Raw genomic sequence first — 114,825 nt, 5'->3', positions numbered from 1 at the left:
TTTCACCAGATTAAATAGCATGACAATCATCAATTATCGCCACAATTTTCAATATGAGTAACACGAGATCTCCTCTAAATCCTAGTGCTGAATCGTTTATTTTCGCTATCTTAAAGAGGTTAATAAGGCGTAGCACAGTCCAAAATTTTTGTTCAATTATTCCCTACTGTCTGTGGTGAAATTGTATCACTAAATAACAAGGTTCGACTATCTTATGATCCAGATCTCTTTCAAACTGCCACCGACACCATGAAGAACACCTGTTGAGCTCCTCCAAAGGGGGCCCATATCGAAATAAATACCCCACACCTAGTTGCTACGCAATTCGTCAGCGCAACTGTTGCTATGTATCTTACCATACGGTGGCTAGCAAGCAACAAAAAAGCGAGAATCGATATTAGAATCGGTTTCTTTGCCACCAAAGACGTCGGCAAATAGCCGACAGTGAATTTGTTAATTGGTATCAATAATTAAAATAAGTAAGACTCACTCTCTCTCGCATAACTAAACGCAAAATGTCCAGACTACCTAAAGCCAAACTACCGGACACTACTTCCACCGAGTTGGATGATGTAGAAGACGGAAACGGAGAAGATGAGCTATTGGTACTGAAAGACGTCACCGTTAAGTTCCGCGTGCTTAAATCTCAAATAGTAACCCATGCATATCCGAACATTTACACTATCGAAGAGGTCAAAAAGACATATCTCAAAAATTTCAAATTCCAACGAAATTTTTGGTACTGAGAGAAAACAGCAGTGAGAAACCTTTGGGCGACAATTTGAGGTTATTTGACGTCTGCGACAACGACTACGGCATCGTAGATATGGATCTTGAGTTGGCCGAAAGTGCGCGGGAGGAAAATATCCGCCTGGAACCGCAAGTCTACTACAAGTATGCAATCGCCTCTCTAATCAACGCTATTAACGTGCAATAATTATAAATTACTGGTGTCTTTGTGTTTCAGCAATTTTAGTCTACCGGATATAATTACTGTTCGCATACCAGCAGATGTTACAGGGGCGGAAGGAAGGGGAAGCCGCGACCTTGTGGTTGAAATCGAAAATCAAGCCATCATCAAGCCATTCGTCGGCGGTTATGTAGATAAAATTACAAGTAATATTACCTTTGTCTGTTAGAAAGCCACGCTTCTGTACCGCCTTTCCAATTTTCGCTATTCCCACATTTTCCTCCAATTTGGAAACCCTTCTATGACTAATGCAGTGTTTATTTGTGGCAATTTAATGATGATTTCGGTATGTGCATACGAATGCTCACAAATGACTTTTACTTTCAGAAACCGAATATCATGACGCTTTTACTCAAACTGGTCCACCATTGGAAAGAATCAAATTTGACGGTAGGTTCAAGTACTCAATTCCAACAGATGTTAAGGTTCTGCCATGACTAACTTAAAGTGCTACCTAAAACCCAAAAATGCGTTCAGAATTGACATGACAGTTCGTATTCTTTCACAACACAATATATTGCGGGGAAATTTAAAAATTTGGATAGCCTCGCGGAAATAACGCGCAGTGAGCTATCTCCGCACAGAACAAAAGTCACATAGTGTGCGTTGAATGTTGATTCATTTCAACCTTCGTCAACTTCATTACTGTATGTCACATCTATGGTTGATGATGGTGGTAGTGAAAAATTTTAAATGGATATTTCCAATGACCATTAGGTAATTGTGTTATTTGAGACACCATACTTGGAACCCAGACAACCAGAAATCGCATGAAAGTTCACGTTATAACTCGTTTATTCATAGGTTCCCTAGTGGGTGTTCCTATAATTGCGGGTAGTTGCGTTTCGCTGCGTTTTCACTGATTTTATTGCATTGGCCACAGAAACGACACTGCCAATCGACCGTATTGGCTTGTTGATACACGGAATAGTTGAAAAGAGCGTCAAAATTCCTTGAAAATGATGAAAATCACTAAATTAGCTAAAACTGTTCTTGCTTGTACCAATAGTTGCGGTAAAGTGTTCCTATAGTGGAGGATCCCATAAGAAAACAACGGATACCGCAACTATAGGAACACAAATTAAAAATATACCGCAACTAAAGGAACAGTGTACCAATAGTGGAGGTATTATTTTTCACTGACATGCCGTGGATTACTACGATGAAATCATTTTTCTCATTAAGTCAATGGTCGTTACTTCCCGTTACAACATCAACATGTGCATTAATTGCGCTTCTTGAATTAAGGCGGTTAAATGAAGTTCAATCGCGCTTAGTACCACCACTATTGGTACATCTACCCTAATTACATCAAACCCGCAAAACACCGTGGATAAACTCGTCAGATTGATTAGTTTCCTCGCATAAAACACTTCTTTTCTGAGTTCATTTGTACATTTTGTTTCGTCTCGTACACTCGTACAAAGTAAATCGATTCAATCCGTAGCAGCTGTCAAATCAACATTTGTTATCATAAGTTAAGTCGCAGAAGATCATAGGTTAGTTCGGTTGAATATTTATACACTCGCATTGCATGTTATTATTCATCACATAATATATGCACGCATATCGCCTCCACTTTTGTACGTAGAAGGCCTTTTCGCGACATCTTTTAAGTGATATTTTGCACATATAAAGCCTCCAGGTGATTTTGTTATACGTACATTTTGGTTGTCTAGGAACCGCATAGATTCGAGCTGCGTAAATGGACACTAATATAAGAAACTCGGACTCAATAATTTCCATGAGGCTTCAAAAGCTTTTTCTCATTCGGACCATGGGAGAATAACGTCTAGCAAGGGGTGGTCTACGAAATGTCACACTTTCGTACATTTGTATGGAAAGGTAACAGAGGGGGCGGGGGTCTAAAAATACCGGAAAATCAAGGACATCATTTTGCAACCTTCCTTTCCAAAGCTCAAAGGCATCTTCCCAAAACAGTCGTTCGAGTAGAAAAGGGTTTAGTTTGATGGACATAGCATATGTAATGCTTTTTTACCCGAATACTCCCTTTTAGTAGTTGATTGAACTAAAATAAAACTATGAAAATAACGTTTCATTGATGTTGAGAAAATTAGGACACGTCAAATCATTCCAAACAGTCAATTGCTCCTAACGACGAGCATGGTTTACTTAGATTGGAAGCCAGGAAAATTTCCTCTTCAAAGCCATCCGATTTTCCGAGAATCAAAATTTTTCTTGCAACGCGTTAAATATTAAGGGGATCAGAGGCGCGAGAACTGGGTGGCACAGTCTTACTCACAAAAATACCTAATCCACGTTTCAACAAGAGCAAAATATCACAAATCGACACAAAGTTTTAAGAAAGCAATTGAATTATTGATCATCTGTATTGAATCTTGTGAACTCGGCCGTATTCATTCCTGAACTTGAGATATGGCTATTCAATTTTTTTTTTCTTATGCATAATCTCTCCTTTTGAAGTGCGACATTCAAGGGTCAAAAGTGCATAATACAAATTTAAGGTTTGTTTGAAGCTTCTAGAAGAAAAAATATGGGCACCATAGTTCGGGGTATAATTGACATTAGCATAGGAACATGCATGCCCCTCCAGATTCCTGCAGGCTCCTCGACACAGAAATGTTTCAGGACATTGAATAAGAAATGAAAAAAAAAAGAAAAGTATTCAATATAGTAGATATAGACATATTAGCCAATAATAAATGTAATTAGGGTAAAATCATGCAACATTACGCTAACCACAATTTCCATATATATTTGAAGGATCAAACGAATCTTCGTTTATCTTTAAATTATGTACTGCTTCATTAGTAACTTCTGCAGAAAATTCATCCTGGAATTTGATGGAACATTAATAACACTTTAACTTGGAGCTCCTCAAGAAGATACACAATCCCTTTTATTTTATTTTTCTATAATTTTGTACCGGAAAATTTCTATAATTTTGTACCAAAAAAATCCTAGAGAATTCTTTTACGAATTTCATCAAAACGTCCACCAGAAAGTGTATCTGAAATGCCAGAAAAAATAGTCTTCTAAGAAGAATCCAGTCAAATCATTCACGAAACGCGACGCAAGACAAGACATAACACTTATAGGGAAAGTGTACCAGTTATGGCCATAGTGGTTCTCCTATTTGGCCATAGGTGAAATTTTGATAACTTTCACATTTTAAATCTTTTTGAATGTTTTAACATCAAGATATATCTTTAATCTAACTACTATGACGCACAAAAATTTTCAAAATTTGATGACATTAAAGTAATCACGTATGGCGAAATAGGGAACCACTATGTCCATAACTGGTACACCTACCCTAGTTCTTGCAAACGTCAAGATAGGTTAAAATTGGAATTTCTGTCGTAGGTAATTTTTAAGCTTTCTTGACGTTTATAAGAACTAGAAGTGTTATACACACTTAATTCAGAATGCCGAATCTCGGCTAATTTTAACCGAGATCCGCACAGCCGAGTAGTCGGCAAACACATTTCCTGGGATCTCAGCAGATAAAAGCCGAGTATCAGTAAATCGTGCTTCGTTGCTAAGCAACCAGACAATTTGTTAGCTGAGTCTCGGTTAAAATCGGGAAACCGAGATTCGCACAGCCGAGCTCTTGGGCACTTCCATGATTCACTTTGGTATGGGGGGTTTTTCTCGGCCGAATTGTCTGAAACTTTGCAATAAGATACGACGCAAATTCACGCTCAAAAAAGAGTTCTGGAAAACGTGAACTGTCAAAAATACACCATGAACTACCATCATGTTTACGCATAAACATGATCTAGTTCACGGTGTATTTTTGCTTGTTGACGAGTTCACGTCTGCTGTTCACGGATACAAGAACGGATTTTTGTGTTGTGGCCAAAAAAAAAACTTGTATATTGCAGCATAATTTGGTCACCTTTTTCAAAAGTACATGAAGAAAGGGTAGAGTCGGTGCAAAAACAATTTTTATTATATGCTTTTCGCAAATTAGGTTGGACTGAATTTCCATTACCATCTTACAAAGCTAGATGTATGTTGATTGATATTCAAACACTAAGAGAGCGTCGCGAATATGCTATGATTTCATTTATAAACGATATTGTTTCTCATAAAGTTGATTCACCAGAATTATTATCTAAATTAAACTTTTATGTACCATCAAGACGTTTACGCCATCGAGAACTATTTGCAATCAACTATCACCGTACTGATTATGCAAAATTCGGGCCAATGAACCAAATGATGACTATTTATAATAAACATTATGATTTAATTGACTTAACTTGGTCCAAAGCGAAGCTAAAACAATACTTCCGCACGTTATCTTAAGTAGGAAAATTGAATGTATTAGTGAAGTAGCACATAAGAAATTCTATGTAACGGTCTACAAACATGATTGACGACAATAAATAAATAAACAAATATGAGCTTTTAAGCTTTCAAAAAACCCCACTGCCAAAGTGAATCAAAAGTGCCAAGAATAGGATCCGGCTCCTCTCTATCTTGTTTTGCGTCGCAATTCGTGAATGTCGTGTTGTTCTTACGTTAGCACAAATCACACACATTGCTAGTAATCCCATCAAAATTTCATAGGATTTTCCTCGAAAAATATGTTCCAGACACTTCACTAGAAATATGGACTCTGATTTCAACTTCTAAGATTACATTTAAACCAATAATTTGAATGATTTTTTTCAGCAAACATGTATTTCCAAAATGTCCCTTTGGATTACGCTAAAAATGTGAAAAGAATTCTGTTAGATTCATCTTCCAGGTTAGTAACGTGCACGTAAAAATTTAACCGAAAATTTTTGTGAGAATGATACGTACTGGAAGTTCTAAATTGAAATTAAAGCATGATTATTCCGGGTCCATCTGTTAAAAATTTCTAAGTGAATCATGGCAAAAAACAGGAAAAATAATTCATAATTCATGAAAAACAGAATTTATCAAATATGTAAAAATTGCTCAGAAACAACATATTTTTAATCGGCAGCATTTATCAGTAACATTAAAAAAAATGTAACAAAAATAGTAACAAAAAAAAGGAATTTCTACTCAACTTAGCAAGTAAATTTATGGAGACATTCAAAGAGAAATTTTTAAGTTTTTGTGATGTTTAGGATTTTTTTCCGACATTTCTTGGCAGAATCATATAACACTTATTCTGAGAGGAGGTTTCATGGAAATTCTTTTCATAATATTTAACAATTCTTTGGGATAAAAATCTTCCGCGGCATCTTGACAAAAATTGCTGGTAAATTAATGGAAAATCCAAAAGTTTAGTAAAGAAATTCTGGCAGTTATCTTAACAGAATTTAAAAAGTAACAACTGACGTATTTTTATAGTAATTTAAAATGTAATTATTTAACAAACATTTGAACTTCTATAGGAAACATTCATTATAGGTGATGTATCCCAACAACAAGACAATAAAGTTAGATTTCTTATATAATTTGTTGGTTATTTCATCTGGAATTTTAAGAAGTGCTTTTTTTCAATTTCAACAAGGGATTCTGGGAATTATCAAAGATGTATGTATAGAAATTAACGGAAACATCATTACACATATTTATCTTCATTAACGGAATATTCATACCTTTGACAATGTCTGAATCTCTCATAACAGTAGAATAAGGTGGGGCGAAAGTTCGACCTTGGTGGAAAAATCAACATATCCAGAAAAACTATAATACAGTGCCCCTTCAATTTGAGCAACATTTCAAAAACTTTCAACTTTGCTTAAATCGATCCGTGCCAAAATCGAACGGTTGTTATTATTCAAATCCATATCACCGTGATAATTACCACGAAATAAATTTATCTATTCTGAACATGGTAAGCCTCAAAAAGCCAACATTGAGGTTGACAGGATTGGTGGTATGTGCATTTCCGAGTTACCTAAATCAAACGGTTTTGTTACTAAAATCGAACCGTGCCAAAATCGAACGGGCACTGTAGTTGTAACGAAAAAATGCCACCAGTACAGAGAAGATAACCAATTGGATGAAAATTAGCTAAACCAACGTAAGTCGAAATATTTATTTATGTTTAGTTAGTTATGATCAAAATATCACTTCATATTGAATCGATTGAAATACAGGTCGGACTCGACTATCCGGAGACTCAATTATCTGGTGACTCGAATATCCGGGATTCGATTCCCCGAAATTTTAGACTCGATTATCCAGCGTATGTTCTCAATACAGTAAGGGCCCGATTTTGTCAGCCCCTGGATGAATTTAGGCTGACAAAATGGGGTAACCTGACAAAATCGGGTCATTTTTTTGTTTCCGTTTTTCAAATTTTTACGTGTAATATTTGCTTGTGAAGCGCGTTTAGAACCTACATTTTAAGGGGGCGGTGGACATGGGCGTAGCCAGGTTTTTTATCAGAGAAGGGAGGGGTGTATATTATCGGTTCTTAAAATTTCATTCACTATTTTCACGCCAAAATCGTTCATTATACACTTGCTCTGCCCCCTATTTGCATGAAACATGATAAAACTATGTAGAAACTCCTTCAAAATAACATTATTAATTTCCTCAAAGCTCTTCTTGAAAATCCTTTAAGTATAATTCATAGAATGTTTCATTCGAAATTTTTTCACAACTTTCCTGAAAATTATTTAAAAATTCGAACAGAAGTGGGTTTGAAGATTTTTTATAGGATTACTTCAGAAATTTTACAAACATTTCATCAACCTGATTTTTTGTAAATATATTTCTTACAGTGTGGAAACCATGAAATTATCACTAGTTTTATGATTTATTGTTGGTGTGTTCTTAAAATAGAAGTATTCATAAATTACATTGCATGAAGCTATGAATAAATCTGTGAAATTATGCTCATGCCTATAGGATGATTAATTGCTTCAATATATTCTTAATGAAATTTTTGGTCGAATTTCTGAAAATCTCGAAAGATGATTCCTGTAGGTATCCTTCGATATGCTTTGCAACTTTAAAAAAAAACGCAGAAGGGAAAGTAGAGGAAGTTCGGAAGGAATATTTAAAACTTGTTTTAGAGGAATATCGGAATTATAGAAAACAGACTTTTATGAGTCCAAGGTCAAACTTCATCTAGGATATCCTAAGAAAGCTTCTACAAAACGTATTTTGTAATGGATCTACTAAAGAGTCTATGATGTTAAAGAAGACAGAATCCCAAACAAACTTTAAGCAGCAACTGTTGAAGAAATATCTCGCGACAGACTGAAGAAATACCTGAACGAATTTAACAAGAAGTATAAGAAGATAATTATTGAAGTATTTTTTTTTAAAATAAAATAACTCTGGACGAGTTCAAGGGAGAATGCACGAAGAAATTTCATTTATGACGAAACAGTTTCTTCAATGTACACAGTATGTTTCTGATGCAATTTATAAAATTATTCCTTGAAAAAGTTGCACCGGGATTCCATGGATTGATTTTTGGAGTATTATTGAGATAAATTCTCAAAAATGAACCATGAAATTTATGAATGAACCTACACACCTAGTTTTTTTTTCATGAACTCGACAGTGTGGATCTCGGGTTTTCAGTTTTAAGCGGGATTTACCAAGCAAATTGTCAGGTTGCTTAGTAACGAAACACGGTTTACTGATACTTGAGTTGCTTCTCAAATCTCCAAAAACTACCCCAAAATATTGTGGAGGAATTTATGGAGAAAAACTCAGGAACGATTTACGAAATAATTTCAGAAATATCTCGAGAAACACGTTGAAGACATATATTGAGGAATATAAATGAAATCCCGAGGATATTTTTCTAATTCTCTTATTATTTTAATGATAACACAGCGTAACAAAAAGACATTTTTGCGTGTCTCAAGGATCAAATTATGTGTCTCTAGTAGATTTGGGGTCGCTGAATCTGGTGCCATTCTTACTCTACTTTAAATGGAAGATGCTGAACACTAAACAAATTTTCTAACGTCTGCGTAATTTGCACCATTATTTGATTGGTTTTCGAAAAATTCCTCTATTTTCCAGATGATTATTGACAACCTGGTTCCGGAGTGATTCGATGTTCCTTAGGGTATCTCTGTTCTCTATGTACAATTTCTTTGCCCGCCATTTTTATGATAAACTAGTGGTCCCGGCAAACTTCGTCTTGCCATCAAGTAGGCTGTTGAAAACCACTGTGAATCGTCCTATACAAAATGACAGTTCCGTTTAGTCCCGTTTTTCCTACTTTCCCGGTGAACATCCTAGAACTTTTCTACACACAAACACGTCGGACCCCTTAACGAACAAAATGGAGAAAGAATCATCCAAATCCGTTGCCCCGTTAGTGAGCCATTTCGTGACATACAAACACCATTCCATTTTTATTTATATAGATAGGATAAACAATTAATAAGAGTCATGGTTGGCAAATGCTGGACATGGCGTACTCCGTGTATCTGAAGGAATAAAATCAACAAATTTGACTGGTCCTTAGCTCAGAATTTCCTATCCCTACCTATTTGCGGTACCGGCCATTGTACGAGCAATCTTGGGAAAAATCTGATAAACAACCCTGATGACAGCTTCGGCCATATGTTGACAGGGAAGGATGATTTGCTTCTGCAAACCTGAATCAGCTACGTAATTTTATATGCACAAGTTTACGCAGATTTATGAAGCGCTACAAATGGTCGATACCATGAGAATTTGATACATTTTGAAAAACTAAACTGGGAGATAGAACAATAAATTCGAAAAGCACGTTTCTGATGTAACTTTCCCGATCCCGAGTGAAATCACTTGAAATTTTGAAAGTGATGAACAGAGTTGCTTAATATCAATCATATCAGCTGATGGCTGATGGTCTAAAACTATCAATAACACTTGCGAGCTATCAATATCACTTTGATTTGACAACCAACAGCAGTGATTCGACATCGCACTCTAGATCAAAATCACTGCAGAATGAGTGATCACGTGGTCATTATCCATGCTATTAATGTTTTTCAGTGACCAACATATAGTTTCAATCTATCTGCAACACTGTCGAAAATATCGTACCGATAAATTGGGTCCTAAAATTTTTTATGAAATCTTGTTTTTATTTAATAACACGAAAGAGAATGTTACTGTAACTACTTCAGCAATTTTTCTCGCTCAAATAATGGCTATATCATGTTTAAACTTTAATTTACAAATTTGGTCCATTAATGAACCTTGACACTTTTGATCATGTTTGACGTTCGCTTAATCGACAAAAACACCACAGGGGTTTTAGTTCGACCACTGGGGTTGTTCCTATCTGACATTTCGTAAGGAACACGGAAAACAAAATACACCCAATATTTGAGTTTAAGCCAAAGGATGTGACAAAATCTAAAAAATGTTTTTTGAGCTTAAGGCCCAACTAAAAATGGTGCAAAATTCAAAACTGAAAAAGCAGTTTTCTCTTTTTAAATAGACAAATCGAAGAAAATAAAAACACACAGCTCTTCTATTTGCCAAATAAAATGGCTGTGTGTTCTTATTTTTAACAATTTATTGTTTTAAAAGGAGAAAACTGCATTTTCAGTTCTGACTTTTGTGCCATTTTTTCTTGCACCTTAAACCAACGGAAAACATTAGAAAATTGAGTAAACATGTGTTTTTGGCCTAAACTTAAGCATTTGGCACTAAAATTGGAACAGGGCTTTAGGACCCTATTGCCATTTTATCTGCTTAATTTAAAGCTAAACTTAACCCATCAATGATATCCATAGTTTATCGCCATCAATGCATTGGTGATGAAGTAGGCAGCATGATGTTGATGTAATATGGAATGATCCGATTGTATCGCAGTCGGCCTGTACAAATCAGCAAATTTTAAGCATTGATAGTGACATCGAGCAACTCTGGTGATGAATTGATTTGTTTTACAACCTTCAACCATAAAACAGAGAGTTAGAGACTGGATTAGTTGTTGATGAAATGATTTGTTGAAATGACACAATGATCTCTATTTACCATAACATTTTCTGCAGTCATGTTAGTCTCTCTGTTATGGCAACATGCACTCCATTGATCGGGGCAGAATGATTTATTCCAAAATATATTACAATCGATTGCGCAATGGCTGGGCATGGCGTACCATTGGTACCTCGCATTGACAATGATAATCTTGAAGAATCGGTCCTTGATCCTCAACCTGCACATTCTTTCATTGATCGGCCATCCCCCGACCACGCGCTTTTGCATGTCACGCATCACGATAAAAGCTATTACCAGCTCGTGTGTGTTGCCGTAGCTCTGGTAGATGGTATGGTTACCACGTTTAGAGCACCATTTTACCCTTCCAACAAACCTCCTGCAGCGCTACGATGTCGAACTTGCGGTCCTTCAATGCATCGGAGAGTATGCGGGTGCTTCCGATGAAGTTGTGGGCTTCGTGGCCTTGCGTGTAGCGGCGGCAGTCGTCTAGGCGTAACGTGCCACGGGGTGTGGGTTCTATTCCCACTCCAGCCTACTCCGGAAGCACTGATGATGATAAAATACATTTTAGGCGCAGCTTGAACGTGAATACGATCGCTGCCCAAGCCACGACATTAAGATCATCATAGGAGATTTAAACGCTCAGGTTGGCCAGAAGGAGGAGTTCAGACCGACGATTGGAAAGTTCAGTGCCCACCGGCTGAATATGGCTATTCGTAGCACCTACTTCCAACATATACTTCCGTACCGATACACCTGGAAATCACGACAGCAAACAGAATCGCAAATCGCTGGATATCGCTACAGCATACGTCTTGCATCTCGAACAAACGTTGCCGGAAGAGGATTCGCTCGCCGAAACCCCTCTCGAGGACAGCTAGAGTACAATAAAAGCAGCCATCAACGTCACAGGCGAGAACATTGTTGGGTACGTTGAACGGAGACGACGGAACTATTGGTTCGAGGAGTGTAGAATGATTCTGGAGGAGAAAAACGCAGCGCGGGCAGTAATGCAAGGAACTCGACAGAACGTGGAACATTATAGACAGAAGCGGAAGCATCAGACCCGTCTGTTCCAGAAGAAAAAGTGCCACCTGGAGGAGACGAAATGCAAAGAAATGGAGCTGTTGCACCGCACCCAAGAATAGCAAACTCAACGCATCCCGCAGAGGTTTCGTGCCGCGAGTCGAAATGTGCAGGGATAAAGATGGGAACATTTTGACGGACGGATGCGAGGTGATCGAAAGGTGGCAGCAGCACTACGACGAAACACTTGAATGGCGCTGAGAGCACAGGCACGGAGGCTTAAGGCAGCGGAATGTTGGACAATAGCAACCAACCAGCTCCCACATTGAGGGAAGTTAAGGATGCCGTTCAACAGCTCAAGAATTACACGGCTGCTGAGAAGGATGGTATCGGAGCGGAACTCATTAAGATGTACCCGGAGAAGTTTGTTGCTTGGCTGCATCTGCCGATAGTCAGACTCTGGGAGACAAAACAGCTAGCAGAGGAATGGAAGCAAAGGGTTATATGCCCAATGTACAAAAAGGGCGACAAGCTAGAATGGGAGAACTATTGAGCGATCACTATTCTGAATGCCGCCTACAAAGTATTATTCCAGATCATCCAGATCCAGGCACGGTGGGCTGGCCAGGTGCTACAAGATCTGGCGAATGTGGGTCGCAACCGAGGATGGAGGGAGGCAGCTGCGAACCGAGTTGTATGGTGTGGAATTGTTGACGCGGTTTTATAGTAATAACAATGTGATACCTATAAATTAAAAAATAACATTCATAAGTGTTAAGTCATTTGAATTCTTTATTAACATTTTTATGCAAAATTATATCATCTAGTAAGCGAAAATCATCAAAAACTCATGTTTTTCGATAAATAAGATTACGTTTAAAACACGATGGTGCGTATTGCCTCATTGTTGTAGGGAATCATGCCCCTCTGTTTAGGTGCGTCTTGCCTAAATGTTGTGGTGCGCAAAAGTAGTGTTTGAATAAAGTTAAAATTTACAACAATCTAGTATACTTATGATGAAATCTCGTTCAACACCAGTAGGGTGAACACAAACCAACTAGATTCGTGTATTGAAACACTACATACATGTTGCTTAGACTTCATTTCGACACATCCTCCTTAAATGGTGCATATTACCCCAGAGTCCCCTAGTGGTCTTTAGATCTAAATTAATTATAAACCGATTTGTATTCAATTTTCACAGCACTTCACTGCCGTGAATCGCAAGTCAGTCCCATCTGCGTTTTCGTCAAAATTGAGTTCAGTTCAGTTTTCAACACATTTTTCAATGCTCTTTCAGCTCAACTCATAAGATAATATGATTTGTTCGGAAAAATTAGGAAAAAATAGCAAGTCAAATTGTCCCATAATGAAAAATAACCGCATATCAGTCCCACTACAGATTTCCACCCCGTGTAGCACAAAAAAAAATAACCGTGTTTTGAACATCTCTATTTTTTTATCGAAAAGATATCGAGGTGAAAAGCATATTGTGAAAGTTTTATTAAGATCTGATCATGTTTCAATCCTCTGGGATTTTTTGGAAAACGAGTTTGGAAACTTCACAGCCCATTTTCTCAATGCCTACTTTTTACAGATGGGACTGACTTGCGATTCACGGCAGTTCATCAGTCGTAAGTGGTCATGCACATATTACATCACGCTCCGAGGGGGTGTGACAAGCCTTACAAAAATTTCGGGGTACTCATACAAAAATAACGTGACAAACGGGGGAAGGGGCATAAAAAAGTTGAAATTTAGCGTGACATAATTTGTGTATCATCTCTAACTTGAATATCTAAAACCCGTTTATAGGTTTCGCCTGATCGATTTATGAAAAATGGTAATTTTTGATAAAAATTGTCATATATTAACTATTTTTTTGCATGTATTTGGATATTAGTGTTACTGAAAAAGACTTCAAGTGGTAGTCGAAATCCATCGAAAGATAAGCAATTAGGGTGGAATTAAGAAGTACAATACTCTTCTAAATCCAAATCTAAATCTATCTTTCATTCTCTTTATTCTATATCATTATTATATAACAAACCATGTATATAATAGTCTATGTATTTCTTCAAAAATATCTAAAAAAAATTGCTTGTTGCTTACACACTTAAATAGTTGTGCTGAAAAGACAAGCTTTTCGCACACAGCACCAGCGGTTATAACGGTGGCACTACTGAAAGGTTTACAAATCCGAGATTCTGGATCCTAAAATATATCCGTAACAGCTACTTCCAATTTAATTTCTTTGTCATTTCTCAAAAATGGATTGTTAATTAATTTTTTTGATAGTTTCATCATGTAGATGTTTCGATATTTTTTAAAAACATCTAAATAGAAAATTCTAGGTGACCTGCTGTAATCCTCAGACACCACAATAGTGCAATGAAATCACGCTATAGCTCTAGGTGACATGCGCAAAAAATGCGCGCGAATTTCCGGCGAAATCAAGAAAAGAAAGCTCTCAGTTAATAACGAGACGAAAGTTAATTTATCATTACTCGTTAATGTCTGAATTTGATCAACTGCTCGGGATTCCTACACATACTTTCGATTTTTAACATTTTTAAGGAATGACGAAATCTGTAACCCATAAAAGGCCTTCCTTTGCAGACGACTTCAGAAGGAGCAAAAACGCCGAGAGAGCAAACGTGCCAAAGTCCGTCAAGATGAGTACCGGAAGGAGTGCATAGTTAAAACCTTTCCAAAAACAAAGCAAGACTTTGACGCACTCTATGCTCAGGTGCAGATGTGGAAAGAAAACGAATTAAAGCAGATTTGTGAGAAATATTCAGGTGCCCCTAAAATCGCCGAAATGAACATGTTGCTCGACAAAGAAGTTCAGCTACTAAATGGAATTGAGCGGCAGCGACAAATACTGCAAGAAGAAGCGAAGAAAGTGCGCAATGAACAAATTTTGAAAAAGCTCGGTGACCCTGTGAAATGGGTCGGCTATAACAGTAATTGAACTCAATCCGCCAAATGAAGTACATTTATACATTTACCCTTTGTTCTTTTGCAGGCTTGATTATTCAAATGGATACGTTGAAGAATCAGAGAGCGCGGTATTTATCGAACTACTACCGAAAGATGGCAGACGAAACACTAGGGACCCATGAGCGGATTACGCTTCTTAATCGCCTTTCCGATGTCATCGCCAAAGAGGCACATCCAGCAGTGGATGAGGTAGGCCAAGTAATGTTTAAAACCACCTATGATGCCACACAATTTGGCTGCCTACCGCATACGCGTAACTCAGCAGCTAGCTACCTAGTATCATTTCCCTTTCATTACGTTTTCAATCGACTGGATTGCTTCATAAGATAGGTAGGGGAAAGTATTATTTTCGGGCTGTCATATAAAGCAGGTCAGAATCAAATCGATAACTAGTGATGGTTTGAAAATTAGGCCGAAAAAAAATCAAATAGTTTTGATGGTGTCTTTCATTTAACTTTTAGGCAATGATCCTCAGCTTAACTGATTGTGCGGGCCACATTTGGTGCTTTCAGAGCATGGCGCGAGCCAAGCGCAAAAGGAATTAACAAACATGGCGTGGAATGTTTAGTCACGTGATTTTCATTTAAAAAAAATGGAATTCTCTGAACTTGAAGAAACTTGAAAATATGTGAAGTTTGATCGAGGTTCAGCTAACAAACAGCCAAGTTTGGCATTTATTTCCGGAAATCATTTTCGATTGCTGAATAAAAACCCTGGGCTTGGAATTATATTTTCCAGGGAGCAATGATTTTAGATATTTGATCGCTTTATTTTGTAGTGTTGATTAGAGGTTGCATGAACTTCAAAACAATGGCAAAGTTTTTATTAAAATCATTTTTTTTATTCTGATTTAGTGATCCTATTCAAACTACTGCATAATACTGTTACTCCAGGAGCATATAATTCCCAGAGAATTTGTTTATTATAGAGAAGCGCGAATTCTGAAACCAAAGGTTCCAATCGAGCAAATTCAATGAGACTCAAAGAGATGTTACGCAAAATAGACGATTGATGTGTGTAAGTGAAAAGCGATACAAAAGTGACGTCATTGATAAGCTTGGTTTCTTATGGCGACTGACAGGATGACACGCACACTAAAATTTTATTTAAATGACCTCAATTGTTGATAGTCATTGCAAATATTGTTTATAAACAAAGTCAAAATCCTCTCCGCGTTTCTCTAGTATAATCATATTCTCTGATAATTCCAAGCTGGTGAGAAGATTACAAACTGAGGGTAGGTTAGGAGCACAATCAGACCCTTGAATGGGTAATGTGGGTCAGTATATGGGAAATGCCATTCACGGTTTGTAATCTTCAGCGAGGTTTTCGAGACCCAACAGGGCGCGTGCACCGGGTTGCGGATAGGAGCAAAGGGCGATCAGCAGTATCCACTTAAATAATAAGACAAAATGCCGTTCTTTGGCTAAGTGATGTTATGTGATCTCCTATGGTGTTGTAGTACTATAAAGTATTTCACTCTTTGGGAATTCTGGCCTTGATATTAGATTTTCACTTAATGAATAGAATGAAATAATCATGCTTAATAAACACAAATCAGTTTTACTGCAGAAATAAATCTGATCCATCAATTATCTGAGAGTAGTGTTTGATCTTTCGACCTTCACGCTTGCTCCTGCGGGGGCGAGCGATGAGGGCAGGATCAAACATGTCGCGCGTCGGTTGCTAGGAGTGAAAAAGTGATCGGTTCGTTAGTAGTGTTTGATCTTTCGACCTTGACGCTTGCTCCTGCGGGGGCGAGCGATGAGGGCAGGATCAAACATGTCGCGCGTCGGTAGTGAAGCAGTGAAAAAGTGATCGTTTCGTTAGTAGTGTTTGATCTTTCGACCTTGACGCTTGCTCCTGCGGGGGTGAGCGATGAGGGCAGGATCAAACATGTCGCGCGTCGGTAGTGAAGCAGTGAAAAAGTGATCGTTTCGTTAGTAGTGTTTGATCTTTCGACCTTGACGCTTGCTCCTGCGGGGGCGAGCGATGAGGGCAGGATCAAACATGTCGCGCGTCGGTAGTGAAGCAGTGAAAAAGTGATCGGTTCGTTAGTAGTGTTTGATCCTTCGACCTTGACGCTTGCTCCTGCGGTGGCGGGCGATGAGGACTGGATTAAATATGTCGCGCGTCGGACGAGTAAAGTGAAAAAGTGCCGCGTTCGATTAGTCCTTATATGTATGTATGATTTTTCAACAAACTATGAATGGTTCGTCACTGTGAGTGTCGACATAAACTCTGATTCATGAATTATTAATATTTAACTTTTTTTTCAAAACACCCCTTTCTTTTTACCTTTATTTTTGTAATTAAAAAACTTTGAATGGTTCGACACTACAAGTGTAAGTGTAGACTTCCGAAAGGTTCACCATATTCAACAAACTTTGGATGGTTCGTCACTGTAAGTGTCGGCATAAGAATAGGAGTGTTAGGAATGTTACATTTAGGTATTTGTTCAACAAACTTTGAATGGTTCGTCACCTCAAGTGTCGGCATAATCATGTTTATATCTCACAAATAATTATTTATCATGGTCTAATCGCTTATCAAAGTGAATCCTTTGACCCAACGATCCTCCCCATTAACAAACATCCCTCCCAGTAACCTTTGTGGAGATTCAGAGGCAAACACGGTCTACAAATAGCAAAGGTTACACACTAACATTCCTTCTCCCAATCCCACCTGACTGCAAGGACGTGGCCGGCGCCGTTATTGACCTTGTATGAATAGAGGCACTGAATTATGCACACTGAAGAAGATTATGGCCAATCCCAGCCGAATTTCTAGTTGATTCTTTGTGCATTTTCACTGACTTCGGTCAATCACGGAATAGCAACCATTGATATGTGTAGTCAGTCTAAGCTAAGCTAAGCTAAGCTAAGAAATAAATCTGATCCATCAATTATCTGAATTTGACAAGGTTTTGAAGAAAATCAATGAGTGAAAGAACTACATATTAAATAAGCCACGTCAGCTAAGTCCATACATATACACATGTTAGGCATAGGGTCATGGCGAGCGTTTGGTATGTCAAGCGTGTGCTAGAATAAGGGCGTAAGTCGCAAGATCGATTTCTCTTCATCGATCCTCTCTTCTGTTAATAAAGGTGACAAGACGCAAGTTTTTCAGTATTTTTTCTCTTCGGAACGCAAGATTGCATCGCTGCCCAGCGTCCTGAAGTGAAAAAATGCTAACAAACCCGCATCTTGTCACCTTTATTAACAGAAGAGAGGATCGATGAAGAGAAATCGATCATGCGACTTACGCCCTTATTCTAGCACACGCTTGATGTATGGTAATAGTCGATTCTCATCTAATGGGGTTACAAGACCACGCGAACAATTTCGAAACAAATTATTCCTATACATCGGTCTTATTAACCGAAAGGCTCAGCTATGCTGTAACACCATTTCTTAGAAAAAAAAAAACTCATTAGTACCGTCATGTAACAAACGTAACGCAAGAGTAGGTGTGGTTGGGCTCTGCGTTACATTTATTGTTCGCGTTTGACAATGGGGACATCAAGGTCAAGATGAACCGAGGACGGGCTTCAATAGTGGTTTCTGCGCTCGTGTACATACACGTTACATGTCACCAACACTACTTAAAGAGTGCTGGTGGAAAATATAAACAAAGATCAGCTGTTCCCAGCAAAATCAAATGGCAGTATTTTCAACCAGCAAATTTGCGCACGTGTTCGTGACACCGCTCGGCGAGAGCTCAATAAATTCTGTGGTGGCACAGATTTGGAGAGTCGAAGAGTCACTCAGACTGTAGACTTGTTCGGTTGGTCACTCGCTGGTGAGCAGTCCATCAGGGTTTCGACGTGAGTAGTTGTCTGATTCTTCAGGTTTGTGCTTTTGTAGGATTGAGATTTGACCTCGATTCATCTTCACCTTAAATTGACTTCAAAGACCTTGGGAGACACGAGTCATTTCTGGGGTTCAACAATAGTTATACAGGTATTACTTGATTTTTTAGGCATTTGGAAGACATTGAGTATTCTTATTTCTGTAACGACAAATAACAATTAAGATATACATAATCTGACAACTAAATATTTAATTTGGGATTATAATACAAATGACATGACAGAGTACACACTAAAACAGCATTGCGGTAAAAATTACCATGTTGATAGTTTAAAATAAATACACAGCACCACTTCTTTTGTGCAGACTACCCACTGCATTCATTTCAATCACAATTTGTCGTCATTTTTACCATGCTGACGAAATAAGAGATAAGCAGTGAAAATTACCATGTTCCATGGTTATGTTGAAAACCAAGAAAAGTTATTCTTTCAACCATCTCTTGCATTCAAAGCAACGACAATCATGTAGTAAATTTTACTATTAGACGTGGTAACGATAAATAGAATTTAAAGTGGAATATTCAACCATAAATTGCATTTAAAATAAAGAATGCCGAGTAGTTAATATATCTAGCTGCTTGTATTATTGATATTATCAATTCATCAAGGTCCACGCATAATGCATTTAGATTTCAACATTTGCGTGAAACAGCTTTAAACTATCGGTATTCCACATAACTCCAAATCTAAATGCAAATGCGCATACCTTGAATAGAGTCAATATATATTTGCAAGATATTATTTTTTTATTTAGTTCGATAATTTTCATTTAAAAATGACTTCACTTATCATTATTTAGATTAAAGAATTCGTCATTGAATTTTGGAAGCAAAACAAGAGTAGGGCCGATATGCATTACAGCTTCTGTAAACTCTTCCGCTTTCCTGTGGCACCGATTATAAGAAATCCAGGAGGAGGTTTTCATTGCTCGATGCGTAGGTCGAAGTACACTCCCTGTAAATGAGATAGCTTATAAGAAAATAAATTATGCTGGGATATAAAATAGAAGCAATTACAGCAGGTTTGATGGGTATTTCTCTTCTATACATTGCGCGTCTCGAGTCTCGGCAGCTTTGGATTTTGGTATGAGGAACTCTAGATTCTCAGCCCGGGCTAAAAATATAAATGAGTATTACTTTATATCCAACTCAAATTTAGATCATACGCACCATTTTGCAGGTCTGAATCTTAAACATTTGAAAACAAGAACTTCTATTTCTATATAATTACATTTTTACATTTTAATTATAATTACATTATTTTATTATTTCCATTCAGCGACTTTTCTCCTTTATTGTTTGATTTAATTAATAAATTTTGAAGCGAACCACAACACTAAGCAAAGCCAAGGCTTGACTGGTGCACAAAAAAATATGAGTCATAATGAGAGTGAGCTCGAAACCTAAGTGAGCGCTAGTGAGAATTACATTCTTTTAATTCTTATTCCTACCATGGGCATGATAAAATCGAGAACGCTTTCCGTTATTTATTACTAAACGTGTAGCCAGTTTAACTTCATAAAGAATGATTCTTGACTATAACAACATAGTTGAAAATACACAGTATTATGGTATGGCAACATGGTAATTTCAAAAACATTCTTTTTATAATTGCAACGTATTCATTCAATTTAACAATAATTGAAAATAGTTGCGTTAACAACAATGGTGTGGTTTAAGTTACTACAGCATTAGTTTCAGTGCAACAACGACATTCAACAAAACTTCAATACACCTAGTTTCGATGAATAGTTACGCAATGGGTGGTATGAATAAAAAGCGTTGAACATGTAGCATCTACTCAAAAACAAAATCCACAAAGTTTACTACACTTGTGGTATGAATAAAAAGCCCAGAGTTTATGAATGGAGAGTTGCGCGAAGAGTGATACCAAATCTACCTATCGAACTGTCAAACCGTCTACCTATCGAGCAGACCAGCAAAACAGATAGTGGCTGTTTTCGAAGACGAAGAAGAACAACCATTCAAAGAAGTCTCTTCGCGCAGCTCTCCATTCATACACTCTGAAAAAGCCTTACTACGTACTGCTTTCGAACATGAGCTTTTACTACATACGAGCAGGCTTGATAGAAACTCCTCTGCGATGCAAAGAGGAGGCGATTTTGGCGTTTTTCTGATGAGAAAAAACTGAACTCAAAATTTTCAACACAGATCCTCAAACAATTCGAGTGAGAGTGCAAAAAAATGCGAAGATTTTTTCAGGTACTCTCTCTCTCTTGTTGCGAAGCTCACCTTTACTCAAACTTCAAAAGAACTCGTGAATCTGCCGCTCGACCAAAACAGTTCTCGGGGAGTTGTGAGAGCACCCTTTTTTGATGGAATTTTACTCGGTTGTGTTTTGTGCTGCATCTTCCTCGCTCATTTTTCGTTGCCTCTCTGCTTAGCATTTTTTCGCTCCCTCGCAAAGAGGCAAAGGTAGCACGATGCTCTAGAGTATGTCACCGAGCTCTAATGATGTTGAGGAGTATTATTGTCGCACCGCCACCAAACCGGATCGTGCCAGTGAGACTCGCGACGCGCCTTAACTCGCCGCATTTTGAAATCAGTTTTTTAGTACGGCGCTGCATTCTTACAATTTTTATGAACACAGCGCACTATTCACATATTAGCTGCGACGCACGGGGCCCGAGAAAACAATAATTATAAATAAATGTTGGTCTTGATTTCTACCGGATACATAATATCAAGCCTGCATACGAGTAGAAGGGGTAGAAGTGACTGATGCTGCACGTTAAGAAATTTCCATTCAGAGTGATTCTGCACGTAAAGACAAATCTATTTAGAGTGACGCTTAAAATTAATACAAATGCATGGAATCTAATCGATTACGCGACAATTTGCACAAAATCACGAAGGTGCTGAAATCGTAATTCTAAGTGTTTCTGTGATATTCTCGTTATTTCGGTGGGGTTTCTGATAGTATCCTTGGAATTTCTAGAATGAGTTTTTTATGGGAATTGTAGTGACTCTGATGGTAGTCGTTAGATTTCAATGAGGATCTCCCCTAAAACACCAGGTTTCCCTTTAAATTATTAAAATTCTTATCGATTTAAAAAAAAAACCATTGGAATCTAGAAAATATTTATCGACATTCAAAAGGTTTATATTAAAGCTTTGCTTTGAAGTTCCAACGGAAATGGAAATCAACGGAATCTTAAAGGTTTTTACAATAATTCCAGATTGATTTTCAGAATTCCAAATATTCACACAATAAAGGTTTATTCGCAAATTTCATAACGCTAAAAATGGCTATTTTTGACACCCACTCACCCCCTTGTAACGCTATTTGTATGAATATTTTAAAAAATTTGTATGAGCCGTAACATCACGAGGACACCCACCCACCCCCTTCAACGTTATGAAATATGTGAATGAATCCTAATTCGCAGGAATCCCACCGAAATCTCATAGATTCTTACAGAAATAGGGTAACCAATATATTTTGGATCCCTATATATTTTGGACCCCCTGGGCCATTTTCCTGCAAATTTCCCAATTTTTATCGAAAGACCAACTCAATTCGCATGCAATTCGGAAAGATAGGATTATTCCGCACTTGCATCAACCGTTTATACATAGACTAAGTGTTTATTTCATCTGAAATTAATTTAATTTAATCGGTTCATCCATGCAACCGTTACAACACGTTACGCACAGAAATTGAAGCCGTCAGAAATTTTTCAAATGTAAACAAAAACTTTTTTCATATTTCTGAACTAAAAGCGAAGAATTTCATCGGTTTTCCATTGTTAATCGATTGATTAGACTATGGGCGAGCATATTATCCAACCCGTGTCGTGGACTTTGTCGCCAAACGATAAAAAATTACGGTGGTCCAAAATATATACTTTGAGGGTCCAAAATGTATTGGTGTGTCCAAAATAATGAAAAACAGTGCATCACAATTCAATTATTTTCGACGTTTTTTGGATCCTACATGACTATATGGGAATTTTTATTTCGTAGAGGAAGTTTTTCTCTACATTTTGGCATATTCTTTGACTTGGTAACGCTGTGCAATTAATTAATTGAAACAAAAAACTAAAATCACTTTCTTAAGGGGTCCAAAATACGACCGTTACCCTACCGTCTCAAAGATACCCACAGAATTCCAAGAGATTAAAAACTGGAATCCCATTCCCAAATTCCAGAGTTTTTAACAGATTTCTAATATTTCCGCAATATTCCTAGAATGGCTTTCAAAATTATAGAATTATCATTAAAAAACCGACATCCCTATCGGAATCTCAAAGTTCTTACAGGAATTCCGGATTTCAAAAGGAAATCTGAGAATCTGAGATATCAGAATTTACATGTAAAATTACATAATAAATATCTGAATTCAGTCCGACATCCCAAAATTCCTAGAAAATAACATAATTATCGTTATGCCAGAATTCATACGGATATTACAAAATGCTACAGCCGATAATCTTACCGGAATCTCAGAATTGGCGAGGCGTAACCTCTGAATTTCGAAGCAAAACTCAAAATACCTTCCGAAATATCAAAACTCATATATTTTTACGCAAAAGTAAATTATTCCATTCAATCCCGCAATCTCAAAGCATGAGTAGCAATCTCTGAAGCTAACTACCAGTAGCTCTGTAGTAAATGCTACCTTTATTCATAGCAACGCGTTATTTGTAGTATGTTCGAAAGGCGTAGAAAGGAAAAATGTCATAAACATGTTCCACTCGTGTTCCACATGTAGCGTTTACTACCGAGAATGTAGTAAACTCAACTTTACTACATTTATTCATACAGCTCAATGATTGATTGATTGTAGAGTGTCCATTTCCCGGCCATTTTGCTCGTCCCGGGATTCGGGACAAAAATCTATGCTTGTCCCGGGAAATCCCGGGATTTATCAAATTTTCAATTAAACTAGCATTTCGGTTGAAATGGAAGTACAAATTTAACAAAACCTTTTTTTTTTGCAATGAAAAAAACAGATACTGTAACTTTTTTATAAAAATATGTTAATTATAGCAAATCACATTTCAGATAAGACTTTCTTATTCTGATGAAGTAACCAAACAAAAATAAAAACTTAGCTGAACTAATTAAAATGACTATGTATTTTTTTTCAAATTCAAAAGAAACGATTAAAGATCATTGAAGGTATTGTAGATTATGTAGATCAAAAGTTAATTACTGAAAAATATTGACTGAAATGTCGTGAATCGCAAGCCAAACCCATCTGCATTTTGGTCAAAATTGAGTTGATATCAGTTTTTATAATATCTTCTAATGATCCTTCAGCTGCACGAACGAGAATTCACTTTTTGTTCAGTAAAATTAGAGAAAACACCATGTCGAATTGTCCCATAATGAAAAGTAAACGCATGTCAATCCCACCGCAGATTCTCGCATAGTGTAACACAAAAATGAATCGTTACATGGTCATCTTTATATTTTTTTTTTTGAAAAGGTAACGCAGTGAAAAGCGAATTATGAAAGTTTCAATGAGATAAAAACATGTTCCAAACTTCTTGAATTCTTTAAATATTTGTATAGAAAACGAGATTGAAAACTTCTCAGTCAATTTTCTCAATGCTACTTTTTACAGGTGGTACTGACTTGCGATTTGCAACAGTTTAGGTGTACTTTCAAATTAGTTATCTCAGCATAGGCTTATAAAGACGCAAAAAGAAAGGCATTAAAACTATGCAACTAGACGAAAAAAATGTGTTTCTTACTCGATTAATTGATCTTTTCATGAAAATAATTACTCATTTATTCTCTTTTTCACTACACACTTAAACAGACCTTCTGAGTTCGGTAACTTTTTTTACCGATTTGAATCGGTGAAAAAATAAAACACAGACGTATCGGTAAATAACAGCATATTCACCGAAAACTGTAACTAAAATTACCGACTGTCAGTGATTCTATCACGATTTGACGAACACGGTAAAAATTTTCACTGACAAATCGGTAAATAATTCGAAGCACTGATGTCGGTGAAATATAAAGCTGACTGTTCGGTAAACACAGCCCTGCATCACCGAACTCGGTGATCTAGCCGCACGAACTGTCAAATCCACCATATTCGTTTGTTTTCGTCTACTTGTTTCCCTACATGAGTTGATGTTTTTAATTTAACATCTCTCATGTTGCTATTCTAACTTTATTTTTCAAATTTATTAGATTTGATCAGAAGTTCTAAAATAATCAATAGAATTGCTTGGCCTACGGATTCATTACATTTTGCATTAACAGCATTATTGTGTCAAGTCTATCCTATTTACCTAACACCCAAGCCAACCCTATTTTCCTTCTCCCATGGGCCATGGCGTTTGTGTGGTCAGCATTACCCCTCATATTATCGGCTTTGGATTGACTTGCGCTCTTGTTCCCCCACCAAACGCTGCAAAATGGAAATGAAAATGAAAATGGAAATCCTTTTCGTTGGCTGAATAAAATGAACTCGGTAGAAATATTTCCAATTCTGCACTTCAGTTTTGACGTGTGGGGAGACTCCATGGCACAAAATTCAGTAAGACCTGAAAGTTAATACCGTGCACCCCCGTTAATTTGAACGGTACCTCATGCAAACCATCGGGGTTCGTTTTTAATTTGAACATCTAGTCACCCTAGAAACGTGTTTCTGGTTACCTCTTTCACTGTTTTGTTTTGATTCTGCGTTCCGTTCCACAGTGTTCCATCTCATTTCACTCCGTTCCATGAGCTAAATGACGTTTGAACCATTTTTAATCTGAACGATGTGCAAATTAGCGGGGTACAAATTAAAAAGTGTTCAGATTAAATGAGGTCAAACCAACGGGGGTACCCGGTACATCGGTATAATATGGAGGAATTTACAAGGTTTCCAGACCTCAGTTTTCTCAGCTTGAAATGTCTGGTACATTCAAAACACTTGTTTTAGCAAGTAAATTTTAATAAAAATTCCACTTTATTTCAAGAATCAGGTTTTTATTCCTGTTAACTATTCTATTGTTTAATATGCAAGAACGCTAATAATATTGTGTCATCATTTTAATGACCTACTCTAAACCTCTCTAAACCATTTCATCATGAAATCACATCATACACGCAAACAAATTTTGTTGTATAATCTACCGAATCCATGGTAGAATTAAGAACTGCACCAACGATTTTCAACCGACTACAAAAATCTGTTAAGTTTACTATAATCTGGTGAAAATCACTGAGCAGTGCTGTAAATTTGACTATGTTCATAGTAGCATCCACTACAAAGCATTGTATTTCAGTCCGTGGCACCCACCGTACAACACAGTGTGGTCAAAAGTATGATGCTAAACTTCTAAAATCTAGAATGTTTCTTGTCAAAAATACTACAACTCTGGTTAAATCAACAGAAGAAATTTTCTTGTGTACTGATGTTGACTATGTTTTGGTAGAGTTAACAGATTAATGTAGTCGGTTGAAAATCGTTGGTGCAGTTCTTAATTTTACCATGGATTCAGTAGTTTCTACAATAAAATTCATTTCAGTGTACGGGCCAGATCACTCTAACGCACAATGCACTATGGGCCAGGGACGCAATCTGGCGCGACAAAATTAAAAACTCGGTAACGAAGCGTTTCCGGTATTTGGTGTCTTGGGCAAAATTTTTTGTAACAACGAGGACCATCAACTGACATAAACGGATAGTTCGTAAATCGTCCGCATAGGTGGCGACAATCTAACTTTTTATTGTGACGTTCTAGAGATTTGGCGCTGCTGATGACAACAAACTCACCAAATTTATTTTTCGAACTCCTCTGCAATCCGTTGCTTCTCTAATAATGAACAATAGCGTGAGTCGTAACTTAGCACAACCCATCAAAATGCACGCACCGCACGAAAAATCGACAAAACACTGCAGTTCATAATCCATCCTGAACCGAGCATCCACGAACCACGACTTTTAAGCCCTTTCAGTTTTTCTCGCCGAGCTGAACTGGAGCAACATTTTGGGTGGGTTAAACGCCGATGAAATGGATGAATCGTTTTGTACCATTTTAGTAAACTGGATGAACACGAACGTACCGATCCGTCGCCCTACTCCTTCACCTGCGTGGAGCACACCGTTGCTAAGAACATTGAAGCGTAAACGGAACGCACTTCAACGCAGATTGCGTCGTGATCATTGCTCTGATAATAAGCGTCTCTTTCACCAAGCATGTAACGAATATCGTAACCTCAATTCATCGTTGTACAAGTCGTACGTCTTGCGTATGCAATCTAACTTACGGCGTAACCCAAAAAGCTTCTGGAACTTCGTTAATTCCAAATGGAAGAGTACGCCCATTCCTACGAGTGTGTATCTTGACGGTGTGGAAGCCTCTAATTCAACGGAAAAATGCGAACTTTTTGCGGCTCATTTTTCATCCGTGTTTTCTACTGAATCTGTCACGCCTTCCGAGGTGGATGCTGCAATTACGGACGTACCAAGCAACCTGTTGGATTTGGATACATTCCGCATAACACCGAATATGATTACGGAAGCTGTCAAAAAGTTGAAATGCTCTTTCTCGCCGGGCCCTGACGGAATCCCTACTGCAGTGTTTTGTCGTTGTACTGATGCGTTAGCTGAACAACTGTGCAAAATATTCAACCAACCGTTTGACGATGCTCGTTTTCCTAGGATTTGGAAGCAGTCGTTCATGGTTCCAGTTCACAAAAAAGGGCGATAAGCGTGATGTTAAGAATTATCGAGGAATTACTAATCTCTCTGCCGCATCAATATTGTTTGAAATGATCATCAGTCACGTTATTCTAGAGCAGGCCAAATGCTACATTTCTGCCGATCAACATGGCTTTATGCCGGGGCGTTCGGTAACCACGAACTTGCTAGACTTCACCACGACCTGTTTTGAACAGTTGGAGAAGGGAGCCCAAATCGACGTTATTTACACTGACCTCAAAGCGGCATTCGACTGAATTAACCACGATATCCTACTGGCAAAGCTTGCCAAGCTTGGTGCTTCGAGTCGGTTATCATCATGGTTTTCCTCCTACCTGAAGGTGATTATAGAACGAAGCCACACCTCAAATTTTCAAGAGCACAAGACTTGAGAACCAAACAGCGCTCTGCCTTGAAAATCTATCCCATTGGTCACCACCAGCAAGCAAGCAATTTGATTGGTTTTCAACGCGAACTGTTGTCAGATTCTCTCGCCTTGTGCACTTGAAAATTCAAAGTTTGGCTTCGTTTTATAATCACCTGAAAGAAAGATCGCTTCGCGTAAAGCTCGATTCAAACACTTCTTCGTGCTTCTTGAGTTCATCCGGAGTTCCTCAAGGAAGCACCCTGGGTCCGCTGCTTTTCCTTCTATTCTTCAACGATGTGATGGTTCTTCTTGGAGGCTGTGGACTTGCCTATGCTTCTTTTTTTTTTTTTTTTTTAGGCACTCATCTGTGTCTACTATACCGATACAGATCTATTTATAACTAATCTATATTTACATCTGCTTTCACTCTCTTCTACTCTTTTTACTCTCACACCGAGCAGGTAGGAGAGAGCTCTGCTGTTCAGTCCAATCGATTTCCATAAGCCATAGTCCTTTGCTCTTGCGGTGGTTCATTTTGCCGTGTTCCAGTCGTTTGAGGCTAGCTGCCTACGAAGAGGGTCAGTTTGTCTCAGTCACCATCTGATACTGACGGAGGATGGATGTGCTCCCCCAAAGCACGGTTCTCCGTGCGGCGTCTTCTGGTGGCTGGACGGGTTTTTTTGTGGAGGGGCTGGGAATTGAATCCATGACCTTCCGCTTATGAAGCGAAAGCGTAACCTCAAGGCTACGGACCCCCCAACTTGCCTATGCTGACGATTTGAAATTGTACGCCACCATACACTCCATCGATGATTGCTCCCGACTACAGTCTATAGTGGATATATTTGTTGATTGGTGTCATCGTAACAAACTAACTGTAAGTGTTCCTAAATGTATGGTGATGTCATACTTCCGCACTACTAGGCCACTCATCCAAGACTACGTCATCGATGGTTCTGTTCTAAATAGAACGGATGAATTCAACGATTTGGGTGTGTTGATGGATCCTAAGTTGACATTCAACCTACATCGCTCGAATGTAATTGCCAAAGCAAATCGCCAGCTTGGATTTATATCTAAGATTTCCCGAGACTTCACAGACCCGTATTGCCTAAAAGCACTCTATTGCTCCTTAGTACGGCCAATTTTGGAATGTGCTGCTTTGGTGTGGGCTCCCCATCAGCTATCGTGGAGTCTTAGAATGGAAAGCGTCCAACGAAGATTCATTCGTGTGGCATTAAGGAACCTACCCTTGCGTGATCCACGGAACCTGCCACCATATGCTAATCGATGTAAACTGCTTGATTTGGACTCTCTAGACCGGCGGCGCAAGACTCAACAAGCTGCTTTTATCGCGAAACTACTGAACGGAGAAGTGGACTGTTCCAGATTTCTTGCTGTTTTGAATGTTACGCGGCACTGCTTTACTCCAACCAAGGTTCCATCGAACAGCTTTCGGTTACCACGAGCCGATGACTGAAATGATCCGCATCTTCTCTAGTGTTGAAGGCTTACACGAGTTTGGTGAATCTTCCCTGCGATTTACGTCACGCATCAGGCGTCAAAACGATTTTTAGTTAAGTCCCAATTTCATGTAGACAATAGTCAGATGAAAATAAATCAATAATAATAATAATAATAATAATAATAATAATAATAATAATAATAATAATAATAAATAGGTGGGAGCTCAGGCAACATAACTCCTGGGCGTCCATGAAAAACCACCATCTTGAGTAGGTGGGAGCTTGAGGTAAAATATCCTGGGCGTCCATGTAAAACCACCCTCGGCGAGCAGCGGCGCTTGAACCAAGCTATTAAGCACTGTAATTGGAGGAAATGCCAATGCAGAACCCGTAGCTTCCGGGAATGAAAGCAAACCCAGCAATGGAGACACGATCAATGAGGAATAGAAGAATGCGATCGCCCGAGGAGGGAGCCCCTACTGGAGCTGGTCCTGGGACGGGGGACAGAGCGAGCGGCCAGCGGCTGGAAGAGGATAATGTGCAAGAGCGGCCTTCCAGTCAACGGGCACAGCCCGTACCGCGAACGCGAAACAGAAACGGCAGCAGCAGAAATCACCAAGGCCATGCTGCACCTACCGATGTTGCTGTGGCTGATAGACGTCAGTCACTCACGTTGGCAGGCGGCCGACGGCAGCGGATCATGTGGACGAGGGAGATGAATATGTATGTGATTCGCTGCTACTATGTCTGCACAAGGATGGAGACGGACATGTCTGGCAGATCAGGGATGCTGGAGATGTTCAACGAGCGATTTCCTCGCTTTGCGCGCCAGCTTGACTTGAACAAGCTGTACACACGGCAGCGTGCAATTATGTCTCATAATATGCTCACCGCTGCAGAAGTGGAGTACATCAAGCTGGAAGTGCAGAGGGAGATAGGAGAGGAAGGGACAAGATCGAGCGATACGTCGAGAAGGAGTTCTGTTGGGCTGGATGCATCGATCACGAGTGAGAGTCGTGATTCACCTGCACCCACTGCTCCAGGACCGACAGCGGATATGCAACGACAGCAATTACGAGACGAACTAGCACTCCATATGGGCACAGCAGTTACGCAGTTCCGTGGGACAGACCCCATGTCCCGGCACCGGATACCAAAGCTGCGGTATTCCTACCGGCTGACGAGTGCAGTAAGCATCCTAAATCAGGATATTTTGCCACAGTACTTGGAAGCCGTGGAGAACCTTGAGGATCTGCAGTTTATCGTGTATTCAGCTGCAATAGCTGTAGTTAAGACGTTGGGATTGCGAACGCGCCCGCAAGGAGAAGATGGCACACGCCCCAACGCACAGAAACCCGTATGGATGCGACGCCTTGAGAGCCGAATCGCAACACTGCGATCAAAGGTTGGTCGATTAACACAGTACAAGCAGGGGAATCGATCAACGAGGCTGGTTCGTCATGTTGCTGAAATTGTTAGGCCCGCAGAGCTCCGAGATCTCAGAGAAGTCGACATTACTGAGATCCTCGACACCCATGTACAGCGGTTGAGTGCTCTTGCGAAACGATTGCGACGTTATGGAGAATGTTCGAAGCGGAAGGAACAAAACCGGATGTTCAACATAAACGAGAGGGAGTTCTACAACCGCATCCGAAATGACAAGGTCGACTTTGGCGAGGGACTTCCAGAGATTGGCGACGTTACACAATTTTGGGCCAATTTATGGGAGAACCCCACCGAACACAACGGCGATGGGATGTGGTTAGCAGAAGAAGAGAGACAATGTGATGGAATTGGAGACATGACCGCGGTCGTGGTAACCGCTCAGGATATACGTGAAGCTACCCGGTATACCAGGAATTGGGCTGCACCAGGACCTGATTTTGTGCACAATTTTTGGTATAAAAAACTCACAACGATCCATGGGCGGATGGCGGAATGCTTCAATACGGTACTAGGAGACCCCACGCAGCTACCGGAATTCATCACCAGGGGTGTCACATTTCTTCTGCCAAAGGACCAACACACAGCTGACCCAGCGAAGTACAGACCAATAACGTGCCTTTCAAGTCTGTATAAAGTGCTATCGTCGGTAATAGCGAGGAGGGTGCAAGCCCATTGCGACGCCAACAACGTGATGACCGAGGAACAGAAAGGGTGTCGCAGAAACACGCAAGGCTGCAAAGATCAGGTCATCGTAGATGCAGTCATTGTAGGGCAAGCTACCCAAAAGCAAAGGAACCTGAGTATGGCGTACATCGACTACAAAAAGGCATACGACTCAGTACCGCACTCGTACCTTCTCAAGGTACTGCAGTTGTATAAGGTAGACAGGAACGTCATCAGGCTGATGCAACACGCGATGGGGATGTGGAGCACATCCCTACACATTACCGACGGTACAGCTGTGTTACGGTCCAGGACTCTCAGCATCAGGAGGGGGATTTTTCAAGGCGATACCTTTAGTCCGCTGTGGTTTTGCCTGGCCATGAACCCCCTCAGCAAAGCACTCAACCAATGCAACTATGGCTACCAACTGAAAAGTGGGGAAAGGAGCACAAGAGTTACCCACACCTTCTATATGGACGACCTGAAGCTATTTGCGGAATCAGTGCAGAGGCTGCATCAGCTGTTGCAGCTAGTTACGACATTCAGTAACGACATCCGGATGGAGTTTGGTATTGACAAATGCAGGTCAATTCATCTACGTCGGGGTCAAGTTATGGATGCCAGCTGTTTCCGCGTCAACGAGCAGGAGGAGATTCGGAATATGGTTGAAGGCGAAACGTATAAATACCTTGGATTCCTGCAACTTAGAGGTATTCGCCACACGATGATCAAGAAGGAGCTGCAGGAAAAGTTTTTGTCACGTGTCAACTGTATTCTGAAAAGCTTTCTGTCTGCCGGCAACAAGGTGAAGGCGATCAACACGTTTGCTGTGCCCCTGTTGACGTATAGTTTCGGGGTGGTAAAGTGGACCAAGACTGACTTGGAGGCGATAGAACGAGCAGTACGAGTGGCGTTCACCAAGCACCGAATGCGCCACCCAAAATCGTCCATTGAGAGAGTCACCCTGCCACGTGCAGCAGGAGGAAGAGGCGTCACCGATATCCAGGCACTATGTGTCTCCCAGATCCAGCAGCTGCGGGCATATTTCTTAGAAAGCCAGAACCGCCACGAAATTTACCGCACTGTATGCGAAGCTGACCACGGCTTCAGCGCCCTGCATCTGGCGCAGGAGGATTACCAGCTGAACTGCGACATCAAAACTGTCGATGAGATGATCGCAATGTGGAAGCAGAAGGAGTTGCATGGAACGCACCCCCATCAACTGGAGCTCGAGCACATCGATAAGGTGGCGTCAAACACGTGGCTGGTGCGGGGTGACCTCTTCTCAGAAACAGAAGGTTTCATGGTAGCCATCCAGGACCGGGTAATTGCGACGAAGAACTATCGGCACTACATATTGCACGAAGACGTGGAGGACCGCTGTAGGAAGTGCAATTCAGTAGGGGAGACTATCGAGCATGTCGTTGCCGGCTGTTCAGTACTAGCTGGATCAGCCTACCTCGATCGTCACAACGAAGTTGCCAAGATTGTGCATCAACAGCTTGCCCTTAAGCACAACTTGGTGGATCGATTTGTGCCCTACTACAAGTACCTGCCTGACCCGGTTCTGGAAAATAGTTGCATAAAGCTGTACTGGGATCGCGAGATCATAACGGACGTCCTCATCCGTGCCAACCGCCCCGACATTGTAGTCTACGACAAAAGGATGAAACGAGTTACACTCATCGACATCGCTGTACCGCTGGACCACAATGTCCAATCAACGTTCTCTAACAAGATAGCGAAGTACCACGACTTGGCGGAGGAGTTGAAGCAGATGTGGCACCTAGAGGACGTCCGTATAGTTCCGGTAGTCCTCTCAGCGACCGGAATTGTCCCGAAATCTCTCCTAAGGTCCCTAGACGAGCTGGAATTGAAGAAGGACCTACACAGCATCCAAAAGGCGGTGATTCTTGGAACCTGCAGCATAGTTAGACGGTTCCTGAACCACCACAACTGAGAAGCTCATCCAGCAGACTCATTAGGATAAGTTAAACCGACCAATGAGATCCACAGAGCCTAATCCCCTTTGGCATACAGATTGCCCGGGGTAGGTGAAAGTTTCCAGCATTTTTTGCTGAGAAGTGCCAAAACTCTATAATAATAATAATAATAATAATAATAATAATAATAATTATAATAACAACAACACATTCAGAAACCTAACCTGCTAATCAAATAAATCAAGTAACTTGACTGTTATTATCTATTTTCAGTTGGAAACATTAATAAATCGAGAAAGAGAATTACTTTTATGTAATGTTAAGGAGGCAGGACTGGATTTGCTTCGGAAGCGTCAATTGCCACCATTATTGGATATTATTTTAACGGATGCAACAGAGGATGACGACAAAAAGAGTACTCTTTTTAACATACATTAATCTGCATGCAACTATAACCATTTACCATTTATTTTCAGAGCTAAATACACGACTTTGCAAGAAATGTAGCCGAGTGCGACCGACAGCAAAATTTCCGTTGGATACGCGTCAAACATCAGCTAGCATTTGCGAGCGATGCATTGACCTTCAAGGACCGGCCGTTGATATAGCAATTTATCGTTCAATACTAAGATCAATACGACGGGATGAGAAAAAACGTGGTGCCCTTTCATCATTTGCGTTCATAATTCAAGATAACGACATCAAACACATTGTGGAGAATATCTGGCATGGTCATTCGGCTATTTCCTACGCGACCAATCGAGCTGAACTGCGGCTTCCTCGGTGGGACATAGCTAACGATTGGGCACCGTGGAATTGTATATGCCTGACAGAAAGTGAAGCTAGAGCACACTTGAAGATTGTCAACCTGGAGCTTTATTATGAGAAGAGCATCATACAGAACATAAAGAACAAACATGCGCTATCTAAATCTGCATTCAAGCAGTTGCGGGACATTGATCAAGTGTTCGTTGAATCCGGAACCTGGTGGCAAGTTGGGTTGGGTGGAAGTAATATTGAAAATTAAAATTGAGTAAGAAAACCCAGTTTGTGAGGATGTTATTTATTAAATAGTCTACGGCCGGATTTCTATACATATTTTGGGGAATCAATTTATAACCGGTTGTGTACAATTAAGGTTTTTCACTAACAATAGTTTTGAACATTCTTTGCAGATATTCAACTCGTTTGAGTAGCTTATCACTCGTGTTGAACTCACTGTAGGGGATAGATAGTACGGAGTAACCACTTTTTTCCAACAAGCGACATGCCAGCGCATGCACGCCATTCAGGGATGGGTTAGGCCCTTGACACATGTCGTGGTAGTCATGAACAAGCAATGCAATCCTAGAAAAATCAAAGAAATGTAAGAAAATATAATAAACATGTTTTTCTACAAATAAGAAAGTTTTACCTCTTCGCTCCGGGGTGTTCTTTGTCAACGGCTAACGGTAAACATTTGGAATCCAGCACACACTCGGCATCTGAAAGTAGTATAATATGATATGATAAGTATTTATGATTCTCAAACAATCAAAAATGAAAAAAAAACTTATTTGCGCTTAATCTACGAATGGCGTGAGGTGAGAACTGTAGGTGTCGCATAGCGAGGTGACGATTCTCGACTCGGGTGAAGTGACTCTCCATTTGATTTACACAGCGAGTAACTTCACTCGAGTCGAGAATTGTCACCTCGCTATACGAGACCGACAATTCTTACCTCACGCCACTCGTAGAATTAACCCACTTGAGAATGGATTACAAATCGAATAAATCTTCTTCGAGGTTCACATTTTTTGAAAAAGATGTTTTTATCCATAATGTGATCCTGCCAGAAGGTCGGATATTTTTTTTCTGTTCGGAACATAAACCATATTTGATCTATTACACGGCGTAACAAAATTGACACTTATTATTATTATTATCTTTATTTAAGAGATTTTCAGCCCTAGGCTGGTTCATCTCGAAATCGACACTTTTGCGTGGTCTCAAAGATCAAATTATGTGTCTCTAGTAGATATGGGGTTGCTGAATCTGATGCCATTCTCAGAAATGCTCCAGCACGTCACAATTTTTAGCTACAGGTCACCAAAGTTGTATAAAACACTGGTTTCATCGATGTTTACTTAAAATTTTAGGGTTAAAATTAATATATTTTTTGTGATCTTATCCACCAAGCATGCAAAATAAACCTCGATTTTTTTCAACAAGCTTACAGTCTCCATACAAAATTCTTCGCTTCTCTTATATGGAAAAATGCAATACTTTTATAAACTAGTAAAAATAACTTTTGAAAATCGAAAGTATTATAAACTTTGTTGATAAGTATTATTTTACACATGAAGTTTGAATTCTGTGGTGAATGAAGCAAATAAATTGCTATACAAGCTGGCAAATTTGCAAGAAAGTTGGCAGAAACAGTCAAATTTTGCATTTTCAACAGCCAATATCTCAAAAACTAGACGTGCTACGGTATTTTCAAAAGCAATGGGTTCAGCAACCCTTAATTAAGTAAATACGAGTATTTTGGTGCTTGAGACCAAAACATGTTCCGCTGTGTTATAGTACATTCCGTGTCCTTTAATTAGTGCATTTCATATTACTTAGTCACTATTCAGAAGTGAAAGTATTCAGTCGTCATTCCTAATTTGATCACAAAAAAGGTTTGTGATCTTCTATGAGGTTTTTCGAGACCCAACAGGGCGCGTGTACCGGGTTGCGGATAGGAGCAAAGGGAGATCAATAGCATCTACTTAAAATAATGGAGCAAAACGCCGTTCCATGATTAGGTAATGTAATGCGCTCTCTTATGGTGTTCCAGTCACAGTCACAGTCATCAACTCGCACAAATCGCGCAAAGAGCAGAATTTAACCACTGCACAAAGAGGAAACAGACGCGCGCAAAGTGTAACAACACGAACACAATGAGGGCGCGTTGTAGGGAAGAGAGTGTAAGCTATTACGCAAGGAGTGATGCTGACAATTACGTTACATCGAAGCAAAACATTTTTTATTTCAAATTTCATTCAACATGTATTGTTTGATGAGAAAATGGATTTAAAAATGATATTATTGAACTAGTAGGTATTTTCAGTCTTTCTTACGTATTTTTTCTATTTTTTACGTGTTTATTTTTTTATCTTTTTTTCATTTATACGCCTCGATTGTAATAAAAACATCCGTAGAAAAATCTCTAGACGAATACTTCAAGATATTTGCATAAACATTTGTAGAGAAATCTGCAGAAAATCATGATGAAATTGCTGAAGATATTCTAAGAAGATTGGTTTTCAGGTGTTTGGATTTTTTTGGAGTAACTTATAGAGTATTTCAAGAATTATTTTTGGATTGTTCTTCAAATGGTTCGCTGGAAGAATTCATGATAAAATACTGGAATAATTCATAAATCTTTAGACTCCGAAAAAAAAGTATCTTAGGCAAAATCGTTTTGAAGAATTCATAGTTGAATCCACTTTAAATCTTGGAGAAATTACTTGGTGAAATTCTTGATCAAAGGCACAGTAGATTTTATAAATATATTTAAAAAAAAAAACTATTGGAGAAATTCAAAATCCTTCAATTGAAATTTCTAGAATCCACGATTCCTTGGAAAAAGTTCTTGATCTTATTATGGATAAATTTCTGGAGGAATATTTTAACCATTTCTTGATTAATTTCAATGAGATTTTTCTGATGAAACTCTTCAAGGAATCCTTAAGACGGGAATTCATTAAGTTAATACTGATCAAATGTTCCTAAAAACTCTTTGAGGAATTCTTGAAATCGCTTTGAAAAAAAAACATATGGTGGAATCATTTCTGAACAAAATCTCAGAATATCAGGAGGGTTAACTAGTGGAATTCCTGTGTTCCCTGCTGGAATTATTATACATATTAATTTTTATACATGAACATCAGGAGGGTTTAAGATGATTCCATGGAGAAATTATTGGAGGAATCTGTGAAGGCATCCTTGGAATGATTCTAGTTAAAAACCGTGACGAAATTCCAGGAGAAACATGAAATTCTTTGAGAAATCATTTTAAGAATATCTGCAGGAATTGCTGAAGCAATAGCTAAATATTTCTTTATGCATTTTTAGAAAAGAAATATTATCAAATATACGTTAAATGAATCGGCGATGGCAGCGTGGGCCGACGACACACAAGTCTTATCCGAGTTTGATCTAGTCATTTTGAAAGCAAAGTCTAAATCAATAATTATCAAAGTTTTCATAGAAATTTTAAGATAACAGCAGCCTTGGGTCCAGTGGGAGCGTAAATGTAACAAAAATAAAAATAATAATGATGTATACAAATGTACAGCAACGGCAAAATGTTGATTTTAACATTGAGCTCATATCTCACTCGATGTCGATTGATGAATATATTCAGTGATAGTAAACGCTTACATTGCTCTGATTTCCGTCGTCTAATCGTCGGTTCCGTCATAAAATTATAAAACGATTCTAGAAGAAACTCTTCTTTCTAGCTTTACGTCCCAATTGGGACAGAGCCTGTTTTTCAGCTTAGTATTCTTACGAACAATTCCTCAGTTATTAACTGAGAGTTTTCTTTTCCAATTGACCATTTTTGCATGTGTATACCGTGTGGCAGGGGTCTACCCCGTTTGGCATAATGCCGTATGGCATAATGCCGTTTGGCATACAGTCGTTTGGCATAATAGCTGTTTGGCATAATGCCATTTGGCATAACGGTCGTTTGGCATAATCGCCATTTGGCATAATAGCCGTTTGGCATAATTGTGAAAAATATTGAATTTGATCAAATTCCTTCCATTAAACAAAGGGGTGTGGATAAACTGCTCACGATCGTACATTCCGTTCTCAGTTATTGATATGACATACTTCTTAACACCATTTTTCCAGAAAACCAATATCCAATAAAGCTCTTTTGGAATTGACATGACCTCCGGGAAGTCATACATGACTTCCGGGAAGTCATACATAACTTCCGGGGTCATTACGTCCGGGATAGTATAGCGCATTTTTAACATAAATGTATCCAACGCCTAAGTTATTACATGTCATTTGAAAAAAAAAGGAACATGGTATTTTCTGACGCATCTTATGGTCCCGCATATTACTGTACCACTGCAGTATCTCCCTTTTTCAAATTATGCCAAATGACCATTATGCCAAACGACTATTATGCCAAACAACTGTTATGCCAAACGACTATTATGCCAAACGACTTTATGCCAAACGACTGTATGCCAAATGGCATTATGCCAAACGGGGTAGACCCGTGTGGCAGGTACGAAGACACCCTATGCCCAGTAGTGTGGGACAAAATTTAGATTCTCGCTCCAGTCCACTTTTTGGATTGCATTTGGGTCCCATACCAACTGTGCAAAATTTCAGCTCGATCGGTGAAACTATATTTTAGCGCCAGCCGTTCAAAGTTTGTATGGGATTTACTATGGGGAAACTTACTTTTGCAAAGAAAAATCGCCAGAGGACGCCCATTGACCTCTATAAAAATTCTGAACATAGACCTCGATAGGTATTTTTACGATGAAGAATATTGCCGAAAACCGCCAAACAATCCGACACTTGTGGAAAAAGTTATTCAACCTATTGGCAAGGCGACGTTGATTAACACGTAAAGGAATAACAATAATAACAAAAATTGGGCAAAATTTCCGAATAGTCTATGCTTAATAATTTTTTTCATAAGCATCGGATTGCTTTGCGGTCTTCGGCAATGTTCTCCATCGTCGAAACACCTATCGAGATCTGTGTTCAGAATTTTTATAAAGGACAATGGGCGACCTCTGGCAATTTTTCTTTGCAAAAAGTAAGTTTTCCCATAGTAAATCCCATAGAAACTTTGAACGGCTGGCGCTAAAATATAGTTTCTCCGATCGAGCTGAAATTTTGCACAGTTGTTATGGGACCTAAATGCAATCCAAAAAGTTGACTGGAGCGAGAATCTAAATTTTTCATATAACCGTGTCCCAGGCTAATGCCCAGGTCAGGGGATTCCATAAAATTGTCTATACGAAAATATCCTCAACCAGCGGAAATCGAACCCACGACCCTCTCAGCATGAGCAGGATATATTGTTTATGATTCTAAAATCATTCGGGCATACTTTTAGCGAGAAATAATAACGCGAATGCGCCATGATTCGAGTTGATCGCAACTTGTAACAACATCCGATAAACTCTTTGTCCCACGACAAACCATGCATCGGATGCTTCATATGTCGGTACAATGCGCGCGTGGTGAGGTGTTCAAATCATGCTGCTGCAAGAGCAACGGCCCTCTTAGACCGTTCGTATACCGTGTTGTTTGTCGCTAGAGACGATTTTTTCCATCCTTGGTCCTGCTGAAGAGCTGCGCGTTTATCGCTGCGGCTATCTGTGTAGAAATTATTGTAGCATAGAAAGTTGATCACAAAAACTTTACTAATAAACACTTTGATTAGAACTTTTGTAACACTCATGCACCAATAGTCTGTGGACACTACATTCGTCGGACGGAATAAAACGAATAAAACGCGATAATAATTACTAATAATAAACCGTGAACTTTATTTTGTATTCTTCGCAGTAGCAACAATTCCGAATGAACTGGCTCTTCGCTATGCCATGAATGTGTGTGTGTCAGAAACTACTCGTCGAGGGGCGCATCAATAGTTTCGGCACGACACCACAGAGCCCCCTCCAGTTACACCAGAAATCTGATGCGGTGACCAGATGGGGTAACTACTGTTTTCTGTGGATCTACTGTTCCTTCCTGAGCTACAAATGCTGGTTTGATTCTGTCGATCGTAACTCGTTGCTTCTTACCCTTTATCAACAGATCGAAGAACTTCTCGGTACGATCCAGTACTTTGTATGGTCCTTCATACGGTCGCTGCAACGGTTTTTTGACCATATCGATTCGTACATATACGTACTGGCAATCCTTGAGCTGTCGTTGAACAAATATATTGGTTTTTGCATGATGTGTCGGATTCTTCGGTTTCAAATCATCAAAGACACGATGAAGCTCTTTTGCGTATTCACTGCGGTCCAACTCCTTCTTCGGGGCATCAAAAAACTCACCTGGTATACGGAGCTGCTGCCCATAGACGAGCTCTGCTACTGAACAATCCAGATCTTCCTTAAGAGCAGCTCGGATGCCTAGCAAAACCATTGGTAGTCGATCTACCCAATGCTTTGAATCAACACACATTAAAGCAGCCTTTAGCGTCCTGTGGAATCGTTCTACCAAGCCATTAGCCTGTGGATGATAGGCAGTAGTACGAAGATGCTCGGATCCCAGCAGATGGTTCAATTCTCGAAAAAGATCAGACTCAAATTGTCGACCCTGGTCTGTCGTTACTTTCTGAGGGACTCCGAAGCGTGCAACCCATGTAGCAGTGAAGGCTCGTGCAACAGTTTCGGCTGTCATATCCGAAATAGGAACAGCTTCCGGCCAGCGCGTGTAACGATCAACCATTGTCAAGAGATATCGATAACCATTTGAAGGCGGAAGCGGACCCACTAGGTCCATGTGTATGTGCTGAAATCGGCTTTTTGGAAGATCGAATCGGCATATCGGAGACTTGGTGTGTCGTTGAATTTTCGATTGTTGACAATCCACGCAATGTTTGACGAATTCAGTGACGTCCTTGTTCATAGAATTCCAGATGAAACGATCCGCTACAAGGCGACGGGTTGCCCGAACACCAGAATGTGATATGCCATGCATAACTTCAAGGACACGTTGACGGTGCTGTGAAGGAACGTATGGACGAAGCTTTCCATTTACGGATGTATCGCAATACAAAGCAGGACCGCCAGAAGCAACAGATCGCTTTTCGAATTTCAAAGAAGGGGATTGAAGCAGGCTTTGAAGTTCACTGTCACCGATCTGATCAGCCGCAATGTCTTCGAAACAAATCGCAGCAGGAATAGAAATAGTATCAACGCGAGACAATGTATCTGCTACCACATTATCTTTACCACTAATATGGCGAATGTCTTGAGTGAACTGCGAGATATACTGTAAATGTCGATCTTCATGTGGTAGCCGGGATGGTGAATTCGAAGTCATCGCGTGCGTCAATGGGTTGTGGTCGGTGAAGATCGTGAATTTTCTGCCTTCCAACAGATGACGGAAATATCTCACGGACATTTTCATTGCAGTCAACTCTCTGCCGAAAGTGGAATACTTTTGCTGTGATGACGAAAATTTCTCGGAGTAGAATCCAAGGGGTTTCCATCCTCCATCAACGAACTGCTGTAACACTGCACCTGCTGCAGTATTCGATGCATCTATCATCAACCCTATTGGCTTTTCGGGATCTGGATAACTCAGCAACGCAGCTTCTGCTAGTGACGTTTTACAAAGTTCGAATGCGTGTTTTCCTCCTTCGGTCCACAATAACTTTCTACCATCATTCCTTTTGTTTCCAGGTATCAATGCACGTAACTCGGCTTGTTGGTCAGTTGCTTGTGGGATGAAGCGTTTGTAAACGTTGACCAATGCCAAAAACCGCCGAAGTTGTTTCACGTTCGTTGGAAGCTCGTACTGGCGCACCGCTTGTACTCGATCTGGAAGTGGTAGAATTCCGTCCTTATCAATTAGGTATCCCAAGAACTCAACCTGGCGCTGAGCGAACTTACATTTTGCTAGGTTTATAACGAGTCCATTCTCTTTAAGGCGTTGGAATACTATTTCGACGTGCTCTCGATGTTCTGTTGGGTTTGAAGATGCGATACAGATGTCGTCGATAAAAACTACTACGAATTCAAGATCGCCGAATATGCGATGCATGTATCGCTGAAACGTCTGGCTAGCGTTACATAATCCATTTTGCATAGTAAGGAACTCAAAGAGTCCAAACGGGGTGATCACAGCGGTCTTGGGAATGTCCTCTTCCTGAATCGGAATTTGATGATATGCTCTCTCGAGATCTATCGTAGTAAATATGCTCTTACCCTGAAATGCATTTAGTAAATCGTGTATATCCCTTTCGGGACGAACCAGCACAATTGTGCTGTTCGGCACCCTTGACATCGAATGACTATTTCAGCCAATAAATCATTGTTTTACTAAACTTTTTCGATTTCGATTATTGATTTATCATTGATACTTGTAATCAAGCACAACAGCTTTTGTTTACATCGTGTTTAGAAAACACCAGCTCAGGGTAAACAAAAAGTAAACAAACACCGTAAGAATTGAAAAAGTTTTATCTGTCGCAACTTTTCAACTATTCGTTATTTCTAGGTATGCACAGATACGAATCGAGAGTGAAAGAGTCATTCTTTGAAATGGTGAAGACCAAATGAGAATTGATTCTCACAGCAAATATTTCTGGAGGGACAAAGAGAGACCAGCACAATTGTGCTGGTGCCGGCACTTACCCGGTCGATGTTCGTTGTAGACTACCAATTTTCATTTTCAGTATTTTGATCGAATTAAGTGGCTGAATCTGGTTCTAATGTCCACAATAGTGCATAATATTGCATTAAAACATGAATGAGTGACTTCATACGCATCATAAGGATGATGTACCGTTCGAAAACTATGTAACAGAAACTCATAGCTTTGGTTTGAAAACTTTTATTTTTTATACGTCCATATTTGAAATAGATTGGGAATTACTTTTAATGTTTTAAATCTCCTTTAGCAAAGTTTAAGACAAAGTAAAAGTTTAGGGGAACGTTCAAAAATTACGTCATTCATTTAGGGGAGTAGAGGTGTATGAAAGTGCGACAGTGCATGTGGGCAAAAGCGTGATAGTGGACATGGGGAGGACTTAGATTGACTTAAAAACAATGGACGTAATTTTTGAATTTCCCCTTGCTTTGATAATCGATCAATACCATGTTGACGCGATAATCTATTTTGGTGTTCTACAATGTATGCCGGTTCAATTTCTGCCATAATATTTATGAAATTTGACAACTGAAGCTGAAAACCTTTACTTACTATTTACTTCCAAACCACAGAGTCCTTTGAATGGCATACTATTGATGTATGTAGCCCATGCTAGTCTTCTTCTTCCATGTATGTAGCCCATGCTAGTCTTCTTCTTCTTGGCATTACATCCTCACTGGGACAGAGCCTGCTTCTCAGCTTAGTGTTCAATGAGCACTTCCATAGTTATTACCTGAGAGCTTCCATTGCCAAAGTTGCCATTTTCACATTCGTATATTATGTGGCAAGTACGATGAAACTCTATGCTCAGGGAAGTCAAAAAAATTTCCATTACGAAAAGACCCTGGACTGACCGGGAATCGAACCCAGACATCTTCAGCATGGCTTTGCTTTTTAGTCGTGGACTCTAACCACTCGGCTAAGAAAGGCCCCTGCTGGTATTACTCGCAAATATGTTGTTTATGATGTATGAAATGCGTTTGAAATAGTCTACTTAACTATTAAACAATGTATGAAGTTATGGAGTCTAGATTATCCGCTCATATAAAAAATATCGTTTCATTCCTTTTACGTTTAAAAATATTTTGTCTAAATCAGGAATTTTGAGACTTAGATAAGCTGATATATTAAAAATAAAAATCTGTACTTTATTGCCGTGCGTATAGTGTTGCAAAGTAACTAGCAGTATCGATCAAAGAAGTTTAGGTTCAATTCCCGCTGCAGTATTTTTTTCGTCAGATACGTATTATGATTGTGCCATTTGGCGTTGCATGCTAGTCCGTTGATTCGTGTGATGCTTCCTTTAAAGGCCATAATCGTACATAATGCTTTTCAGGAAACTTTCCACGGTAGGATTGACAGCTAAAAATGTACATGCAACCGAAACGAAAAGGAAAACAAAACTTACGAGTATGGTCGAGCTTTACATTTTCCTTAGTAATCTAACGGTCCACCGATTGCGAAACTTTAAAAGCTCATGGAAAATCAAAAGTCTACTGTTTGCAGCTGTCTAGCTGTAAGAAAAATGCTTAGATAATTCAACGGTTAGGTAGAACTAAGATTCAGATTAATGCCGGTTGTATTACAGGCCAGAGCAAAATTGCCGATCAAAGGGATCCTTTGGCGTGAAATTTGAGAATGAAATTGTGAGGGCCGCTTTTCTCCCCCTGATAAACAAAAAAAAACCTGACTACGCCCATGTCCCTCGCCCCCTTTAAAAGCTATGTAGGTCGTAAGCGTAGTTCTAAGCAAATATTAACATGTTAAAATTTGAAAAAAAAAAAAAAAACAGAAACAAAATATATGTCCCGATTTTGTCAGGTTCCCCATTTTGTCAGCCTAAAATTCATCGGGGGGCTGACAAAATCGGGTCTCTACTTTATTACAATGACTTAAATTCCATTTTAAGCAAATAGACTCGATGTAAAAAATAAAATAAAATAAATTTGATATTGGGAGCCAGATAGCCATACGGTATACACGCAGATACTAAGTAAGATCATGCTGAGGGTCGTAGGTTAGAGTCCAGCCGGTCGAGCAAAGGGAATTTTCTCGACTTCCCTGAGCGTAGAGTATGATTGTACCTGTCACACGATATACACATGCAACATTGGTCGATTGACAAAGATAGCTGTTAGCATAGACAAACAGTCGTCACACTCTCATCATTGTCCATCGACCACCTTTTAAACGGTCGATTCAAAAATAAGTTAGGTGGCCAATCCGCCACCCGCAGCGCTCGCTTCGTTTTTGTTCGTGTTTGACGTTTACACACTACCGCCATCTGTTGGCCCGTCGGCCAAACACGCTGATTTTAGCATTGGGCGTACATGTCCTCGTGACTATGATTTGGATCGAGATTTGTTCTAAGTGTTATGTCTGTTTGTCTGTGCTGTTAGTTAATATCTGTGGAAGTGCTCATGAGAAGTTGAGAAGCAAGCTTTTTAGCGTCAGAAAGAAGAAGAAGAAATTTTATGGTAATTATTTGCACTTAAAAACGTCCAAGCTGTTGGGCACATATGACGTAAATTTACATGAATTTTTAGGAAAGCTGCTTAAGCAGACTGAATATTTTGACGTTTCCTTTTTAGCTCTAGGAATAAAATGAATGATTCCAGTTATTTAAAATAAATTAGTTCCATGTTACCAACCTTAACAAAAACATCGTTCAAGCATCATTTGAAGGAGGGCTATGTGATTTCAAAAGTGATAGTGTATATGTTAGGTAAAGTGAGTGAAAGAGGTTGGAGGGAGTCTCTAAAGAAATAATTTAATTTTCGAGTCTAGTACACGACTCTGACAACGGCCTTATAGTGGAGGTCGAATTATGCGTAACTGTCAAAGGATACAAACTGTAGCGGAATAAAATGATATAGTTCTCAATTCGGTTTTCATTTATTTATAGGTATTCCACTAAACAATTCGAAGGTTTATTATTATTTTCAATTTTAATTTTTATTGCATAGGGAAAGTGTACCAGTTATGGCCATAGTGGTTCCCTATTTGGCCATATGCAAAATTTGGATAAATTTTACATTTTTTAATCTTTTTGAATGTTTTAACATCAAGATTTATCCTTAATTTTACTGCTTAAACACAAAAGATTTTTCAAAATGTAAAAGCATACAAGATATCACGAATGGCGAAATGGGGAACCACTATGGCCATAACTGGTACACCTACCCTAATTATTTTTGAGGAAAAATCCCACATAATTTAGGAGGATATAAACAAACATAGCAAAACAAAGACGATTTGATTGAGCCAATTAGTTTTCAAGTTATTCACACATGTATTTTTACCCATTTTTATATGACGTAGACTAGTTCTTGAATAATCTCGATAAACGTCATCGTCACGTGATGCTTTGAATCTTAGAGAGAATATGAAGTATGTTTATCTCTCGTACATTGTTCTCGTTCCATTTATTAAAAAAAATCATTTTAATTAAAATACATTATATTTTTAAATTTCAATGCGCAAAAAAAACATAATTATTTCTGAATTTTTGGGTCACCCTATCTCACGAAAGAGCACCCTAATGACGAAATAAAAAATACGGGTCCAATTTTTTTTAAAAAGGCATGACTTAAACAACTTTCTAAAAAAATAAAAAAAAAATGTTTTTTTTTTCGAACATCGACCGCCTTGGGGACGGACCAGCACAATTGTGCTGGTCTGAATTTGACCCTAAAAAGTTCATGGAGTGATAGAATAGCCAAAATAAAGAATGTTTTGTTCTACGAGATGATGAGTTTATAAGGTAAATTTTGAAATAATCACTCAAATATGGTCCGTCCCGAAAGGGATATGTGGAACAGGGTATCGATCCGGGATTGTTACCTTATTGAGGGCACGGTAATCACCAACAAAACGCCATTGTCCGTTCTTTTTCGGTACGCAGTGTAACGGACTTGCCCAAGCGCTAGCAGATGGACGACAGGTACCTAAGTCGGACATGAGCTGGAATTCTTTTTTCGCGGCGTCAAGCTTGTCTGGAGCCAGTCTACGAGCTTTCGATGCGACAGGGGGGCCCTTGGTTAGAATGTGATGTTTCACATCTCTTTCCTTTACAGCAGATCGCATAGTGGACGGGAGCGTTATCTCGCGGTATTCCAACAACAAATCCCTGAACGGATGATTCGAATCCACTGTCGTCACAGTGTGAATTTCAGCCGCCGATAGACCACCCATTGATTTCAAGTTGGTCTTCGCATCGATTAGACGTTTATTTTTAAGATCCACGAGCAGGCCGTAGAACGCGAGGAAATCCGCTCCAATGATTGGCACACCGACATCAGCAACAACAAAATTCCAGCGAAACTGCCGGCGGAGACCAAAGATCCATGGTGATATAACGGGAATCATATGTTTTAATGACGGTTCCGTTTGCAGCGTGTAGGCGGAATGATGAGGGTCCCTTGTTCCGGTCTTTCTTTGAAGCCGGCACGATCGACACATCCGACCCTGTGTCGATCAGATATCGACAGGAAGTTGAACGATCATAGAGCAAAAGACGGCGACTTTCACAGATTCCGTCCACCTTCGCCGTTTCAGGTGAACTGCTGCTTAGTTTTTTGGGACATTGTAGGCACATGGCTCACGGCATTGGTGAGCGTTGCGTCCGTACTTCCGATGATACCAGCAGATTGTTTCCGCTGGAGCTGCACCTTGTCGGACTCTAGATGACGATCGGCTCCTCGCGCCGGATGTTTTTAGCCGACGTACTTCGGCTGTAAGCGCTGCTATCTGCTCCTTAAGGTCATCTAATCCGAATCCAGACACAGTAGAAGTGGATGCGACGGATGGAGATGATATTTCAACCATCTTATCAGCCATTTGTGCCAACTGATCCAGAGAATTGCCTTCACAAATTGAGAGTATCGGTTTGACTCGTTCTGGCATTCGTTGCACAAATAAAACTCTCAAAACACTTTCGTTGATGTTCAAACCCGGATCCAAGCTCCTGCATACGCGCTAGCAAGTGGGTGGGGCGCATATCACCTAAATCACAGGCGTTCAGCAGCTGCTCCAACTTTGCTTGCGCAGAAACTTCAAACCGCGAAATCAGCCGCTCCTTCACTTTTTTGTACTTTCTTCCTTCGGAGGATTTGCACCAAGTCGGACACATGCGAAATTATGGATTGATCCATTTTACTGATAATGTGGTAGTACTTTCGTTTCGTCTTGTACTACCCCAGCAAGCGCAAACTGGGCTTCCGCTTGGGCGAACCACATCGTAGGGTCGCCCTTCCAGAAGTCTGGAAGCTTCACTGCCACCGCCGCGGTAACAGCATTGTTTTGCTGATTCTGATTTCCAAACGACATTTCGTTCAAGATGGCGTCCAATGTTCGAGAACAAGAAAATCAGCTTTTTCACTGCACTAATTGTTTCCTACGGTCGTTTACGTTTTGTTTTCAGCGTCGCGGGTCACCAATGTGGACACTACATTCGTCGGACGGAATAAAACGAATAAAACGCGATATTAATTACTAATAATAAACCGTGAACTTTATTTTGTATTCTTCGCAGTAGCAACAATTCCGAATGAACTGGCTCTTCGCTATGCCATGAATGTGTGTGTGTCAGAAACTACTCATCGAGGGGCGCATCAATAGTTTCGGCACGACACCAATAGTCTTTTGTGTATGTTAACGCAATTTACATTGAAGTTCACATTAAAACAACTGTAAATTTGATTGTTTCGCAAGTGCACCAAATCATACATTCTTTTGCGTTTAAAAAATACGTGAAATTAGGCAATTCCAACGCATGAACTATTAAAAAATACAATAATAAGATGTGAATGCAATCTAGTTTATACTTTCGCAATATACTTAAACAGTTTGTGAGTGTTGGTTGAACTAGCTGTAAGTTAAAAAACACTAAAATAAAGAAAAAAAATAAACATTTTGCTAGTAATCCACTCAAAAATATTTTGTTGATCATTTTCATTGACCATTTCAATCGTTTTATTCCATAACTGCGCTGAACTACTGCATTTTACGATATACCGATTAGTTGATAGATATATAATGAAACACTTACCAATCGCAAAGCCCATCGACGTCCGTTGATTAATCCGAACGTGATTCTCCGACGGAAGTAAGCTTTTGAGCGCGTCTAGCATGCCCGCAATAAGTATCCGCTTTTCCTTGGAGGCATCGATAGGAACAAAATACTTTGGATCTTGCAAGTTCACTCCACTCACACCGCTTGAGCTTTTGGACTCAAGTTCAAGCTTAGCACAGGCATTCAAATTCAGCAATTTCATTTTTGTTGCGGGTGATAGCTCGCCAGTCCGGTCGTTTTCTAGGGTTCCTATGAAGGTGGGATTCAGCACCGATGCTATATGCTGAGGAGTAACGCAATTTAGTGCAGCTAGAGACCAAACCGTATTCAACCAATCATTGGGTTTGATAAAGTCGCTTTCTTGAAGACTGTTGATTAGGTTCGTTTTAATAGCGTCCATGTTCGTTGGTTCGTAGTTCAAGGTAGCCAGTGACAACAGCAATGAACTGATTTGAGAAGATTTGCACACTTCCCTGTTGACAACCATCCAATCGGAAAGTAGATCCAATATCGTAGTATCTCGATATCTCAACAGACTCAGACTAGTTAGGATCGATCCAATAGCGGCCGGTTTGTCTTTGTTGCTGGCTAGTTCGGATTCCACGTCAACGCAAATTCGCGCAGTAAGAACAGGATCACGGAAGTTTAAACTAGCCATGGCGTACAACAGATCGCCGCACTCCTTCAGATTGAGTTTATTTGTATTGCTACTTATATTGAAGGCCAGTGATCGTAAGAGGGGAGTGCTGCGTTTCTTTTTCTGTGCTAATGAAGACATCACCTTAATCATTTGAGGCATTGTAAGTCCTGCTATCAGTTTCGCTGCCTCATCATTCGCAGTCACTCCCAAAACGGTTTGTAGATCTTCAACTTGTAACGAACTGGCCAACGCCTGTCGATTTTGCAACTTAGAAGCATTATTTCGGTTGTTTGTTCTACCTAGCACATTGCACAACTGTATAAAACGGTTGTCATTTTCAAAGTCCGATAAGATTACCTTTTGTATAGAACTCCACTCAGCCAATATAGACACAATCTGTATGTAACGAAAGAAACACTTAAGTTCGTATTATTTATGCGCTTTCGTTTTTGAATCTGAATTGAACTGTGTTATCTGTCTCAAGTTTAGCCAGCTCCAACTCAAATTGAAAAACGATTTCGACACTAACAAAACAAAATCTCCACCTACCTTCAATGCTTGTTTTCGCGATATTTTCGACTGGCCTGGAATTTTCAATAGATCGTTCACTGTGTTGGCCATAATTATTTTTTCATCAATTTCACTAGGTACAGTCGTCGCATTCGTTGAATCACCTTGATGCCGGTCTTCTTGTAGCAACGAAGCAAAAGCAGCTGCAACTATGGGATCTGGAAAATGTAATTGGAAATAAGGCCGATGTTTAAGAACAGTTGTGCTCATTCTGCGGCCCGCGTGCTGCATGTGGCCCTCTTTTGGATAAATGAAAATTGAACAACTACCGTAACACTAAACATAACATATACTTCGCAATTGAATTAAATGGACAAATCGATGGCAAATTTTGCGAAAAAAAATTACACGCATTCTCAGTAAGAAACTCACGGCCTGTTCGCTGGATAGGGCGCGTTACCCCTACACCACGAGAGAACTCAAGGACGCAGAAGTTAACCTGAATTCTATTTCAGCACAATAACCACGCGGTCCTCTTGCGTAAAACGCACCTCTTTCGTAAGAATTAGATGCCCATCCAAACACAACGCTTTCAATTGTATTGGTGATCTAACGCAAAGCTAAAATGCGAAGATGGCGCTCTTCTAAAATAGGGATTAGTGCATCTTAATCAAAATTTCTAGTGATAACGTTAAAAGAAAAATCACCACAATCGTTTATCTGACAAGATTTTTGCAATTTAAGGCATAGGAAACCGTTAATATTCATTTCAATTTGAAAAACTATCGCAACCTAACCTCATTTTTGATCGCCAATATGCAATGCCTAGCCGAGAGCGCATTATTTATTAGGTATTGAAAGACCACACACAACTCGCAAACGTCGCGCTGGACGAGATTTGTATGGTGCGGGCTCCCAATAATTGGTCGTTTGAGAACGTCGCGACCCAATAATATGGCCTGCTCGTATTAAAAATTGTCAGAAAAATAATCGTTTTTTTTTGTGATTTTCGTTTGAATCTATACAATTCGTTGTTCAAACAAATGATTATCAAATGGTCGCTGTTCAGACAGACCGGACTACATGATATTTTGGCGTTCTAAAGATATGTTAATGAATGTCGCATCGCATAACTTTCAACGGGAATCGGAATAGTAACTTATGTTTCGCATTACGAGAAGATAACGTCGTGATTTCGAGTTCAACTTTTAATAAAATAGATAGATAGATATCTTTATTTAAGAGATTTGCAACCCGAGGCTGACTCATTAGGCCGGTTCAAAATTCAAAAATGTTTGAAAATCCAATCTCCCATATCTTCCTTACCATCCTTACCATAAAAATAGTGTTCTGTGAAATTTTCAGCTGTTTGGGTTGTGATTTAAAGGTAGCCCACAGACAATGCAGGTTTATATGGAAATTACTATGAAGAAATTTTGAAAAATGTTCCAAACACGTTAGTACTGTAATATAAGTACAAACTTATCATCCCATAGTGAAAACTCATTCTACAAATCTTAATAAAGAATGTTGCTAAAAACCCAATTCCTTTTTTTTCATATTTCATATTTATTTCATATTATCCTTAACTTATACAATTTGATGGTAAGGGCTGTTACTGAGATGAGGATTACCTTACAGCAGTGATATTGAACATGTTTAAACATTAACAATTAGGCCAAGCAACAAAAATTGACGAATAAGAAAAAATATACAGAAAAAAACCATAGAAATTACATGGAGGAAATAGACAGAGAGAGAAAAAGCTTAATAATATAGTATCACAGTTCTAGATGGCCAATTCTTGTATTAGGGGATTGGCAGAGGCGAAGCAACTAAGGCGAAATTTTGGCATCAATCTTAGGAACCAATCGTCTACCAGCTCAATTTTGGCGAGTTGATGAACTTCATCGGTGGGATGAGACGGGTGTAGATTCAGCATCATGCGTTCAATTATTGAATTTGCAGTCGTCGTTTGGTGCCCCTATCATGGTACTTGGAAAGCCCGTATGGAAACTGTGCAAAAAAGGTTCGTGCGCTTTGCTCTGAGGAATCTGCCTTGGCGTGATGATCAACATGTGACTCCATACTTCGATCGCTGCCAGTTACTAGGGATCGAAACTCTAGAGACCAGACGACAAACGATGCAGGCAATGTTTATTGCGAAGATTCTCAACGGTGATATAGATTCTCCATCGCTTTTGACCCAGGTAAACGTTAACGCTCCAGAAAGAGTATTGCGTAGGCGACATTTCTTGAGATTGGATGGTCGGAATAGTCGCTATGGACAGCATGATCCTATAGAGCGCTGCATATGACGAGCCTAACCTCACTTATTTGACAGCTGCTGGTCCTATTGTTTACGTTTCGGACTTAGTCGTTTTTTCCATCATTTTTTCATCTTCGCATTTCTATCACCAGCATGCTGATGGTGACGATTTTCCACGGTAGGAAGATAGAATAATACGATCGTGGGTATCTGCAAAGTATTTGACCTCTCCTCGCAGCAAACTTTCACGAAATTAGAATGATTCGAAAAAAGTACTAAGTCCAAATTGTAAACAACAGGACCAGTACCTGTCAAAATTGATGCGTGACGTCACAGTGCAGTGGAGTATTCGGTTTGCATCCAATACATTCAATGGTGTCGCTCATTTGTTCGATTTCGATGTGCCATTGGCCTCTATTCAGCAACGTTTCACGACATGTATTCGAAACATGAATCGTAATAATCCATAGTTTAGGGTTATTATACTAATTGACAACATTTTAGATTCTAGTGCTGAGTTAGTTAAGTAATTGTGACTGTCGTTATTGTAACCGTTTTATTTTATTTCTTCATTAAGACATTCAGTCAGATTTGGTTGACAGTTGTGACTCGGTTCGCTGGCGTGGATACTGGCCGATCCACGATTTTCTGGTTGCGATTGCGAATGAACACCAGTGACGTTTTTTCTTGGAGCGCATTCGTTTCGTTTCAAGTTCCTTAATGTAGTTTTAGCGAGCTGGACAGCCACGAAAATTAGCAGTGTGATTGCCACTAGTTTGCGCACCGAATTCCGTTACGCAGAGTTTGTCTTTCAGCGGTATCGAGGTCTTTCAGGGCAGCCTTCGTCGGTAATCTACAGCTGGTTGTGGTATATTTCTCACCCAGGGTGTCGACTCAATTTTGAAAATAAAATTCCCTGACTTTCCCTGACCTTCCAGTCGTTTTCCAGAAAAATTCCAGGCCACTCAATAGGTTAATTTGAACCGAAATTAGTACGATTTGTACAAGAAGATACATATCCGATAATTTGCATGATGTAAAGTTTATGATGTACAGGAATCGACTGTGATGGAGGTCATAAAGGTGTAGAACGGAAATCCGTTTATGATTCCCAGAGACTGAAAGCCGAAAACCCCAAAAACGTAAAGTTTATGTTATAGATCGTATGAATAAACTGTACAAAAGCTATTACTTTACTGAAATATATTTGTCAGATAACATTTTTAGCCTTTATTCAAATTGATATGTTAAAACTGAGTAATTGAACTAAGGTGTGCTATTACAATCATCCACGATGCTTTCTAAGTGTAAGAAATTTATCCTGAAATTTGGCTATTACTTTTTCCAGGTAAAATTCTAGCCATTGCCGAAGAACTTTTTTGGAGAATGGCTTCAAGAAATTCCACATAGATTTCTCAGAAATTCCTCTTGAAATTCCTAAACATATTTTTACAGATATTTCTTCAATAATTCTCCATGTCCCTTAGCAGCTCCTTATCTCCAGGGTTTTCTAAAAATTGTATTTCTTTCAATCTTGAATTTCTCCAAGAATAGAATTTGGATTTTTTAGGATTATTTCAAGAACACGTCTAAAGATATTTTTTAGGAATCACATAGAGTTTTTCCCAAAATGCTTTCATTTTTTTTTTCTTAGAATATTTTCAATAATGCTTCACGATGATTAGTTACAGGTATTTTTTTAGTTAATATTTTAGGATTCCGATCTGATCCGACTTGGTTCACTAGATTTATGCTCTTGAAAATTTGAGGTGTGGCTTCGTTGTATCTTCAATTTAAGGTGGTTATAGACAAAGCCAAATTTCGAATTTTCAAGCTCACAGATCTAGAAAACCTGACAACCGTTCGCGTTGAAAATTTGATAGGTTGGTTGCATTCTGAAATGCTCAAACGATCAAATTTTCAGTTCAGAGCTCTGTTTGGTTCTTTAGACTAGTGCTCTTGAAAATTCAAGGTAGGGCCTCGTATTATAATCATCTTGACGGAATGCATTCAGGGATTGAATTATGCGCTAATAATAAGTGTTCATATGCTCCTCTTGAATTTGTCGTGCCTTCAGCAACGGTCCGAAGAACTCCTCTAAGAATTCTTTTATAAGTATCTCCAAGTAATCTCACAAAGTATCAAGAGCTTATTGAATTGGTAGATGAAAGAACCGAATTTAGTACTATACCATTTAATTCCACTAGAGTTTGTATCCTTTGACAGATACGCGTATTTTGACCTCAACTGTAAGGCCGTGTTCAGTGTCGTGTACTAGACTCGACTTCAGATTATTTCAAACAATATTCCTGGAATTTCTGCTTTTCAATAATGTTCTGGAGAATTTCCTGGGTATATTATAGAATAATAGAAATTTCCTGGGTATATTCTAAGAAAAAAAAATGCTCATATCTATGAGAAAGCTCCTGATTAAAATTTTGCAGAAAGGCGGTATTATCTGAACAAACTATTTTCAGAAACAACTTGAAAAAATAAACAAGAAATATCTTGTCCATATCCTGATATCTGCAACATCCGTATTTTTAACAAAATTTTAGTTTTTTTTTATTATTTTCTCGTGCTGCAATTTTACATCAAATATAATAAAAGTGAAACTGTCCAGAACATTAAACCAAAAAATTGTACCATCATCGGGACCACAAATCCAGAAAACCAAACAGTGTTAAGAGCTGAACAATTGATCGATTGATCACCACCAGCCAGTAACCAATTTTTTTTCAAATAAATTATTGTTTGATTCATCAGATTTATGCTCTTGGAATTTCGAGATTATAGGCTTTTATTCATCATCACTTAAATACGAGAATCCTTATTGGTTTTTGTCTATACTTAGTTTCACCAGTTCTTCTTGGATATTTTGAGCAAACTTGTAAGGATTGACATAATTTGATGGATTGGACTCCATTTTTTCAAGATTTTGAGCGAATGCGCCAAACTAGGCATTGAGTTGATCTAGGAAACTTAACAACAAAATATGTTTAAAGCAATACACGTCAATTTCGAAGAAGTTGTTCGGAGAGTACTGTTGATGCTTTTTAATTCAGAAAATTTGAATTCTGAGGGTAAATACAAGCAGTAAAGTACAGTTTACTCTATCATGAATAAGAGTATTCCCTCAATGGTTAACTGCTATTTTAAAATATTGATTACCCTTTTTATTCCATATATCGTAATGCTGACTTAGCCTGAACAATAACTTTCCAGACAATCAACTCGTTTGATGTTGTAGTATTGATGTTTTTTTTCCCTGACCTCAAGTGAAATTCCCTGACTTTCCCTGACCTTCCAGGTCAAAAATTTAATTCCCTGACATTCCCTGACTTTCCAGGTTTTTCCAGGTAGTCGACACCCTGCACCGCATTTTACGCACAGTGGAGAAACATTACAATGACGCATGCCATGGCCAAATTTTTGGCAGCGATAGCATTGTACCGCATCAGTTGCTCGCTTTGAGAAAAATCTGCATTTCACAGTGGTGCTAAACAAGCCAGTGATTTTCTGGAGCTCAGTGAGTTTTACCGAACCTTTTTCGAAGCCCAGAAGATACAGCCACTCTCCTCAGAGCCGAACACTTTGCTGAAAAACACTTTCATTTCTAGTGGGCGAACACCATGCAAGTGCAATTCCTCCTTTAATTCATCCAGATCGTACAACGGCAGCCCAGAAAGAATGATACGTAGTGGTTGTATACTTGTTGGGGTGTGTGTGAAAAATTCCTTGTTCCCATCACTATCATTTGTGTACCATCCCTAAGCGCTTTGATTGCAGCGTTGAAATAATCTTCGTTAGAGACGGTAAGCTGGGTCCCCGATTTCACAGCCTTCATGTGGTATTCGGTCTGAGGAATATTGGCCAAATTCAACAGCTCGCGGGTTTGCTTTGTGCCAATATTGATAATGGAAATAGGGGGCAGGCGGCACGTTTTCGTGTTGATGGTTGAGGCAACTTGGGAATTTATATTCACATTAGTCGAACGTACTTCATCCGGATCCATGTCGGCCAGGAGGTCGAACCTGTTCTCAATTTCTATCATAGGCTGAGGCTGCAATTGCTGACTGGAGATCGAATCATTTTCAGGCAGAGAGTCGTTGTTGTTTGAGAATCGTCGTGTTTTATTTGCTTGGTCATGATCACAGTCATCCATCGATGAGGTTAGAAACGACGAAGGGTTTAAAGATTTAACGTAATTGCGGCGAATAATTATGTTTGATCCACTACTGGGAACATCTTTGGGCCGCAGACGACTGCCGCTAGCCACTTGGATAACTTTCGAGATTTTATCACGCAAAAATAACCGATTGAACCGAAATTAATTGTAGCTCTTACTCTCCGGTTGACAGATCGAAACTGATCAATTCCTTTTGAGCTAATTTTGTTTGAGATTTTTGTAGATGTTTGCAGGACTATAATCCCATATGAAGCTAAATAATAGCTAACAAACTTATGAATAGCTCTTCTTCTACTTAATTGATGTAGAACAAAATAAATAAATAATGACGAAAATAACAAAACGGATAATAATCTGGTTTTAAAAGATTTCTCTAGAAGTATCTGTATTCATTGCAAGTAGTGAAAGGAGGCAAAGACTTTAAATATCATTTTGGTTAAACAAGAGAGGCTTTAGAGACCTTCTATGTAATATAGAAACTTCAACTAAACGTCTCTAATGAACGATTTGCTACCAGCTCTGTTATTGTTTCCCTAAAGATTTAACATCAATTATTGTTGCTTGAGAAATGGTAACCGAAGGCTTACGTTAATACAAAAAAAATATTTGCGATAACTTACTTTTGGCAGCTTGCGATGCATTTGTCCTCGCAATCTGTTTTCCCCGATCAGCATTTGCATTTTCGGTCACCTGAGTTTCCTGAGCCTTCCCATCTTCCGGAGTGACACGCGATGCAAATGGTGCCACTGGAGCACTGAAATTCCGTTTGAATACACAAAGTCCAACGTTCCGGTAGAATCTATGCAGGCTTAACATCTGGAATAAATACCAATCATTAACGCGAGCCACCCTAAGTAACCAAAACACTTCCCGGCCGCAGAATTTATGTAACATAACCCCGGGACAAATGCAGCTTTAAGTTGTCGCTTCGTCACATTCGTCTGCACACTTACTATTGAAGTTTATTCGTTTATTCAGCTACCTTCACGACAAAGCACCTTTCTGCACAATTTCACTAATTGTTTGAAGAGTTTTATGAAATACTAGCAGTAAAAGAAACTGAAATCAAAATTTTCACGACTCTTCATTGCCATGAAAATGTGATGAAGAAAAGGCAGACAAACGTCAAACGCGAACGGCGTGATTCACTTGTGCTTTGTTTTGGTTTCGCGAGAGAAATTTAAAACCAAATTACCACACAGGCATTTTACCAACCATTTCATCGAATTCAAGGTTCTTACAATGGGGCTCTGCACAATAATCTTTCTCTCTCTTTCACCCCTTCACAAAATTTGTAAACAACAAGGCCAGTAAACGTCAAAATCCCATGCAAAATCAAAACAGTGCAGAGCCCAATATGGGATATGGTATCACTCTAAAATAAGTACACTGTAAAATCCGACGAATCGACATGAAAGCTCCCCGATCACCGCAGAAACAAAAAGTGATCTTTCTTTCTGTCATTTCTGTCAAAGTGTGAGCCAATCGAACAGTGAGAGCTGTCAAAGTGCGATATGGACCAATAGGTCTGTGCCACAATAAGGGAGAGCTGTCAAAGTGTGAGCCAAACGAACATGCGTTCAATGTGCTGTAATAGAGGTGAGGAGATGCTTCTGTGTAATACACATATGTTTGAATGTACCGGGTACCCCCGTTGGTTTGACCACATTTAATCTGAACACTTTTTAATCTGTACCCCGCTAATTTGCACATCGTTCAGATTAAAAATGGTTCAAACGTCATTTAGCTCATGGAACGGAGTAAAGTGAAATGGAACGCTGTGGAACGGAACGCAGAATCAAAACAAAACAGTGAAAGAGGTAACCAGAAACACGATTCTAGGGTGACTAGATATTCAAATTAAAAATGAACCCCGATGGTTTGCATGAGGTATCGTTCAAATTAACGGGGGTGCACGGTATTAGTGCACCGCTTGTGTTTTCACGCAGCAACCCTTTGCATATTGACTATGTGTGACGTCATACAGTTTGTTATCGAATGTTTCTTAGGATTCGTTGCTAGCAACCCTTCTGTTACCAAGGTTGTTATGTGCTGTTATTCAAACAAAAACATGAAAAAATGCAGCACGCAAAGATGGCACTTCAGGTAATTAATATTCAATTGAGTTCTAATTTTTGTTTTATTGTAGGACGAAATCTTGAACGAAGGAAATACAGGCATGGAAAACAAGAACGTTATGGAACTGATGGAAGTGCTGGAATTATTCCACTTTTCACGAATATTTTGTGTGAGCTAACAAGTTTATGGCCGTAGTGCTGAAAGCAAGGCTGAAAGTCTCTATAATTATAAAAGTTATTTAACTCGCATATTTCTCAGGAATAGAGAGATTCAATGATAAAGGTCCTGAATAAAGTTTTAAAACTTTCATATCAAGGCGTTTACTGCAGATTTGTTTTCAGTTCTACTTTTGAATAGTTCCACAAGCTTGAGAATGAAGCGTTTCGTACTGGCTGACGGGATGATGAAACTGTATGACGTCACTCCCCTTTTACTTAATGTTTATTTTTATTTTACACTACACTAACACAAGCACACATCGACTATCTCCTCACCTTTTCTATATCACATTGACATGCGTTATGTTCGTTTTGAACTTTTCTTGAAAAGTACACCCGATTCTGTTTTTGCACGGAGGATGCGTACCGTGCAAAAAAAGTTTTCAGTTCAAAATTTCAAAAACCGTGTAAAAAAGTAACACCAGTTCTCGACCTTTCATACAAAAATAAGGTTTTGGCGGAAAAAAATGTATGGAAACTTTTTTTGCACGACCGTGTAAAAAAAATCCGTGCAAAAACAGAATCGGGTGTAATGTAATCTGCTTGAAATTATTTCGGTAAAAGTTATTTGGCATAAAGCAAAATATTGCGAATCTTTACTTAAATCCGCAGACTGTCCAACATTAGTTGTGTGCTAGCGGCCCATGCGCCGAGTTGTGCACCAGCCAAAAAGTAAATAAAGAAATGTCAAAATATCTCGCCGAGGAAGCGAATTACTTTTAGGGCTCGAGTCCTAAACTGGAGAGCAATCATAATTGTGTTATCGATACAACACATGTTGCCGAACTCACAGGGCATAAAAGTGATGCTACTGTCTAGTCCCCCGAACGCGAGGAGATCGAGGAATAACAAGAAGCGTGCATGCGGATGAAAAGGCCGCCCTGTAGCTAAATCACAATTTAGATAAAGTTTGAATCAGAAATCATTGGATTATACGTTTAGTTGATTAGTTTTCGATCAAACTTGTTTGGACGCAGAAAACATAACCTCAATGTCAAAAGAATTCAAAAGCCACTGAAAATGTAAGAGTAAAAATGAAGGTTCTGTAAGTAATTACAAACTTTTCTTCAATAAAATTTCAGCTTTGTAGCTGCTGTTGAAGCAACTAACAAATCGGCGTCCTTTCGTATATCGCAACAACACATATGGAATAAAATTGTTCGTACCTTCTTGTGTTCAAGTAGAAAGCGATTGAAATCGTTTTGACCGATCTACAACTCGGCGCATAATCGATCGGTGCGCAACTAATTTGGTGGTCTGCGGTTTTGAGAAAAGATTCGCAAAGTGACCAACTAGTACCACGCCATGGCGCGTACACTGAAACAAGCGTTGCAGTAATGAGAACCATGAATGTGTTTTTAAATTTACTATTCCAACCACGATTGAGCTATCATGAACGCTTTTTATTTGCGTTATGTTCCCTCTCAATCCAACCGCGTCCATAGCCAAGCGGCTAGCGTTCGCGCTTGGCAATCGCCAGATCCTCGGTTCGATTCTGGTCTGCTGCAAGTTTTTAACCATGATATAGTAATTTTTACTATACAAATGGTGCCATGGTAAAATTGAATGCACAAAATATTCTAAATAAATGCGAATTTAGTCTGCACAAATCAAGTGGCGTTGTGTATTTAATTTAACCCTCTGATATAGTATTTTCAACCGCAACGCTGTTCTCAGTGTAACATTCCAAGTAAAGAGAAAGTGATCGAAATGCTAAAAATTCTCGAGAAGCTCAATATATAAAATAGTTTCATTTTGCATGAACCGTAACAACTTGAGACTACTCACCCACCCCCTTCAGCGTTATGAAATTTGTGAATAAGCCCAAAGATCTTTTACGAATCTAGATACATTTTTTAGCAATGAGGAAGTCATTTACGTGTTACAATATTATTATCGACGCCGAGCAAACTCAGCACTGCTGGTCTGTTGCCAACTCATTCCATTTTACTTCCGCTCATCTCTCATATAAAAGATCACTAGTAAGCATATGGTTAGAAAGGGTGCTGTTACATGGAATGTATGAGTTTTTTACATTTTTTTATTCAGGTATCCAAATTAACAATAAAATATTATATTAATATTATATATCTGTCAATTTGTGTGAGTTTGTCCCGATTTCGTGCAACTTTTGTTTACAGTGAAGATCTTTTTATATAAACCTTGTTTGAAGTGACATCCAGTTTGAGATGAAAATCCGATCTGAAGAAGCCGAAGAAGCAGAGAGACAGAAAGACTAGAGCAAACAGAAAAGTAGAAATTCTCACTTTTTATTCTGTGTGCGGTGATTATTATTTGATTTTTCAATACAATTTTATATTGAAAGCCTGTTGTTTGTAAATTATTTGTTACAATTGTTTGTTGACCGTCTGTTACGCGTATTACTTAATCCATCGAACTGGGTTAGAATCCGGAAAAGTGAAATTTTTGTCGGCGACTTTCATCCTCTGCATCCATCATCTTTTACCTACCAAAATCATCAGTGGTTTCGAGCTAAAAGGGGAAAAAAGCATTGGCTTATCGAGTTTGCCATTAGCAGAGTACAAAATGAGTTTCTTGTTGTAAGTATAATTCTTCATTTTAAAACAAATGCCTTAAGTCCAAACAATTATCTTGAAATGGGTTAAACCTGAACGAAAATTACAAATTATACATGTTTTTGGGTCACAACAAAACATTAGGTCAATGTAAAGAGTTCCAGATTTTTCGATATATACCAACTTTCTTACATTGCAGAATTTACAAACTTTCCCGATCACGCTTTTTCAAACGCAGTTTCAAACGAGTTTTATTAAATCATTAATTCACTTGTTCCATCACTATAAAACCACATTTTTCTTCCTTCCCAAAATACATCAACAAACTGATTTATCTTTTCCTTTCGAAAACCTGTGTCTACTTTGATTTGAATTGATTTTATTTTCAGCATTGCCTAAACTGATCGTTGGCTCACAAATATATTTTGTTTCCACTACAGTTGACTCCTCCTAACTCGATGATATATGCGATCCATTCAATCTAGCCCTCTATAAGTTCGTATAGGGTGGCCCACAAAGTATAGGGGGCACGACTTTGATAACGAAAAATCAACAAATAAATATTCTTATATTTTTGTATTTTTTCTTGGGGCATTTCAAATGCTGCCTGTGAAAATTTTGTTTTATAAAATAACATTTCACAATGGAATCTTTGGATATTTTTCCTTGTAATTTGTAATTTATTCATTCAAGCCTGATTCGCTGCTGACAAGTAGTTTCTCGGCCTATCTTGATGCATGGGAAATTTCTGCAAGGAATCGATTAAGAATGTGCTTTTTCTGATCGCAGTACGCAGTTGAAAAGAACTGTCAGTTCAAATGGGAGTCGCTGTAGAAAATTTCTGCAAGGAATCGGCGAGAAATTTCTTTAGCGATTCCTTTTCAGTAGCAAATCAGGCTTCATTCAATAAAATCCTGTTAGTTAAAAACTTTTGATCAGGTCAAGGGAAAGAAAAAAAAATAAATCAAAATAAAAAAAATCGTTTCTTATCCAGGCATCACAGACCCTAATTTTGTGTTTTGTTGAAGCGAAGTATGCACTTCAACAGAAAAGTAATCTCCTATCTCGATGCGTGGGAAATTTCTTGCAAGAAATGCTCAAGAAAAGCTTTTTTTTTTGATCGCAGTACGCAGTTGGAAAGAAATGTTAATTCAAATGGAGCTCACTGTAGAAAATTCCTTGACCATTTCTTGCGCAGAAATTTTTACTTTTCTTGAGCGGAACAGCATACTTAGCTTAAAGCTAAGTATGCTGTTTCGCTCAAGAAAAGTAAAAAATTCCTTGACGAAATGGGTCAAGAAATTTCCTACAGAGAGTCCTATTTGAAATGACATTTCTTCTCAACTGCGTACTGCGATCAGAAAAATGTGATTTTCTGGACCATTTCTGGGAAGAAATTTTCCACGCATCGAGATAGGCGATTCCTTTTCTTGTCAGTAGCAAACCAGCCTTAACTAGTAATGAATGTTTTTATCAAAATTCTTCGTTGTGGTGGGTTCAAGTACATTGTATCTAAGATTTTCCACAAGAATTTTTGTTTGAATTTTTGATTTATTTACTTTGCTATTAAATATTTAACAAAATGGCAAAATTCTAAAAAGTAACTAGTTTCTTTATCCACATAAGATAGCTTCACGAAATCATAGGTACTTTCAACATAATCATCATCATTAGGTACTTTCAACATAAATAAAAATCATTCATTTCATATTTACTTATGACTATATTTTTGGAGAGGAAACAAAAAATTTAAATTTTTACATGTTTTAACGAAAATATATGGACTTGGTTTTGACCCTTCTAGAAATCGAACACAGCTAAAATCGGATTTTAAATTTCTCTTCAAATTTCAAATACTTGAAGGTTTAATATGCAAGTTTACCTTTCCAACTCGATATTTTCATAAATTTCTAAAATTAAGTTTTGAGCTATGTATGCTGTCCCGCTAAAAATTAATTTGCAAGAAATGGCCAAGAAATTTTATAATAAATTTTCCTGGTGCATTTGAAATTACATTGATTTTCAACTGCGTACTGCGATCGAAGAAAAGTGCTTTACTTTTCTGTTGAAGTGCTTACTCCCCAATAAAACCCACTTGAGGTTGATACAATTTTATTTTTTTTAAGACTGTGACGTAGAATGTGGATTATATTTTGAATGTATTTTGACGTAAAATTATATTTTGAATGTATTTTGACGAAATAATATCTCATCACTCAAACTCGATGGTCCCTTCAACATCGAGTTAGGGAGAGTTGACTTATATTCTGCTTCTATGGCTTTGCATAATCCTATATGGAAATATAGGAATATTGCTAAATTAGTAGCATATTTTTTACTCTGCCCATCTGTATCAAGTAGGCATTGAGAAAATGGGTTGAAAAGTTTTCAAACTCGATTTCCATGAGAATATTTTAAAAAATTGCAGAAGATTTAAACATGTTTCAATCCAAAATATCTGACCAACAGGGGAATTCCGGCGAACAATTTTTTTGAAGAGAAACAAGAATTTTTTTTTCGTAGAAAATACTCGCCGGAAACTCGCCTACAGTTCTTAATCAGGGTGTCTACTACCTGGAAAAACCTGGAAAACCTGGAATTATCAGGGAATTTTATTTAACCTGGAAAGAACCTGGAATTCTCAGGGAATTGCGATCACAATCAGGGAAATTATGTTGAGTCTGTAATTTATGATAAAATATGTTCGCGACAAAGAATTTTGGCATCAAAACCCAGAGCTAACTACTATTTGCTGGAAAGTTATCTGGAATTGATAAAAAATTCGACTGCGCCGCTTTCAAACCACTATTTCAGCTGTTTAGTGAGGATCTTTTTGATTATGAAATTTTATCGACTTACCAAAACATGATTTATTTTTTTTAATATCTCTATATTTGATCAGTAAAGGGCTCTCATTTGTAGAATTGGTAGCAGGTTTGTTTTTGGAAACTTGGTCTCTATATTAATGCAAGTCTTTATTTGTGATGAAAGGTCTCTGCAGTCTTTATTTTATTCGAAAGGGTCTCTAAAGTCCCTTTCTTCCTTATTTTGCTTGAAGTGCAAAATTTCATCTCATATTTCTCGAGAAAATCTTCAGGAATTATCCTAGTGATTTTTTCAGAGATTTCATCTGGAATACTTTCAGGTACTAGTACAGGATTCTCTCCAGAAATTCTTCAAGAGATTCCTCTATCAATTCTTCTAGCAATTTTTCAAAGGATGCTTAAAGTATTTCTCCAGAATTTGCTTCAGCACTACTACTTCCAGTATTTTTCACTTGAGCACTTCAACATTACTACCTCCAGTAATTTTCTCATAGGTTAATTGAACAATTTTTCAAAGACTAGCTTAGGACTTCCTATTTCACTCTCTCTAGTTTCCTCTAGTTGTTGCTCTAAAAGATCTTCCAAAGATTTCCACATTTTTTCTTCCAAGAAAACCCGCCAAGGTCAACTCCAGAGTTTTTGATAAAATTCGTTTAAGGATTTTTTTTTCAAGGAACCCGACAAGAATTGCTATGCTATTTCATTCACAGGTACTGTAAAGAATTACTTAAAAAATTCCACATGGTGTAATTCGAGTAAATCATTGAGTTTTTCTACAAATTTTGTTGGAAAACAGGATAACTGCAGTTCTTTCAAACATTAGTCAACAAATCTGTTGGAATCTCCAAAAGGTGATTAAATGTACCACACCAGATAACACTACAGCAATTTTGCCAAGAAATACATCGATCATTCCTACACAATTTTTTAGGTATTTCGCTTGATGTTTTTCAAGAAGTTCCGTCACAAAATTCTGCAACATGTTATCAAGAGATTCAATTGATTTGTTTTTTTTTATCATAGCAAAAATCAAGAAAATCTTCTAAAATTTCATCAAGAGTGGATTCTTCTAGAAATCCTCATTCATTAAGATTGACACAATAACATACACAAGTTTACCATTTGCTTTAGGAATACGAGTTTTTTCAATTTTCAATTCCATAGTTTTGTGGAAAAATTCATTCATTCATTGTAAAAAAAACTTCTGGATGAATGCTTGATTTTTTTTTGAAAACTTCCTTGAGGAATCTGTTAGAATTACTGGAGGAATTCCCAAGGAAATCTTATGAGCAACCTCTGAAGTAATTCCTGAAGATGACGTTAACAAAAATCCTAGCTAAAATCTTAAAGAAATTCTGAAGAACATTTTTGTAAGAAATCCTGAGAAATTCCTATTGGCATCTGGAAAAGTTTTTGATTGTATATTCCAACAGTTTTTAAACGGGAGTCTTGAAGGATGTTCAAGAAAAACCGATGGGAGAATCGCCGGTTAAAATCTTGGGAGACTAAGGGCTTTAAAGTTATATCTGAATCTTTGGGCGATTACCTAAAATAATTTCTGATGAAATTGCTTGAGAAAATCATTGAAATTGCATACAGTAATACAAAATGTTTTATTTGTCGTAATGTCGCGAAAAATTGGAAATAATTTTAGAAATATTCTCAGAAAAATGTCTGATCTGATTCTATGAGGAATCAAACTCTTTGCTACTGATTACTGTAACCATTTTTTAAATTATTGGAAAATATTTGATCTAAAAAAAATTCAATTTTGCGAAAAACAATCTGGTATTAAACAATTATTGATGTAAAATTTCGTAACAATTATTCAATTAAGAACTCTCGAAACATCGGTAAACGGAATTTTCATGTTAAAATATTGTCACTAATAAAAAAGAATTTATTTTGCATATCAGGTGTTCAAATAACCCATGGAAATAAATGAAAAATCCTCTTATTGCACGAGAACGCAGTTCCCAATGACGAACAGAGAATTTACAAACGAAATAGAAAACATCATCATGATCAAATACAATTCAAGTGAATAATAAATAGCTTTTAAATTATAAACACTTTAAAATTTGTCATTAGTTTGTTTGAGTCATATAAAATAAGAATATTTCTTGCACCTGGAATTATTTGATAGAACCTGAAAAAAACCTGGAAATATCAGGGAATTTCATTTTGATAAACGAGTAGACACCCTGTTAATTTTTTTTCCTGCCAAACATGGATTGACAGCTTTCTTTTGACAAATTGACAGTATGTATTCAAAAGTATTTTAATTATAAAAAAAAACAAAGTTATCCTTAGGGTTGCGAATACTCGTACATCTACCCTAAAGTTGGAGAAAGTGGGCGTGATTGGCAGTTTACCTTTAACAGTCCTTATAAAGTGGACACTTTGTTTATGCTATATCTTTTTTATTTATTGGTAAAATCGTAATCGGGTTTCAATGCGAGTGTTTGATCTTTCGAACTTGATGCTTGCTCCTGCGGGGGCGGGCGACGAGGGCAGGATCGAACATGCCACGCGTCGTTCGCGTTCGCGGAAATGAAAAAGCGCCGCGGATCGTTAGTAGTGTTTGATCTATTGATCGTGTCGCTTGCTCTTGCGGGGCGAGTGATGAACACTTGTTTTGCGTACATGAGAATTGCGAGTATCGAATAATATCGCGAATCCGGTTAGGCGTGATTATATCATGGATCGCATCACCAAACATTGGTGCCTCCCAGATCTCTACCTTATCCCACTAACCCAATATTCTTTCCATGACAACCGTGGAGATGCAGAAGTGATCTCGGTCTCTATTAACAATGGTTGTCTAACTAACATTCCTTCCCATCCCCGATGACCGTAAGGACGTGGCCGGCGCCGTCATTGACTTTTAAATTTTAAGCTCTCGATTTGTGCACATTGAGAGTGGTAAGCTAATCCCAAGCCCCATTCACTAAATCTCTGTTCAACTTCGATTGCTCTGGTCAATCACGGAGTAGCAACTACGAATTGTACGGTCATCTATATGCTCATGCTCAAAATCGTAATCGATTTTCAGTGCATCATTCAACTACTATTGTACAATGTTGAAAAAATAAAAGATCTTACAAAATGCTTTTGGTTGAAGAACTAAATAGTTTTTCCAAAAACTCCTAAGAAATTCTGTTCGTCAAAGTTAAACATTATTTTTCGCAGAACAAAAATCCTCATTTTTATGAACAAATTGTATGTTGGTATCCTTTACTATTCTACTAAAGGTATAGCTATTCCACCATTCTCTGACATTACGTAACATTAGTGATTCATCTATTTATGGCCAATTTTGCTGATACATCATCCTTTCACTCCCAGCAAAAAAGAAAAGTAAAAGGCGTGTTCAAAACTAGTTTACACTAAAGCGAAGTATGCACTTCAACAGAAAAGTAATCGCCTATCTCGATGCGTGGGAAATTTCTTGCAAGAAATGCTCAAGAAAAGCATTTTTCTTTGATCGCAGTACGCAGTTGAAAAGAAATGTCAATTCAAATGGAGCTCAGTGTAGGAAATTTCTTGACCATTTCTTGGGCAGAAATTTTTACTTTTCTTGAGCGGAACAGCATACTTAGCTTAATAAAGGAACTATATTTGTATAAACGAGAGCTAAATCGTGAGTTTTAACCGCAGTCTTAAGTATGAATTTCACTCTTTATGGTCGTGTTACTAAAAAGACTCATACTTTCAAAACTATGTACGCATATTTATCAATCTACTGCAAATTGTAAACGTTTTTCTCCATTTATTTCAATTGGTAATCTCAGAATAACATATTATGAAAATAATATGTGGAAAATAAAATTGATGTTATTACAGCAGTGTTGCTAATTTTAATAATTATCATTGAGAGCTTTGAGAGGTCTTCTAAAAATAAAACATGTGTTTTTCTATTGTATTTTAAATGTGACGTTGGGACAAAATAAGCAACTCTATGGAGGCGTAAGTTATTTTTCATATTAATACTATATTGGCACTTCTGTCAGGACGGATTTTAAACCTAAAAATTCTAATCATATCAGATCCCTTTAAATTTAACATTTTTCTCTTAAAAATCGATGAAAAATGTAAAATTGTTGCTCTAAAAATAACTTCTGATTCATGATGCTTTCGAAGAACAAGCCTTTTTTGAAAATAAAAAATATAGATTGTCGAATTTCCCAGCCAATTTCTAACAATCATTGATTTTGATAACTTCCAAAAATCGACCGCTCTGAACGTTGTTCCATATTTACGTGAAAGTCAATTATTTTGGGGGATTTTTTGTTATTAACCCGTATCCGACCGGGTTAAGAAAAAAAAAATCAAAAAATTCTCGTGAAGCTATTTTCTATCCGATTTGCAAACTTCTTTCACTATATGAAATCCAAACTCTTCTATTTTTCTATGCTAGGGAAAGTGGTCCAAAATTTTGCCTGTGGCCGGAGTTATTCCGGTGTCCTCCTGGGTCAAGTCGGGTGAAAAAATGATCAACTTCCTTTCCTGAACAGTTTTATAATACTAAACTGTCATTTAACTACTCAAGTTTTGTAGGAACAGCCAATCGTGCAACATGAAAGATATTCAAGTGATTTAAGGAGTCACTTTCATGGAAGTTTCCTTGAAAAACTGAAATATGCCTTCCGGAAGATCCGGAACATCCGTAAAAGTGGTCAAATCGTTAAAAATGACTTGGAAAGCCGCGGTTTTTGTCAATCTCACTGGTTTTCAGCATACATGGACATAAACGATGCTTTGAGTGCATAAGACCCTGTATGGCCATTGGGGGGGCTCACTGGAAGATCCGGAACATCCGTAAAAGTGGTCGAATCGTTAAAAATGACTTGGAAAGCCGCGGTTTTTTTTTTTTCAATCTCACTTGTTTTCAACATACATGGACATAAACAATGCTTCGAGTGCATAAGACTCTGTATGGCCATTGGGGGGCTCACCGGAAGATCCGGAACATCCGGTAAAGTGGTCAAATCGTTAAAAATGACTTAGAAAGCCGCCGTTTTTTTTTTTCAATCTCACTAGTTTTCAGCATACATGGACATAAATAATGCTTTGAGTGCATAAGACCCTGTATGGCCATTGGAGGGCTCACCGTTAGATCCGGAACATCCGGTAAAGTGGTCAAATCGTTAAAAATGACTTGGAAAGCCGCGGTTTTTTTTCAATCTCACTAGTTTTCAGCATACATGGACATAAACGATGCTTTCAGTGCATAAGACCCTGTATGGCCATTGGGGGGCTCACCGGAAGATCCGGAACATCCGGTAAAGTGGTCAAATCGTTAAAAATGACTTGGAAAGCCGCGTTTTTTTTCAATCTCACTAGTTTTCAGCATACATGGACATAAACGATGCTTTTAGTGCATAAGACCCTGTATGGCCATTGGGGGGCTCACCGGAAGATCCGGAACATCCGGTAAAGTGGTCAAATCGTTAAAAATGACTTGGAAAGCCGCGGTTTTTTTCAATCTCACTAGTTTTCAGCATACATGGACATAAACGATGCTTTCAGTGCATAAGACCCTGTATGGCCATTGGGGGGCTCACCGGAAGATCCGGAACATCCGGTAAAGTGGTCAAATCGTTAAAAATGACTTGGAAAGCCGCGGTTTTTTTCTATGTCGCTAGTTTTCAACATACATGGACATAAACGACGCTTTGAGTACATAAGACCCTGTATGGCCATTGGGGGCTCACCGGAAGATCCGGAACATCCGTAAAAGTGGTCAAATCGTTAAAAATGACTTGGAAAGCCGCGGTTTTTTTCAATCTCACTAGTTTTCAGCATACATGGACATAAATAATGCTTTGAGTGCATAAGGCCCTGTATGGCCATTGGGGGCTCACCGGAAGATCCGGAACATCCGGTAAAGTAAAAAAAAAAAGTGGTCAATTTAACGGATGTTCCGGATCTTCCGGTGAGCCCCCCAATGGCCATACAGGGTCTTATGCACTCAAAGCGTCGTTTATGTCCATGTATGTTGAAAACAAGTGAGATTGAAAAAAAACCGCGGCTTTCCAAGTCATTTTTAACTATTTGACGGTTGTCCGACATTTCGCGGTAAACCATTCCGCGGTCAACCATTTCGCGGTGTACCATTTCGCGGTTTGTATCATTTAGCGGTTTACCGTTTTGCGATTAATATCATTTCGCGGTATGCCATTTCGCGGTCTATACCATTTTGCGGTTTGGTTTTTCCTACGAGTTGCACTGAAAATTGTTGGCATTATCATCGATAACATTTTCATCGGTGATTTACCCTTCTTTCGAAAACAGGCAGTCCTTAAAATGACACTGTTAAGATATATCAAACATATCAGTATAAACCGCGAAACGGTGCACCGCGAAATGGTACTGACCGCGAAATGACATGCCGCCAAATGTTATTATCCGCGAAATGTCGTACCGCAAAATGCCAAACCGCGAAATGGTACACCGCGAAGTGGATTACCGCAAAATGTTATACAATCCGATTTGACCACTTTTACGGATGTTCCGGATCTTCCGGTGAGCCCTCCAATGGCCATACAGAGTCTTATGCACTCGAAGCCTTGTTTATGTCCATGTATGTTGAAAACAAGTGAGATTGAAAAAAAAAAACCGCGGCTTTCCAAGTCATTTTTAACGATTTGACCACTTTTACGGATGTTCCGGATCTTCCAGTGAGCCCCCCAATGGCCATACAGGGTCTTATGCACTCAAAGCATTATTTATGTCCATGTATGCTGAAAACTAGTGAGATTGAAAAAAACCGCGGCTTTCCAAGTCATTTTTAACGATTTGACCACTTTACCGGATGTTCCGGATCTTCCGGTGAGCCCCCCAATGACCATACAGAGTCTTATGCACTCGAAGCATTGTTTATGTCCATGTATGTTGAAAACAAGTGAGATTGAAAAAAAACCGCGGCTTTCCAAGTCATTTTTAACGATTTGACCACTTTTACGGATGTTCCGGATCTTCCAGTGAGCCCCCCAATGGCCATACAGGGTCTTATGCACTCAAAGCATTATTTATGTCCATGTATGCTGAAAACTAGTGAGATTGAAAAAAACCGCGGCTTTCCAAGTCATTTTCAACGATTTGACCACTTTACCGGATGTTCCGGATCTTCCGGTGAGCCCCTCAATGGCCACACAGGGTCTTATGCACTCAAAGCATCGTTTATGTCCATGTATGTTGAAAACTAGTGAGATTGAAAAAAAACCGCGGCTTTCCAAGTCATTTTTAACGATTTGACCACTTTTACGGATGTTCCGGATCTTCCGGAAGCCATATTTCAGTTTTTCAAGGAAACTTCCATGAAAGTGACTCCTTAAATCACTTGAATATCTTTCATGTTGCACGATTGACTGTTCCTACAAAACTTAAGTAGTTAAATGACGGTTGAGTATTATAAAACTGTTCAGGAAAGGAAGTTGATCATTTTTTCACCCGACTTGACCCAGGAGGACACCGGAATAACTCCGGCCACAGGCAAAATTTTGGACCACTTTCTCCAGCATAGGAAAATAGAAGAGTTTGGATTTCATATAGTGAAAGAAGTTTGCAAATCGGATAGAAAATAGCTTCACGAGAATTTTTTGAATTTTTTTTCTTAACCCGGTCGGATACGGGTTAACATTGTACAATATTAGTCGAACGATGTACAGAAAACCGATTGCAATTTCATTGATAAATTAAAAAGATACAGCAAGCACAAGGTTTTTTGGGGCCTTCCTTAGCCGAGTGGTTAGAGTCCGCGGCCGGTAAAGGATCTTTTCGTAATGGAAATTCCCTCGACTTTCCTGGGCATAGAGTATCATCGTACCTGCCACACGATATACGAATGCGAAAATGGCAACTTTGGCAAAGAAAGCTCTCAATTAATAACAGGAAGTGCTCATAAGAACACTATGCTAAGAAGCAGGTTCTGTTCCAGTGAGGACGTAAATGTCAAGAAGAAAAAGAGACCACCTTGGAGGCGCGTGAAATCTATTATAGAACACTTTTGCTATCGCAAAACCGTCATTTGAGATTGCGACTACTTCTTGGATTGGGTATCGTCCTGTCGTCCCTAAATCTCACTAGTTTTCAGCATACATGGACATAAATAATGCTTTGAGTGCATAAGGCCCTGTATGGCCATTGGGGGCTCACCGGAAGATCCGGAACATCCGGTAAAGTGGTCAAATCGTTAAAAATGACTTGGAAAGCCGCGGTTTTTTTCTATGTCGCTAGTTTTCAACATACATGGACATAAACGACGCTTTGAGTGCATAAGACCCTGTATGGCCATTGGGGGCTCACCGGAAGATCCGGAACATCCGTAAAAGTGGTCAAATCGTTAAAAATGACTTGGAAAGCCGCGGTTTTTTTCAATCTCACTAGTTTTCAGCATACATGGACATAAATAATGCTTTGAGTGCATAAGGCCCTGTATGGCCATTGGGGGCTCACCGGAAGATCCGGAACATCCGGTAAAGTAAAAAAAAAAAGTGGTCAATTTAACGGATGTTCCGGATCTTCCGGTGAGCCCCCCAATGGCCATACAGGGTCTTATGCACTCAAAGCGTCGTTTATGTCCATGTATGTTGAAAACAAGTGAGATTGAAAAAAAACCGCGGCTTTCCAAGTCATTTTTAACGATTTGACGGTTGTCCGACATTTCGCGGTAAACCATTCCGCGGTCAACCATTTCGCGGTGTACCATTTCGCGGTTTGTATCATTTAGCGGTTTACCGTTTTGCGATTAATATCATTTCGCGGTATGCCATTTCGCGGTCTATACCATTTTGCGGTTTGGTTTTTCCTACGAGTTGCACTGAAAATTGTTGGCATTATCATCGATAACATTTTCATCGGTGATTTACCCTTCTTTCGAAAACAGGCAGTCCTTAAAATGACACTGTTAAGATATATCAAACATATCAGTATAAACCGCGAAACGGTGCACCGCGAAATGGTACTGACCGCGAAATGACATGCCGCCAAATGTTATTATCCGCGAAATGTCGTACCGCAAAATGGCAAACCGCGAAATGGTACACCGCGAAGTGGATTACCGCAAAATGTTATACAATCCGATTTGACCACTTTTACGGATGTTCCGGATCTTCCGGTGAGCCCTCCAATGGCCATACAGAGTCTTATGCACTCGAAGCCTTGTTTATGTCCATGTATGTTGAAAACAAGTGAGATTGAAAAAAAAAACCGCGGCTTTCCAAGTCATTTTTAACGATTTGACCACTTTTACGGATGTTCCGGATCTTCCAGTGAGCCCCCCAATGGCCATACAGGGTCTTATGCACTCAAAGCATTATTTATGTCCATGTATGCTGAAAACTAGTGAGATTGAAAAAAACCGCGGCTTTCCAAGTCATTTTTAACGATTTGACCACTTTACCGGATGTTCCGGATCTTCCGGTGAGCCCCCCAATGACCATACAGAGTCTTATGCACTCGAAGCATTGTTTATGTCCATGTATGTTGAAAACAAGTGAGATTGAAAAAAAACCGCGGCTTTCCAAGTCATTTTTAACGATTTGACCACTTTTACGGATGTTCCGGATCTTCCAGTGAGCCCCCCAATGGCCACACAGGGTCTTATGCACTCAAAGCATCGTTTATGTCCATGTATGCTGAAAACTAGTGAGATTGAAAAAAAACCGCGGCTTTCCAAGTCATTTTTAACGATTTGACCACTTTTACGGATGTTCCGGATCTTCCGGAAGCCATATTTCAGTTTTTCAAGGAAACTTCCATGAAAGTGACTCCTTAAATCACTTGAATATCTTTCATGTTGCACGATTGACTGTTCCTACAAAACTTAAGTAGTTAAATGACGGTTGAGTATTATAAAACTGTTCAGGAAAGGAAGTTGATCATTTTTTCACCCGACTTGACCCAGGAGGACACCGGAATAACTCCGGCCACAGGCAAAATTTTGGACCACTTTCTCCAGCATAGGAAAATAGAAGAGTTTGGATTTCATATAGTGAAAGAAGTTTGCAAATCGGATAGAAAATAGCTTCACGAGAATTTTTTGATTTTTTTTTCTTAACCCGGTCGGATACGGGTTAACATTGTACAATATTAGTCGAACGATGTACAGAAAACCGATTGCAATTTCATTGATAAATTAAAAAGATACAGCAAGCACAAGGTTTTTTGGGGCCTTCCTTAGCCGAGTGGTTAGAGTCCGCGGCCGGTAAAGGATCTTTTCGTAATGGAAATTCCCTCGACTTTCCTGGGCATAGAGTATCATCGTACCTGCCACACGATATACGAATGCGAAAATGGCAACTTTGGCAAAGAAAGCTCTCAATTAATAACAGGAAGTGCTCATAAGAACACTATGCTAAGAAGCAGGTTCTGTTCCAGTGAGGACGTAAATGTCAAGAAGAAAAAGAGACCACCTTGGAGGCGCGTGAAATCTATTATAGAACACTTTTGCTATCGCAAAACCGTCATTTGAGATTGCGACTACTTCTTGGATTGGGTATCGTCCTGTCGTCCCTAAAGCTTCTTGCTGATAAGAATCCGCCACATAATTTCCGTTGTTGGCTGGTATGCGGTATGAGCAGAGGCGTCTCGTCAGCCTGTTCAACCTGTTCATAGAACAGGTAGACCATTTGAATTTAAAATGTGCAAATATATTAGAAAACCCATTCCAATTCAACACATAATTTTAAAATAGCATGAGGATTTTCAATAGATTGCTGGTTCTTTTTCACTATAGAGAAAAAAGCATGGCAATTCTCTCCATCCATCATGAAAATAGCTCGCTTGATATCCACAGTGCGAGCGTGGTGCAGCGCAAAAACTGAAAAGACATGCCGTTCTGCTGTGCGTTCAACCTGTTCTACTGCCCCTGTTGAACCAAATCCCATATATCGAAGCTCCCCCATACATTCACAACCTGGTAATACGTATACGCTCTGAAACATACATGTGTGGAACCAACCTGTTCTACGAATAATTTGCACAGGTTGCACTTTTTCTTCAGATTCGTGCACGTTCAAATGATTGCTAATTAACCTTCCTTAGTCCCTAACAAAAAGTTACAAATTGTGACTTAGGGTCGTTTTCGACCCGAAAATTCAAACAGCTCGCAAAAATCAGTGTGTTAACCGAATTTAGTTCTGTTGGGCTTAAATGAAGGGCACACATGTCTAGTTTCAGAAGCCCTCCCGGAGATCCGGATTTGGTCACTGTGGCCACCAGGAACCTGCTACATATGAAAAAAGTTCCTTTAAAGACCCTTACTTTGACGACCTGTAGTTTCGTAACTAAACAAGTAATCTGAACCGTCCTCATATTGTTGAATAGGTATTCACGTGGACTGTGAATAGAGATTCTCAAATCACTTAGTTATTCATACCCGGTTCCGGAAACCCGGAATATCCGAAAAGTAAGTTTCCATCGCAGTTCTGTATATGTATTTCACATCGACACTATTCGATTTATGGATATTTTGGCATAATTTTTTTCTGTAATAAGGAACCAATTATCGGCGCACATTCCCTGAAAAAATCGGTCCAGTATGGTCCTTGCGGAACCGGTTCCTGGAGTCCCTGGAGGTGGCCAATCTGGACAATTCGATGAAATTTCTCAGATTTGAACCCCAAAACCAAATGAATTGTGTCCAATTCTTTACGATTTTTTATGTTTGGATGTATTTTGCCAAAAGAATGAATGGATGACTATTCTTCCGAAATTACCCAGGAATGGCCACCGGAAATACCCGTATTGTGGGACATTTCGGTTTTTGTACCAAAACTAGGCATGCGACGGCTCAATCTTCATGATTTTGAATACCTGTGACTTTGCAAGTACGATTATTGATGAATAACTACTTTGGTTCTTCTGGCCTACCGAAATAACCCTGGAATGGCCACCGGAAATACCCGTATTGAGGGACATTTCAGTTTTTGTACCAAAGCTAGGCATGCGACGGCTCAATCTTCATGATTCTGAATACCTGTGACTTTGGTAGTTCAATTTTTGATGAATTACCACTTTGGTTCTTCAAGACCACCGAAATAACCCAGGAATGGCCACCGTAAATACCCGTATTGAGGGACATTTCAGTTTTTGTACCAAAGCTAGGCATGCGACGGCTCAATCTTCATGATTTTGAATACCTGTGACTATGGTAGTTCAATTTTCAATGATTAACCACTTTGGCTGTTCTGGACCACCGAAATAACCAAGGAATGGCCACCGGAAATACCCGTATTGTGGGACATTTCGGTTTTTGTACCAAACCAAGGCATGCGACGGCTCAATCCACTCGATTTTGAATACCTGTGACTCTTCTAGTTCAATTATTGATGAATGACCACTTTGGTTCTTCTGGCCCACCGAAATAACCCAGGAATGGCCACCGGAAATACCTGTATTGTGGGACATTTCAGTTTTTGTACCAAGGCTAGGCATGCGACGGCTCATTCTTCATGATTTTGAATACCTGTGACTTTGCTAGTTCAATTATAACTGAATTAGCACTGCACAATGGTCCGAATCGACAAATTAGCCGGAAAAAAAGTGTTTTCTCTGTTCTCGTCGATTTTAGACGTTCGTTGTCTTCAGAGAAGTTATTCCTAATTGAGTTTTGCATCTTCTAAGAAAAAAGATGAATAGGGTGGCCCGTATTTAAGTTTAAATTTTGACTCAATCTTTTTTGTTTGATGAAATTTGTGGCTGCGCTCTTCCGCAAACTTTAAAAAAATTTAAAATTTTCATTTTGAACAACTTTATTGAAGACACTTTTGATCTAACTCTTCATTTTAGCTAAGTAAATTGATTTTGTAAGTTTGAACCCTATGGACTCGAAAAATCAGTTATATTGGTCTATCTTTTTTATTTTCAGTTCTACGTGAATGTGGTTTTCAGAATAGTTGCAGAAAAAGTAATGATACCGTCGGACGGGGCTACTTTTGATTCCAGGGGCTACTTTGGACACTCACCTTTTGTATTTATTAGCAGCGTAAATACTAATCTGCGCAATTTTGTGTCTTTAGCACTTTTATTAACCAATGTATGCTCTACTACTAGGCATGATTTTTTTTGGAACAACATCAACAATAACAGGATAAAGAAGAAAACATTTCAAAAAAGTCCGAATAAATATTCACAAGGTATAAAACATTGGCTATGCAAACATTGTTTGAATTTTACCCATGTCGTGGAAACTTATTGGGAGCATCACAAAACTATCGAATCGTCGTGTTTCATAAAAATCTTGTGATTTGTTTTGCTTAAAATTGTTGTTTTATTAAAATAATTGATCGAGGGTCTTATTTTTACGACTTTCATTTTATTATAATGTTTTGGTTTGTATATTTTACAACACAAAAAAAAATAAAATGAATGTTTCTAAAAGTGAATAGACATAAAACACACATATTTCAATACGTATCAATGCCAAGTTTACAACACAATACCTAAAAAAAAATTCCGTCATACTTTACATCAATTTGCAGTACAAAACAATTGCATCCTTCAAATTCTTAAAATAAACTACTTTTAAGCCAGATCTAAACTGCTTAGAGCCTAAAAGCATATTGAAAAAGTAAACTTCTTCACGATCTTGCAAAGATTTACTTCATAGATTGCATTTTAAATGAAAATTACTTACTGGTTTTGAATAAGTTACTGGTATTAACGCGATCCTTCTACATATCCTTCATATAACAGTAAGAATAGAAAATAAAAACAGTTTTTGTACATAACTCATTAATCATCGCAGTAGTTACATCGTTACATCGTTCGTTTATGTCAACTTAAAAATCAAGCATTTGTAACTGATAGTTCCATTTAAGAGGAAGTTGAAAGTTTAAGTTTCATACTGTAAACTGAGAATAGTGAATGGCATGTTTCGTTGAAATTTGTTATATATGTGTAATTGTTTCTAGCTTTGCCATTTTCTTAATTATGTTTATCAATGAAAAACGTTAAATACAGAGGCGTCCCGTGAGGAATTTGATTACCTGTGCACTGACTCGCACACACCGTCTTATTATTAACACCTTAAAATGTAATTTCCAATACTGTATGTAATCTTGAAGTGTCTGGAAGCTATTATATTTGTTGCTCATTGGACGTATTTTTTGTTTGTTTTCTTCGTTTCAATCACTAGTTGTAAGTTTTAAGAATTTTGGATGATTCCAATATACAATGTTTAAGGACAAAATTCTAAAAATTTCGCTGATACCAAGGCGATCAAAGAAAAATTTTGCGTATTAATCGCGGTCCCATAGTTTGATAATATTTGACATAAAAATGTATATTTACAGTAAAATTGACCTTTATATGCGAAAATTTTAAGCATTTTTCGTATTTTGCGAACTGATATCATATAATCATATATATTATCAATACAAAATTTAAAGCAAGAAGAAAGACGTTTAACTTGAAACTAAACGTATAGCACATTCTTTATATAAAAAAATGCTTACAAATAAATAAACCATTCTTATGAGCAAAAATCTGAACTTTTCTGAGATTATCATATAAACCTTCAGAATTCAACCATTTTCGCGTTATTTTCCAAGCTTCGCGATGAAGGATAAATTCCGTGGATTTCGTGGCTTTAGCGAAATTCCGAATCTCCATTATTCCTAACGTTGTTATTCTATATAATAATTCTTCTTATTTACAGCTTGTCAATTGTATCACCATATCTTAGCTTTTTGGCGCTGTCCAGCGCTGGTACATCTCTTTGTATACTTTTGTTGATACATCAAAGCTTTTAAGTGAAATGATGACTGACTGTTGAACGCTGAAACCCACTTTACGCCCACCGCAATTTATCAGTTGTCGGTCTGTTGAGCAAGAAAACTATATTCACACATAGTTTATGAATCAATTCAAAGCCACATAAATTTTGTGTATTTAATAAGATAAAACATAATCAATTTGGCCAATATGTTTATAACATCTAGTTTTGGTTCCAATCAATATTGCGCCTACTATCGCGCGACACCTGGAAGCTCCATGCAACATACATACACACAAAGCATTGACGCTTTCTCTTCCAACAGCAGACGTCGAGACGCCCGTTGCGCGCGCTTTCTCAATTCTTGCACACTTAAATTATTTTACGGATTCCTGTAAAATCTCAACAGCTGAACAGTTCGGTGAAATAAATTAACGGAGTACGGTAAATTTTTACAGTATTCCGTGAAAAATCACCGGAATCCGTAAAATTTTGACGGAATTACGGTGTTTTATTTCACCGAACTGTTCAGCTGTTGAGATTACGGTGAAATTCACCGTAAGAGCTTAGTGTGTGCAAACCAATGCGAGCGTCATGGGCAATTTCTCTCTCGGGTGCACAAATTGGAGTGAACCATATTTTACCTATACAACGCCACTGTTGCTCTAGAAATGCCAATACAAATGCACATTCCTGCTGTGTCCATACACGCTATTTTCGTGCACAAGAAAGAGTGCACGGCTGAAATGAACATTCTCTGCAATACGATGGAGACGCATGGCAGTTTGTCTTGTTTGCTTTGCTGTATCGCTTGCAGGTTGAGCAAGATCATGGGGGGAGAATCAAACGGCTTGTTCACTGAGGGCGATGCACCAATTATTGGAGGTGAAGAAATCAAACAACATTTTCAAGCAACTACACATTATGAATGTTGGAAGTATTGAGAATTATAATATATATTTAATTTGTTAGTTTGAAATCTTTGACTGTGCAGTGCACCAAGTGCACCTTAGGACGAGACGCCACTGGTTAAATAACATCACAGCGGACGATAATCTATAGGATCAGTTTGAAAGATATAAGGAAAAATCATTTCATTATCAAATTGTGAAAATGTCCAAAGTAGCCCCTTTTTTGTCTTGAAGGACACACTTTTTTCGCTATTCAAGCATTTTTGTTATTTCTTGATGGATTTGCCTCATATTTTTCACATTTGTTACGTACATATACAACTTAAATATAGGCAAGAATTATCAATATCTATCCATTATTCTAAGAGTTACAAATCCTCAAAGTTAAAGAATGTGAAAATAATGTCAAAAGAAGCCCCGTTTGACGGTACAAATTTTTGCTGAACATCGTAAGTTTGTATTTTTAAACTTAAATAGGGGCCACCCTATTCATCTTTTTTCTTAGAAGATGCAAAACTCATTTACGAATAACTTGTTTGAAGACATCGAACGTCTAAAATCGATAAGAACAGAGAAAACATCTTTTTTCCGGCTTAATTGTCGATTCGGACCATTGTGCACTGGCTCTTCGGGACCACCGAAATAACCCAGGAATGTCCACCGAAGATACCCGTATCGTGGGGTACATAAGTTTTTGTACCAAAGCTTGGCTTCCTGATTTTTCGGGTACGTGACTTTTCTCACACAATAATAAGTAAAAGTCCACTCAGGTCCTCAGGTTTCAGGTTGGGCGACTACGCTGTAGAGTCGTTACCCGTTCTGTGGCGTAGTTGATTAACGCGCCCAGTCTAGCGTATTGAGGGTCGTGGAATCGAAGCTCACCAGAACGATTTCATTGTTTTTCACAAATTTTACATCTCAATATGTCAAAATTGACTTTTGTGTCTGCGAACTTCAGGTTTTATTTTCGGTCACAATTAGCCAGAATGATCATACATCTATAATTGGACTAGAAAAGTCACAGGTATTCAAAACCAAAAATATTGAGCCGTCGCATACCTAACTTTGGTACAAAACTGAAATGTCCCACAATACGGGTATATCCGGTGGTCATTCCTGGGATATTTCGTGGTAACAATGAGCCAGAGTGGTCATTTATCTAAAATTGAACTAGAAGAGTCACAGGTATTCAAAATCATGGAGAATGAGCCGTCGCATGCCTAGCTTTGGTACAAAAACTGAAATGTCCCACAATACGGGTATTTCCGGTGGCCATTCCTGGGTTATTTCGGTAGGCAAGAAGAACCAAAGTGGTTATTCATCAATAACCGTGCTAGCAAAGTCACAGGTATTCAAAATCACGAAGATTGAGCCGTCGCATGCCTAGTTTTGGTACAAAAACTGAAATGTCCCACAATACGGGTATTTCCGGTGGCCATTCCTGGGTTATTTCGGTGGTCCAGAAGAACCAAAGTGGTCATTCATCAAAAATTGGACTACCAAAGTCACAGGTATTCAAAATCATGAAGATTGAGCCGTCGCATGCCTAGCTTTGGTACAAAAACTGAAATGTCCCATAATACGGGTATTTCCGGTGGCCATTCCTGGGTTATTTCGGTGGTCCAGAAGAACCAAAGTGGTCATTCATCAAAAATTGGGCTACCAAAGTCACAGGTATTCAAAATCACGAAGATTGAGCCGTCGCATGCCTAGTTTTGGTACAAAAACTGAAATGTCCCACAATACGGGTATTTCCGGTGGCCATTCCTGGGTTATTTCGGTGGTCCAGAAGAACCAAAGTGGTCATTCATCAAAAATTGGACTACCAAAGTTACAGGTATTCAAAATCATGAAGATTGAGCCGTCGCATGCCTAGCTTTGGTACAAAAACTGAAATGTCCCACAATACGGGTATTTCCGGTGGCCATTCCTGGGTTATTTCGGTGGTCCAGAAGAACCAAAGTGGTCATTCATCAAAAATTGGGCTACCAAAGTCACAGGTATTCAAAATCACGAAGATTGAGCCGTCGCATGCCTAGCTTTGGTACAAAAACTGAAATGTCCCACAATACGGGTATTTCCGGTGGCCATTCCTGGGTTATTTCGGTAGGCAAGAAGAACCAAAGTGGTTATTCATCAATAACCGTGCTAGCAAAGTCACAGGTATTCAAAATCACGAAGATTGAGCCGTCGCATGCCTAGTTTTGGTACAAAAACTGAAATGTCCCACAATACGGGTATTTCCGGTGGCCATTCCTGGGTTATTTCGGTGGTCCAGAAGAACCAAAGTGGTCATTCATCAAAAATTGGGCTACCAAAGTTACAGGTATTCAAAATCATGAAGATTGAGCCGTCGCATGCCTAGCTTTGGTACAAAAACTGAAATGTCCCACAATACGGGTATTTCCGGTGGCCATTCCTGGGTTATTTCGGTGGTCCAGAAGAACCAAAGTGGTCATTCATCAAAAATTGGGCTACCAAAGTCACAGGTATTCAAAATCACGAAGATTGAGCCGTCGCATGCCTAGTTTTGGTACAAAAACTGAAATGTCCCACAATACGGGTATTTCCGGTGGCCATTCCTGGGTTATTTCGGTGGTCCAGAAGAACCAAAGTGGTCATTCATCAAAAATTGGACTACCAAAGTTACAGGTATTCAAAATCATGAAGATTGAGCCGTCGCATGCCTAGCTTTGGTACAAAAACTGAAATGTCCCACAATACGGGTATTTCCGGTGGCCATTCCTGGGTTATTTCGGTGGTCCAGAAGAACCAAAGTGGTCATTCATCAAAAATTGGGCTACCAAAGTCACAGGTATTCAAAATCACGAAGATTGAGCCGTCGCATGCCTAGCTTTGGTACAAAAACTGAAATGTCCCACTGTTGAATCTTGATTCAACGGAACTTCCAAAATCGTAATTCTCCGTACCGGAAATGAATGAAACACGTGATCCGATGAATGGGAGAATATAATTTTCCTATGAATGGTATTGAATACATACGAACTATTAGTTTGGCATTTCTACAATTTCATTTCTTTTATATAGTGCACCGCGAAGCCGGTGATGGAAACCCCTGTTCGATATATCCGAACTGATGGGGATTGCTTATGCTGTAGTTTCTTAATAGGGAATATTGCTTCTTCTACTCACGTTTAGTTCCTTTCGTGCAGTTCCTATTCGTAATTTGGGTGGATTTCAACTCGTATTTGGGTGCTGCTGTTCTCACCAATGCTCTTACGTAGGTAATCCAAGTAGATGCACGGTTGGTTTCTGCCTTGGAGTGATCTGGTTTTGTAATGCAATCTAATATAAATCCAATAATAAGCACATAATTCAACTAATCCTTGTTACATTTCCTTACCGGTACAATAGGATAATACAGTAATTGCCTATTATCGAAGCACATGCGAAGACCTGGTTTATAAAACACAATTTTAGTTGAAGTAGGGTTCGTTTGAAGACATTCTGCTTACCTAATCTATGAATTTAACACACGCAGCTTATTTGGCACTTAAATAACTAATTTAGAACTTATTGTTTTTACTAGGAATTCAATATTTTAGCAAAAGATTTCACGCTACCAATGACTTGCTATTAGCGTATGGAGATTTATCAATTTTTGCTTTCTATTACTATTCTCAGCTTCTTTATGTGTTTACATCTAGTTCGGTACTCACTGGGTGATAGCGAACACCCTTATCGGCATCCACTCACCGGTTGATGAGTCCCAATGATTAAGGTCTGGACGGAAGATGCGTGAATACTGCGTCAGCTAACACTCCCCCCAGGTATGCCAACTCTCAAGTTGGCTTACTTTAAGGCGCACCGTACGTCCAAAACCGCCAGCTTTGTAGCGGGGCGATCATACACTCCATTTGCCGTTCTCACAGTTGCCGACCGAACTTGTCCATCCATGCTGATCTTAGTTGCAATAATCTTTCCCATCGGCCAACAGTTGCGTGGCATCTTTGGGTCCACTATGATAACTACATCTCCGACAGAAATTGGTTTAGATCGTTTAAACCACTTTGTTCTCCGGGTGATCTCTGGAAGATAATCAGAGATCCAACGTCTCCAAAATTGGTTTGCCAGAATCTGTGATGTTGTCCAGTTCTGTCGAAGCGCTTCACCACTATCATCAAGATTACTGAGTGGCTTTGTTCCATTTGAAGAACCAAGTAAAAAGTGATTTGGTGTCAGCGCCGGGGCGTAGTCTTCGTCTATCGGAACGTGAGATAGCGGGCGTGAATTTATTATGTTCTCAACCTCTGCTAGCAAATTTCGGAGCACTTCGTCAGACAGCCTCCTCGAAGAACACACTACTTTTAGGTTGTTCTTGATGGTGCGTATCAACCGTTCCCAACTTCCGCCCATGTGCGGTGAGAGAGGCGGATTAAAAACCCACTCAATCCCACGATTGGCAAACTCTTTCATGAACTCGTCTTCGTTGATAGCTTCGCTCGTTTGCAGCAACTCTCGATTCGCGCCCACAAAGTTTGTTCCTCGGTCACTGTGGACTGTTTGGGGGGTTCCACGTCGTGCCATGAAATTTCGGAGCGCCATGATGCATGAACTCGAGCTGAGCGAATGTAATACTTCTACATGGATCGCTCGAACGGTCAAGCATGTAACCAGCATTCCCCAGCGTTTCTCCACTCGTCTTCCGACAACGACTTCGATCGGTCCGAAACAGTCGATGCCAACATGAGTGAACGGTCGTGTAAAAGCTGCTAAGCGGGAGGGTGGAAGGTCGGCCATGTATGGTGCTTGTGGTACCGCGTGCTGGTTTTTGCACATCTGGCAGTTACTACGCACTTGTTTGTAACAAGTACGTAGATGAGGAATACGGAATTTCTGCCGAATTTCATTAATCACCGTTTCATGATTGAGGTGATGGTATTTTCGGTGATAATGGTCTATGATCAGGCTAGTAGTGGGATGTTTTCTTGCGAGAATGATTGGGTTCTTGGCATCGTCCGTGGCGTAGTCGCAGGCAGCGATGCGGGTTCGCATCCGTAATATTCCGTTGCTATCCAACCATGGTGTTAGTTGATACAGTGTACTGGTTTTCGGAATGACCTCTGAAGATAGATCGGATGGCTTGCGAAGTAGCATTACTTCGTCGGGGTAAGATTCACTTTGAGCGAGTCGTATCAGTGTACGCTCGGACATGAATAACTCGTTGGCCGTAAGAGGACCTGTGGTAATCAAGCTTTCCATGCCTTTTTTACGACAGTTTGAAGCAAATCGATGGACGTATGCGATGACCTTGCACAGTCTTTCCCATGTCGAGAAATTCGTGACGCAGATAACTGGTTCCGGCAAAACGTGGTGTAGCAGGAGTGAAGGACGCAGCTCATTTTCGGTGGTGCTTTTGCGATCTGGAGACTTTGGCCATTTATCTTCGGTGCACCAAAGGAATTCGGAGCCCTTGAACCACCTATCTTCGGATGACAACTCGGGTAGAGTATTCCACTTCGTAGCATCGTCAGCGGAGTTTAGTTTACCTGGAACCCATCGCCATTCATGTGCTTCAGAAATTTCGAGGACTTCACTTATTCTATGGCCTACATATTGGCTATAGCGACGGTGGTCAGAGTTGATCCAGCAGAGGACATCCCTAGAATCGGACCAAAACAGCTTTCTGTGAATCTCGATGGTCAGAGAGGCTTCGACGGATCGTGCTAGACGGGCACTAATCACAGCAGCTTCGAGTTCCAGTCTTGGTATAGATATGAACTTGAGTGGAGCAACTCTGGTTTTCGCCGAAACGATGGAGCAGCGAATAGATTCGTGTTTGACAAAACGTAGATAACATACTGCGGATATTCCGTTCTCGCTGGCATCCACCATGGTATGGAGCTGGACTTCGTCGGTTTCGTTCATAAGGACCTGAGAGTTGTAGCATCGTGGAATGCGCACTTGTTCCACACGTGGAAGCACTTTTAACCAGACTAGCCATTTATCGTATGCTTCACTATCAATTTCTTCATCCCATTGTACACCGGACCTCCAGATCTGTTGAAGCAGAATCTTTAGGTATGACAGGAAGTTGGAAATCAATCCCAGCGGATCAAAAATTGTCATCAATACCCTAAGAACTTCCCGCTTCGTTGGCCGCCGTTGACCTCCTAATAGAGCTGGATCGTAGCGGTTCCATCCAACCTTATAGGTGAAAATGTCTTCTCTCGTGTTCCACCACATGCCCAACACCTTTTCAGTGGCCAGCTCAGAGAACAGGTCCAAAGATTTTTCATTGGTATCCTCTCCTTGTAAAAAAAAAAAAAAGACAATTTACACCGTCTTCAGCCAAAGGCTGCACAGACTGAACAATCACGAACATTAGACAACGGACAACACAGAACACCCAGTAGCCCAGTGATGAATTTTTCGTTTGACGAAAAGTTTCCACCGACTGGAGTGGGAATCGAACCCACGCTTCGTGGCACAATACGTCCAACCGACTGACGCCGCTAACCGCAAGACCACGAAGCCCACTGTCTTAACGTAGCACTGTCTTAACTTTTCGCGAGTTGCTGATCCAGTTCCGGATCTCAAAACCACCCTGTTCGTGGACGTACTTCACGTTCTTAGCTAACTCTATGGCCTGCTCTTCCGTATCTACGCTAACGAGCATGTCGTCGACGTAATGACATTTTGTGATGGCATGATGTGCAGATGGATATTCGTTTGCAAACCGTTCGGCGTTAGTGTTCTTCACGAACTGTGCAGTGCTGGGAGAGCAACATGCTCCGAACGTCATTACTTGCATAGCATATACTTCGGCTTCACCACGTTCATTCATCCAGTAGAAACACTGACTCAACTGGTCTTCTGCTCGAATCAGCACTTGATGAAACATCTCACGAATATCACCGGTTAGTCCGATACGGCGTTCTCGGAATCGAAGCAGGATCGTGAAAAGGGAACAAAGTAGGTCCGGTCCTTTTAAAAGCGCAGAGTTGAGTGACGTACCGTAAGCGCTTGCTGCTGCGTCCCATACTAAACGTACTTTTCCAGGCTTATTTGGATTTGTTACGGGAAATACTGGTAAATACCAACGGCGAGGGACTTGCTGAATGATTTCCTCCTCACTGAGTTTCCCAATGTAGCCTTTCGCTAAATATTCCACAATTTTAGATTTCAGAACTTCCTGCAGCTGCGTGTCTCTCTCCATCCGTTTTTTCAGACATTGAAATCGGCGCAATGCCATAGATCGGCTATCCGGCAGACGTGTATCGTCGTAACGCCATAGCAAACCGGATTCGTAACGGTCATCCTTACGATTGGTAAGAGACTGAAGCATTGACAGGGCACGCTGATCTTCGACGGGTAGGAGCAGTTTATCGGATTTCGTTACACCAAGGCTATCGAGCGAAAAGTAGTTTTTCATTGCCTGGTGAAGATCATCATCTGATGAAGTGTTACACTGACAGACGTGAAAGCTGTAGTAGTTCAAACTTGCTCCACGTCCAGATCCTCCTCCGCAGATGGTCCATCCAAGTCGAGACTTAACGGCAATCGGCTGTCCGAATTCTCCCTCACGGTTTTTCATGACGAGGCCAAGATGGGCATGCTTTGTTCCTATGAGAATACGCGGTCGAACATCACGGTACGAATCAATGGGCAAACCACGAAGGTGCGGATACTTTTCCGACAATTGAGCCATGTCCAACGATTGTTGAGGCAACATCAGATCCTTCACTGTTCGTACGTCGTTCAGATCGAATCGTTGACTTCCTTCTCTGATTCCGGAAATTTGAAGATTGTAAGCTCTAGAGTTAGGTTCACATCGTTCAGTTCCTCCAGTCCATCGGAGACATAATGGACGTTCGGCACCATCCAACTCAAGTTTATCAGCGAGGTCTTGATCGAGTAAAGTAAGTTCTGAACCCTCATCCAGGAAAGCGTAAGTCTCCACTACGTCCGTTTGACCATACAAAATTACAGGAAGGTATCGAAACAGAACGGAACAGGTAGCTGTCTGATGACTATTGCAGCCAGATGAACTAGGAAGGGGTGAATTAGGTGGTGAGCTTTCGTAACTGGTGGAGGCTGTTGGGTTTTGGGACTTTTCTTTTAAGTCGTTGTGCAACAACTCGTGATGTCGAAAGGTACATCCGTTTTTGCCGCACGGCTTGGCATTACAGCTTCCTTTGTGCATCCGTAGACAGGTGCGGCAGAATCCAAATTCCCTTATAGCGGCCCATCTTGAATCCCTGCAAAGCTCCAAGAAGCGCTTACACTTGTCAGCAGACCTACAGCTCTCTTTACAAATTGGGCAAACTTGCTTCATCTGCACCGGCTTTCCTGCAGAGTATTCCTTTGGAGAAACCTTTTCGTTTTCTTCAGATAAAGATGAATCTGAATGTGTATTGAGGTACGCGTTCCCTTTCTTAGGTCCACGTGCGTCGGTTCGAGAAGACTTTTCGGGTTGCGCTGATGATGCAAAGGTGACGACGCTCGTCGCTTCCGCTAGAGAGTAGATCCACGTACTGAAGGTCGCTAAGGTGACCGTCGGCACCGTTAGACGGTGCTGCGCCCAACTGAGTTTGAGCGAAGGGGGTAGCTTGCTGACTAGCTGATGAAGTAGAGAGATGTTGTACATATACTCCTGCATTCCGCAGGCATCTACTGTAGCGCAGAAGTTTTGCACATGTACAGCAAATTCGACTAATGACTCCAGCTTTTCTTCTCGAATCGAAGGTAGAGAACTAATTTTCCCGATTAGAGATTGAATAATAACTTCGGGTTGTCCAAACAGCATTTTCAGGGTTCCGAGAATACCGGCTACATTCCCAGGGAACATGAGGCGGCTCTTTACGGCTTCATAGGCCTTGCCTTTTAAACTCTTTTGCAGTCGAACAAGGTTTTCCTCTTCAGTGAATCCGCACATCATAGTCGTACGATTAAACATTGATAGAAAGATTGGCCATTCTTCCGGGTTACCAGTAAACGTTGGTAAATCTCTCGGAACTGCTTGTCTAGCTGCCACTTGAGAGCGAGAAAGTTGAAATTCGTCCTGATACTCTTCTCGATATGTTCCTTGGGAAGCACAGATGCTTCCCCGATAGTTTTGATGATTGACACCGGTAGAACACGCCGGTGGCGCCAAATTCGGCCCTTCGAAGGATGTAGAGTTGAATGGCTGCGACGCTGGTGCCGGCGCGGAATTCATTTGAGCTGGATCTCTAGTCGGTGGCGCGAATTGGCTTACTTGTGTTGCCAGAAAGCCCTGATTGCTGGTGAATCTGGAGTGAAACAGTTGCTCTGCTGAACGGGACTGCTGTTTCGGTTGCTCTGCTGAACGGGACTGCTGTTGGTTGAACTGTTGGACAGTTGGCACCTTATTGACAGAATTAGTCTGGGCAGTTGATTCGAATCGAATTCGATGTTGTCCGAATTGTCCAGACGATTGAGCTGGTACCAAGCTGGTCGTGGGAACCTGTAGATTCTCGATGCGAAGCCCATTTGCTTCTGGTTCAGTCTGCTGCACTTGACTAGCCTTCTGTACCCAATCGTTGACACGACTTGATGTTGAGCTGTGGCTCCTCGAACTCCTATCACTAACGACTTCTTCCAGAAGACGGTACTTCTTGTCAAGAAACTCTCGATATTCCTGCGCCGCTCTTTCTTCAGCAGCACGACGACGTTCTTCTTGCTGTTTCTGAAACTGTCGTTCTTCTTCCAGTCGCATCAACTGCAGTTTCGCACGCTGCACGGCTGATCTTTGTGATGAGGAAACGGAAATGTCAGAAAGTGCCTTTGCTGCTTCTCGATTCACAGAACCAACACCTAGACAATCGTCGGCTGGAAATACCGACTGTTGCTTCTCTTGATCCATCTTTGTAAGATCGGCTGGTCTACCCTCAGCATGCACTACCGAGGCTGGCTTTTGGGGACACGACGGAGCAATCACTGGATTGATGCGGGTGCTTGTTGCGATGTTTCCGACCGGTTGATCTCCGACCGGCTGGCTCCTAGTCGACCTACGATCTAGGTTCTGGTTCCTCTGTATGGTACTGTCTTCCAAAGCTGTCTTAGTTCGCTGGATCCATTTCGCGGTGACGCAGTTAGTGCAACTCCAGCTCTTGTCAGCAACTTCTTCCGATACTCCCACACACGAGAAATGAAACCATCCATCGCATTTATCGCATTGAACCATCTCTTCGGTGTCCGCTCCTTCGCACGTCTTACACGTATGTCCTTCCACAGTTTCCTCTATGATCACCACTTCAGGATTACCACCATCACCACCACTAGCACATTGATCACCAGTCACTGGCTGAACCTTCTTTGCACCCTTATCCCCCTTCGCACCCGACTTAAGGTAACCGCGAGTAGGCATTACTCTCGTTTCGTTCAATAAACGAAAATTATATGCTGTTGAATCTTGATTCAACGGAACTTCCAAAATCGTAATTCTCCGTACCGGAAATGAATGAAACACGTGATCCGATGAATGGGAGAATATAATTTTCCTATGAATGGTATTGAATACATACGAACTATTAGTTTGGCATTTCTACAATTTCATTTCTTTTATATAGTGCACCGCGAAGCCGGTGATGGAAACCCCTGTTCGATATATCCGAACTGATGGGGATTGCTTATGCTGTAGTTTCTTAATAGGGAATATTGCTTCTTCTACTCACGTTTAGTTCCTTTCGTGCAGTTCCTATTCGTAATTTGGGTGGATTTCAACTCGTATTTGGGTGCTGCTGTTCTCACCAATGCTCTTACGTAGGTAATCCAAGTAGATGCACGGTTGGTTTCTGCCTTGGAGTGATCTGGTTTTGTAATGCAATCTAATATAAATCCAATAATAAGCACATAATTCAACTAATCCTTGTTACATTTCCTTACCGGTACAATAGGATAATACAGTAATTGCCTATTATCGAAGCACATGCGAAGACCTGGTTTATAAAACACAATTTTAGTTGAAGTAGGGTTGGTTTGAAGACATTCTGCTTACCTAATCTATGAATTTAACACACGCAGCTTATTTGGCACTTAAATAACTAATTTAGAACTTATTGTTTTTACTAGGAATTCAATATTTTAGCAAAAGATTTCACGCTACCAATGACTTGCTATTAGCTTATGGAGATTTATCAATTTTTGCTTTCTATTACTATTCTCAGCTTCTTTATGTGTTTACATCTAGTTCGGTACTCACTGGGTGATAGCGAACACCCTTATCGGCATCCACTCACCGGTTGATGAGTCCCAATGATTAAGGTCTGGACGGAAGATGCGTGAATACTGCGTCAGCTAACATCCCACAATACGGGTATTTCCGGTGGCCATTCCTGAGTTATTTCGGTAGGCAAGAAGAACCAAAGTGGTTATTCATCAATAACCGTGCTAGCAAAGTCACAGGTATTCAAAATCACGAAGATTGAGCCGTCGCATGCCTAGTTTTGGTACAAAAACTGAAATGTCCCACAATACGGGTATTTCCGGTGGCCATTCCTGGGTAATTTCGGTGGGCCAGAAGAACCAAAGTGGTCATTCATCAATAATTGAACTAGCAGAGTCACAAGGATGCAAAAGCATGAAGATTGAGCCGTCGCATGCCTACTTTTGGTGCTAAAACTTTGTGGTCCCATATTACGGGTTTCCCGGTGGCCATTCCGGTGCTCCAAAAGGACCAGAATAATCATCCATTCATTCTTTTGGCAAAATACATCCAAACATAAAAAATCGTAAAGAATTGGACACAATTCATTTGGTTTTGGGGTTCAAATCTGAGAAATTTCATCGAATTGTCCAGATTGGCCACCTCCCGGAACTCCAAGAACCGGTTCCGCATGGACCATACTGGACCGAATTTTTCAGGAAATGTGCGCCGGCAATTGGTTCCTTATTACAGAAAAAAATATGCCAAAATATCCATCAATCGAATAGTGTCGATGTGAAATACATATACAGAACTGCGATGGAAACTTACTTTTCGGATGTTCCGGGTTTCCGGAACCGGGTATGAATAACTAAGTGATTTGAGAATCTCTATTCATAGTCCACGTGAATACCTATTCAACAATATGAGAACGGTTCAGATTACTTGTTTAGTTACGAAACTACAGGTCGTCAAAGTAAGGGTCTTTAAAGGGACTTTTTTCAGATGTAGCAGGTTCCCGGTGGCCACAGTGACCAAATCCGGATCTCCGGGAGGGCTTCTGAAACTAGACATGTGTGCCCTTCATTTAAGCCCAACAGAACTAAATTCGGTCAACACACTGATTTTTGCGAGCTGTTTGAATTTTCGGGTCGAAAACGACCCTAAGTCACAATTTGTAACTTTTTTATGGAAGTTCCCCAAGGGGTCATTCAAAACTTTTGTTTTCGCAAAAACAAAATTTCCCACAAAAAAATAATTGTCAGAAAGTTTCAAATTGCTAGGTTATTTCAATCAAAAGTTACATTGATTTGAATTTTGAAATGGGTCGAAAAAGACCCAAGGTCCTTACTAAGGTTAAATATATTTTGTGCGAAAAAGATCAAGTGTTCGATCACCAAATTAGAAGGATATTATGGTGCAGAGCTATTTGGGCACTTCCATGACTCACTTTGGCATGTTTTTTTTTCTGCCGAATTGCCTGAAACTTTGCTATAAGAAGCGCTTTATTACGATGCATATTGTGGCCAAATATGAACTCTGTGGCTTTCAAAAAACCCCACAGTCGAAGTGAATCAAAAGTGCCAATAATATTATTCAGCTCCTTATAGCTTGAGAGGTAATTTAATAATCAATATCAAAACGATAACAATAATTAAAGGCATACCATATACATGTGACATCCATTGTTAGACGAGCAAATTTTGGGCTTTGGCCTAAGCCCTAAGTTCGGCTGCCGAAATAGAAAATTGTTAGAGTGTAAAACTTGCAAGGATGATGCAATACGACGTCGGCTTCTCTCAACCCGTTCAACCAGCCGCTTGAACAGGCTGAGGAAGATGATGAAAACTCATCGATGATATCATTGAATAGGGTAGTGCATTTTTTTTCTTCATGCACTGCTCCGACCTACATTTTTTGTATAACATGATTCAATAGTTGAATTATAGAATTATTATTCTTATTTTTATTTTTTCTATTGATTATTGAGAGATCCATGTTGTTGATTGAAGAAGGATTAACTGAACAAAACCGTGTGCTCGAACTTGCCTTGATTTGTAATCATGTTTGAAATATGGCACTGTATTCTTTAATTTTCCGAGTACACAGTACATTGCATATTCATATATTAGTTGCAATGCTTGGAGAACGAAAAAAATATATTTGAAAATAGGGAAAATAAATAAGTCGAGTCTAGTACACGACATTTGAGGTCGAAATACGCGTATCTGGATACACACTAGAGGAATTAAATAGTGTACTTGATTCGGTTTTCTTTTATTTAGATTTATTATAGACAATTTCTTCCGAATACACAAAAACTAATGAGTAGCTGAAAATATGTCCAAGTTAAGTAAAACATCACAGGAAATTGTAAAACAAACGATCGCTGCAGTTACTAAATGCAAAATGCATATTTGCTCACATTGATACATTTAGTAATTTCTGATAAGTTTTAAAGCTAGGTAATCGCCAATTTACTGTTAAAATAAGCTATGTGAAAAATATTTCATGTTGAACAGGTGGTCATTTTGGTCACGCGACGCCTCTGGGTATGAGTCCGGTATTAACACCACGTCAGTGGGAACGGGCCTGGTGTAGTGGTTAGAACACATATCTCTCACACCTGGGATCGAATCCCACCCCTTAAGATAATAGTACAGACAAACAGACGTAACACTTAGAGCAAATCTAGATCAAAATCATAGTCTCGAGGACATGTACGCCCAGTGTTAAAATCGGTGTGTTTGGCCGACAGGCTAACAGATGGGGATAGTTTGTAAACGTCAAACACGAACAAAAATGATGCGAGCGCTGCGGGTGGTGGATTGACCACCTACCATATTTTTGAATCTACCGTTAAAAGGTGGTGGATGGATAATGACGAGTGTGTGACGTCTGTTTGTCTGTGGTAATAGCGAAAATTCGTCCATTAAAATAAACACCCAATGTCGTATAGAACAGGTCCGGTTCTTAGTATCTGTTTGCTTGTAAACAAAACGATCAGCTTGATAAAATTTTTGTTCACAGCTTGACAGACATGCCGTCATCTTCGGTAACTTTGTGAACTTCCGACTCGCCGAAGTTGGCATTGCACAGCAACCACTTCAAAACAGAGGTTAACACCAATATTAATTTTATGCTTCGACCGCACCTCTTAATACACCACATCGGGAAGTATCACACTACAGTATGGCCCATAAAAAAATGCGAAAATCGTCATATCATGTTTCATGGTAGTTTTTACATAGAAAATGTGAATGAAACATAAATATTATTCATAACTTGTATTATTTAATCTATCTAGACTCAGTTTTTCGCTTTGTACATGATTTTTATCTGTTATTTTCACCTTACCAGAGAGGAATTGGAAGCATACCTTCAAATTTTATCATGTGGACGTCGAGTTCAATATCTGTGTGATGAAAGGTTCTAAAACATCAACGATGGCGTGAGATTCTTCACAGGCCTTGTCTCCAGCATACGCCCATATCAAATAATAGAATTGGTTCATGCCTGGGTAATTGGAGACTTAAACATATTTTCGAAAAAACGGCTCATTTTGGAGAGCTTTGATTCAACTTCATATGAATGTGATAAGCGGCTCCGTTTTGCTCAAAACCTATGAGCTAGTATTGATATAAGTTGTCTCTAACCGAAGGATCAAATTTTATCCTCAAAAATCTGTTATAGGCCTCCGTATTTATTTTTAATTCAACTTTAACAAAAAATAAAGGCATATCAAACCTATAAGACGCAAATGCCCTCAAAACTATGACCCTGGCAAAATATTTTATTGTGATCATGGAGAACACGTTCTCTAAGAACTCCTTCATCCTCTGATACCAAACAAACTAAAATTTTCAACAATAAAGTGTGATTTTTTAAGGTAGAAAGTTTATCACCAGAGTATACGACAATCAGAAGCTGTTTCTAGCTTTGGGTGGAAAAACTCTTTGAACTTATTTGCTTTATTACATTATTTAGGATAGTAAGAAAAATATGACAAAAATTGTCCTGGATAGCGAAGTTGTGTCAGAATATACTACAATAATCAGAAATTACATTCACTATAAAAAACAATGAAAATAACGCCTGTGGATGCTATATTCACGTTCAAACAATTTTCGCATTTTTTTATGGGCCATACTGTAGACAACGGACTAACATGCAACGCCCAGTGGCTCAGTCGGAAAACATTCCTGATGAAAAGTTTTCTGGCCTGAGGCGGGAATCGAACCCACACTCCTTAGCACGATGCGGCTAAATGCCTGGTAACACTAACCAAACGGCTACGAAGCCTTTCCTTCGGAAGGAAATTAAAGCCGTTGGTCCCGGATTGAACTAACCTAACCTAATCTTCGCAACCGCATCTTGTGTACAGCTTATTTCTGTCCGGACCTTTGCATTTCCACGGCTTATGGCTCTTTTCGAAACACTTCTCGAAGATTTATTCAAACAGACTCAAGTCAAAAATGTTAACAAACTTACTTTATCAATCCTACGTGTTTCGCAGACGAAATTCCACACGTTCCGCTCTAAACCAACTCGATTTTTCACTTTTAGAACGTTTAATTTCCGGATTTACAAAACGACGAAAGTGAGATTCTCCACTTTCGCAACCTAATCGCTACTTTCGTCGCTCCGTTGTATGGGAGACAAAGTGACTTAACCACGAATCAAAACAAAACACTACATGAGTCGATTTTACACTGGTACAAAAACGTCGTAAGTAACTGATTGAAACGGCTTATCATTTTGTCATACATTTTTTGTGGGGAATGATAGGAACTACCTAGTGTTTTAACGCGAGCTGATTGCATACACAATTTAAGCGATATACACGGTAAAAAAATGTTAAAAATGGGATTCTTTTTAAAACAGTTTCAGAAGAAAGGTTGTGAGTCTCCTTCATTAACTTTCTCAAAACCGTATGAAAGTTACTTACGTCGATTTGAAAAAGTAATCGAGACTTGAAGCAAACTTCAGGAGGCTGTTTTGTTGTATGCTCAGCCGGCCATCCGATCAGGACACCAATGAAGTTATTGTGTTTCTGTGGGTGTTTCCGGTAGAGAAACCATTCCGGAACGTTTCGGATCCGAAGAACGCGATATTGAATCGGGATACTTTAGAAAAAAAAAGTTTTATTATCGTAACTTTACAAACACGGTACGCGGTTTTGTTTAGCTTTTAATTCAACTGCCATAATACAAAAACACCGAGAGAAAAGCAACTGTCAAAATCAATTAGTGATAATAATGAATACATAACATTTCTTCCCCCTTCAAAGAAATTCAGATATTCCGGGGAGTATCTTAGAGGCGCACGACGAAGTCTGGTTGTGCGGCGCAATACAGGGGAAGAGATTTCTCGTTCCCCCACAGGACTGGCATTGGGTGTCGAAAATTGTTCATCAGCTGCAGCAGGGGTCCGCTCCGACGATGCACCGGACTCTGAGTTGATTGGCGCCTGTTGTGACGTCACAGTGTCCCCATATGAAAAAGCGCGCCGCACCTCACCTGGTATCGTAGTCAACAGTGCTTCGTTTGATGGTGTGTGTGAAAGCAGGCTGCCATCCTCAAAACGTCTCATCTAAAGAAACTATAAGCAAAGAAGCGAAATGTTCCAATTGGAATTCCAAGTTTACTGTCAATGTCATTCCAATCGAGCAGAAGACTTGTCAAACACTTTTTCACACAAGCTGAAAACGGCTCACACAAAAATGTTACCGTCCACGAAAATTTTGCTTCTTCTGAAGTAGCATATTTTCTGAATACATGAGTGTCGATTGCAATTTTCATGCTTTGCATAAAGAATGCTCTACTCATTACATTGGTTTTACACACATTCAGTCAATTTTTCATTCGTTACCCAAACCTGTGAAAATTCAACGCATAAAACCTGTGACTCCCTTTTAGCGTGGGATTTAACATTGACAGTGCTGCGTAATAGATTTGGCATAGTTGCTAGCTGATTTATTTTGAATATGATCAGATTTCGTCTCTTTATAATTTAGTCTCTTTAGTCTCATCTGGTCGACGTGACGTTTCAGATGTTTTCCTTGATAAACAACCTCGTAGTGCAAATCTCCCAATCGAGCTGAAACAGTTCCTGGAATCCACTTGTCCATCTTGGTGTTTCCCGATAGAACGTAAACCCGCTGTCCTGGAGAGAAAGAACGAAACGATGGCTCAAACGCTGCTTTCTGGTTTTCGGTGATTGCTGTGTTGGTTGTTTGTGGACGCACGAGATCCAGCCTTGTCCGAATGTTGCGTCCAAGGAACAGCTTTGCCGGTGAATCTCCAGTTTCCGAATGAGGAATCCTTCGATACTGTTGCAGAAAGGTGTTAAGATTGCTTTGCAGATTTCCACTCGTCGTTCCCATCACTTTCAAGCCATTTTTCACCGTCTGCACATAGCGCTCCGCTTGGCCATTTGTGGCCGGATGATAGGGTGCAGAAAGCTTATGGTATTTCACCCCACTGTTCTGTAGGAAGTCCTTGAACTCAGCTGCCGTGAACTGCGGGCCATTATCAGACACTACTGTGATCAGTGTTGCCACATTTCTATCTGTACCGATGGCTCGAAAATCTTTTTTATCTGTACCAGAGATTTTAAAAATCTGTACTCAAAATCTGTACCACATCCAACATAAATTGTTGAAAGAACTCTTAAAATCCTAACAAACTTGGACATTTAACATAGTTTTTATTGAAATGATTTAACTTGTAATATAATTATTCTTCAAATCATTGGAAATTGTATCTCTCAATTATACTTACTTGATACTTGATGGGCTACAATTCGCTACGATGAATCTGCGCCGAATGGATGAGTCTTCTCCACTGGGCTCGGTCCTGGGCCAATCGCTTCCAGTCGCCCTAGACGTTAAGTGCCCTTAAGTCCTCCTCAACCTCGTGTGCGCGGCCTACCACGAAGTCGGCGGCCTTGTCCGGGTTCTCTGTTGAATATTATCTTTGCTTGTCGTTCTTCCGGCATACGGGCAACGTGACCAGCCCAACGCAGCCTGCCGTGTTTTATGCGCTTGACAATATCCACCTCTTTATACACTTGGTACAGCTCGTGATTCATGCGACGCCGCCAGATGCCGTTTTCTAGTTTACCGCCGAGTATTGTTCGCAGCACTTTACGTTCAAACACCCCGAAAGCTCTCCGGTCGACTTCCTTCAATGTCCATGATTCATGGCCATAAAGGACAACCGGAAGGATCAGTGTCTTGTACAACGCGAGTTTTGTTTTCGTTTGCAGGCTACGGGACTTCAGCTGGTTATGGAGCCCGTAGAAAGCCCGACTCGCAGCTGCAATACGTCTTTTCACCTCGCGGGTAACATCGTTATCGCATGTCACTAGTGTTCCAAGATACACAAATTCTTCCACCACTTCAAACTTTTCACCACCTAGCACCATTGCGCTACCACTAACACGTCCGGACCCACGTTGACCACTATCATGTACTTCGTTTTTGTGGTGTTGATCGTGAGCCCCATCCTCGCTGTCTCCCTCTTGAAAGGCACGAACGCCTCTTCCACTGCCCGACGGTCAATCCCGATGATGTCGATATCGTCCGCAAAGCCAAGGAGCATATGAGAACGTGTGATAATGGTACCGCTTCTCTGCACACCGGCTCTCCTGATAGCACCTTCGAGCGCTATGTTAAACAGCAAGTTAGAAAGAGCGTCACCCTGTTTCAATCCATCTAAGATTACGAACGATGATGAAATCTCGTCCACCACTCGCACACTTGATTTTGATCCATCAAGCGTTGCACGAATCAGTCTAATCAGCTTCGCCGGAAAGCCATGTTCGGACATAATTTGCCACAACTCGTTTCTCTTCACTGAATCGTACGCTGCTTTGAAATCTACAAACAAATGATGAGTCTGCAAGTTGTACTCCCGGAATTTATCTAGGATTTGACGCAGGGTAAACATTTGATCCGTCGTTGATCGGCCCTCTCGAAAACCAGCTTGGTATTCGCCGGCAAAGGACTCCTCATACGGTCTCAATCTGTTGAACAGAATTCCAGACATGATTTTGAACGCCAAATTAAGGAGTGTTATCCCTCGGTAATTGGCGCACTCCAGTCGATGCCCTTTCTTGTACAAAGGGGAAATGAGACCTTCCAACCAACTAGTAGGCATTTGTTCTTCCTCCCATATCCTCGATATGATACGGTGAAGGAGTTCGTGCAGCTGCTCGCTTCCGTGTTTGAGAAGTTCGGCCGGGAGCTCGTCCTTCCCAGCAGCCTTGTTGTTCTTCAGCCCATTGATAGCTTTTTTTACCTCATCTAGCGTTGGAGGTTCTACAGCCTGTCCATCGTCATCGATTTGAATTCTGCTACCAGATCCACTTCCATTATCTCCATTCAACAATGTCTCGAAGTACTCTTTCCACCTGGCGGCCACCATTGTTTTATCCGTCAGCAAGTTTCCTTCGCGGTCGTTGCACATGGCGGGAGACGGCGCTGTTTTTCTCCGCACACCATTTACGGACTCGTAGAACCGTCGCATGTTGTTCTGTTCCATAGCTTCTTGTGCCTGAGCAATTACTGCCTCTTCATGCTCCTTTTTCTTTCTGCGGTGGATCCGTTTTTCGGCTGCCCTTGCTTCCTTGTACCGCTCTCTGCTCTGACGGGTACCAGACACCAGCATCCGGCTTCTAGCCAAGTTCTTCTCGTTCGTCATTCTCTGGCACTCCTCGTCGAACCAACCGTTTCTTGGTCTTCGTTGAGCAGTACCTACCACTTCTCGCGCTACTGTGCTCACCGCTCCGTGGACTGACTCCCACAGATCGCTGAGGTTGACGCTTTCGTCGATTTCGCTAATCCGCTCGTCGAGCTTTTGATGGTAGTCCGCTGCTACACCATCTGCTGACAGGCGTTGGATATTGAAACACAACGATTGTCGATTTCTAGAACTCGAAACGGTTGATAATCGCGCTCGAATTTTGCTTACAACGAGATAGTGGTCTGAGTCGATATTAGGACCCCTGAAAGTTCTAACATCGATGACATCGGAAAAATGTCAGCCGTCTACCAGAACATGGTCGATTTGGTTGCAAAGTTCGCCATTTGGGTGTTGCCAGGTGTGCTTGCGGATATCCTTGCGTGCACAGTAAGTGCTACTGATGGCCATCCCCCTGGTGGCAGCAAACGAGGCCGTTGTCGTTGGTAACAGAGTGAAGGCTCTCTTTACCAATTATAGGGCGGAAGAAGTCCTCTTTTCCGACCTGCGCATTAGCGTCACCGATGACAATTTTCACGTCGTGTTTTGGGCATTCTCCATAGGTCTTGTCGAGACATTCGTAAAACGCGTCCTTCACGTCATCGGGTTTGTCGTTAGTCGGTGCATATACGTTGATCAGGCTGTAGTTGAAGAACTTGCCCCGAATCCTCAATACGCAGATCCGCTCGTTGATCGGCCTCCACCGAATAACGCGCTTCATCTGTTTCCCGATCACTACGAAACCGACTCCGTGTTCAGCTTTATCGCCACCTCTGTGGTAGATGTTGTATTTGAAAGCGGTGTTAGCGACGGGGTCTACCTCTCTGAATTCACGTTCTCCAGATCTTAGCCAACGCACTTCCTGAATAGCAGCCACGCACACGCCAACTTTTCACAATTCACGAGCCAAAAGGCTCACTCGTCCAGGTTCATTTAAGGTCCTGAAGTTCCAGGTACCGAGTTTCCAATCATAGTCCTTATTTCGTTGCCAGGTCGGTTGCCGAAAATAACGTTCGTTTCTTCTTCTTTCTCCATTTTTCGTGGTGGTTAATGAGTTCGGTATGCTACCTTACCGGGGTCGCGCTGCCTACATCACGTTGATGGGACTGTCATCTTAGGTGTAGCTGACGTGATACAGCGTTTCGTACTCAGCCGCTGGATACCAGAACAGACGCTGTTTGAGCCGCACCTCCTGGTGTACAGACGCTCAAAACGCACCTCCTCACTCTAGCTGATGTCAGAAGGAAAACAGTGCCCAGGCTGCACTACCAGCTAAGTACGCAACCCTTAGCTGGCGGTCTTTGTCATCATTTGACCCGTGGAAGCGCGAGGTAGGAACTTGTGAGGACCAGAGCTGTGTTGGACGCTCCTTCCTGATTGTCGACTCACCATTTTGCAGCCCATCTCTCAATTATAGCTTTGTGAAAATGAAATCCAAATTTCACGAATCTTTTGGATTTTGTATCACAAAATTTCCAATTCCAAAAATCTGTACCAATTTGTACTTTTTCGTGAAAATCTTTAATCTGTACCGTACAGAATCTGTACCAAAAACTATAAAAAAAATCTGTACCTTTCCAGATAAATCTGTACTTGTGGCAACACTGACTGTGATAGGTGCTCCAAAGGTGGAGAATAGCCCATCGAGAATCTGGATAGTAGCAGATGTCGTCGTGGAGGTGGTGGTTTTCACCTCGACCCATTTGCTGAACGCATCGACGATTATGAGCAGCATAGAACCAGCAAAGGGCCAGCATAATCAATGTGGATGCGCTCCCATGGAGCATTCGGGAATTTCCAGTGGTGGCTGCTAAACTTAGGGGGAGCCGGTGCATAGCGCGCACATTCCATACACGACTTTGCTGTTCGTTCGATGTCTGTGTCAATTCCGGGCCAATAGACATATGAGCGAGCCAACCCTTTCATTTTAACGACGCCGAAGTGAGCTACGTGCAAATCGTTGAGGATTGCCGGACGAAGAATCGCTGGTATGACCACTCGATGTTCGAAGACCAAACAATTAGCAGCCATTGTATATTTCGCTTCCGGTGCCTTGTAGCCTGCTTGTGCAAGATCTTGCCCCAGCTCCAATGCTTGGACAATTTTTCCGAGGTGGGCATCTTTCCGTGTCTCGCGTGCAATGAGATCAGCTCTTACCGGAAGTTGTTGTATTTGAAGTAGAACAAACTGGTCGAATTCATCCCCGGCACTTCCTCTCCCGTTAGATAGGCTGTTTACGTCGGAATGAGTTGACCTGCTGGGAATTCGTGAGCAATAATCGGCATTGGTGTTCAATTTGGTTGGCCGGTATACAACGTCGAAGTTGAAATGGGCCAAGTAGTCGGCATAGTTCGCCATTCGACTGATACATAGCGTAGGGAGGGATTTTTCTGGGTGCAATATCTGCGTGAGTGGTTTGTGGTCGGTGATCAAAGTAAATTTTCGAGCACAGATAATGGAAAAACTTTTTTACCGCCCACACGATTGCGAGCGCTTCTTTGTCGATTTGAGGGTATTGCTGTTCGGTTTTGGACATTGTGCAGCTGGCATACGCTATCGGCCGCTCGGTTCCATTTTCCAGCCGATGTGACAGTACGGCTCCAAGTCCAGTCTTACTCGCATCGGTTGCCAAGAGTAACGGTAGATTAGAGGTGTACTGCATCAAAACTTGTGGAGAAATAAGGGCCTTTTTCAAGTCTTGATATGCCATGTTTGCCTCGGGAGTCCAAACAAACGTATCTGCGGTCAGCATATCACGCAAACTTCGTGCTCTAGTAGAGAGATTCGGGATAAATGAACTGTAATATGTACACTTACCCAAGAACAATTGCAAATCCTCAGGTGTTTCCGGTCGTGGTGCATCTCGTATTGCTTCGATGTGTTAGTCGGACTTGTGGAGGCCGTTCCTATCGATTCTATGGCCCAAGCATTCCAAAGATGGAACGGCGAAAATGCATTTGGATCGATTGAGCCGTAATCCATATTGCTTCATCCTGTCCATGACTGCTGTTAGGGATAGCATCAGTTGTTCGAAGTTGGCTGCGGCGACGATTATGTCGTCGTAGAAGTTGACGACGTTGTTCAGGCCTTGTAGCACATTCTCCATGCGCCGTTGCCAGATAGCCGGAATATTTGCCGCACCATACACAGCTCGCGTTGGTCGAATCAGTCCGTGAGTTACCGTATTTAGAGTGAGCACATGACGGAACTCTTCATTAATCGGAAGGTGCGTGTAGGCATCGGTGAGATCCAGATGGCAAAAGAAAGAAGCTCCTTTCAGCTTGTTGAAAATTGCTTCGACCTTCGGAATTGGGTGCTCGTCGATGATCATCCTTGGGTTAACGGTAGGTTTATAGTTGCCAGTTATACGAATACTCCCGTTCGTCTTCACCACGATGTGGGTGGGCGAAGCCCATTCCGAGTAATCCACCTTTTCGTAGAAACCTGTCGTTATTTTCTTCTCAATTTCCGCTGCATACCGATCACGTAAAGCAAGTGGTACATCCCGAGCCTTAGCGAAAATTGGAGATGCACCTGGTTTCAAGTGCACTTTTGCTGGTGGTCCTACCAGCTTTCCCGGAACGTCGCTGAAGATATCCTTGTAGTTTTCCAGCAGCTCTGCCAGCTTTAATTCTTGGCTTGAAGTAAGCTCAGTAGTCGCCACTGCATTAACAGATGCACTTGGAGTGAACATACGGTTGAGGATGATCTGGTCCACAAATTGAGCGATCCATTCGCGCCCAAAGAGAGGGTCGGAATCTCCAGACACAACGTATACGTTTAGCCGACGGGATGCCGACCCAACGAATACCTTCACTGGTAAACGTCCAAGACAATTGATACGGTGGCCAGAGTAGCTTGCAAACTGTCGGTCGGATGGCAGCAACGAGAAATTTGGTTTGATTGCTCTCAACCTCGATTCGGAAATTATGCCACACGGAGCTCCAGTATCGAGCTCCATTTGCAGATGTTGACCTTCCATAAAGACGTCGATCAGCTTCTTCCCGATGGCTGTAGAGTCGCAGAGCTGGCCTAGTGTTTGCACAACGTCAATTTCGGAAGCTGGGTCCTCTGATGATTCGACTTGATCGGTAGAAAAGCTTTGAGCCGACGACCTCGTTGAACGACATACCTTGGCTATGTGACCCTTCTTATTGCACTTGTTGCACCTGGCGTCACGGAAGCGACAATCACTTCGCATGTGGTGTCCACCACAGCCGTTGCACGGTCCTGATCCTCTGTCCTGTTGGCTACCGTTCCGTTGCTCCTGGAATCAAGTGCATTTGTGATTCTGTCCGATAGCGATGCTGCTTAGGATGAGACGAAGACGGCTGGCGATTGACCTTTTTGGTTCTCGGAGTTTCGTATCCGAGCTTGTTCGCTGCTTCAGGATTCGGAGACGGTGCTCCGGTATTGACTTCCCGTGCCGTGTTACGCGTAGCTTCCAGCGCGTGCGCGATTTCGTACGCTGCCTTGAACGTAGCTGGATCCTTGGCAATAATCACATCGCACATATCTCGTGCCTCCAACCCGTGCAAAAACTGTTCAATCAGCATCCGATCGAGGAAGGCACCGTATTCGCAATGTGCAGCGCCCTGCTTCAGACGAAGAACGAACTTGGCGACGGATTCGTCCTTTTCCTGCACAATGTGCCGAAACTTGATACTCTCCACAAACTTATTCTTGGCACGATCGAAATGATCGATGAGTGTTGTGCGCAAATCTTGGTAGGTGGTCGCTGCAGGATCGTTGGGGCTCACCAGAAACTTCAGTGCATTATTGAGTTCCGCCCCCATGTGCACTCGGGCGTAGTTGGCATACTGATCCGCCGGAATGTGACTCAGTTGTGCCGCCCACTCGAACCGATTGAAGTAGTCGGAGACAGATGATTCTTCCGTGGAGCGGTATTCGAACATCGAAAACGAGGGTACTTTTGGAGCTAGTGCAGCTAGAGCAGCAGGGTCTCCATTCGCGTTCAATGCGGCTACTTGTTGTTGGACGACACTTCCGAGAGATGCTTTCAGAGCCTGAGCGATCATTCCGGACAGTGCCTCCATGAGCTCTGGAGTCGGTTCAGTCATTTTCGGTGCTCGGAAGATAGTGTTCTAACCTCACTTTTGGGATGCCGGATATTTTCTCCCACAATCCCACTTCTGACACCAATTATTGTGATTCTGTGGGTGATTCCGGTAGAGGAACCATTCCGGAACGTTTCGGATCCGAAGAACGCGATATTGAATCAGGATACTTTAGAAAAAAACGTTTTATTATCGTAACTTTACAAACACGGTACGCGGTTTTGTTTAGCTTTTAATTCAACTGCCATAATACAAAAACACCGAGAGAAAAGCAACTGTCAAAATCAATTAGTGATAATAATGAATACATAACAGAAGTCATGCGATGTGCGATTACGAACTAACTCATCAGCTAATTCATTTCCAGCACTGTCATAATGCCCAGGTAGCCATACAAAACGTACAAAGTTATCTGAATTTGTTCCCGATGTGAGCTTGACATGGAATAAACTACCATCAGTGTACCAGTACCCGCTCATGCTCCAGATTCCGCTCACTTGTACATTAAACTTCAATTTAAATAAACATGTTTATCTTTATCACCAATTCGATCAGTACATATCACTATTGAAATCAACTATTTAACATATAATCAAACATTTTGAACAAAAAAGTGTTAAAATTTGAGTAATTGTATTTTTTCAGTGCCGCGCTCATTGAAAATGACAGCAGCGTCATGTTGTTGATGTTTTGGTTAAGAAGTTCAGTCCGCATAGTTAAGCATTTCAAGTGAGTTTTCTTCGATTTTAAGCCATAAATTGTTAATAGGTAAGTAATTTACGCATAATACTCGATATTGTAGTATTGTTTACACGATGGAAACGTTTTTCATGAGTACAAATTGAAAAAAAATGATGAGCGGTTTCTGGGCCGCTAAAAAACTAGCTGGTGCTAATTGCCGCTCAATGTATGTTTTGTTTTTATTAAACAGGATGCCGGCAACTAAAAAACCAAAATACACTGTTCAAGCAGTGGAATTTGCTTTGGATGCAGCAAAACGTGGTATATCTATAAGTCAAGCTGCGGCCCGCTACGGTGTTCCAGCAGGAACCTTGCGGGACAAACTTCGTAACAAGTATCACAAGGAAAAAAAAGGACCTCTGAGCATTCTCACTGATGGTGAGGAGACTCGCATAGTCAGCTGGATGAAGCTGGCTGCTCGCACTGGATTCCCTGTAACTGAGAAGCACCTGAAAATAAGCGTCGCTCAATTCGTCAAGCTGACGAAGAAAATAACACCATTCAAGGATGGTATACCAGGCCGGAAGTGGATAAGGTTGTTCATGCGACGACACAAGGAAATTTCGCTGCGAAAACCTAGTGTTCTTGCAAAACATCGAGCCACTGTTACCGAATCCCAAATTCGTAAGTGGTTCCTCGAAGTTCAAGACTACTTGAAGGAAACGAATGTGGAATATTTATTGAATCAGCCCGCACGAATTTTCAACCTGGACGAGACAGCTTTTCAACTGGTGGTGAAGAACCAAAAGTGCCTTGCCCCGAAAAGCCTGCGACACTTGCATTCGATTTACGCCAACAACGATAAGGAAAGCTATACTGCACTGTTTACGGCGAGCGCCGACGGCCGCCTTCTCCCTCCATTGGTGCTGTTCCCTTACAAGTGTCGACTTCCTGCAGAAATTAGTGCCAGCGCTCCTCCAGACTGGGGAATTGGAAAAACCGATAGTGGCTGGATAACCAGTGATGCTTTCTACGATTTCCTGAAAAATATTTTTCAACCGTGGCTTTTGAAAGAAAACATACAACTACCGGTTGTCTTGTTTGTTGATGGGCACAAAAGCCACACGACACTCATGACTTCGGAATTTTGTAGGAAAAAATCAGATAATACTCGTTGCTCTGTTCCCCAATTCAACCCACCTAACTCAGCCGCTTGATGTCAGTTTTTTCGGACCTTTGAAGAAGCACTGGCAAAGTCAAATCCTGAAGTTCCGGGCAGAACATGGAATGGTTCCAATCAGCAAATCACAAGTGTGTCCTTTGATGCGAGATGCTCTCATTAGTTTTACATCAAAAGAAGCAGTTATCCGGAGCGGCTTTATGCGTAGTGGAATTTATCCGTGGTCACCCGATGCAGTGGATTACTCCTCTCTACCATCTAATGCGAATGAAAACGAATCTGGAAATGAATCGCTGCTTTCAGATTCACCAGAAATGAGGTTGATTCGACTGGTAGAAAGCAGACTCACCATGCAGCAATTTGCAGAATTTCAGCAGCACGAGGAATCGGTTATCTGGCCCGGCAATATTTCGGACACCAACCTTTTCTACGTATGGAGAAATTTAAAAATCAGTTGCAATGACCTCTGCAGCAATGCTAAGTCTGACAATGCGGTCAATGATGAAGTACAACAAATAAGGCAAGGCGAACTTTCGGATGAAGAGAGCGATTTCAAGGGATTTTCAGAGGGTGAAATGAATCGTGCAGGTATTTACATAAATTCTTTTTTTGTTCAAAATAAACCAACGGATTTTATATTTTTCAATCTACAGGTGTTGTACGATTCCTGCCAAATATCATCTCCAGTTCGTACACCCTTGAAAGAAGCTGAACCGGAGCAGAACAACAGCGATAAGGAGAACGACGTAGATGATGTGGCATTCAACAGTTCATTCAGCCTACCGACGACTACGAAAACAACTTAAAAGCGGAAGGTTTTGCGGCCACCGACTGTCGCAACAAGCAAGGAATTTGCTTTATTCATGGAAGCAAAGGTGAAGGAGAAAGAAGCAATCGAATTTGAAAAACAGCAAAAGCGAAAGGAGCGTGAAATTAAAAAAGCACAAAAGCTAGCAGTTAAGGAGGACAAGAAAAGAAAGCCTAAGAAGCCGCGTTCATCTTCGAAATCACAATTACGGAATTAGCGAAACTGAGAAACAATCAGTTAAATTCGATAAGCATAAAAGTAAAGACGTGAAAAGTGAAGAGAGAGAAAAGGATAACAGAAAAGTAAAACAAGAAAAGAAAATCTAAAAACTACGAAAACAGATTCCACAGTCAAAACGCAGAAATGTACGATTTGTAAAGAAACATTTGAAATGTTTTAAATAAAAGTTAAATAAAAAAGTATTTTGTTATTTTACTTACAAATTACAGAAACATCATTAGCCATCGAGCAAATAGACAATATTGGTATTCATGTTATCATATCATTCGAGTTTGTGTCGCTACTGAACCGTTGTGTTTGTTTGTGCTTGTCACATTAAACAAAAATAGAAGCAATCTGTAGTGAAACATTTTTTAAGTGCTTTACCATCTCAAATAATAAGTTGAACAGTTTGTTTCTAGGAAAAAATCAATTGAGTTTTGTAAGTTCTTTTGGAAATTCTGCACCATTTTAAGTAATGGCATTCGTGTTAATAATGCTCATCCTGATGGATTTTGGGTAATGGTACAAATAGTGATGCAGCAAAAATAAAAAAAAAATATTGCATGAAAAAAATATGAGCGTTTATTGGAACATTTTTGAGCGTCTATTGGAACACCATGTTTTGTCGTGAGCGGGTATTGGTACAATTGAAGCAAACAGAAAGTTCAATAAAATAAATATATTTATTATATTTTCACCTTTGCAAATATTTTTACCTTTTTCTACTAGAAGTAACTTATTGTTTGTCAATAAAATTTTATACAAAATTGCACTGGTATTTTTTCAGCAAGTTTTCAAATATCAAATTCTTTTTAAATGAGCGGAAACTGGTACACTGATGGTACTCTGATCTTGAGTTGGTCGAAGCAAGAAATTTGATAGCAGCCTGACTATCTTAGCAACAGTATATGACAGTATTAAATTGCTGTATTTTCTACTTAAAAACTCATATATTTTAGGTACCGTAAAACGGGGTAACTTTGATAATGCGGGTAACTTTGATAGTGCGAGACCCCCAACATATTAAAACACCATTTTTACAAACTGGGACCATTTTTGTAATCTAAGTCAGAAATTTCCATATAGCGTTAAACGCCTAGAGGTATGCAACGCCCTTGTTCGATTTATACTCCATTATCAAAGTTACCCCAAAACAGAAAATCTTTCGATTATATGAAAAAAAATATATATCCATTCAGAATAAATCTTTTGGCAATCTTTCAAGTGCAATCGATAGCTAGGATGTCAGTACTTGTTTTTAAAATATAAATTGTAATTCTTTGAAACAACATGCATAAATATTGAAGTTTTCTTCGAAAAAACTATCAAAGTTACCCCGTTTTACGGTAATTATTTAAAATTCGTTTTGTATTCCCGATAAATCCTAAAATACCTATGATTCAATACGACTGATCATCGATCATATTAGATAAAATAAATCGTTTTTCATATACCGTAAAGTACCCCAAATTCAGCGCTCAAAATTTGTCGAAATCTGAGGAAATTTTGATTTTTGCCCGCCGATTATAATGGTAATACATCACAATTGTACTTGAAATTTTCAATCATTTCCAATTTATTAGAATTACTCCAAAATGTGCGGAGTTAAGGTCTTAGATGCGCTGAATTACGGAACTTGACGGTATTGTAAAATAGTTTAAGAAATTTGGTCATAATACATCTGATCTAGCTGTTCGATTAATGTTATGACACCAGATCTCTATATATAATTTTCGTTTACTTACAAATTCAAATTGATAAATGCGATATGTTGGCTCGATTCTCGATCAACAAATCTATTCTATATACATTTGTGATTGTTATTCTGGCCAGGTTTGACACACTTCAATAATATCTTGGTATGGCGACTCCTGCCAAGCTAAAATCGTATTCCTAGTCAAAAGGGTTAATATTTCAAAATTACTTTTTCAGCCGATCCAGTAAAACCTTCAAGCCGAAAAAGAATATACCGGAGGGTACTCATCAGTATGATCTCATGAAACATGCTGCCGCTACGTTGGGATCTGGAAACCTTCGCAACGCTGTACAGCTTCCAGATGGAGAAGATCTTAATGAATGGGTTGCGGTGAATAGTAAGTACATAGGACTATTTGAATCTAAACCTTTCATTCTTCATGAATATTTCGACTTTTGTAGCTGTGGATTTCTTCAATCAAATCAATATGTTGTACGGTACTATTACGGAGTTTTGCACTGAAGATTCGTGCAGCATTATGTCAGCCGGTCCGAAATACGAGTATCATTGGGCAGATGGGCAAACGGTCAAGAAACCAATCAAATGCAGTGCTCCCAAATACATTGATTATCTGATGACCTGGGTCCAAGATCAGCTAGACGACGAAACTCTGTTTCCTTCAAAAATCGGTGTTCCTTTTCCTAAAAACTTCATTCAAATAGCTAAAACCATACTCAAGCGACTGTTTCGCGTGTACGCTCACATCTACCATCAACATTTCTCCGAAGTCGTGCGATTGAGTGAGGAAGCCCATTTAAACACCTCATTCAAGCACTTTATCTATTTTGTTCAGGAATTTAATTTAATAGACCGACGAGAATTGGCACCACTGCAGGATCTGATTGATAAACTCATCACTAAAGACGGTCGATAAGTACTCGAAAACAGCGCAAACAAAAAACAAGCGAACAACATGAACAAATAACTACACCGTATTTCAGTAGTAATAACCATTTACTGTAATGTCATGTTTTAAAAATCATCTTCAAATCATTTTTCTTCTTTCGATAGGCGCCACTGTACCTATGTTGTACGTATTTTGTTCGTGTAGCGTTCCAAAACCTCGTCCACTATTTCACAGTTTTATTTTAGTTATTTAATGTGTTATTTTAAAATTACGCAAACTGTAGAATAAATGTTATTTTTGTGTATACAATGAAGTAAGAGAAACAAGAGCTCATCCACAATTAATATGTAGATATTTATTTTGGAAACAAGCTACCTACATATTTTGTGAGACTTTTAAAGTAAGATATGTAGTGACGTACAGAATCCTAACGATCCATCTTACATCGTCTTGCTTACGTTTTGTTTCAATTACGCAGTAATCTCAACCTGGCAATTACCGCGCTCGATGCGTTTAAAACCTACGAAATGGCGGACGTAGATATCATATCTTATGTAAACAGTTAAATCTGATAAATTAATGCTTATTCTAGAAGATTCCATCTGCGTTTAGCCTCCCCAAATTGTTTGCGATACCAACTAGTTATCATAAAGGATTCTAAATGCTCCTAATATGGCTGAGGTGATCACCGCAGAGGCATTATTAAAACTGATAAGAGCTGCATAATATCTATATACAACAATAATGTGTAACGATCAAATTGCGTAATTTGATGTACGACGACTGATAAAATATGAAATGGAAATATAAATTTGTATGAAATAAACTTATTGTCTCGTTCATGAAAAGAAAACTGCCATTGCCACATAAATTGTTGGGTATTTAGTACGTAAGGCGCCGCCCAAAAATTACGTAACGCTCTAGTGGTACTGGGAATAGGCTCAACTTTTCCGGCTCATGCAAAAATTATATATCTTTTTCATACAAAAGACGTTACTGAGGGGGTGGAGGCAGTCAAAAATTGACAAGAAGAAAGCTAGAAGAAAAGTGCTTCGTGCTGCAAAGCGGCTGCCACAAGGCCACCCTGAGAAAGAAAACATGCTTAATCGCTATCGAATGTTGCACATCCAGTGCAGACAAACTATCAGGAACGCTAAACGCACTAGTTGGGAAGAGTTTCTGGAAGGTATGAACGCCTCACAAACTTCCGCGGAACTTTGGAACCGGGTAAACGCACTGAGTGGCAAAAGAAACTTAGCTCCATTATCAATACAATTGCCGGATAAATTAGTCACCGATCCCGTTGCAGTCGCGATACCCTTGGGCAATATTTCTCAAGTCTCTCGGCTATTGATTGCTATTGAACCCTTCTCACTCCAAGAATTAAAATTCGCTCTTGGCCGCAGTAAAGGCAAATCAGCTGGATCTGATGGCATTGGATATCCGCTGCTAAAAAATCTGCCGTTCCCCGGAAAAATCAAACTCCTGGAAATGCTCAACCAAATTTGGCTGTCGGACACTTTTCCAGCCGAATGGCAAGAAAGCCTCGTCTAGACCTGTGCGCCGAAATATTTTGAATCAGCGGCGGCGTGAGAGCATTTTTGTACCGGCGGCGGCGGCGTGATCGGCGTCACGCCGTTGACAACTTTCGGCGGCGGCGACGGCGGCGTACATCGGCGTGGAGAAAATTCGATATCGAAATGTTTGAAAATTGTCTTTTTTTCGGCGGAACAGTTAATGCACCATCACAATTGAAATCGTACAGCGCTTGAAATTGTTGTCCCATTTTCGTTTATCTGGAAAAATCTTTGAAGGGTCTAGAATACCTTGAAAATCTCCTTAAATATATTTGCAACGAACTCTGGAAAAATATGGAGGAATTTATTGTGAAATCCTTGCAAGAAAACTTATAGAAATATTCTTGGCAACAAATTCTTGAAGCATATTAACATTGGATATTACCAGAATATATTTGAAAAATTTATTCATCATTTTTAATCTCCGTACAAAATCTAACAATAGTTTCTGGGCGAATCCTTGGGTAAAATAATACAGAATCAGTAAAATACCTAAAGAATCAAAAAGAAACTTGGAGGAATATTTGGATAAACTACCCCTGAAAAATGTGTATGATTTATCGGAAAAAAATTGAATAAAAGAATCTTTGGATTTTTTTCGTTTGATTTTGGAGAACTCTTTGAAAAATTCTTGCACGAATAATTGAAGAAATTCTCAAAGTAATCCTGAAAAAAAGTCAAAATTTAGGAAGCAATGTATGCGCTTTAATGAAGATTTGCTTGAAAGATGTTCTGTAGAAAACATTGGGACACTTATTTGAAATTAGCATTGAAAATACAGTTGCGTTCAGAGCAATTTACATAGCCATCAGACAAAAATTATTACTTGTTTTTCTCAAAAATCTTAAAGAAATTTCGTGAAAGAATTCTTTTCGAAACTACCTAAGGAATATTGAAAGTACAGTATGGGAAATCGTGAAGAATTTATTAGAGAATCCTGAGTAAAAGTTTAGATGTACAAATGACGGAAGTCGAAGAAGTATCTTTGGTAGTATTTCTAGAGACGTCGATGTTGGAGATCTATGTTAACATTTCTGGAGAATCTTTTGGAGATTTTATTGAGGTTGCTTTGAATTAATTTCAAGAGTCATCCTTAGCGGATTACCTACTCATAAACTCGTTGAAGAAATATAGGTATCCTATACCACATAATCCTTTGAGAGATTCCAGAATAAAACCGGTTTCAGAATTCTTCAAGGAATCCTTGCAATAATTTGTCGATGAATCCCAATAACAACATTCGGAGTAATTTATGCAGAATACTTTTAAGCGTTTCTTAGATTAATGATTGGAGGAATTAGTATTACAAACCCGGAAGGGTTTAGGTTTATAGAAGAATTCCTTCAGGTTTATTTTAAAGAAATCCCTAGATTATCTCTTATAACACGATTGTTTTCAAAAGAGACTGCAGGGAGAATCTCTTAAATGATTTACGAGAGAATATTTTGAATAAATCCTACAGATTCCCTGGAAAATACTTAAAATATCAGAGAAGAAAGTTAAATAAGTTCCTTAAGAAACGCCAGAGGAATCTTAGAAATACCTGAGAAATAATTAATAAAGAAATCACTGGAGGTTTCCTTAATACAAACATATGAGAGAAAACTTTGAAAAAACTTCTTTGGTAATAATAATTCCTGGGCATAAACTTGCAAAAATTCATCGAAAAATATATGATGGAACTCCTATAAAGATTCCTTGGTAGTGTTTTGGAGGAACTCCTGGAGAAATTTCAATTGATTTTTATCGAGGAATATTTTGAGATCTGTGGAGCGGTTACTAATGGAATCTCTTAAAGCATTATTAAAGTAATTGCTGGTCTTATAGTCATTCTGAAGTAATATCTGAATGAATTTCTACAGGAAACACTGAAAGAGTTCAAGGAGAAATCCGTGTAGGTACTCCAGGATGAATCACTAAAAAATCTCTGGAATGTATCAAGATGGAGTTGATGGAGAAAGTCCCTAGAGAAATACATAGAGGAATTCTTTGATATATTCCTTGATGAATTATTGTAAGAATCCCTATAGGAATTCCTTAAGCTATATTGAATTATTTTGTAGAGCATTTTTATTGTTATGTGCCGAATTATCTATCGGCGTGAAAAAACAATATCAGCGGCGTTGTGCTGATCGGCGTATGGCGCGCCGCCGATAGCTCATTCGGCGTCAGCGTGACGTAAAATGATACGGCGGCGGCGGCGTGGCGCGGCGGCGCACAGGTCTAGCCTCGTCGTCCCTATACCCAAAGCCAACAATCCAACTCGTGGACCGTCAAGCTTCCGGCCGATTGCGCTCACTAGCTGTCTCTCTAAGATTATGGAACGAATGGTCAATAGACGGCTCAAACAACAACTGGAGGCTGCAGGCCATCTTGACAGCCGACAACACGCCTTTAGGGCTGGATACGGGACTAACAGCTACTTTGCTTCTCTGGGTGATATCCTTCATAACGCACATTCCGAAGGGCTGCACACTGAGCTGATCTCCTTGGACCTTTCCAAAGCCTTCAACCGCACCTGGACTCCTCTGGTACTCAAACAGCTAGTGGAATGCGGGATGTCCGGGCACGTTATCCACTTCATCAAAAACTGTTTATCCAATCGCACTTTCCGTGTACTGATTGGTGACAACACATCCCAGCCTTTCGCCGAAGAAACCGGCGTACCCCAAGGATCCGTTATTGCAGTCACCCTTTTTCTTGTGGCGATGAATGGTGTTTTCCGAAATCTCCCAAGTGGGATTTACATTTTCGTATACGCGGATGATATCTTGCTGGTAATTTCAGGCCGCACACCCGTTCGCACCAGAATAAAAGCTCAAGCTGCAGTCAACGCCGTCGTCAAATGGACCTCGTCGGTGGGGTTTACTCTGTCGGCACCCAAAAGCATTCGCTGTCATATTTGCAACACTGGACATCGAATTACCGGTTCCCCCATCACCAGTGAATCAATTGTCACCCAACACGCAGCAACAAAGACATTGTCACCTCCTATTCTTGTTGCAACAATTTTATTCCACAACATGAATTTATCATCACTTGAACAGAATATGACAAAGATCGATCACCACGTGCACAGCGATTTTCTGGGCTTCGCATTGCAATTTTCG

General features: G+C 39.9%; 5 protein-coding genes and 1 long non-coding RNA gene across 7 annotated transcripts; 4 read left to right on the top strand and 2 right to left on the bottom strand.

The window, feature by feature from the left end:
* Nucleotides 1-358: 358 nt before the first annotated feature.
* On the top strand, nucleotides 359-1,437 carry LOC110678887. Its single transcript, XM_021852471.1, has 3 exons — nucleotides 359-894; nucleotides 968-1,116; nucleotides 1,298-1,437. The coding sequence occupies exons 1-3, from the start codon at nucleotides 827-829 to the stop codon at nucleotides 1,405-1,407; spliced, it is 327 nt and encodes a 108-aa protein (XP_021708163.1). The 5' UTR covers nucleotides 359-826; the 3' UTR covers nucleotides 1,408-1,437.
* A 13,064-nt stretch (nucleotides 1,438-14,501) lies between these two features.
* Nucleotides 14,502-34,368, top strand: LOC5572779 (IQ and ubiquitin-like domain-containing protein). Its single transcript, XM_021852466.1, has 4 exons — nucleotides 14,502-14,847; nucleotides 14,910-15,073; nucleotides 33,596-33,737; nucleotides 33,799-34,368. The coding sequence occupies exons 1-4, from the start codon at nucleotides 14,637-14,639 to the stop codon at nucleotides 34,347-34,349; spliced, it is 1,068 nt and encodes a 355-aa protein (XP_021708158.1). The 5' UTR covers nucleotides 14,502-14,636; the 3' UTR covers nucleotides 34,350-34,368.
* On the bottom strand, nucleotides 19,489-20,169 carry LOC110678893. The gene is made up of 3 exons (XR_002502024.1): nucleotides 19,931-20,169; nucleotides 19,778-19,874; nucleotides 19,489-19,715 (listed from the first exon to the last, which is right to left on the bottom strand). It is a non-coding gene; the product is annotated as an uncharacterized LOC110678893 (long non-coding RNA).
* Nucleotide 34,369: 1 nt separating the features above from the next.
* Nucleotides 34,370-57,537, bottom strand: LOC5572780 (protein TBRG4). 2 transcript variants are annotated; one of them, XM_021852461.1, is made up of 7 exons: nucleotides 57,356-57,537; nucleotides 57,023-57,218; nucleotides 49,984-50,162; nucleotides 49,792-49,830; nucleotides 48,771-49,686; nucleotides 34,737-34,806; nucleotides 34,370-34,669 (listed from the first exon to the last, which is right to left on the bottom strand). In XM_021852461.1, the coding sequence occupies exons 2-7, from the start codon at nucleotides 57,216-57,218 to the stop codon at nucleotides 34,456-34,458; spliced, it is 1,614 nt and encodes a 537-aa protein (XP_021708153.1). In that variant the 5' UTR covers nucleotides 57,356-57,537; the 3' UTR covers nucleotides 34,370-34,455. The 2 variants fall into 2 exon arrangements, with proteins under 2 accessions (XP_021708153.1, XP_001654178.2); XM_001654128.2 differs by having other exon boundaries at nucleotides 48,771-49,830.
* A 3,347-nt stretch (nucleotides 57,538-60,884) lies between these two features.
* On the top strand, nucleotides 60,885-110,964 carry LOC5572775 (MOB kinase activator-like 1). The gene is made up of 3 exons (XM_001654127.2): nucleotides 60,885-61,260; nucleotides 109,468-109,628; nucleotides 109,693-110,964. The coding sequence occupies exons 1-3, from the start codon at nucleotides 61,247-61,249 to the stop codon at nucleotides 110,163-110,165; spliced, it is 648 nt and encodes a 215-aa protein (XP_001654177.1). The 5' UTR covers nucleotides 60,885-61,246; the 3' UTR covers nucleotides 110,166-110,964.
* LOC110678877 lies at nucleotides 105,070-108,559 on the top strand. Its single transcript, XM_021852432.1, has 2 exons — nucleotides 105,070-105,412; nucleotides 105,576-108,559. The coding sequence occupies exon 2, from the start codon at nucleotides 105,577-105,579 to the stop codon at nucleotides 106,540-106,542; it is 966 nt and encodes a 321-aa protein (XP_021708124.1). The 5' UTR covers nucleotides 105,070-105,412; nucleotide 105,576; the 3' UTR covers nucleotides 106,543-108,559.
* Nucleotides 110,965-114,825: the final 3,861 nt, after the last annotated feature.

Source organism: Aedes aegypti, chromosome 1 (assembly GCF_002204515.2).
Source record: "Aedes aegypti strain LVP_AGWG chromosome 1, AaegL5.0 Primary Assembly, whole genome shotgun sequence".
Taxonomy (NCBI): Eukaryota; Metazoa; Arthropoda; class Insecta; order Diptera; family Culicidae; genus Aedes; species Aedes aegypti.
The sequence above is the reverse complement of the archived record's forward strand: the minus strand, read 5'-3'. Positions and strand labels throughout refer to the sequence as shown.

Excerpts from the sequence above, each read along its gene's own strand:
- LOC110678887 (XM_021852471.1), top strand. The coding sequence starts at position 827 with ATGGATCTTGAGTTGGCCGAAAGTGCGCGGGAGGAAAATATCCGCCTG. Across the intron at positions 895-967 it reads GAACCGCAAGTCTACTACAA|CAATTTTAGTCTACCGGATA; the intron begins GTATGCAATCGC and ends TTTGTGTTTCAG. Across the intron at positions 1,117-1,297 it reads TTATGTAGATAAAATTACAA|AAACCGAATATCATGACGCT; the intron begins GTAATATTACCT and ends TTTTACTTTCAG.
- LOC5572779 (XM_021852466.1), top strand. The coding sequence starts at position 14,637 with ATGTGGAAAGAAAACGAATTAAAGCAGATTTGTGAGAAATATTCAGGT. Across the intron at positions 15,074-33,595 it reads CACATCCAGCAGTGGATGAG|TTGGAAACATTAATAAATCG; the intron begins GTAGGCCAAGTA and ends ATCTATTTTCAG. Across the intron at positions 33,738-33,798 it reads AGAGGATGACGACAAAAAGA|AGCTAAATACACGACTTTGC; the intron begins GTACTCTTTTTA and ends ATTTATTTTCAG.
- LOC5572780 (XM_001654128.2), bottom strand. The coding sequence starts at position 57,218 with ATGTTAAGCCTGCATAGATTCTACCGGAACGTTGGACTTTGTGTATTC. Across the intron at positions 49,831-49,983 it reads CGCGAAAACAAGCATTGAAG|ATTGTGTCTATATTGGCTGA; the intron begins GTAGGTGGAGAT and ends CGTTACATACAG. Across the intron at positions 34,807-48,770 it reads GTCGATGGGCTTTGCGATTG|ATGCCGAGTGTGTGCTGGAT; the intron begins GTAAGTGTTTCA and ends TACTACTTTCAG.
- LOC5572775 (XM_001654127.2), top strand. Across the intron at positions 109,629-109,692 it reads TGAATGGGTTGCGGTGAATA|CTGTGGATTTCTTCAATCAA; the intron begins GTAAGTACATAG and ends CGACTTTTGTAG.
- LOC110678877 (XM_021852432.1), top strand. The coding sequence starts at position 105,577 with ATGCCGGCAACTAAAAAACCAAAATACACTGTTCAAGCAGTGGAATTT.